The 144179-nt window shown below is 44.0% G+C and overlaps 1 protein-coding gene across 1 annotated transcript; it reads right to left on the bottom strand.

Moving 5' to 3' along the window:
• Positions 1 to 5283: 5283 nt before the first annotated feature.
• On the bottom strand, positions 5284 to 100591 carry FARP2 (FERM, ARH/RhoGEF and pleckstrin domain protein 2). Its single transcript, XM_088479221.1, has 28 exons — positions 100456 to 100591; positions 86208 to 86442; positions 72467 to 72571; positions 66677 to 66719; positions 64589 to 64667; positions 64412 to 64509; positions 61426 to 61540; positions 60207 to 60354; positions 58162 to 58257; positions 56452 to 56615; positions 56185 to 56253; positions 53261 to 53318; positions 52366 to 52648; positions 41097 to 41230; positions 36152 to 36232; positions 35046 to 35188; positions 29246 to 29321; positions 25256 to 25493; positions 23242 to 23372; positions 23028 to 23096; positions 20564 to 20653; positions 19762 to 19782; positions 19476 to 19552; positions 18164 to 18258; positions 17372 to 17481; positions 16161 to 16268; positions 15469 to 15620; positions 5284 to 5679 (listed from the first exon to the last, which is right to left on the bottom strand). Exons 2-28 carry the CDS (start codon positions 86409 to 86411, stop codon positions 5601 to 5603), a joined length of 3066 nt encoding a protein of 1021 aa, XP_088335347.1. The 5' UTR covers positions 86412 to 86442; positions 100456 to 100591; the 3' UTR covers positions 5284 to 5600.
• Between the last annotated feature and the right edge of the window lie 43588 nt (positions 100592 to 144179).

The raw sequence follows: 144179 nt of genomic DNA on the forward strand, positions 1-144179 counted from the left end.
CTTGTGGGCCAGCTAGCTCCGCCACCTGCGTTTACCCAGACGGGTTTGTCCCAGCAGTCAGTGGTGTCGTCACCCATGCGGGAGTTCCCGAGACAATTGATGGTACCCCACAGTCTCCCTGTCTCTTCCCAGGTTTCTCCGGAGCCTGCGTGGGTTAATACTCTAACTACATCGGTTCTGCATTTGTCCAATGTTTTACAGGGGGAGTCTGTGTTGCGGCCTCATAACGGCCGGTGGCGTCTTTATCTGCTCCTTATGGGGATGACGATGAGACGTCAGATCATGGGGAGATTCTGGATCTATCTGACCAAGAACCTCTCCGTACCAAAGAGCCGGACGCTAAGTCCAGGGTGTATATCCCTGATCTTATTCGAGCGGTCCGCTCGGTTTTAGTTATTGAAGATATTGATCCTTTGGTGGCCACATTCATATATGCCTTTTTAAGGATATTAAGGGTCAGGCTACGGTGTTCCCTCTTTCTGATCAATTAGTGGATCATTTAGAGGAGGCGTGGAAAAATCCAGGTAAACGGTTTCAGCCCCAGAGACACTTAGCCGTGGCTTATCCGTTTGCGGTCAATTATTTTTCTAAGCGGGAATCCCCTACGCAAGTGGATTCACATGTCACACGCCTAGTCAATGGTGCCACGTTGCCTATGCCTTCGATGTCATCCTTGAAGGATGTCACTGACCGCAAGGTGGAGATATGCCTCAAATCCGTTTATTCCCTTGCAGGGAAGCATCCAGACCGGCTCTGGCCGTGTGTTGGGTAGCCAGAGCTATGAAGCGCTGGGCGGATAATTTGGAGGCGTCTTTGGACTCTGACTGTTCGGCTGAACAGACCGAGTTGGTGGGCAATCTCCGAGACTCGGCCACTTACATTAATGAAGCGGCCTTAGATATTTGTATGCTCACCTCTAGGATCTCCTCTGCAGCCGTGGCTGCTCGTCGCACCTTATGGTTGCGTTCTTGGAAAGCGGACGCGGATTCCAAAAAGGGATTAGAAGGTCTGGACAGGTACTATTTGGTCCAGATCTGGACAAAATTGTAGTTATGTTGGCAGCAGCAAAATCTGCATGTCTTCCGTCTGCTACGATTCCTTCTAGTGCTGGTGGGTCGTCCTTTCGGCCTCACAGGGCTCAAGGTAGGCCTAAAGTACAGTCCTTTCCACGGCAGGCTGGGACCAAGAAATTGTCCAAGCCCAAGAAACAGGTCTGGAGTACCAGACGTCCGGCTCCTAGGTCAGATAACAAACCTGCGGCCTGACGGTCCAGGCCTCCTTTTGGGGGACACCAAAGTGGGGGGCGCCTGCTTCAGTTCGCCCGGTGCTGGTCGAGGACTACGACAGACACTTGGGTTCAGGAGGTGGTCTCTCACGGGTATGCCCTCTCCTTTCGGGACAGGCCTTCCGCTAGACCAGAGCAAAGCCTCGGAACTGCGGAAGGTTTTGCACATTATGCTCCAGGCCGGAGTTTCAGTGCATGTTCCAATTTCCCAGAGGGGCCTGGGTTTCTATTCCATTCTATTTTTGGTGCAGAAACCAAATGGGTTTTACCGTTCGATACTAAACCTAAAGGCCCTCAACAAGTCCTTGAGGGTGCCTCTGTTTCGGATGGAGACCCTGCGGTCCATTATTCTGGCACTGGAACCTGGGGACTACATGGTGTCATTGGACATCCAGGACGCTTACCTGCATGTCCCTATTCTTTTGCGCCATCAGCAGTTCCTCAGATTGGCAATCTGCAATGAACATTTCCAGTTCCGGGCACTGCCTTTTGGCCTGGTGACTGCTCCACAGGTATTCACCAGGGTCATGGCAGTCATGGCGGCTCTCCTGCGGACGCAGGGAGTCCGACTGTTGCCTTATCTGGACGACCTCCTGTTGATAGCGGGGTCTCCAGAGCTTCTTTTACACCATCTGGATCTGACGATTGCGATACTGCAACGTCACGGCTGGTTGACAAACTGGCAGAGGTCCACTCTCACCCCGTCTCAGAGGATCCTGCACCTCGGGGCATTATTGGACTCCAGGCAGCAGTGGATCTTTGTAACGGAGGAAAAGATTCTTGCTTTGTAGTTGAGGGTGCGCAGTTGTCTGCAGTGTCGTCGAGTGTCGATACACTTGGCAAAGAGGTTATTGGGCTCAATGGCGTCGGTATTCGACATGGTGGAGTATGCCCAATTTCACTCCAAACCTCTGCTGCTATTGATCCGGTCCAGGGGAGCTGTCACGTATCCACACTTGTTTCAGGGCAGGTGGACTCGGGCGGTAGCGGAGCTTCCAATAAACATTTTGGAGCTCCATGCAGTGTCAAGAGCTCTCCAGCGGGCACAGCCGGTTCTCCAGGGTCACCCTGTGCAGGTCCCGTCGGACAACGCCACCACGGTGGCCTATTTAAACCAGCAAGGAGGAACCGGGAGAGTGGTCTGTACACCAGGACGTCTTTCGGAGTCTGGTGGACAAGTGGGGTCTTCCAGAGATAGACCTCATGGCGTCCCGGCACAACAACAAGTTGCCGGTGTACGGGTCTCGAACATGAGACGAAAAGACGTCTCTGGTGTATGCCCTGTCCGTCTAGTAGACGTTCCAGTTTGCCTACCTTTTCCCTCCGTTTTTTCCTTCTTCCGCGGGTATTACGGAAATTCAAATCAAGAAGGAGGTACGCTACTGTTGATAGCTTCCGAGTGGCCCAGACGGCACTGGTTCTCCGACCTCCAGAGTCTGTCAGTAGACGTTCCTCTGAGATTACCATTACGACCGAATCTGCTGTCACAGGGTCCTTGTCTTCACCCGGACCTGACTCGGTGTGGCTGTTGAAACGGTCATGCTAAGGTCCAGAGGGTTTTTCTAGCTCCGTGGTGCAAACCATACTAAGAGCTCGTAAACCTTCCTTGGCAAGAATCTACCATCGTGTGTGGCATACTTTCTTCTGGTGGTGTAGACCTAGAGGGTATTCCCTTAGGGAGTTCCGCCTGTCTAGGGTGTTGGCTTTCCTACAGGCTGGACTGGATCATGGGCTTCGCTTGGCTTCTCTGAAAGTGCAGGTGTCTGCCCTGTCAGTCTGGTTTCATCGCAGGATTGCTGCGCTCTCTGATGTGCACACCTTTATGCAAGGTGTTCTTCGCATTCAGCCACCTTTTGTTCCACCGGTGGCGCCTTGGAATTGGGCTGTGGTCCTGAGAGTTCTCTAGGGACCGCCGTTTGAACCACTGGACTCAGTGGACTTTAAATGGCTTACAGCTAAAACCATATTCCTTCTGGCCATTGCCTCGGCCAGAAGGATTTCGGATTTAGGGGTTCTCTCTTGTAGACCCCCTTTTCTGATTTTTCATAGGAATAGGGCGGTGCTTCGCACTCGTCCGGGATTCCTTCCCGAAGTGGTATCCAGTTTTCACATCAATGAAGAAATTGTTGTGCCGACTTTCAATTCACCTGGACTTTCAGTGGGTGACGCCACTTGGGATGTTGTGCGGGCATTGAGAATTTATGTTGACTGCACTTCTTCTTTTAGGAAGTCGGACGCCTTGTTTGTCCTCTATGGCTTCCGTAAAAAGGGTTGGCCTGCTTCAAAGTAGACTTTGGCAGGCTGGATTCGTATGGCAATTTCAGAAGCTTATCTTCATGAAGGTCTTCCAGTTTCCTCCTTGGTGAGGGCTCATTCCACTAGGTCTGTAGGTCCTTCGTTTGCAGCTAGACGTGGTGCCTCTGCAGTTCAGATCTGCAAGGCTGCTACGTAGTCTTCTGTCTATACCTTTGTGAGGTATTACGCTTTTGACATCTTTGCCTCTCAGGATGCTTCCTTCGGGCGGCGGATTCTCCTCTCAGCACAGGAGCGTCCCCACCCTTAAAGGATACTGCTTTGGGACATCCCCAAGGTATCCTGTGGATACCCTATGGACCCTGAAGTAGAAAATATGAGATATGGTAAGAACTTACCCTTGTTATCTCTATTTCTACGAAGTCCATAGGGTTCCACAGGACTCCCGCCCTGTCGCACCTGTACTGCAGATGGGCTTTATTCTGGTCACCGGTTTTTCCGTCTCCCTATGGTGAGAATGTGATTCTTGTGAGTGTCCAGATTTTTTCTTCTCTCTCTTTCTTCTCCTCCTCCGGCCTATGGCTTGTGACGTAACTGAGATGCCTTGGCCCGGGAGCGGGGTATAGGAGAGGGACCCAGATGCATCCTGGTAGGCTGAAAACTTTAACTCTGTGGTGCCTGAAGACTGACGTCATCACCTATACCCAAGGTATCCTGTGGAACCCTATGGACTTCGTAGAAATAGAGATAACAAGGGTAAGTTCTTACCATATCTCATATTTTTCTGAATTATTTGATGTAAAATGTTCTTTGATATATAGGGGGTCTATTTACTAAGCAGTGTTAGGAGAAGTGAAAAGTGATAAACCACCAGCCAATCAGCTCCCAACTGTCATTTTTCAAACACAGCCTGTGAGATGGCAGTTAGGAGCTGATTGGCTGGCACCTTATCACTTTTCACTATTCACTTCTCCCAACATTGCTTAGTAAATAGACCCCATAGACAGCAAACTATTTTTAAAGGGAATATCTTCTAGGCTGCAAAGAAGCCTGACTTCCCTCGCTATCCTGTGTCTATAGCGTTGTGGTGCAATCACCATCGTGTCTATAGCATAGTGGCACAATTCCTATCGTGTCTATAGCGTGGTGGCACAATTCCTATCGTGTCTATAGCGTGGTGGTGCAATCACCATCTTCTTTGTTATTTTGCAGGAGAGCCAACTACAATACAGAACAAGGACAGAGCTGACATTTCTGTAAGAGGCAATTGCTTTGCCAACAGGTGAAAATGAAAGTACAGAGTCACCTATATACAGTGGAGGCAGCCATTTTGTGGGCTGAAGATACATTTATGACCGTGCAGCCTATCAGTTCACTAGTCACAACTATGTCACTCAGGCATTTTGTGTCTGTGAGGCTCCTTATGATGAGCTGCATTCCTATATGGTCAGAGCCCACAAAACTGCTGCCTCTGTGTAGTGTACTGTGCAGTTTGAAAGTATAGAAAGGCTCTTTGTATTAGCAGCACTCTAGATCTGCAAAGTGTGTTCTTAAATTCCCAATGGATGAGACTTGGTCCCATTGGCAATGTTTCTCATTGCTTAGAGCAGGGGTGGGCAATAAGCGGCCCTCTAGCTGCTGTGGGACTACACATCCTAGCATGCCCTGCCACAGTTTTGCTATACGAGCATGCTAAAGTTGTGGAAGGACATGCTGGGATCTTTAGTTCAACAGCAGCTGGAGGTCTAGTCATTGCCCATCCCTGGATTAGAGGCTGGAGGCGGTGAAATGTTGCATTGCTTGTCCGATGGTTTTCCCTCATGTTACACTGTCCCCGAGACCACCACAGTCCTTCCTTATCTCCATGTATTGTGTAGGGAGATGGTTATAGGATAGGGGTGAAGTATAACTGAACAATGACAGGAATATACCAGACATGGAAACCGCTGCATTCACAGAGCTGACATCCCTATAATTGGCCTCAGGGAGCCACACACGTGACATGTATCATCATGAAATTGCCTGTGTGTGTTCTTCTCAAAATTATTTTGATAGTGGTCAATCAACAGATGCCTCCGTCCTCTGCCAAGTGTCCAATTTTCCCAGGAGAACTCACACCACGTCTAATCACTTCCATCCACCTGAAGGGACAGCATAGAGATAAGGCATAAGCTGCTATTGTAACTCTGTACACGATGGCCAAAATTAAAGACTGGCATTGAAAGTAAAAACCAATGTATTAGTAGGCCTTGGCTTACTACAGACGTGTCCTTACGCATCTTTGCTGCAGTCGTTCGAAATAGCTCTTCTCAGCGCGAAAGGTCCCGTGAGACTCTGCACCGCCGGGTGCCTTTCTTGCCGAAACTAAGTCTAAGGCCTGTATTCAATTAGACGCGGAAAGTTGGAAAGGGTTCACCTGTCCGACTTTCCGCCTCCTTCAGAGGTGGAATCTCTCCATGCGCGTCCCCGCTTTCCAATTCAATCCGGAAATAGACGAAAACGGGAATCGGCGGAAAGTGCAGGAGGAATGGGGGAATCACACTGTACCCCAGGAAAAGATGGGCTGACATAGGAAATCTTTTCCTAATAGAACTATTTAGGGGGACTTAAGTGGTGTTAATTGCTTTTCTATTCTATGGAAAAGTGGTGAAGAATGGAATAAAGCAGTTTAAAAAAAATAAAAATAAGTAGTCCAGTCAAATTTGGGGTACTTGAAAATGGGTGCTAGCATATTTTTAGGTCTCTAAAGTGAACTTTTAAAAAAAACTTAAACACTTTGCCCCTCCTTACAGCACCCCAAGAACCCTATTTCGCTAGTTTTTTATACTTGTCTCCTCACTTTTTACATTTGTCACCCCAAAAATGACTTTTTCTCCTATTTCTATGCATTGAGATTCCGCATAGGCGCAAACCACCTGGAATTGAATTTGGAGATAAGTTTTCAGGCAAAAACATCTAAAAAAAACAGGCAAAAACGTCTTTTCACCTGTAACTGAATAAGTCTCAATGCGATGAGACTTGGATGCACCAGCAGGTCTGTGCTGATTTGATATGTGACACTTGTATATCTGTGTGCGACTGAGTCTCTGAATCTGTATACGAAGTGCTATAAATGTAGCATCAGCAACTTTTTTCATTCCAAGTTCTGTTGTTCTTCATACATCTGCGGTGGCAGAGATCAGCAATATGTGGGATTAACCAGGTCACATTTTGTTAGGCTAAGATTTGCAAAAAAAACATTTTTTTTCTTTTGCTCCTGCTCACTATTGTCTAACAAAACCATCCTGTACTATTCCTCAGTTTAAGGTTTTAAGCAGACTGTTACTTGATCCAGGGGCGCACAGACCTGATTACAGTTGGGAAGCTACACATTTCTCATGCGCCTCCCTCCGCCTTTCTCTCCCCTTACCTCAGTGCGAGACGGAGACAAGGCGGGTGGGCGGGAATTTCTACTCTGCGCCGTGCAGAGAGCCTGGCGCTCTACATGCCAGCGTACTCTGCTAAATGGTCATGCCGGCGCTGACTTGATCACAGATAGCCTTCCTGCACTGTTCCTTAAATATGGATTTAGGTAGGTGGTCAGTTGTTTTTCTGTTTAATTCTGTGCTAGAATAACAGCAGGAAAATTGCCTAAGTGTAGCATGTAATCAGGTACTCTGCGCATCATGTGATGCCGTGGACCAGCAGTGGACATGTCATTGATCCTGGACTGGGCTAGGTCCAATGCGGACGCTATTGCAGAGCAACAGTCCCAGGGGAGTGACCCTCTTCCTTGTGCTCAGTTCTACTTGATACTTCAGATGAGCCACCATTGGTCCGTAATATGTCTGCGATGACTAAATCTGCATAATAAGATGGCAGCATCTGCAAGGGCCACGGTTACAAAAAAGAGGCCGTTACAGCCTACAGTTAGTTTTCCTGGGGATTCTGACTGTACGGGCTCCTTTCCTGAAGAGAGGGACGTGGATCCTGATTGGGAAGATGCCTCAGGTTTGGAGGAGGATGCCCCTGCTAGTTCGGGTGTCTGCCATCTAGTTGGCCAGTCAGTCCCTGCAGATACAAGACAGTGACGTTTCTGAGGAAAATTCTGTTTCCTTCTTTAAACATAAGAAGAAGAAACAGGTGTCAGTTTTTCCAGCTTTACGCACATTTGAGTACTGTTAAAGGCGGCCTGGCTAAAGGCAAATGCTATATTTCAGGCCTCTAAAAATGTTAGGTACCTTTTATCCTTTGCTGGACAAGAACACTTAACCTTAAGAGGTCCCACCTTGGGCGTATGCACATATTGCTAGGCTGGCTAAGGCCACAGTTATCCCTACAGTGCACTCTGTAACTTTAAAGGATCACACAGATAGGCAAAGAGAGGCGGTGTTGAAATCTGTGTTCACCCTTACAGGGGCCTCCCTTCGGTCTGTGCTGGCTAGTGCTTGGCTCGTCAGTTCTATAGCCACTTTTAGATGGTCCGGAGCGTCCGCGTCCCCACTAGAGCACTGGGGCCTTATCTTCTGACGTCTGGGGGCCATGAGACCAGCGTACCCGGCTGGTTGATGCAGCTTAGGGGAGGTAGGCTCTCCTCCGGCAGCTCCTCCCCTGACCCAGACACAATTCCTTCAAAGGTTTTCGTGTGTCTGGGTCGCTCCTCCTACCCGTATATGAGACTCTCACAGTCCACTATTTGTGTGCTGTTGGTCTCAGGAGGTTTTTTCAGTCTCCCTGTATACATCCCCCTTGGGCCAGGTATATAGTGCTCTATATCCTACCAAGCATCATGTTTTGAGTAGTTGATTCAGTGCCCATTGAAACTAAATAGCATATGCATTGTATGTGACTGTTTGCTAGCTGCTGTGTTGATACTGGCTTTTATTTCTGACTGTCAGTTATAACTATCACTGTTTTTCTCCTTATCCCTCTGTTGCAGGTGCGTGGGGTTTTTCTTTATTCTTCACATTTACTTGTTATTTGTGAAGGTTGTCACATTGCATTGTTACCTTTTATAATAGATAGGTCAAAAAATAAAAGTGATTCAGGAGGGGGAGGCCCCTGTGCTGGTTTCACGTAAATCCTGTATGGCAGGTTTGTCCTCTCAGGACTTTTTAAGGATGGTTTGTGTGCTGTCTGTTATAAAGAACCACCTCACCAGTCCAGTCCAGTATACCAGTCCCTGTACAGGAGCCATCTTGGGTGTCCTCCTTGTCTCAGGTTATGAAGCAGTTTGTGGATTGCATAGCTACTCCCACGCTGCCTCCTTGTATGAGGTACCCACAGCATGCAATGTTTGAGCTTCCGATACATCCTTTCTGGATGGATGCTTATGCCCACTCAAGTCAGTCAGCTGTTGCGAGCAGACTGGTAGTCACTAAGATGCCTAAACGGAAGTTTTCTTTTATTGGTCTGTTCAGCATGTGGATTCAGACGCATCATCAGAGAAATCAGATGATGTGCAGGGTTCTTCAGGGTCTAGCTCGGCAGAGGACGACCATCCTTCTACAGTGGATGTTCCTTCTTTGGTGAGGGCGGTCAAATCAATCCTAGATTTACAAGATGATGAACCAGCTCCTACTAAGAAGGCTTTAGTGTTTAAATACCAGAAGGTGTGGTAAAAGCTGAGTTTCCTAGATCCGAGCAGCTCACTGAACTTATGGAAGAGGCATTTAGTAACCCGGATAAAACGGTTTTATATTACTAAAAGATTAGCATTGTTGTATCCTTTTCCAGCTTCTGAATGTACTTTGTGGGAAATCCCTCTTACTGTGGATTCTCATGTGATACCCTTATTCAGGAATGCTACGTTGCCTATTCCGTCAGCATCTTCTCTTAAGGATAATACAGATCGGAAAATTGAAACATATCTTAAGGCAATATTTTCGTCATCTGGAGCCGTTACTCGTCCAGCTATGGCTGGGGTTTGGGTAGCCAAAGCGGTTGAAGAATGGATGGGGGCATTGGAGGATTCTCTACCAGATAACAGCTCACATATATCTCCCATATACGGGAAGCAGCCTCCTATTTGAGAGGAGCTGCAATAGATGTGGGACTCTTAGCTTCTAAAGCATCAGCAGCCTCAATGGTGGCTTGTAGGTCCTTTGGTAAAGGTCCTGGAAAGCTGATACAAGGTCAAAGGCGGCTCTGGAATCCTTACCTTTCTATGGAATTATACTTTTTGAGGCAGAGTTAGATAAGATAATATCTACTCTGGCAGCTTCAAAATCTGCAGGTCTGCCATCTACGGCTACATTAAAGTCTAGGCAGTTTTCTTTTCAGTCCTTTCATCTCCAGGAATGAGCAAAGGAGAAGTCTTCTTCTAGGCAGTCTAGTTTTCGCAGGACAACCAGGTGACAAACTAAGAGGTCTGGGCCAGCCAGACATACAGCTTCTAAGCTAGTCGACATATCTTCTGCCTGACGGGGAAGGCTTCCTCCTGGGGATCTCAGGGTGGGAAGCCGACTTCAATTTGCGGATTACTGGCAATTTACTCCCCAGTTCCTGTGTTTCAGCAAGGTTATTATTCCAATCTAGTTTTGGTTCAGAAACGAATGGGTCTCATCGCCCTATTCTAAATCTAAAAACCCTCGATAAGTTTATCCTTGTACCCAAATTCCGTATGGAAACTCTTCGGTCAATTATTTTGGCAATGGAGCCTGGGGGGATTTTATGGTTTCCCTGGACATTCAGGATGTGTGTCTGCAAGTGCCTATTATGCCATCCCACCAACAATTTTTACGGTTTTCGGTCCTGCAACAACATTACCAATTTGAGGCACTACCCTTTGGTCTATCAACGGCCCCTCGGGTCTGTACCAAAATAATGGTGGTTATGACGGTCTATCTCAGGCATCAGGGAATCAGCATACTACCATATCCGGGCGACCTTCTGATATTGGCACAGTCTCCAGCTGTTTTACAACACCATCTTCAACTGACCATTGCCTGCCTACAGAAGCGCGGCTGGATAATCAATTGGAATAAATCCTCTCTTTTTCCAACACAGCAGATGGTACAGCTGGGGGCACTTCTGGATTCTCAGGCACAAAGGGTATTACTTCCAGAGGACAAGGTTGTGGCCCTATCATTGTAAATATGCAAGAGAAGGGTATCCATTCTATCAGCGATGCAGGCCCTGGGGTCAATGGTATCCACCTTCGACATGGTGGGATAAGCTCAGTTCCATTCCAGGCCTCTGCAAAAATTGATTCTCTCCAGGTGGAACGGACAATATCATCTAATAAGGTTCCAGAGAATCCCTCTTACTCCAGAGGTTAGTCTCTCTCTCTCTCTCTCTCTCTCTCGTGGTGGCTACAAAAAGATCATTTGGACAAAGGTCGTCCATTCTGGATTCCATATTGGGTACTTCTCACCACGCCAGTCTTCGCGGATGGGGGGCAGTGACAGGTCCTCACATCTTTCAGGGAAGATAGACAAGTCAGGAAAGTCATCTGCCCATAAACATTCTGGAGCTTCGAGCAGTATACAAAGCACTTACAGTATCATGGCACAGGACCTGCTCCAGGACAGGCCGGTCCAGTTCCAGTCCGACAACGCGACCACAGTAGCCTATCTCAATCAACAAGGAGGCATGCGCAAAGTCATGCGGCCATGAGGGAAGTGACAAACAATCTGATTTGAGCAGAACGTCAGCTTCTGGCGATCTCTGCAATATTCTTCCCGGGTGTCCTCATTTGGGACGAGTCGTTAGGACTCTCCCCGCCGGAGAGTGGTCTCTCCACCCGGGAGTTTTTCAGACCCTATGGACCTCGAAGAAAAAGAGTTATCAATGGTAAGTCTACTATAACGTATGTTTCTGGTGGACAAGCCGAATGGCTACTTCTTGCCGATTCTGAATCTGAAGTTGTTGAATCCTTAACTCTTTCTGGAAAAAAACTAAAATGTAGTCGTTGCTCTGGGGAGTTCTTGGCATCTATAGACATCAAAGATGCTTATCTCAATATTCCAATCTGGAAGGGTCATCATGATCTAATCCGCTTTACGGTAGGGGATCTCCATTATCAGGCCCAGCCCTTCGGTCTATCCACGGCTCCCATGCTGTTCACAAAAGTCATGGCCCATATGATTTCTTTGCTAGGACGCGCAGGGATCTCCATAATTCCATATTTGGACGACCTGTTACTCAAGGCTCCATCAGAGATACTTCTGCGTCAATATCTGCAGATAGCAGTGTACACTCTACAGGCTCACGGCTGGATTGTGAATTTTCTCAAGTCAAATCTCCTCCCATCTCAAAGGATGGCGTTCTTGGGTTTTCTTATCGACACCCAGGGTCAATGGGTCTTTCTCCCCCCACAGAAGATTTGGGACCTCCAGTCCATGGTGCAATCTCTTCTGCAATTGAATCAGGTGTTGGTTTTCCTGTGTATGCAACTGCTGGGGAAGATGATGGCTGTCTTCGAGGCAGTTTCATTCTTCAGATTTCATGCCGGACGCTCAAGCTCCAGATTGTACACCATTGGTCCAGGATGGGTTCCCATCTGGACAGACAGCATTTCTGGCTGTCCCTGCAGACACGTCAGTCACTTCTGTGGTAGCTCCATACTACAAATCTGACCAGTGGGTCCCCTTTTCGACGCATGCCAGCCTATTGGGTTGGGGAGCAGTCATTTTGGACCAGCACTTTCAGGGTCTTTGCTCCACCTCAGAGTCCGTTCTATCCATCATTCAGGAACACCCTGGTCCAGGACACAGCAATGTCACAGCCATGGCATACATAAACAAGCAGGGCGAAGATCAAAGTCTTCAGGCCATGAGGGAAGTGTCTTGCATACTTCATTGGGCAGAAATCTGTGTTTCTGTCATCGGCTATCTACATTCCAGGAGTGGAAAACTTGGAGGCAGACTTTCTAAGTTGCCACACCTTTCATCCTGAAGAATGGGTACTTAACCAGAAGGTGTTTCAGGAGATCATGAACATTTGGGACCGGCCCGACATAGTCATGGTCTCCCGTTTGAACAGGAAACTTCCTCGCAATGGAGGTGTCAAGGGACCCTCAAGCAGCCTTCGTGGATGCCATGACTGCTCCTTGGAACGTTCAACTGGAATATCTGTTTCCACCTCTGTCCATGCTGCCCAGAGTTCGGTAGCCTTGTCGACAGTGGAATACTCTTCTTCAGAGTATTGTCAAGGGCCATGTCTGCACCCAGGTTTTCTATCAGCTGGCTTTGACAACATGGTTCTTGAGGCTCAGATCTTGAGGGCTCAGGGATTCTCGCAGCAAGTGGTCCAGATTCAGGCACATTAGCTGGTTATTTCCAGAATTTTTCAGAGTCTGGAAGCTATACATCTCCTGGTGTGAGCGTCAGGGTCTCTCGGCTGCTGCCTTCTATTTACCTCCTCTCTTATCCTTTCTTCAGAATGGTTTGACCCAGGCCTTCGCCTTTCTTCCATGAATGGCATGTTTCAGCCTTGTCTATCCTGTTCCAGAAACATTTGGCCACCATTCTTAAGATTCAGATTTTCCTTCAGGGTATCCTTCATATTCAGCCACCGTATGTACCCACCTGTCCCTTCGTGGTATTTGAACTTTGTGTTGGAGCTCTCCAGAAGGCACCATTCGAATCTCTTGAGTTGGTGGAATTGAGGTACCTCACCTCGAAGGTTATATTTCATCTGCCAGATGTGTCTCTGAATTGGCTGCTCTGTCCTGCAAACCTCCCCTGATCATTTTCCATTTGGATGGTATAGTTTTGCAGACCAACCCTTCATTTCTACCTGCAGTTGTGTCTAACTTCCATCTCAACCAGGACGTTGTTCTTCCTGCAAGTTTCTTCATCTGCCAGCTCTTCCTCCTTTATACTGTTGGATGTGGTCCATTCTCTTCGGATATATCTGGACCGCACGTCTTCTGCTAGGAGTACACACTTCCGTTTGGTGTTGGTTGAAGCTCAAAACGAGGTTGGCAGTTTTCAAAGAGTACAATTGCTCGGTAGGTCACCTCTGCCATCAGACAAACCTATTTGTTCTTAAATGTGCCTGCTGCTCTTCAGGCTCATCCAACTCGTGTTGTTGGGGCTTTTTGGGCGGTTTGCCATGGAACCTCAGTGGAACAGCTGTGCAGCGCAGCATCCTGGTCCTCTATGCACACCTTAACAAAATTATACCTTTTCCATACATTTGGTACTGGAGACACCAGTTTGGGGTGTAAAGTTCTAAGCTGTAAATTTACTAAAGTGAGAGTTTTTAGAAGTGCGTTTTAGAAGAGATGTTGCCCATAGCAACCAATCAGATTCTAGCTATTACCTTTATAGAAGGTGCTAGTTAAAGAATTGGTTGCCATGGGCAACATCTCTTTTAAAACTCACTTCTAAAAACTCACTTTAGTAAAATTACTCCTAAGTGTGGCTTTACCGGACAGTACCCGCCCGTTAGCTTGCTTGCTTTGAGAAATCCCACATGTAAGTATTTCAGTGTCCCCCCCAGAGGGATGCAAGAAGAAATTGGATTTTGTTTTCCCTGTAAAATCCCTTCCTTGTACTCCAGCTGGGGGACACTGCACCTCCTCCCTATTGTGTTCTGTTGTTGTTACAGGACAATGTTATGTTGTAGTTTTATGTTCTTCCGCCATACCGCTTTGCTAAACAAATAAACTGAGGATCTGGTGGAGGTGGGAGGGGTTAGAGGGGGCATAGATTTCTTTTAACTAGTTAGTGCCAAACTCCTACTGCCACACACTCTAGACCAGGGGTGGGCAATAAGCGGCCCTCCAGCTGTTGATGAACTACAAATCCCAGCATGCATTGCAACATTTCTAGCATGACCAAATAGCAAAACATGGCAGGGCATGCTGGGATGTGTAATTTTACAACATCTGGGGGGCCACTTATTGCCCACCCCTACTCTAACCTCATATGTAAGACTGCAGTGTCCCCCAGATGGACTACAAGGGAGAGATTTTACGGTGAGTACAAAATCCAATTTTCCCCTATGGACTGTCCAATGTGGGGAGTGGGTTGTAGCAGGAAGAAGCAGACAAACTAGCGAGACAGTCAGTGGTGTAATAAGAGAGGAGGGGGCCTGTGTTCACTCCCTGTCCGGGGCCTCCTCCTCTCTTCCCGGCTGCTGTCAGCGAATTGACAGCTAGAGTGTGCCCGGAGTCTACTGCGCATGCGCAAGTCACAGGGTAAATGATGCAGCAGCCATTTTCCCGGTGATTTCCTACTGCGCATGCGCCAAATGCCAGGGAAATGGCCATTTTCCAGGCTTTTTATGTAGCTTCAGAGAGGTAAGTATACAATAAAAAGTAAAGCTGGCCACACATCTAAAGATTATATGTCCAACCAGCCAACTAGTTGATTGGTTGGAATGAAAATCTGGTAAGGAATACAATCAGCAATTTGCTCCCAAACACTGGAAAATGGACCAAAACTGTTGTTTGAACAAATAGTTTAGATCAAACATTTAACAAACTTGTTTGAATTACCATTTTCATCTGTTTTCTGGCATTTAGGAGCAAATTGCTGATCATTATTTACTCCATACGTTACCAGATTTTCATTCCAACCAATCAACAAGTTGGCTGGTTGGATGTAAGTTGGTCTAGTGTGTGGCCAGCTTAAGGGTGCAGGTTGTGCGGTGCGACCCTCCCTGAACCCAGGGGCCCGTGTGCACCGCACAACCTGCACCCATTATAAATACGCTGCTGGAGACCGTCCAATCTAGATGACCGAAACAGCTGTGAATTGAAACGAGCAGTATAACAGACTCTCTCACTTTCTCCAGGTGAGCACTCAGAAACAACTGCTTACCGATGCAGGATGGAGATACAGAGGAGCTGAGTTTGATTTTATTAAGATTTAAGCACAAGGTTACTTCTACAGCCATTACCATCATTTTTTTTATAGAGATTTGCAGTTTAAATTTTTTTTCTTAATATCAATTGTGCACTATAGTAAAATCTGCACAAAATGTACACAAGTACATACCTCCTCCAGGTATACTCGCTGTCTGCTCTGAAGAAGTATACATGTGACTTAAAGTGCAGTTTGAAGACGTGACGACAGCTGACAGGATCCAAATAGGATGGGATGCTTACTGTATATCCAAGTAAGGGCAGAGAGGCGAGCGGGGCATCTTCCTGTGAATACGGACAGCCTTAACCCTACTCATATCTACACATGCACAAACTTCCTAATAACAAGACAGGAAGGTATCTTGACATGCATACATCCATGTAATAAGGAAATAGCAGTACACAGTCTTATTTGATTGCTAAACAACAATTATATTTCTGTCCACTAAAACTGGGTACACTACACACCGAGACTATGTCGGCACGATATGTCATTTCCGGCTGAATCGGAACGTCATATCGGCCGCATAGCTCAGTGTGGTCACCAATAGGAGCGCTTGTGCTGCCGCTTGCGTCATAGTCCAGTCAGCCATGCTGCACAAAGACGATATCGCAATCGGCCCCGTTGCATATCAGCTGGGTACACCGCTAAATGTGTACCCAGCTTTAGGAGGTAGAGTTCTATGAACTGACTGCTGAGAATATTAGAATGTCTCCAGATTATTACTTTCAATGTTACATGTGATTTACATAACTGCCGCGCTCATTTTCTGCCTGGAAATGTAACTAGATCACATTGTGAGGAGTAATGTCATCCAACTGTACCTGGTGTGTTTTGTAAAAGAAGAGGCAGAAATTGGTGAAGATCACCCATAGGCGCTGCCAGCCGTTGCTGTTCTTAAACTTACGGAGTAAATATCCGGAGAGCTGATTCTAGGAGAAACCAATTTGATTTATAACAAAAAATACCTAATTCTAATAAATAATAAAACTTATGCTAATAAACAATTCATACAAAGGCTAAATATCCTGTGGTATAACAAGCAGGGTAGGAGGGCAATATAAATGGGATCACTCTGATTATAAAGAACACCATTGATAACTGTTATTTGCCTTTGTGGTCATCCAGATCACTGTGACGTCAGAAATGTATAGGAGTTAGGGGTATATTTACTAAAGTGCAGGTTTATAAAAGTGGAGATTGTTGCCCAAAGCAACCAATCAGATTCTAGCTATTATCTTCTGGAAGGTGCTAGATAAATGATACGTAGAATCTGATTGGTTGTTATGGGCAACATCTCTACTTCTATAACCCAAACTTTAGTAAAAATTTTAATGTGCGTGACCATATTTATGCGCACACACACTTCAGCTGAATCCCATGTTACAGTTATATCTGCCTCAATGTATTTTGCTGTCACCTATCTGTGCTCTGCTAGTACTGGTCTGTGCTCCACAAATCAACCAACACAGCCCTAATCCTGTAATTGTCGCCCTGCCTTGTGTCTCACTGACACTTGTTTTTTCTGCTTCAGGGCTTATATGTCTTCCGTCTATTTGTTCTGCATGTCTGATTTATTCTCATTGGAGAGGTTGATAGGAATATACATCCCATTGTTCATCAGCAGTAGAGACACAGACCGTGCTTTATGTCACCACTAGGAGGCAGCACTGTATAATTAGTTCCTCCACCCTTGATGTTCCTGTTTTATTTTCTGTGCCAAGTAATTTTACTTAAAAGGAATAGAAATAGATGAGCACACATATCCCTTGCAGCTTAAATTACTTTCTTTAGTTTTCGGCATTGATTATAACACATCTAATAGAGATATAATTAAAGATTAAATAAGTTATATGGCATTAGGGTCATTACTAAGTCTGGGGAGGAACTACAAGTACCAGCTATGGGTATTGTCCAATTTGTGTTTTCCTGTGAGACAAACAGGCCCGATTCATGTTAGCTATAGATTGTATAAATGCAATTTTAGGAGATCAAACAGTGATAGAAAGGAGTGTTCTAGCGAGTGTACGGTTACCTCCATCATGGTGATGTGATCACTCAGAGACACACTCTGGTTTCGGTACCAGCACACATGACTGAGCGTGTTTGGGCGATGGTTCTGTCCCGGAGACTGTAGCATTGGCTCTGAGTAGTGGCAGACACAGCATGGGTAAAAAACAAACAAACCAGGGAACACTTGTTAAATGTTACGCCTATAAAGATGACATTACTATCATACTTTGATACTGCTTCAGAGATGTACGCTATGCACTCAGCAGCTACGCCCAAACTGTGTGCACATATGCTAATGGTGCAGGAGGCGCCTGAAGGAAAAATACACCGCCAGCCGGCATCTCAGATCCGATGCCTGCCTCCCAAAACGCAGGATCGGATCAACGACGGTCGCAATGTTTGCAGCATCGGCCATCTGAGTAAGCCTAAGCTTACTCCTGCCCACTTGCGAGGATAGTAAATCTGCGTCAGAAGATGCAGGCGCTGACATCGGCACACCTCAGTTTCCTGGGGGCGCATGCAGCGCCGCTCTGCCTCCAAACAGCGGCAGCATGTCAAACCATCGGGTTTGCATACATCTCTGAATCAGGCCTATTATCACGTAAAATGTGCAGAACCAAGATAATAACTACATAAGACATTAGTGTAAATGTAATTCTTGCTACATTTCAAAGTAAATAAATGCTGTGTAGCAGTTAATGATTTCTGTATTGTATATATCATTTTCTTTACTATAGATCCCATGTCCTCATACTGAGACAGAGTCACTGGAAGATGGAGTGGTAATATTATAGAGGAGGTGAATGATACTCACGCTGTAGTGAAAGGGCAGATAGTTCGCTGTACCTTGGAGCCCGACTAATAGCTGCATTCAGATCATCCAGCCAGCGCCTCATGTCCACCTGAGAGCTGAGAGTGACACATTACCCCAGTATAGCAAACAGGACACAAAGGATTGTTAGTCAGATGTACATAAACTTATATGATGTATGTAATGTGACATGTAACTGGCCAAAAGCTAAAAAGTTCTATATGGTCACACAATCGGAGTGGGAGCCTTAGTGGGAGGAGGAATTAAATCTGCACAGCTCTGCCACCCTCACCTACGGACCCCATAGCAGCTGCACCCACCAAATGCTATCGCCCGTACCGTGCCAGTGCTACCATCTTTAAGTACCCAGCCAGTGCTGCAGTTTCTCAGTATTGCCACCTCTAAGTATCTAGCCAGTGTTGCCGTCTCTATCTACCCAGTCAGAACTTCCGCCTCTTGGTACCTGGCCAGTGCTACCGCCTCTAAATACCTAGCTAGGGCTGCTACCTCTATGTACCCAGCCAGTCCTGCCATCTCCAAGTACCTAGCCAGTGCTACCGCCTCTAAATACCAACACAGTGCTGCAGCCTCTAAACACCTACGCAGTTATGCAGCCTCTAAATACCAACACAGAGCTGCAGCCTCTAAATACAAACGCAGTGCTGCAGCCTCTAAATACCAACGCAGTGCTGCAGCCTCTAAATACCTACGCAGTGCTGTAGCCTCTAAATACCAACGCAGTGCTGCAGCCTCTAAATACCAACGCAGTGCTGCAGCCTCTAAATACCAACGCAGTGCTGCAGCCTCTAAATACCTACGCAGTGCTGCAGCCTCTAAATACCAACGCAGTGCTGCAGCCTCTAAATACCAACGCAGTGCTGCAGCCTCTAAATACCTACGCAGTGCTGCAGCCTCTAAATACCTACGCAGTGCTGCAGCCTCTAAATACCTACGCAGTGCTGCAGCCTCTAAATACCTACACAGTGCTGCAGCCTCTAAATAAGAGATGAACTTTTGCAGTTCAGTCTGGGATTTTGCAGTTCAGCCTGCGTATATATAAACCAGTAGTTCATAACTCTGAGAAACTCTGAATACAGCATTAATATGAAAAGCATCTAGAGGTATTCTCACCAGCACCTAATCTGGTAACCACTCGTTGAAGATGCCAGTTAGGCAACGGAGCCAGGCTGTCTGCCAAAAACAGGTCACCAAGTTTGGGAGGTCACACATTGAGAGAAGCAGGGAGATACATGAGAAAATGTGAATATTGTACTTCTAGCTAGAAATGATTCTCTTAATAGAGGCATCGGCTCACCTGGCAGCCACTCCTATTGTTGTCTGTGCAGTGTAGACAGTAAAGCAATGTGGGACAGAACTGTGACTGTCCTCAGCCTGTGGACAGTGACCACACAGATAGACAGAGATGAAGGATGAAGGGTAACATGCTGATGACACAAATATACAGCATATGACGTTAGATGGGGCCCACAAGAACACAGACATCACAGGCATGAGAAGAACACAATCCCAGGTAAAACACACAAGAACAACGATATCACAAAGCCCAAAATCCCATTTATTTCTGTGTGTCAGGTACTCACTGGAGGATCCAGCACCATCAGCTGAAATAGCGATAGGTATAGAGAAGAAGGAAACATTACAATACACGCAGCAGGTAGCAATAAATATCAGATAGAAGGGGACATGCTGGGGACTAGAACATATCACAAGAAATGATCAGCAGCTGAAGTATGTGATCAATGATCTAGAGCAGTGGTTCTCAAACTCGGTCCTCAGGACCCCACACAGTTCACGTTTTGCAGGTCACCCAGCAGGTGCACAGGTGTATTCATTACTCAATGACACATTTTCCACAGGTGGAACTAATATCTCACTTGTGATTCAGTGAGGAGACCTGGAAAACATGCACTGTTTGAGGTCCTGAGGACCTGAGTTTAAGAACCTGTGATCTAGACAAACTATTAAATGATTATGTCATGCTGGTTATCATATCATAGTGAGGATTTACTGGTTGTAAGTTCTATTAAGTGTCTGTTGTCAGCTAGCTGTATGCACATAGATATATTAATCCCACAGATTATGATCTAATGTTTATAATGGTTATAGATTGTGATGTTCTATATAGCAAGCGTTTCAATGCCAGAAGTCATAGCTGGTACCAACATGTCAGCATGGTACTTCCTTATGTCAGTCAGCTACATAACCAGTGTGAGTCATACTTCAACCAAGATTTTCAGTCTATCTGCATAAAATGATCACTCAAGTGGCCAAGACGGCATCATCTGTACACATATCACCTTAGGACTATTCTGGCTTTGCTAGTTACTTAAGGCCAGGGGGTAACAATGAATGCATGATCTATAGACACATTATCCTACTTACCAGCATCCCATGTAGAGGAAGACGCCCGTGGACTCGAAATTGGTTTGTGCAGCTCAACCCCTTTCGTGTGTACAGTAACATATCTGAGAACTGAAAAGATCATGAACAGCTTGTCGCACAATGTTTTTTCCCGAAATAATGAATAATCTACACTCATGTTACCTGAGCAATAGATTATTTTAATGGTCTACTTACCGATTATGACAGCTCTCTACAGTTTCTAGCAATATATGGAAATCTCACGTATCGCTTATTGAATGTTAAACTTATTAGATCATTCACACGCACAGTGCGGGTTGGAGGAGTCGAAAAGGTCAGGATGGATTCTAATTCACGCTCCAGATCTCCTTACAATAGGAAGGAGCAGGGCTCAGCAGGCGAACACCATCAGAGGATGGCATCAGATCCCCAAAGATTTACCTGGGGTTTGACATTCCAGTTCTCGAGTGGGTCATTCGACATCCTGCGCCCTCACCCCTGCATGCTTCCACGGGCAGCGTATTATTGCTGCTTCCTTTGGAAAGAATTCCAGATCTTGAGTGGGTGAGCAGGAGCACAGAAACGTATGAGGGCTGCCGCATTCTCCTTGCTCCTATAGATCTAGTCTTATGTCAGACAAGCAAAGCAGCATATTCTCCAATTACAGGCTGCTGGCGATGGCATGCAGGATTGAGGGGAGCGCTGCCAGTACAGGATCTTGGCAAAACAGCTGGAAAGCCTGAATGTCGAAACTCATGTAGACCATTGTTGGGAACTGGGTTACACTTAGGATCAATGCAATACATTTCACCTTTTTCTTTGGCTGCGACTGGCAATATTACAGTTATACCCTTACCAGTGCATAATAACATTCAGCAAAGACAAGCAGGGACCAAATGGAGGAGATCAGAATAAGTGAATGTTTGTCCTAATTATATACCTGTGATTTAGGTACCGGTTTGTTCACATGCTCTGTTTTACCATTTATTATTATCCTTTATTTATATGGCGCCACAAGGGTTCCACAGCGCCTTACAAAGTACATAAACAAATGAGCACACAAGAAAAAGTTATTAAAAGTACAAACAATGCAGGACAAATACCTGATTTATACATTGCTGCATAACACTTAGATAAGCAGCATGGTGTCAGCAACCAAGGGTTAGGTGCTGTTGTAAATTAAAGTAGGAGTAAGTGAAAGCCATCTCTAATTATTATCAATATTTTAAAACAACTATGGATCATGCATCCAATACTAGGGGACTTTCACAGTGGGTTCAGAAATTTCCTACATACACGACGGAGGATTTACTGGCTGCCCTTAACTATTCCTGTAGATCTCTATCAACAACAATCTATGTGGAGATGTTCTTAAATATTTTCCACAGAGCTTATATGTGACCACACAGAAGCGACTTAATGGGACGTACAACTTCTAATTCCTGCTATAGGTGTGGAGAATACAACGCTGACTTGTATCATTGTTTTTGGTCGTGCCCAATAGTTAGAGGATTTTGGCTACAAGATGCGGAATCATCTATACTTAACTACGTCCCTTTCAGAGCAGAGTGGACAATTTTTGGCATTATTCCTACAGACACGAGGGCTAGTAAGTGGAGTAGGAGACTGCTTTTAGCAACTAGTGCGGAGGCACTTAAGCAATACTGCAGGAATGGATCTCGATTACTGCCCCATCTTTTGCGTTATTCAAGGCAAAATTATTTAACGTCTTTCAAATGGATTGGGTAGAGGTAGTATTAGAAAAAGAAATTAAAGTAGAAAAATGTTTCAATTCATGGGAGTCATTTATATCTACTTTATTCCTAGAAATGCTACGTCAAATTTATAATAGTGTGAAAGATACCTCATGGTATACACTTCAGACCATTGAAAACAACCCTCCAATAAATATCACTTCTGTGGGACCCTAAATATATTGAATGTGGGAGGAGCCTTCTGGGTGTGTGTGTGTGTGTGTGTGTGTGGGGGTAGGACAGGAGAGAATTGTTTTTTTATTTACTTTTCTTTCCTTTTAGCTAATACTTGATATTGATTATATTTGTTAGGATATTGAAAATTTTAAATACTACCTATAGAACTGTATTGGGTTGCAGTTAAAAAAAACATATTGTACCTTTCTAAAAATAATAACTATGATGCATTTGATAGAATAATGCAATTGTTTAGCAAATGTGAACTAACTTATGAGTACAATGATAATACTATATAATTGTATTGCATACCATATGTTATCATACTCACTGTACTGCTATTTTTGAAGTTTTTGAATGTGAATATGTGCAGTGTTTCAATAAAAAATTATTTGGAAGGAAAAAAAAAGTAGGAGTAAGTGAAGGAGAAGCACGTGAGGGAAGAGGGCCCTGCTCGTGAGAGCTTACATTCTAAAGCATGCATAACTACAATATAGTTTTAAACATATGATAAATCCCCCTTAAACCACTGAAAGTACATAAGGCACACTTACAAGGTAGAACATGCGCTGCTGCAGGCCACTCTTGGTTAGTTTGTACAGACAGCCCTCTCGGATGAACTCCTGTAGGAGAGGGACGCCACAATGTAATATTAACTTAAACTACAGTATCTTGGTTTTCTTTTCATGCCAACCTTTATTCTGTCCTGTATTGCTGAGCGCTAAGTATCATCTCCACATGCTGCATAAAACATTAGGGTGTACTCACGCGGCCCGGTGATGCAAGGTGATCTCCTCCCAGCAAGTCTCTCTCCAGCTGGTCCAATCTCTGTAAGTTCTGCAGGTGCAGCAGACGATGCCGAAGCCGGGAACTCACTGCACTGGCCTCTCCTAGTGCCCCTAAAACAGTTATAGAGTCTTCCTCAGAGCTCTATAGATACACGTCATTCAACTGCACCAAGGCTTCCACAAAGCTACATTGAGCTGAAGAGTTTTTGTAAACATTGTATACTTTTTGCAGCTCTTGTAATTGAAGCAACGATGCACTAATGGCTGAGATGCTCGAAATCTTTTCAATTTGGCTTCACATGTTGCCAATAGGACAACGATTTGTTTATTTAGCAAATGACAGTATAAAATGCCCTGTTCATAAGATATTGCATGGCAATGGCAGCTAAGCAGTCCTTCATAAATAATGTAGCCACTTAGAGGTTCTGGTCTATGGTTCTATAGGTGCTTTATAGTGCACTGATGGAGAATGCAATATTGCTGCTCCTTATATTAATACATGCAACTATGAGAACAATGTGATTCATTTTTCGGAGAAGAGTCATTATTAACTTTTATTTATAAGATGTCACAAAGAATATGCAGTAACAAGTGGGCACGTTAATGGCTGGGCTTTGTCCCATTTTGCTTACATAAATGTTGGGAGGTATTGTAAGCTAATTAGTGGCAGGCAACTAAAACTAATTAAAGCAGTCCATACAAAAGAATGATTTTGTTCCAATCAGAGAACTACTGGCTGGTTGGAACGATAATCAGGTAGTGTATGGGAGCCAACGATAATCTGCCGTTTACTCCAAACATGCTGAAAAACAGCCCAAAACTATATGATTTCTCATTGGACAACTATCATTTCAGTGTGGGGGGAAGGCTGGACACTTTTCCCCTAACTGACCAATCAGCTGTCAGAGGTATAAAAATGTCACTTACAGCCCATTGCTTGTTTCCTCAAAATCAGGTTGAAAACTGACATGATGTCCCCCCTGATTTTGGAGCAAGCAGCAATGGCCATTGCCAGTATTGGCTGGTGGCACCATAGATAGGGTCCACCCACACCATGCCTCCAACCAGCCCAGTTGCTATCAGGGCTGGTTTCCCTATAGCAGTTGGGCCCACAGAAATGCGTGTGGACCCTGTGTATAACTAGGCCTGGCACCAATAGCACCATGGCTCTTCCCCATACCCCAGGTGGTACAGTGATAATTCATTAATTTATTTATTACACTTCTAATAGCGGATTGTTCAGTTGGGGAAAAGTGTTCAACAACCCCCTACTCTGAAACAATAGATGTCCAACTAGTTGGGAGAGGTCAAACATGTTGGATTACTCCTGCAGGTTGGAACCACCATTTTCAGCAGTATTTCAGGGTGTTTGGGGGCAAACGCAACAGCAGATTATATTGTTGCAAACAGCCATCTAAAGAAGTCCATGGCCAGCTTTAGTTTCACTATGCAGTAAAGAATAAGCACATCATATTGCCACTAATTATTAGCTTACAGTGTTACCAATACCTCACAACATGTATGCAGGCACAATTAGATAAAATTACCCAAAGCCCCTAATGTGCCCAACAACACCCACTCATATCAATATATCATCCACCATACCATATCTGCCCCTATCAAGGTTCACAAATCAGGACAATTGGGTGGTATGTCTGGATAACCAGAGCCTGGTAACAGGAGTGAATGTAGTGGTAACTGAGATGTTGTAATTTTGTATCAAAGCTGGGAGAGAGATAAAATTGTAACAAATAAATCGCCAATCAGCTCCTAACTATCATTTTTAAAACACAGCCTGCAAAATGTAAATTGGAAGCTGATTGGTTAGTACTTTCTCTCACAATTTTATCTCTCTCCCAGCTATGATACATAGGCCCCTAAAACGGTAAATTAATAAAACATTTGAAGTTGAATGATACACAAAGCACAAAATTAACAAATTTTCCATAATAATGTACTTTTAAAGATGAACTCAGCAGATAGGGAAGGCTTACTTTGGCAGTTGTTATAATCATGGCGCAATGGGGGATAATGGCGGCACAACCTCTCCAGCAGTTTCTCATACTGTAGGGGGCGCTGTAGAGGCTTTAGTAGAAGGCAGCTGAGCGGCAGATAACACACTCTCTGTTGCTCAAATTCCTGCAGCAGAATTTCCACCTCCTGCTGCCCAGCAGACTTCCTCTGCATTTCCAGGAACACTTCTTCTAGTTTATGCAGAGATGGGAGCAGGGCCTGCAGGGAAAGAGTCCAAGTGTTTTTTTTTTTTTACAGACAGCAGTGATGCTGCCACTTCTACAAGGAACTATTTAATCTGTCACCATTTTGTGCAAATGATGGAGCCCCAACCTAATTTCAGCTAATCACTGGGCAAATCCACATTATGTGGCAGCATGCACATTACATCTGATAATGCATGGGCGTAGGGGCGTAACTAGGTATTTGGCTAGGTATAGCAGCTGCACCCCATGCACCTATGGTAGTAACTACCAGCGGTGCAAAGGGTGCAGCTACTATGGGGCCCAGAGCTGAGGGGGCCCACCTTCCTTGTCACAGTTACATGTGTTATATACATTTTTTACCATTGGATGCTACATAGGGGCCCTTACAAACGTGTACTTTTGGGCCGTCAAATACCTAGTTACGCCCCTGTGACCATGTCATTATTTTATGTCAAACTGAATACAGCTACGCAGTACACAGTATTGTACAACCACTTCCAGAACTGGGCCATACGCTTGTGAGACCCTGGATGACAGTTTATTATAACAAGTTAATTTAGAAGTACAGCTAATAGACTAGTATGAAAGTCAGAATTCAGAAATAAATGTCCTCAGTACTATTGATCAGCAATTATTTTTATTTATTCCTCTGGGAAATCACAGCTTTTATATGTCAGTATATTTGTACAGCGTGTGTGTAAGAGCTACAGCACTTTACATTCATTTCTATGAGGCTGGATATCAGCAGGCTGTGGAAACAGGTAATGTGCCAGCAAAGAGCAGATTCAATAACCTTTAATCAGAGCTAACATGGCCGGGCCCCTAGGCTTTCAGGTATTTTGGGCCCCCTCCGTCACTTCAATCTTTCACCCCACTACAGCAGACAGCCTGACCCTGGTATGGTAGGTACAAGACTGCAGTACATAGCCCTATTTCCATTTTGAGGGTCTCCTGAAGAACTCTATTCACAATTTATTTTATATTATTATTGCACAAGTAGAACTTATCAGGAAAGCAAATTTCCGGGGCATAATAGTTCAATACTGTAATATTCTGAAGTTAATAAAATTTGTATTATTTATTAAAAAAATATATAATTTATGGATAATTGTTTCAATATAAGAGACAATTTGTTTCACTGCACTAAGGAAGCAGTTAACTATCTTATTAATAGAGGTTATAGAAGAATCAATTAATTGTAATTTATGTGGGGGTGTTAATACGAAAAAAAGAAAAGAAAATAGGAGGTAAAAGAAAATTCTTATATATTCTTTCTGTTAGGACATGGAATTGTGTAAGATGACCCTTGCTGGGGAGGGGGTCCTCTTCCCGTATGGTGTACACCTCCCTCACACCAAAGGTGGTCTCCAGGGTTTTGTATGTGCGTCGTGGCGGTGTCCCGCACTGTGCACTTACCAGTAGGCTACAGAGTCCGCTCTGGTGTGTGACGCTAATGCGCTACTGGTCCGCTGTCTCTTCCCCCCATTGTCTCAAAACAAACCTCAGTGCGCCTTGCAACTTCTACCTGCGGGGCCTCTAGGCCGGCAGGGCCCCAAGGCTTCGGCCTAGTCAACCTTATGAATAACATGGCCCTGCCTTTAGCGATATTCAGTAACAGCCAATCCACTGATGGGGACTGACACATGCAGTCCCCGGCATGTCCCTATATACACCATAAGAGGTGGGGCCATGGCCTGCCTGCACAAACATGCAGATGCACAGTGTGAACGCTTCTTGCCAGCATTATCCTGGCAGCATACCACATGGCAGAGATTATCAGTACACGTGGCACACTATTCTTTATTAATGGTGTGTGACTTGGGGGTCCCTATGGCTGATACCTTTGGGGAGGATGAAAATAAAGGCTACCTCCCCAACCAAGAGGTGCATTCATGCCCAACTGAAGAATAAACACTGCCTGCGAAACAGGCTGTATAAATATACTATAATATGTCCATAAGCCTCACTTATAAATATAGATAAAGGTTGACATCTCCAGAACCAGGACCCGTTACCTATCTGTGGGAGAGCGCTTAAGACAGAGACAGCTGCAGAGTCACATTGATGACCAATAGAATAGGATAAGAACGTCACATGTAATATACGCGTAATATGCGCCTTTTCCTAAAACGATTATTGGAAACAAACATTTTCCTCTGTATTTCTAATATGTACAGAGAGCCACAGGGTCTCCCTTCCAAGCGCCCACCTCCTGGAGCTCCCTGATAAACTTTAGTTGTAAAGATGTTAAATGAATTTGATACCGATGTCACAAAATGATGATCCTCTATGGATAAAAAATACATTTCCACCCTGTCAAATGAGAGTTTTGCACCTTAGCATCCTGAATGTGAGCTAAAATGATGTGTTATTATCTACTTGCTGTGAATAGAAGACCGTCCTGCTTTAGTCAGTCTGAGCTTGTCAAAGCTGAAAGTCCCGACTGTCCCATCAGTATCCCATATAAGTCCCTTTATTACTCACCAGAACGTTTATGATGCTTTATGTAGCTCACCCTTATAATGTACTTATAATCATACTGTCAGGTTTGTGATGGATAAACACATTCATGATGCAGTCACTTTTACGTTGAGGGAACACTTAATAATCATTTTATTTATATAGTGCTTTTCTCCAATTGGACTCTTAGAGGTGTTAGGGTTACAGTATATGATATTAAATATATAAACTTATCACATAGACCCAATATGCTGACAGGGTCCATATTAAAAAGCTTAAAAAAATGGGTTAAATTGTGCGTTTTACATGTTTCCTTTATTAAAGTACATTTCATTAGCAACTATCTATAAAAATGTATTTCCCACTTGGACTATAACAATACTTTCCTTCTCTCCCAGAATTTCCAGGAGACTCCTAAATGTCATGTAGTTCAACTGCAGACCCGGGAGAGTAGACTCCCAGATCCTGGCCACTTGTCCAGTGTAGTAGGGTGTGCTAGTAATGATGTGATTATCTGCAAATTGCATCACGGCCCCACAACCTGCTGCACAATACAGGAAATTGTGTAATCTTGCAGCAAAAGGCAGGGCCGTGGTGATGCAAATGGCTTCGCTGTGCCAGAAGGGAGTCCTCAAAAGTAGGCAAGCGTGACTACAAGGAGACTACAAGGAGATTTTTTTATGTTTAACAGAGTGGTAAACTGGCGTTTTGGGGAGAATCACATTATACTGGGACCACTGTGGCAGCAACATTACAACGACACACATTAGAGGAGGCCAAACCTTCACCATCTCTCTCACCTGGGACTGGATGAACTTCCAGTACAGTTTTATAAAAATGTTTGGGTCTACCCCAAAGCTCAATGTCACACGTGAGCCTATTTAATGCTTCATTTCTATACTGTGGATGTACAGACCCATGATAAAATTTGATCAAATAGGCTAAACATAGTAATTACTGCACAGTTCACCCAAACCAGACTGGCTTTATACTTAAATATGTAGCATGTTGGAAAACACTTAGGGGTACATTTACTAAAGGTCAATTTTAGATCGATCTAAATCGATGGTGTGTTTCTGGGGATAAATCACACATTTACTAACACTTAAAAAAAATAAAAAATGGTCTGTTAGTAAATGTGTGACTTAGCTTCAGAAACACAACATCAATTTAGTAAATTTACCCCCTATTGCTTGCATAATTCAGGAGAGAACGCATTGGTTGTGGTTATATTCTGTGACAGGTAAAACATCAAAAATGGATTTGTGCATTCTGTAGATCATGGAAACACTTCTAGAATCTCACCCTTAAGGCAGTCATATTCCTTAGCATGAAGTCTCCAAGTATTTGCATGTCCTTGGCATGTGCAGATCGTCCTTCCCTGGGAACACATACATGTGATTGAACATCAGAGCAAAACCAATAAACACAAAAGAGCTTTACACTGAAGGACACAATGTAACAAGAACAGATTATAGTCCTCAAAATTACGGCATTAGCTGTCATTTTAGTAGTAATATAGATATACATAGAAACACACTCACATTGAATTATCACAAGCAGAAAAAAAACTTAATTACAGAAAATGTTCTACAAAACCTAATGGGTGTGGATTGAACGATCGACAGTTTTTAGATAGACAGTCAATAGGTTGACATCAAATGGTCGACAGCTAATAGTAAATCCGTAACTAAGGCCTGTGGCGCCCTGTGCAGGCCACACACCCTCTGTATAAAGTCTTGTTGAGGAGCGGGGCTATAATCACCGATAATTATAGCAATACCCAGATGCTCTGGGAGGCTGTAGGAGCATCGGTGTGGCCATCTGAAGTGTTCTAAGGATGCTCCAGGCAGCACTGCTGCAGAGCTTCTGGCTGCAGAGTACCATTCCAGGCATCCTGCTAGCCAGGTACAGGAGCCGTGGACTCTGCTCGCACACTCTTAGTTACGACCCTGGGTAATAGGTCATCAGGCTCAAATGGTTGACAGGGTCAAAAGGGCAACTGTTAAATGGTTGAAATGGACTAAGGCCGACAGTGTCAAGAGGTCGACACACAAATGGTCAACAGAAAAGATTTACACTTTATTTTGTTATTTTAACCTAATCCTCCCCCTAGTACCCAACCCAAACCCTCCCCCTGGGGCCTAAGCTTAACCATTTCCCTAGCACCCAATCCAAACCCTCCTCTTAGTGCTTAACCCTAACCGTCCCCTTCCGCAGCCTAACCCTCTGTCAAGTGCCTAACCCTACAAATCATACCTTTTTTGTGTCAACCTTTTAACTGTAGACCATTTGACCCTGTCAACCATTTGCATGTCAATATATTGACTGTCTATCTAGGCACTGTAGATCTTCCATCCCTGTATCAACCTAATACTTGTTCTAACATCTTGGTGTGAAGATATGTGACACAGTGTCCTTTATTATACTAAGGGGCATATTTATTAAACATATTTTGCGGAAAATCCTCTAAAAACAGGTGTCATCCGATGTCTGCATGCGCAGAATGTCTGAATGGTCTGAACTCGGAATTAAAGTGAATGCATAAATGGATGATAATAATAACTCATAGATGATATAGATCAAGTCTCATCCTGCACTTTTAAATAAGACAAAATACTTCCCGTACACAGAGCACTGTTTGAAATGCAAATCAATAACTAAATAGCACTCAGCAAGTTAAAATATAGGCAGGTACAAGTCTCCATTTTGACCATGTTGTCTTTTTGAACACATGGTCACAGTAGAACTATGAGCAGTTACCTAGATTTAAATGTCAACATTTTGACATGGTCAAAATGTTGACATATAAAATATAGATAGCTAGGTACAATATGTCAACATGGTTCTAATTGTCCATAGGTGTATTAAATGAAAGGCTAATAACAATACTACCCTCTCTGCTCCCCCCTATGCTGTCCTGCACCAAACCACCCTCCCCTCCATAGAGATAAACTATATTATTGCCCTACAAAAACAGATACAGTAATACCCGTTCTGACTGTGCACAAAAGAAAGGACAGTCTTCATGTCAGTCATGATTGTTTAGGCTGTATGATAGATATACCATATGAAAAGGTTGTGTAGGCTGTAATACAAAGCTATAAATATATATCAATATTGAAATTATAATTAGTACATATTGTGACTGTAAACAGAAATATAACTAGGAGCCCTTCTCTGTGGCACATATTTAATAATACTTGCGAGCACCTAATATATATCACCATGACTTGAACACTATACAAGCAGAATGGGACATTGCTGTGGGCAGTGCAGCAGATAGAGGGAGAGGTTGGGACAGTGCTGGGACGTAGCAGCAGATAGAGGGAGAGGTTGGGACAGTGCTGGGACGTAGCAGCAGATAGAGGGAGAGGTTGGGACAGTGCTGGGGTGTAGCAGCAGATAGAGAGGGGGGCAGGATGGACAGTGCTGGGACGTAGCAGCAGATAGAGGGAGAGGTTGGGACAGTGCTGAGGGCAGAGTAGCAGATAGAAAGAGGGGCAGGATGGACAGTGCTGGGGTGTAGCAGCAGATAGAGGGAGAGGTTGAGACAGTGCTGGGGCGGAGCAGCAGATAGAGAGGGGGGCTGGATGGACAGTGCTGGGACGTAGCAGCAGATAGAGGGAGAGGTTGGGACAGTGCTGAGGGCAGAGTAGCAGATAGAAAGAGGGGCAGGATAGACAGTGCTGGGACGTAGCAGCAGATAGAGGGAGAGGTTGGGACAGTGCTGGGGCGTAGCAGCAGATAGAGGGAGAGGTTGGGACAGTGCTGGGGCGTAGCAGCAGATAGAGAGGGGGGCAGGATGGACAGTGCTGGGACGTAGCAGCAGATAGAGGGAGAGGTTGGGACAGTGCTGGGACGTAGCAGCAGATAGAGGGAGAGGTTAGGACAGTGATGGGGCGTAGCAGCAGATAGAGGGAGAGGTTGGACAGTGCTGGGGCGGAGCAGCAGATAGAGAGGGGGGCTGGATGGACAGTGCTGGGGTGTAGCAGCTGATAGAGGGAGAGGTTGAGACAGTGCTGGGGCGGAGCAGCAGATAGAGAGGGGGGCTGGATGGACAGTGCTGGGACGTAGCAGCAGATAGAGGGAGAGGTTGGGACAGTGCTGGGACGTAGCAGCAGATAGAGGGAGAGGTTAGGACAGTGATGGGGCGTAGCAGCAGACAGAGGGAGAGGTTGGGACAGTGCTGAGGGCAGAGTAGCAGATAGAGAGAGGGGCAGGATGGACAGTGCTGGGGTGTAGCAGCTGATAGAGGGAGAGGTTGAGACAGTGCTGGGGCGGAGCAGCAGATAGAGAGGGGGGCTGGATGGACAGTGCTGGGACGTAGCAGCAGATAGAGGGAGAGGTTGGGACAGTGCTGGGGCGTAGCAGCAGATAGAGGGAGAGGTTGGGACAGTGATGGGGTGTAGCAGCAGATAGAGGGAGAGGTTTGGACAGTGCTGGGACGTAGCAGCAGATAGAGGGAGAGGTTAGGACAGTGATGGGGTGTAGCAGCAGATAGAGAGAGGAGCAGGATGGACAGTGCTGGGACATAGCAGCAGATAGAGGGAGAGGTTGGGACAGTGCTGGGGCATAGCAGCAGAGAGGGAGAGGTTGGGACAGTGATGGGGTGTAGCAGCAGATAGAGGGAGAGGTTGGGACAGTGATGGGGTGTAGCAGCAGATAGAGGGAGAGGTTTGGACAGTGCTGGGACGTAGCAGCAGATAGAGGGAGAGGTTAGGACAGTGATGGGGTGTAGCAGCAGATAGAGAGAGGAGCAGGATGGACAGTGCTGGGACGTAGCAGCAGATAGAGGGAGAGGTTGGGACAGTGCTGGGGCATAGAAGCAGATAGAGGGAGAGGTTGGGACAGTGCTGGGGTGTAGCAGCAGATAGAGGGAGAGGTTGGGACAGTGCTGGGGCATAGCAGCAGATAGAGGGAGAGGTTGGGACAGTGCTGGGGCATAGCAGCAGATAGAGGGAGAGGTTGGGACAGTGATGGGGTGTAGCAGCAGATAGAGGGAGAGGTTGGGACAGTGCTGGGACAGTGCTGGGACGTAGCAGCAGATAGAGGGAGAGGTTAGGACAGTGATGGGGTGTAGCAGCAGATAGAGGGAGAGGTTTGGACAGTGCTGGGACGTAGCAGCAGATAGAGGGAGAGGTTAGGACAGTGATGGGGTGTAGCAGCAGATAGAGAGAGGAGCAGGATGGACAGTGCTGGGACGTAGCAGCAGATAGAGGGAGAGGTTGGGACAGTGCTGGGGCATAGCAGCAGAGAGGGAGAGGTTGGGACAGTGATGGGGTGTAGCAGCAGATAGAGGGAGAGGTTGGGACAGTGATGGGGTGTAGCAGCAGATAGAGGGAGAGGTTTGGACAGTGCTGGGACGTAGCAGCAGATAGAGGGAGAGGTTAGGACAGTGATGGGGTGTAGCAGCAGATAGAGAGAGGAGCAGGATGGACAGTGCTGGGACGTAGCAGCAGATAGAGGGAGAGGTTGGGACAGTGCTGGGGCGTAGCAGCAGATAGAGGGAGAGGTTGGGACAGTGCTGGGGCGTAGCAGCAGATAGAGAGGGGGGCTGGATGGACAGTGCTGGGACGTAGCAGCAGATAGAGGGAGAGGTTGGGACAGTGCTGGGGCGTAGCAGCAGATAGAGGGAGAGGTTGGGACAGTGATGGGGTGTAGCAGCAGATAGAGGGAGAGGTTTGGACAGTGCTGGGACGTAGCAGCAGATAGAGGGAGAGGTTAGGACAGTGATGGGGTGTAGCAGCAGATAGAGAGAGGAGCAGGATGGACAGTGCTGGGACGTAGCAGCAGATAGAGGGAGAGGTTGGGACAGTGCTGGGGCATAGCAGCAGAGAGGGAGAGGTTGGGACAGTGCTGGGGTGTAGCAGCAGATAGAGGGAGAGGTTGGGACAGTGCTGGGGCATAGCAGCAGATAGAGGGAGAGGTTGGGACAGTGATGGGGTGTAGCAGCAGATAGAGGGAGAGGTTGGGACAGTGCTGGGGCATAGCAGCAGATAGAGGGAGAGGTTGGGACAGTGCTGGGGCATAGCAGCAGATAGAGGGAGAGGTTGGGACAGTGCTGGGGCATAGCAGCAGATAGAGGGAGAGGTTGGGACAGTGATGGTGGCGGAGCAGCAGATAGAGAGGGGAGCAGGATGGACAGTGCTGGGACGTAGCAGCAGATAGAGGGAGAGGTTGGGACAGTGCTGAGGGCAGAGTAGCAGATAGAGAGAGGGGAAGGATGGTCAGTGCTGGGGTGTAGCAGCAGATAGAGGGAGAGGTTGGGACAGTGATGGGGCGTAGCAGCAGATAGAGGAGAGGTTGGGACAGTGATGGGGCATAGCAGCAGATAGAGGGAGAGGTTGGGACAGTGCTGGGACGTAGCAGCAGATAGAAGGAGATGTTAGGACAGTGATGGGGCGTAGCAGCAGATAGAGAGAGGGGCAGGATGGACAGTGCTGGGGTGTAGCAGCAGATAGAGGGAGAGGTTGGGACAGTGCTGGGGTATAGCAGCAGATAGAGGGAGAGGTTGGGACAGTGCTGGGGTATAGCAGCAGATAGAGGGAGAGGTTGGGACAGTGCTGGGACGGAGCAGCAGATAGAGAGAGGGGCAGGATGGACAGTGCTGGGGTGTAGCAGCAGATAGAGGGAGAGGTTGGGACAGTGCTGGGGCGTAGCAGCAGATAGAGGGAGAGGTTGGGACAGTGCTGGGGCGTAGCAGCAGATAGAGGGAGAGGTTGGGACAGTGCTGGGGCGTAGCAGCAGATAGAGGGAGAGGATGGGACAGCGCTGAGGGCAGAGTAGCAGATATAGGGGGGCAGGATGGGACAATGCTGGGGGCGGAGCAGCAGATAGAGATGGGTGGCCAGGCAGACTGAGGTGACATGGCATATGTTGGGTGCCTTTACTAATTACATTATACTTTTATTCTCTTTCTCTGCCCCAACATTTGTCAGTCTCAAATTGATGTAATAGTCTACCTGCTTGATCACACAAACATCAAAATTTCATACCAACCCAGAAGGTATCAAACCTCATATGTTTGAGTTTCAATGTGTCCTGATGCTTTTATCAAGAAAAATAAAGTTAGGGTACAGGCATTATATCCTTATGTTGTTACCAAAGGTTTAGGACATCCTCAAGACGCTGCAAAAAATCCTGGTGAAATTGCTGTATAGGTTCCATGCAAGAAAACAGCGGCTTCATCTGCTGCTCCAATGTTCCCCGCAGATCCCCTCCCTTATGGAGAGCTCTGAGCAGCCACTGCCAAAGAGACGCACATCAGATCCCATAGACATTCATTATACAGAGGAAACGTCACCGCCAGCCAGGGAGCCTAGAGTCCTGATTAGTACCTGCTACATTACACTAGTATGCCTGGACAGTATTCTCATTATAGACTTCCAATACATTTAGCTACAGTATGCATATTACTGTACCATCTTACAGTGCCACATCGATATATAGATTTCCCCAGCATTAATTATCTTTAAACCTCTAGGGGCAGATGTATTAAGCTCTGGGAAGTGATAAAGTGGAGAGTGATAAATGACCAACCAATCAGCTCCCAACTGTCATTTTTCAAACACAGCCTGTAACATGACATTTAGGAGCTGATTGGCTGGTCGTTTATCACTCTCTACTTTATCATTTTCCAGAGCTTCATACATCTGCCCCCTAGTCTTTAAATATGGTTAAGTTAGTACAAGTCTAGAAATTACTGTTTTACTTTACTATGGACATTGTTTTAACAGAAAATAATAGGTATGGGAACAATAATATGACATCTATAAATGGAATTCCTTATGGAGGGGTCACATCACATTGGAAACCCTATGGGGTCTATTTACTAAGCAGTGTTAGGACACAGAGTGAAAAGTGATAAGGTGCCAGCCAATCAGCTCCCAACTGTCATTTTTCAAACACAGCCTGTGAGATGACAGTTAGGAGCTGATTGGCTGGTACCTTATCACATTTCACTCTGTCTCCTAACACTGCTTAGTAAATAGACCTCTCTATATTTAGTTAGAGAGCTAACCAGCCTTTGTCCACCTCCTAGAACAGTCACTCTGTTGTTATGAAGCAATCACACAGGGCAGGTGGAGCGGAGGAGGCCCTTCTGATTAGAACACTAGGACAAATGTAGGGACTTACATGGGAGAGGAGAATGGGATAAGGAAAGTTGATAGGAGGAGATGGGGAATGATCTATTAATTGAATGCTTACCACAGTTATCACCTCAATATCCTTCAGGTGAGAAGTTTCTGTGCTTAGTATTTCCTTGGTGATGTAATAGGTCTCGTCCATCTGCAACCCATGGAAACAAGACAATTCTACAGTATGCAGCATCATGTGATATATTCCACAATATGTATTATGTACAGTATGCAGCATCATGTGATATATTCCACAATATGTATTATGTACAGTATGCAGCATCATGTGATATATTCCACAATATGTATTATGTACAGTATGCAGCATCATGTGATATATTCCACAATATGTATTATGTACAGTATGCAGCATCATGTGATATCTTCCACAATATGTATTATGTACAGTATGCAGCATCATGTGATATCTTCCACAATATGTAATATGTATGTAAACTTTGGGTAACAATCTGTATGTTTCCGGCAGCCATGTACTTACCTAAATACCAAATAGACCATGTGGCAAGTGATACGCAGCACATTTGTTGTAGCAAATCCACATGGACAAATCACATACTGTATATTGTCCATCTTAAACCACAGCAAATAAGGAAATGTTTTAGTGCAATAGAGAGGATGGCAGATCAGCTGCCAACATGATTTTCAGTGGCCAGAAGGTGACTGGGACCGCTGTTCGCTTTGGGCACGCAAATGCTGCAATTTGGGGCTAATTATGTATAGTGTGACTAGGGAGATTGATCAAAGTTTGGAGAGAGATAAAGTGCCTACCAATCAGCTCCTGTCATGTTACAGGCTGTGGGTCTGAGTCACTACCGATCGCAACTGCGATTACGCATGCAATAGGCCGATTGTTGATTTCTGCTCATGCACTGCTGTGCGCGTGCCCGAATTGGCCACTGTGATCGGGACTGCGATCACAGTGACCATGCAAACCCATCGCAGAGTGATTGACAGGAAGTGCTGTTTGTGGGTGGTGACGGGGGGGTGGTCGGCGAAACGCAGGTGTGCCAGGGCATTCGAAGGCCATTGCAGGGACGTGCATAAATTAGCCACTATGATACCTTACGCAGCCTGAGGACTCAGAGTGCAATGAAGTTAGCAATTTCTGAGTAAGGTCAGAGCTTGTGCAAGTGTGCGTGAGGCTGCGATGTTACTCGATGTTACCGATGGTTTTGTAGTCTTGCTAAACATTACGGATGTGTTTAAGGTAAAGTTGGCGTCCTTATGTAGTGCTGTGATGGCATAGCGATCGCAATTAATTAGCATACTATCGCAGTTGAACTGCGTGTGTAAACGCTATTGCAATCACAGTTGCAAACCGTACTGAATCAGACCCTGTGTTGGAAATATGACAGTTAGAAGTTGATTGGTTGGTACTTTATCCCTCTTCAACTCACTACAAACACACTCACATTATCTGCTCCCTACTTCACCAAACAGTAGTAAATGCGGGAATCTCACCAGTAGGAGTTATTTAGTAGCAACCTACAGGGTTTACTTGACATCAGTGGCGGATCCAGGGGGGGGTAATCAGGGCGGTTGCCCCCCATACACAAAGCCCCGATTCCCAATAGCCCTGGCCACTTATTTACAGAGAGACAGGCTCAGTCGGGCAGCCGCTAGCGCAGCTGCTGCCTGTCATCAACAGTGCAGGTTACCGTGGCGCAGCACCAGAGACTCTGGCAGATGGAGGAGTTCTGTCACCTGCACATTGCGCTGGTACTCGGGTCGCGGCGGGTTGTAGTACAATCTCTTCTGCGGCTGGCTCCCCCCAACCCCTGTTCTCCTTTGCGCATGCGCAGTGAAGACAGTAAGGAGTGACACACTGAAGATTCGTCGAGGCGGGCGCCATCCTGAGCAGTGGAGCAGACTGGGCTGTGACGGACCGGTGGTCTTGTGGTGAATGCAGATTATTTCTTGCTGAGTCATTATGGAAAGTGGAGCATATCATTAGGGGTCGGTGGGTGGGTCAGGTGCACATGTGGGGCTGGGGGGAGCCTGCTAGTGGACAGTGGAGCATATTGTTAATGTGGGGGGACTGGTGCATATGTGGGGCTGGAGGAGCCTGCTTGTGGATCATATTATTAAAGGGGGGGAGTTAGTATTATTCTTAAACCACCCCCCCCCAAAGGTAAAGTCTAGATCCGCCACTGCTGGACATTGTAGTGCATCTGATGCAGAATGCGCCATCAGGCTCTAAACTCATTGTGAGGGCAGTAGGGTACTTGGGCACCTAAGTAGTAGTGGCACAATGTAGGTAGACAGGCCTTGTGGCTGTAGCAGGGTCCAAGGACTCGGACATCCTGGGTGCATCAGTGGCTAATGAACGCCAGAGGAGAGAGGCCCACGGCATGGGCACGTTGCAGAACGCTGCTCTCCCAAAAGAATTAACTGGCGCCTACCCAACGTTTGGGGTGGAGGGTTAGTCGTCCCCTTGTACCACCCGTTCCTATTGCAAAATATTGGCAACAGATTTTTTTTTCTTTCACTATAGTAGATTCATGTAATTCTCTTAACATGTTGTAAAATGTTTACATGGTGTATGAAAGAACATAATAATATCCCAGACACGCCAATGCAATGGACCCTCCTAGTCTCCACCCTGAAATGTCCAAAGATTGCAAACCCCTTCTCAAGTGATAGCAATACCGTACGCAATTGCAAGCTGCATAGGACACTTGGGTTCATGCGTGCACAGTCAACGGATTTCTGGACATTTTGCACATGCGCAGTAGCAAAACATTGTTCCACTGCTTCAACATCGGCGCTGAATCAGGCCCCAAGACCACCTAGGGGCAGATTAACTGAGATAAAATATCTGTATACTATGGCTTGACTTAATGTGCAGTAATTCCGATGATCACATGTATGCGCACTCCCGCTTAATGCACAATTCATCTAAAAAAGGCTTATCCCTGCATTTGCGTTGTAATTCTGGCTGGTAATACCCGCCTTACGTATGGGGGAAAAAATGAAGAAATCAGCATGTGCCCAAAAAAGTGCAATTAAACATTGGGTAAGAGAAAAAAAGATAGACAGCAAGTGTTTTTCAGCAAATAAGTACTCTAGATTAATTTGGGGTGCATAAAAATGTCTGCAGTTTACATTTTATATAAATTTAAGGCACTTTTAAAGACGTGATAAAAAAAAAACACCTGTAACTCCCAGCTGCAATCCTGAAGATACCTGTCCCATCTATACAGCACCCTCACATACCACGTCCCACATTTTTTAACCCATTATTCTGTATTTTGCAAAAATTACATGTCATTATTGGCCCAATTTATCAACGATGCATAACCCATTTAGTGCTCGCTAAAGGAGTTATGTCATCCTTTCCTTATTCAACAAACAGCAGTAATCTAAGATTACATATTTAGCTGGCGAGAGCAATACAGTCTCCATTGCCGGCAATGAGGACCCAGCGCTGCCTTTCTGCCTTAAGCGAAGACTTCCAGGCACTGCCGGGTCCCCGCCGGGTAAAAAAAAAGCCATGCACAGGCGCAGACAGGCCATCGCGCATGCGCATTACACAGAAGCCCATCGCTGGCAGCGTAGGCTGCCAGCAGCTGAGTGGAAGACCTCGCCAACAAGGAGGACTTCATTGGACCTCTCCAGAGAGGTAAGTATTGCTGAATATCACTGCTATACTAAATGGAAAATGATGCTGGTATTTAGCTTCGTTGGTAAATGGGGCCCTCAGTTAATTACAAACGACTAAGGGCCTGATTCAGCAAGGATCACAACTGATTGCATTACGCACGCAGTCACACTAAGAGGATATGCTAATCCTCTGCGATCACTATGCCGTCGGAGCACAACATAAGGACGCCTTACACACATCCGTAATGCTTAGCAACACTGCGAAAACATCGGTAACATTGAATACAATCGGAGCCTCACACTCACTTGCACAATGTCTGACCTTACCCAGGAATTGCTAACCTCATCGCATGCAGTGAAAGCCCAAGCTGCGTATGGCATCGCAGGGCCTAATTTATGCATGCCCCTGTATTGGAGTTCAAACACACTGACACGCCTGCATTTCGCCGACCACCCTCACCTCCAAACGGTACTTCCTGTCAATTACTGGGTCTGTGTAGTCACTGCGATCACAGTCCTGATCGCAGTAGCTGGTTCGCACATGCGCATTGCGATGCATACGCGACAATCGGCCGATTGCATGCGTAATCGCAGTTGCGATCCATAGTGCCCAATTAATCATTAGGGGGCTGTCCCAAGGGTTGTGAACAAAGCCCTGACATTTTTATCTAAAAATAGTGGTTTTGCCCGACTTTTCACCTGCTCAAGGGCTGCGACGAAAGCGCTACAAAAGTCAACCCGCGTTAACTTTCCATAGGTTTAAACACAGGTTAACTTGCGCAGCTAATTGAATAGAAAAAAAAATGTGTGCAGATGCGAAGGTTGAATTTATCCACGTTAACCTGTGTAAACCGGTCATCACAACTAACTGAATTACCCCTAATGTACAAAATGGGTAGAACAAGCTCTTAATATTGAATCTATATCTAATCTCAAAAGAAAATCATGGTGCAGCATTGGAGTGAGCAAGGCTAGTGCCAGAGTCTTGAGCCCAGCCAGAGTCCAGACCGTGAGTTGCTGTTTAGCAGTACAATCTATCCAGCCTAACAGAAAACATGTAACACTGCAAATGAAAACGTTTAAAGTGGCTAGAACTTACCCAAATACACTTACAGAGGTGTGGTTACCAATTAAATTAGGGTTGAATATTAAGTAATCAATTATTTTATATTGTAATTCAAGAAAAGTTTTACAGTTGTTTTTATTAGCTGACTGTAGAGAAATATTACGTTGATTAGTGGTAAGATTGGCTGAATAAATCCATGTTTGATCCTTGATTTAAGATAATGAAATATAAAAACAAAATGTCACAGCAGGTGAATACACTACATTATTCTATGTGAGCAGTGATGAGGCAACGCTGTGATGGGAATACCATTGTTTGTCCTTACCTTGTTCTCCAAAGACTCTTCTCCTTCATCTGTTCTGGAACTACCAATGTCACTTAATGCCGGGCTCAGCAAGGGGGAGCTGCCAGGCTGGGAGTTAGAGGACTCCCTGAGAGTTACTGGAGACAAGTGACAACCTACAGGGAGAAGGAACACAGAGTATCAGGGAAACCTTACAGGTGGGTATAGGAAGCAATGTGCCATAAATTGTGGAAGAATAGTATCACTTTTTGCACTGATTAGTGATCTTGAGTTTAAAACGCCATCTAGAAATTGTGGAAATTTCTTTTTTGTTTTAGGGCAATATCCAATTAGCCGTGGTAAATTACCGCGGCTAAATAGCTCGCTTGGGGCTATCCAATTAGCCCCGTAGTTGGCATGATGACGGCACTTATCAGGGGTTTTTTTTCGAGACCCGAAGATGTGCCCCGAAAAATAATCCACTATAAGTGCCGTTTTTTTCGGCCAAAAAAAGGCGAGTACAGATAGGGTCATGAGCTTATTGCGCCCAAATTAATAGGATAGGGATAAAAAAAATATTGGTGAAAATCTGGGATTATCGGCAAAAAAATCCTTTTTTCGGCGATCAATTAGCGCCCGAACAGTGTTCGGGGCTAATTGGATATGGCTCTATATCTGACAACATATTGGAATAATATATTGATATTTTTGTTTTGGTAAACATTTTGATGTAAATATGTTCAGTTGGTTATTTTTGAATATTGCAAAAACTGTAGAAAGCAAACAAATATTTTATAGCAGTTTACGTCTAACACGTGTTTGTATTAATACATATTAAATGCATTTTGTTTTAATTATTTATTTAAAAGTGCTCGTTGAACATATGAATTGACATTTGAAGATAGAAGCACTGACAATGAGCCACATTTTCACATATAAAGTATACAATAGGAAACAAAACAGATCTAGAGCAGGGTGGGCAATAAGCGTCCCTCCAGGTGTTGTTAAACTACACATTCCAGCATGCCTTGCAACAGTTTTAGAATGGCCAAATAGCAAAACTGTGGCAGGGCATGTGGGATTTGTAGTTCGCAAACATATGGGGCCCGCTTACTGCCCACCCCTAATCTAGAGGATACCAATCTTTATATAAAATAGTGCAGGTAGGCTTATGCTGGGTACATACTAAACGATGTGTACCCAGCACGATCTCGCTAACAACGGGACCCCCTGACAATATCGCCCATCTGGCCGATATGTCGTCTGAGCCACTGGATCGAACGACATATCGTCTAATGTGTGCCTTTCTACCTGCAAATACACAGGTGGGAATTATGTAGCTGAAGACTGGACAAGACAGATTACTGCCCCTTAATGATGTTTACAACTGATTTGTGAAAAGCTATAATATGTTAACATCTGTCATTCTTTGAGAATGCATACTTGTATAAACATAATATAAATCTAAATATACCCCAAATATAAAATAAAAGTAACACCCCTTTCAGATCGCAAATGGCGGGTCGCACCCAGGATTAGCGCACAATTCCATTCCGTGTGCGACCCGCCTGAGATCCCTTTCAGATTGGTGGCCTGGCAAAAATGCCAGGTTGATGACATCACCGCCGGTGATTGGAGATTATCTCATCTCCAAGCGCCAGCTCTCCCTACGCAGTGAACGGGACCCGGGTTACCCGTTCACACCGCACCACGAGCTAGATTGAACTCGTGTTCAACCCTGCTCATTACCCAGGAAGAAATGCTGGGATATTTCAACTGGGCCCTTCACACTACCCAGTAGCCAGAGTTGCTGTGCGTTCATGTGCAATAACCCGAGTTACTTGATGGCAGTGTGAAAGGGGTATAAGTGACAATCATGTGTTAATGACCTTTCATACTTCATGAATAAGGGGAGGTCTAGGACTGAAAAGCATGGCTGTGTACCAAATAAAAAGTAATCATATATAGCAGCATAATCAATTGGTCGCAAATGTTTCAAAATTCTTGCGCAGCTGGGTTTTTCTTGCAGATGGCTTAATGGGTTCAATAATTACATGTCAATTTTGGGTTGGAAAAAAAATGGCCTGAGATTACCCCAAAATCAACTTTTCTGTGTTTTTTTTTTTTTTGCACCCGAATTTTTAACTAAAGTATTTAAACTAAAAAAAAATAAATAGCTTTTATTTTAATTAATCCCCCCCCCCCCCAAAAAAAGCTTGCGCGCAATTGAATATGCCCCATAATGTATAAAATGTGTTGTGTATAGCACACAGCTGTACAGTATCTGCTAGCTTGCAGACTCAATGTTAATATCAGCTGCAGGGAATTTATCTCTAGCAGCAACAGCTGTGGTAACAACCTTAGGAATGGCAAACTAGCAGTTGGGTAACATATGTAACTTAGGCCCATGATTGGCTTAGAGCACTTCTACCCTGTATAGTAGGAAATAAACAGCATGTGTTTGTGGTGGGGGTGTATGGAGGGCTCTTTTAACCTTATATCTGCTTAAAGGCCAAAATTAATTCCAGGCAATTTTATTTTTCTTTCTTCTAAATCAACAGTATAAGTTTGGGCTATTTCTTCTGAATCGTAGTGATTCTGTGATGGGAACAAAGCAAAAAAAAAAAAACAAAGTAACTTTGCACCTTGTTTCACTGCATGTGGGGAGATAGAACATGTGCAGAGATTTAGGTTGGGGAGGTGTGTGTCTTAGTTCAAATATAAATGTCAGTGTAAAAATAAAGCTGTCCAGCGTTTGTGGGCGACATGCAAAAGCAGCGTTACATAGCTTGTATCCCGGGTGGCTGGCGCCATAATTCCGACACCAGTCACAATCCTGGCGCCAGCATCCCGACTGTAAGAATTGGGGTTAAGGGTTAGGCACTAGGGGGAGGGTTAGTTAAGCTGCAGTGTGGGGGGGGGTTAGAAAACCTACTGATAGGTAAGTATCCTAGCTCTGTTGGGATGCCGGTGTCAGGAATATGACCGCCGGGATCCTGAGAGCCGGTATCTCGTACCCAACCCAAAGCAGCCAGTATTTACAATACAATAAATGTATTTGCACCCCTTGAAGAGCAACATGGTTTGTCCTGCTGCAGTTACTACCAACTCGGAATTCTTTCCAATATCTCAATACAACCTGAAGTATTGGTGCTACCATTAGGTAATCCTAGGGCACCAATATTGGGTTTGCCTAAAGTGGATGCATGTATATACATTTATTGTTCTATTTGTTTTAACATTTAATAAATTGTTTATTTTCAGAAAAAGCATCTATTATATACATTTTTGGAATATTGGGCCTGATCAGACCCGCTCGCGAGTGGGTCGATGTTAAGCCACTGCGCATGCGCACGCCGGAGCCGGTTCCAACGTGTGCATGCTCGAGACCCGGCTAGCGACAGGCGCTCAGTCGCTCCGGGTCTTGCACCAAAAGGGGGCCGCTGTCGATCTTAATCGACAGCTCGCACCGTTTTGGAGTCGTGGCGTGGGGGTGGCTTCACAAATGGAGGCATTCCCATACGAACACCTGCCGTTTGTGGGCGGCCCCACTGACATCACCAGTGATGTCAGTGGGAGAGCTTCCGGCTCTATTAGAGCCAGAAGCTCTCTGGGGCTTGCGGCCACGAGACCCTACCACAAGGGTCTCGTCGCAAGCTTGATGGTCTTGACCATCGCGACCATCATCCTGGCCGCTCGCAATAGCTGTGAGTGGTCACCCACAGCTATGCGAGGAGCCTGGAGGCCGCTCCAAAATAAAAAAAAACTCCCTGATTCAGAGCATCCAGCTCTGAATCAGGGCCAGTGTTCGCTGCAGCGCTATGGGTACAATAAATATCCTTTTAGGAGATCCCTAAAACACTGGCAGCCAAGGCTTTCAATGTCCCCACGGCACTACTGAGACCTATGAGAAGCAGCTGGTGGCTTATTTGTCAGCTGCGGCTCCTTAAAAGTCAGTGTCACATCCCAGCACCACACTCCTAATCTGAAAAGCAGAGTATGTCGTCCTCACTTCCTGCCTAAGGTAAGAAGCAGCAAGGGTGCAATGAATGAGGGTAGAGCAATGCCCAAGCATGCCACTACTTCTTTGGGGAGGGCGGGGCACACCTAGGGCTTGCTCGTTCTCTACAACTGAATATTTTTGCAACTCCCTGTTTTATTTCTAAATACCGACCTAAATTTTGCACAATTCTTATCCAACTAGTTGTTTGGTTGGAATGAAAATCTGGTAACGTATGGGAGTAAATGATAATCAGCAATTTGCTCCTAAATGCCAGAAAACAGATGAAAATGGCCGTCAGACAAGTTTGTTAAATGTTTGATCTAAACAATTTGTTCAAACAACAGTTTTTGTCCATTTTCCGGCATTTGGGAGTAAATTGCTGATTGTCATTTGCTTTCATACCTTACCAGATTTTCATTCCAACCAATCAACTAGTTGGATGGTTGGACAGGAAATCTTTACTTGTGTATGCAGCTTTACTCTTTCCAGAAAAAATACATTAGACAAAAAATGTATTTTAAGGGAACTTTCCCAATAAGTAATTTTTATATAATGTGTATCTGGAAAATGCAATATCTGTCTCTGAGACGCAGGGGTGTAATAAGAGATGAAGTGGCCAGTGTGCACTCTCCATCCGGGACCTCCGCCTCTCTACCCGGCGGTGCACTGAGTGCAGCAGTAGACTGTGGGCATTAGTCTGTGCCAGTGTCTACTGCACATGTACAGGTCACCGGGGAAATGGCGCGGCAGCCATTTTCCTGGTGATTTCCATACTTTGCATGCACAATGCCAGGAAAATGGCTGCGGCGACCATTTTCCAAACAATTTGTACGGCGATGCCAACACAGACACGGGACTCCGGTGAGGTGAGTATTGAATAAATGGGTGCAATGTGTGCAGTATGGGTCCCATTAGACCCAGGGGCCTGTGTGCACCACACACTCTGCAACCATTATAGATAAGCCCCTGGTGAGATGCATCATTGCTGGGGTTTAGTTGTATACACATTACATGGCACATTTTAGGTTATGAAAAGGAAAATAAGCATTTCTACACTAAATAAATGAGAAGCAGTGAGACATATTCAGAGGATGACATTAAATAAACAACATGCAGAGAGCAATAATAAAACAGAAAGGCAAAACAAAAACTTGAACAGCAAAGAAACATACAAAGCAAAAAGTACAAGAGAAGTCAAGAAACATGAAGAAAATGGAGCCCAAAGTAAGAAAATGGGTGCTAAGAGACGACAGCAGTCAGCAACCTGATAAGTCATATTAGGAGGAAGCATGCAAACTTCATCCAGAATGCCTCTCATCTACAGGCTGCTGAAGACATCAATCATGGGTTAGGTAGAAATAGGAGTCCCTCCTTGTACCACTTTAATGATCGTTCACTTTGCAATTGTTTCAGCGAGATCAATGTACACAGAATTATTATTAAGTTATTTCCTTTGGTGGTCTATTTTGACAGCGTCAGGATGCAAATAATCAATTAAGTTTTGCGTTCCAAATTCTTCATGTCAGATAATACCTGTGTTGCCATATTAAAAAAAATACAGAGGAAATGAGGTAATGGAAATCACATTCATTTAAAGCAATGTTTACTAGTGAGACTTTCTAGACTGTGTATTATGTCACAAACCTCCCCTACTGATTGCTGTGAGGACTGATACCCACTGGCGCACATTTCATGCACTGTACTAGGTATTTTTTTTTTTTTTAAGGCTAGTGCAACTTGCTGAAAATGGGTCTGACCATAGAAACCATTGTTTCCAATGATCTCAGCCATACTGACTACAATGTGACTCGCTTTTAGAAGCATTGGTGTATAGCATGATACCTATTCCGTTCAGCGTGCTTAAAACAAGTTAAATGCTTCAAAGTCAATTAAGTGACCTACAAATGCAAGTAAAAGCATTAGTTACAAGCCCACGTGAAATGTGCCAGAGACTGACATGCAGCTTCACTTGCATTTCTAAAGGGAAATTAATAGCCAGTGTACCCAGCCTTAAATAATGTAATTAAAGAAAAGCAGAATACTTAATTACATGACACTGCTTTAGTCTGAGGAGATAAAACTACCAGACTATGATACCGTACTTCTGATATCCTTAGCACATGATCATGGAAGAATGTGGGCTAAGTACAAAAAGCATAACCATTAATTCTATAGTATGTTATAGATTTCATCAATCAATAGATTGTTTTAAACAGTCAACACTATTTCTAAGTGCTGAAATAAAGTATATCCGGATTTATTTAATAAGAAAATTCCATTGTAAAATTTATGTAATAAAGCTAAGTGGTGATAAAAATGACATAACGTACATGGCAGAGCCATAACTAGACCTTTTGGTGCCCTGTGCCAGAAAGAGCATTAGCCATGGTAAGCCATATTGGGTCTATTCACTACTTTGTATGTTTTGTTGCGGTCTAAACCTGTGGAACACAGTACAGTCTGCCCTAATCTTAGTCCACATTGGTCTTTCTTACAACGGCCCTCATTTTGCTATGGTGTAATTGTGACCAGACTGGTATTTAGAATTTATCATCAGACATTCAAATGCCTTAATTGTACCACAGATAATGGGGGTATACGTATCAAGCCCTCTAGAATGGAGAAGCAACAAAAAGGTTCTAGCTAGAATTTATCAAATACATTCTATAACATGATCGGTAGAAGGTCTAGTTTTCCTTGCCTATATTTGAATAGTCTATATGTTAAATTAGGTTTGGGCTTATGTTACATATGATTTTTGGCCATATTTTAACTCTTATCTGTTTTTTTATGTAAGGCTTTGTGAGAAGTTTTTTGTATTTGTTGTAAGTCCTTTTTCAATAAACATTGCCATAGGTTGCTATGAGCAACTTCTTAGGGTAGATTACTAAAGCTTCTAAAACAGACGAGTGGTGGTGTTGCCCATACCAACCAATCAGATTCGATCACTTTCGAGAATACAATAGAGAAATGTTAGCTAGAATATGATTGGTTGGTATTGGCAACACCACCACTAGTCTGTTTTAGAAGCTTTAGTAAATCTACCTCCTCCACTCTTTAGAAGGCTTGATACGTCTTCCTCTATATATGGTACCTTAGCACTAGTCTTACCAATATATGGAAAACTAAATAGGTCCTCATACACTATTGCTGCAGTCACGCCAAACTGCCCTTCTTGGGACGCCAGGTCCCGTGAGACTCGGCTTGCAACAAGTGTCTTTTTCGCCTAAAAGTGCGCCTAATGCTGGGTACAGACCTGAGCGATGGATCGGCCACCCGACTGATGTGCAAACCATTCCACCGTTTTGGCAAGTGTTCTGTGCAAACGATTTCTGCATATACACCAATCCGCCATCCCTGGCCACAGGAACTGAAAGCGATGTCATTGTTGTGTTTTCTGCGGCCGGCATATTGGTTGGTCGGCAGGTCGTCTGTACACGCATGCATCTGCATAACATATCGACATAAGCTGTGCTGCAGGGCCGACCTGATATGTTGGTGAACAAAGTTGTTCACAGACATATCGTGTGTACACACCTGCCGATGCACTACTGATATAAAATTTGATGTTCTAACAAATTATATATCGACACGTGTACCCATCATTAGTCGCAATCAAATGAGACAAAATCGCTGCATGAGACTGCACTAAGTAATTTGCTATGCGACACTTGTATATTGGTGTGCGACCGATTAAGACTGCTCTGGGTGGCATCTGTGTGCGGCTGAATCTGGCGTCTCCGTGCGGCATGGCTTATTGATAAATCCCAGAAACAGAAAAAAAACACTGTTTAAATAAAAGGGCACCAACAGTAAATCAGGATAAAACATTTAATGCTCCAGCAATGCATTAAGCACATTTTAGAACCTGTTTTTCATTGTTGATTCTGTTATTACAATTAACTACGCCATATGTGATTGTATGTAAAGAAAAACAAATGATGCTACATATTAGAATGGTGTAAGAACTCTACAGTGTAATAAAAGACTGCATGCAACTGCTGTCTTGCTAATGATGGAACCTGCTTTTTTTTATTTTTATTTTGTACAACTTTAAATATTGATTTTTATATAGAAAAGGACAATGTTAGCCATATAAAAGTGTAAAAGAGGAGAGCTCCAGCACTCCTAGTTTTATTTAGATACATTTGGTATTAAAAATGTTAACACATAATCAAAACAAAACAGATCACCATGTTGGAAACACTCCTTTCCTGCAGGTATATTGGCACCGGGATGGTTTGTATAGATACGTATAGGTGCTGCACAATGGCGATACCACCAGCAAACCATAATAATTCTAGGCACAATTAGATAGTAAAATAGAATTGGCAAATACCAAAAGCAACTTTGAAACTTGATTATGAGTGTTCTGGACATCTCAGCTCCTCCATATTACTAACGGGTTTGTACATAACCTGAATGTAACACCTATAAGGGCAATGGGGATGTTTGCAAAATGACTACAGAATGAGCAATAGAGATATCTCAATAGCAAATACTTATCCAATGACCCATTTACACCACATTCAATTGCTCTGAATATGTTGCACTTTGGTGGTTGCGGAATGCAAAAGGATAAACGATTAAACCAATGTAGTGTAATAGGGCCATTCCCCCTTCTAATGTTGTAGGAGTCGTGCACCAGACAGAGCAGAGAGCTGGTATAATACAGCTCTGATTAAAACAAATGTAAGTATAAATTCATATTATACTATTAAATACATCATTAGTATTGTCGCAATTTCCATAGCACACGGCACTTGTGTTATAGCTGTAAACATGGGCATAACTACCATAGGTACAAGGGGTGCTTTTGCTATGGGGCCAGAGCTGAGGGGGCCCCATCTTCCTTGTCAGTTACATGTGTTATAGACATTTTTCACCATTGGGTGGTACATAGGGGCCCTTAGAAGCTTTGCTATGGGGCCTTCAAAACCTAGTTACACCTCTGGCTGTAAAGATGAGCTGGAGGAAATACAAGATGCTACTGAATATCTATTTGATGATATTTGTCTGTTCTTTTTTTCCCTCTAGCAAAAAGCAGATCTGTCCTGTACGCTTTCCAATATATTGTTGTGGACGATGATGATGCTACAGTTGAGAAACAGGCATAATGATTAATTTATGGTGCCAGTTACTTCTAAAGAACAAAGTTTAAGAAAACGTACAAAATCTACTAACACATGTAACATAACATTATCAAGGACTTAAGACATAAAGATAAAAAAAATCATGTATGTATAACCCCATTTGGTTGCCACAAGTTCCCACTTGAACATAGGAGTTGTTACAGTTGACTGTGTGTGTCCCTGGACCTAAAAGCCAAAATACATTTCCAGGAAAATGCCAATATTTCAAGTCATACAACCGAGCTTGTGAGGACTAAGGCTTCCTTCCACATTGTAGTGGACTGGTTTGCAAAATAAAAAGCGCTTTATTAACAGTCTCTGTTAGATCTTCTGGTGATAGGAACAGCAGGCACTGACAGAGACCAAGATAGTGTCCTTTCATAGCCATCTACTCTGGAAAATGGCTTCTGTAGCATTTGTTACAGTAGATCGGCAGACGACATGCAAAGACTTTAATTGGTAATATGCACAGATGAGAAATTCCTCAGCGATGTATAACAAAGAAGAGATTATAATTCATGAACCATTTTCTGCATAAACTTCATGCCTTCGTAGAGAATATGCTCTAGAAGAGCCAACTTGGGTTAGCTGCAAGTAGGATTAGTTGATGCTAGGAAACCGAATTAAGGAAATCTTATAAGCCACCAAAAAGCAAATGTGAAGAGTAATAAAGAAAAGCAAATCTTGAAATAAATGACCCTTCGTTGGCCAAAGAATAGATCATAATCATAGACATGCAGAAAAAAAATGTTTTCTAAGCTATAGGTTCTTTTTTTGATCACAAACTGTGCGCTAGTGATACTGGTCGTATTAAAGTCCGCACCAACACCACAACTCATTAGAGAAGCATCACAGATATGGCACCAGCAAACCCAGACACAGCACTGATGACAGGCAGAGAGACTTATTTCAACTATGCCAGAATCAAGAAGAGCAACCTTAAGTATAGTGAATAGTTACATTTGTATTGCAGAAAACTACAGTGAATCAAAGGAAAGTCTTAGTACTGAATGTGATGGTGGTCAGGAACTATATATAGGTGGAACGTGTTATTTGCACACTTCTAGTAAGAGAGAAATGAAGTGGATTAGTGATGACATGCAGGGGAAAGTTTGGTGCATGTGAGATAGATGTGCAGAGCTGACCAAATCAAACCCAGCCACTGCGTGAGTAGGTGAGATAAGAAAGGGTGCACTGGTGAGGGGAGTCCTTGGCATAATTTGAGGTTGATTATAAAACACCCAAGGATAAAATCATTATGATACAATATTTCAAAAATTTCCATAGCTGCAATGCAAGAGGTAATCAATCACAGTTCAACCATGACTGCTGTGCTAGACTGTTATACGCTTCATGAACCACTGATGTCTCCACTTGTTACTGCGGTAACATTAAAATCAAAGTATGAACCAACAGCGGCCCATCCCTGAACATTTAGAACAGCAGCTTACAGAGCATTCATAGTTATGACCGATTCCCATTATATCTTAACGCTGGATCTTGATATACCCCAATAAATAAATATTTCAGTTATCAGGAGGTCCCTTCTTATCCTGCAGCCCAAATTGGTTTAAATTGGCAAAATGAGTCAGTGGATTGCTGAAAAATAAGTTCATGTCAAGTGGGGTCTCTTCCTCAGAATCCCAAGAGTCGCCCTCAGAGCTGCTGGAGTCCTCTGTGGTTGTGGGTGGGTAGCTGAGCTGTTCCAGCTGGTCCAGTATATCCCCAAATTGGAAAGCAGAGCTGGATTCTGAGCGCACTGAGCAGGCGGGGAAGTTGATCATTGAGCTGGCAGTGGAGTGGTTGGCAGAGTGAGAAAAGCTAGGAATTCCATTAAGGTTTGTGAGAGAACTGCTTTCAGAGCGATGGTTGAGGAGGGAGCCATTATCTGATGGGCTCAGAAGACTCTGCATGAGACTAGCCTGAGCCTTCACTTCAAACAACTCACTGGCATCAGTTAGCCTTGTATTACCATTGAAGTCTCTTGAATCCACATCATCCAGATAATATTCTTCTGGCGAGAAGTCCTCATGGTCAGGTGGCTCCACTCTCCCACCATAGGTGTACAGCTCTGCTCCTCCACTAAAGGAGATGTCAGCTGGATCATCATCTATAAACTCTTCACTCAGGAGCAGTGAATCAGAAACACCTGTTACCCACAACCTGACATTCTCACCCTGGTGTACATTATCGCTATCCAGGACATCTCCTGGATCATGTCTACTTTGTAAGGAAAGGGTAGGGTGGGAGGAGAGACCTTGTGATGAAGAGTGAGCCGGAGGGCCTGCATTCTCAGGAGCTCCTCTGACAGGTTCCGCTTGCCAATGAGATGTTGAGATATTTTCATTTCTGGGAATGCCTTTCTGGTGGGATGTGGGAGGGATGGAAACAGGTTGGGGGGGCAGGATAAGAGGAGAAGGCAAAGTAGGAGTCTTCATACTCTCAGCGAGAGAGATGATCTGCAAGAAAGAACAAAAAAAATTAAAATAAACAAAATATAAATTCTAAAAATCAGTGTACTATAAATTATGATGTTCTATATTTATAAAACATTTAATATAGCCATAAGCCCCCCCCCTCCCAAGCAAATCAAAAAGTGTGAATAACATGAGAAATAACAGTACAAACCAGGAATGGATCAGCAGATAGACTTGGCTCATGTGAAATGGTGCAAGGTATTGCCAAAAAGAAATACACAGTCAAGCAAAGGGAGTGAGCAAGCAGGGGCACTGAGTAGCAAAAATGCAATAATGGAATATAATAGATGACATTTACATTTCCTGCTACGTATCTAATGATATCCAGGACTTCTGTGTGGAATTAATGTATGTTTTCAGTATGATTTAGATTTCAAAAAGCTGCATTTAGATACATCTTATAAAAGACAAAAGGCAAGGCACAATGAGCATGAAACAGAAAAAGGAGGTAGGCAGCAAATATTAGCCAATAAGCAGCAAAGAAGACTAAAGGATTCTATGGCACCACAGAAAAACAGAAAAAGTGCATAAGAAAGCCACAAGCAACAGAGACAGCAAAGCAAGAGGCGCCCAGGGCTATACATCTTAACGCACCTGCTTTGGAGAGTCAGGGATCACAGTGCAAGGGGACACTCTGGGTTTGCTGTGTCTCCTGCAGGACAGAGAGCAATGCAGTCAGGAGGATGCCACTGACACCAAAGCCCATTGGTTAACACACAAGCAGATACTAGGCATACAAGCAATGTTGAAGAGACTCAACACAAGAGGTCAGAACAACTGTCCTCAGATATGGGAGAGAATAACAAGCACTATGCTCCTGCTTGCACTCTGTCCTATTGTACGTGTATAGTATGAGAGCAATTGCCGCTATCACTCAGTTTTATATTAAATGTCTGTAAAAGAGCACAGTAGTTAGCAGCCTCAAAGCAATGGGGTCTTATATTAGAACGTCTCATCACTATCCAAAGAAATAATGGTAGGTTCTACGCCTTTGTACTAAATTGTGTACACTGCGTTTGTGTGCCTTTTGGAGAGAAATTAGAGATTGTAAGCACCAAATTGGGTAAGGCCTACCTTGGTAAAAACAAACTTACACCACTGCATAATATGTTGGTGCTATATAAGAACAGGACAACATTTATATATTGCAATCACACAAAAGTTAACACATTCACAAATACATAGTAAAAAAAACAAAAACAAAAAACATTGTCTCTCTTCAGATCCCTTCATATAACAAAATACAAGTGTTACAAATCTTTACTGGAAAGAGACTCTCAATGCTGGTAACAATATGTACTGTATATATGGAGAAAGCAATACTACTGATATTCTACATAAAACCCAGATGAGTTCAAAGTGACTCAACTGGGACTTTAATTCAAGGGCCTGAACCTCATCTTAGAAAGTAATGAATGTTCTCACACAGATTCATAGAGGGTTAGTCTACAAAACAGGAGGAAATCAATTTTGCCTGGTTGCCTTTTTATCTTATGTAATGTTCTTTCATCCATGGGCGACACTGGAACACTGTGGTATAGAATGCAGTAACAAGAGCTTAGACATTTTCAAATTTGCCTTCAAAAGTGAAACTTCCTCAGCTTCCATATCCGCATTGACTGCTGGAACGTAATTTTTTTTATTAAGCGTCCATCGAAGCTGGGTGACAATTTTAGGGCTGTATGCAGCAGTTACTTTATTTAATAGCTAATTTTGAGTCAATTTTCCAGCTTCCAAATCCTCTGATGAACAGATTGGCTGACTGCCCAAAAAAAGGCAATCCTGAAATGGGAGTCCGTTTGCTTCTCTTTTGAGACCAGTGGTTCAAATCTATCACAGACACTAGGGATGGAGGAATTAAAAGTTGGGGGATACATCAGTGATCTCCGGAAGCCAGATCTAGAAAATTTTGCACCACGTTTTCCTGGAGAGGTCTCCCATTCTCAATCTGGAACAGGATGATTGTTATAAAAAATGTCAGTCTTTGAGATTGGAAGGGGTTGTTGTCCTTCAATACTGTTTGCAGGGTCTTTGGACTCCAGAGAAATCAAAGCTTCCAATACATGTGCTGGAACGAGTGGTTTCCAATAGTCTAGATCAAGGATCAAACCCAATCAGACAATGCAAGTACCCTGGTCATAATTAAGACCAGCTGGATCATGCTATGCTCGGTGCTAAACTTTCCAGCAATGAGAGAGTGATTGAGTTTTGGTGGATCTGGTAGTACCGGCCTGACCAAGAAAGTCATGGTTCATAGGCCTCCTAAGCATGTGAGAGAGTTCAGTCCTAATTTAAAATCTCTTAAGTAAAGTCCCCTATCTTGTCTGGCTTTAATAGAGTGGCTCTTAAAACCATGATCCCTAGAGCCAAGAGGTGGTCTGACAGTGTGCTTCAGACCATGCTGGAGACTAGTAATTCAGTTTTGGTCAGAAATTTCTACATGGTTTATTAGACCAACATCTCCCACTGTAAAACAAAGGGGTTTTCTAACACTTCTTTTCAGATGAACTGGCAATTGCTGATCTTGCAAGAAGTTCAGGGACACAGCCCTTTCAGAAAAAAAAATATTTTTGTATTTGATCCAATGCATTTGTATGTCTACCAGTGGACTTCTGAACAAACTGTAACCCATTGAGGCCATATAGCAGTGTCAATGAGACATTTTAGACTTCTTTTCAAACTTCTGGATATTTTATATCCTCCATTTTTTATTTTTTTATATTATATTTTAATACCGTTGTGTATATTCATTAAATAATTCTTATTTAAGGAATATTTTTATATATAAGGTTTTTAAGAGCTACCAAGTTATGCGCTAGGAAAATCCACATATAAATCCGACCGCCCATACACTTGCTGCAGAGGCCGCCGGGAACCCACATCACGACTGGGTGGGCACATGTAAATGCCCGCCCAGTTCTGACATCAGGCACATCACATTGGGTTGAGGATGTGTAAGTGTGTATGCACTTATAAATCATCAGATAGGAATTCAGATAGGTCTTCCTAGTGTGTACCCAGCTTAAGCTCTTGTAAATGCACTTTTTACACATGGTGGTCCAGTGTCCTCCATTGAAATGTTATGAAGATAAGCCAGTAATTTGTGAGGAAATTCTTTCATTAATGGTCACTTGACGAATTACAATTTGCCAGCGCATGTATAAAGCTTTGGCCAAAATAAGGAACAAGGCAATCTTTGCCAATTTAACAAAGAGTCAAATTCAGATCAGGCTAATACACCATTATTGGACAAAAGCTGACACAGACGTGCTATGGTTACCAAAAAGTGTGTTCAGTTTGTCAAGGTAACTTACTTACCTGGTCTGAATAAAGTCTTCATCTTTGTTAAACTGATGTGAATGCCTTACCTACCAAACAACCAACCAAATGATTGATAGATAGGAAAACAGTTTTTTATATTCCCTAATATAAAGAGTGAGGAGTGTTCAGTTTATTTTTGTTTTTTTAAATGAACAATCCAAAGCGGTGTCCGCGTCCCAGGAGAGATGTGTACTCACCTTTCATACAGCGGTTTTTTCACGCTGGTGTCCCGTACATAGTCTATCAGTTGTTTTTGTGTTCGGCCACTAAAGAAAAATATTATGAAATGAATGACTGCAGTTGTGGAAAATGCCTTCTAGATGGCACTAAATCAAAAGAAAGTAAAATTTTATTTGAAATAATCAAACTTGTAATTGAAAGACGACGATTAGACCTGTGTGAGATACTTAGACTGTCGCACATACACTTTACTTAAATATAACTTTTTATTTTTCTTTGCTTACCTGTACCGAAAGGAGGATCCCCGACTTAAGAGAACTGGCCTGGATTTGGGTTTAGGCTGGTCTTGGAGACGGAAGAAGCTGTGATATTCTACACAGATCTTCCAAAACCTCTTACACATATCCCGACTGGGAAGAAGGAATTCTAGAGCATCTTGGTATGGGCCCTAGAAAACAGGACATGAAAACCAATTCTAAGAATAGTACGCTATGATTATACTTTTATAGACAGCACCAATCTCAATACAGTGTGAAATGCTCTATTGCGATTAGAAGGGAAGAGATGTTTCTTTGTTTAAATCTACATTTAGGGGCTGATTCTCAGTAACATGCAAGTCTGTTCTCCATTTAGATCTTACGATATTTCCCGCTGCGTGTGCTCCGCATCCCAGCTTTCCTAAATCTCCACTTTTGGATGAGTAGCTGGGCAGGACATAAGTGTCTTTGAGGGCGTGCAGGCAATTCAGAGGAGATGCAGAGCTGTCTGATTACAGAAGGATCTCTCGTACCAAGGATAGGACTGGTGCAATTGCATGGCTACTTTCACAAGCCAGCAATGAGGCTGCACAGATCTTATCCCACACACACCATGGAGTGAAGCAGGAAAGTGACAACTTGGGAACATTTTTTCCTTGTCAGGTCTCATCCTCAGCAAAAGTGTTAAACCGATTTACCTACTGAGCAGCATTTAGTGCCCACTCCCATTCTTTTCATTGGTTGAAAATCAAACTTTCATATAGGACCAGTCTCAGGCTATATCAAAGTACCAGGGTAAATAATGCTATACATATAACTAATCATTGTGCCTGTAATTAATGCTTTACATATAACTAATCAGGGTGCCTCTAATTAATGCTATACATATAATTAATCAGGGTGCCTGTAATTAATGCTTTACATATAACTAATCAGGGTGCCTGTAATTAATGCTATACATATAACTAATCAGGGTGCCTGTAATTAATGCTATACATATAACTAATCAGGGTGCCTGTAATTAATGCTTTACATATAACTAATCAGGGTGCCTCTAATTAATGCTATACATATAATTAATCAGGGTGCCTGTAATTAATGCTTTACATATAACTAATCAGGGTGCCTGTAATTAATGCTATACATATAACTAATCAGGGTGCCTCTAATTAATGCTATACATATAATTAATCAGGGTGCCTGTAATTAATGCTTTACATATAACTAATCAGGGTGCCTGTAATTAATGCTATACATATAACTAATCAGGGTGCCTGTAATTAATGCTATACATATAACTAATCAGGGTGCCTGTAATTAATGCTATACATATAACTAATCAGGGTGCCTGTAATTAATGCTATACATATAACTAATCAGGGTGCCTGTAATTAATGCTATACATATAATTAATCAGGGTGCCTGTAATTAATGCTATACATATAACTAATCAGGGTGCCTGTAATTAATGCTATACATATAACTAATCAGGGTGCCTGTAATTAATGCTATACATATAACTAATCAGGGTGCCTGTAATTAATGCTATACATATAACTAATCAGGGTGCCTGTAATTAATGCTATACATATAACTAATCAGGGTGCCTGTAATTAATGCTATACATATAACTAATCAGGGTGCCTGGGTAAAGCAGTTGAGACCAGGCACAATCCTACTAATACAGAGAATTTCCTATGTATATTAGAAGTGAAGGGAGCTTTGTGGCGGACTCACATGAACCTCCGGGTGCAGCTTTATAAGGAAGCGGCGTCTCTTAAAGCTCAGCTTACGGATCTTCGACCAGTTAAATGTATTAATCTTTGTGTTACCCTGTGATCCAACACAGAAGAGAGCACATCAGTTATGTAGAGTAAGATTCTTAAAAAACATCCAAGTTACTTTACATAACTGAACTACCAATAACATGCACAATTACTACATATTTAGTGAATAGTATCCAAACCTAATTATACACACACATATTATACACAAACACACGTATATATACACACACACTATCATATAATATACACACACATAATTCAATCACAATCCATTTTTCCATGTTATCTGTCATTATATGGAAAAGGAGACTAGTGTTTGCTGGCTGTAATGTCATGAAATAAGTGTACAGTCAGAAATTTTACAGTTCATAGGAAAATATCCAACCTAACTAACCACAATCTTTTCTCAAATGTCTTCAGCTCTAAAAAGCTCCTGAAGCTGTTGCATAGATTTTATGCATTTCTTTATTATGTGAATAGTACTAAAAGCCACTCTAATTTATTAGCCCAAACATGACATAGCAGTGGTGCTGAGTGGTGCAAACAGGACAAGCTGTGCCAAGCACCTTGGTGAGTCTTGGTGACAAGAGCAATTCTCTAGACTGCCAGGCCTTTAAGGTACAACAATCATAGGAGCTGGGTGTGTGGCATTTTCCTGTAGTTTTATCATTTGTGTGGACAAGGGAAACTTATTATCATGCACAGGGCTCCATTTATTAACAAGACATAACCATGTAAGCACTTAGCAAACAGTGGTGTGGTAAGCCACTATTGTCATTGTACTTACTTCTGCCATCTATAGATGGTGTTAGTATCCACTGATAGCCAATTCTGGAAGGCATCACTGGGTCCCCATTGCTGAGTCCCTGCCTGGTCAGGCACAATGCGCTGAGCAGACGAATGTCGAGCATGCGCATTGCGTGTAATGCCGCAAATCCACTACCCGACCCAGGGAAGACAGTACGATTATGACATCATAATCATACAGTCGTTCCCCTGCAGTGCCTACACTGAATGATCAGTTGGTCAGTGTAGGCACCCTCCATCATCCCCAAACATGGTCAATATTGGCAGATTGACCAGCATGTTCGCGCGATGATTGATGTTGGAAACGACCAGCGGGACCGCGCATCGCTGGTCGTTTCCGACATTTGTATGCTCGATTATGAGCGAGTGAACGATAACGTTATTGTTCAATCGGGTAGTGTATACCCGCCTTTAGCCTGTCGCTGGCAGCAATTGGATGCCAGCAACACAGCAGAGAACTCCGAAGAGGACAGGGACATCGCGTGACCTTGCTGGAGGATTAAATAATGTTAAATGCTGGCAACATATTCATTAATGTGATACTACACTAAATATGCCACCAGCAATGAGTGTTTCGTATACATAAAAGGGTGTGTAGTAGTATAATGCATCCAACTGTACTTATGAATATAAAATACTGGAGGATTAAGTGGTCTTTTCATAGAGCCCTGTTTAGCTGAAAATAAGGCTTTTCACTGTTTTCTGCAATTCATACAGGGGGTTCCCGGGAGTTGCATACTTCCCTGCTCTCTGCCCGGCACCGGCTCCGTCCCATTACCCAACGTCCATTGCAGCAGGTCTGATGTAACCTGCTGCTCTCAGACGCTGACGCATGTGCAGTGGGAAGAGGGCGTATCGGGCTCCCGATAGGTCTGTCAACTCACTGCTTCCAGGGATTGCGGAGGGGCCGGATAGCGCATGAAGATGCCGAACAGGTAAGTCTACATGAATGGCTACTAAACATCACTATATATCGCATCAATGTGATGACATATATAGTAACATTTTTCAGTAGCCACTTCATGTTCTTCATGAATAGAGGGCACTGCTAGCCTTTAGTAACACCTATCTCCTATTACTGAGCACAACTATAGGAGAACATGGCAGCCATAGCCTTTAAGGATCAAAGGGGAAGACACTTTTCATCAATATTTATTTTACTTTACAATAAGTGATATTGTTTTGTACCTGAAAAACCAGCACTCCCATATGAGACACTGACAAATTAATTTTGGCACCTTCCCGGTCAGATGCTAGATGGAAACGGGTTCCATACAGATCTAATCGTCTAGAAATCTCCAGGATCTGAAAGTCTGCATCAGCAGGAGACATACCGCTGCAGGAGGAAATCACAGAGAGAGTCAGTGGTCACACAGTTACACAGATACAGTCCTCATCATGCACCCCCTGATGGGAAAGACAGACAATCTCTGGAGTCAGATATATGTGACATTGAGGGTAGTATTAGTGCTACAAAGAAAAAAGTGTAGGCATTGCCCATAGCAACTAGAGATGTGTGGTTCAGTTTTCCAGAGATCGGAATCCACCCGAATTCCGTGAATCCAGACATATCTGGAGTCACGTTCTGATCTTCCTGCGGTTTGGAATTCGGATTTTAAATTCGAATTTCGAGTTTTGGATTGCAAAAAATGGTACTTGTGTACTTTACGGACTCATTGCAGAGAGAACCCAATGAATGTTTTAAATGGTACTTGTGTACTTTACGTCACAAGTACCGAAAGTTGTCCCCACCTAAAGAAGAAAGTTGTTCCCTTGTAGGCTTGCCATGCTTTGGGCTCGGTGGCTCGCTACGCTCACCACAAGGGTATATTTCCCCCTCTATGGCCACTTGGACGGTAGGTAATGACGCTGGGCACTGGGAATGACGCTGGACGCTGGCTGATGACGACAGGGTCCTCTCCGTGAAGGGGATTTAGACATTACCATGACTGACAATAATAGAGTGTAGGACACTTGGTTTCTCTCTGCAATGAGTTCGTAAAGTACACAAGTACCCAAAAAATACATGATTTTAGCTTTTTAAAAAAACTTTTTACCAATTTAAAAAAAAAAAAAAAAAAAGGAAACCCAGATCCAAACCAAAACAAGAACACTTGAGGGTGGTTTTGCAAAACCAAAACATGAAGATGAATATAGATCCAAAACAAAAATCGGGGTCAGAACATATCTCTTAATAGCAACCAAGCAGATTAAATGAAATATGAAATTGTTACTTTCAGGCTTATACTTATCTAGAACATACAAGAAAATGATCGCTAGAATTTGATTGGCTGACATGGGCAAAGCCTGCACTTCTTTGTTTCAGAAGTTTTAATAAATCTAACCAATTGTGTGCAAGCAGAAACACCTGAACTAAAAAAAAATCTATAACATGGAAATGTCTTACAGGTGCTGACTGTGGCACTGCAATATCCGCTCCTCCAGGCTGTGCTGCCGCTGCAAGTACTGGTTGGTTCTCAGATGCTCTTGGTCCCCTTTCTGATCATAATCCCCAACCTCAGCTGTGGTGGACACAAAATATTAATATAAATGTATAAAACATGACAATAGCCATCTATGGTGAGAGCTCCAATAAAAGGATGCTTCCTGTGTATAAAGATGAGAAAAATGCGCACTTCTGCAGTACAACTCTGTGCATGTGCACAATGACACAACAATGTGTTCACACTTTCATTATATACAAATATTTACACACTCAGTGACCATTTTACAGCTACACCTGCTTATTAATGCAACTATCTATTTCAGCCAATCATGTGGCAACTCAATGCATAAAAGCATACAGACAAGACCAGTAGGTTTAATTATTGTTCAAACCAAACCCCATAATGGAGAAGAAATGTGACCAAAGTGGCTTTGAATGTGGAATGATTGTTGGAGCTAGATGAGGTGGTTTGATTATCTCAGAAAATGCTGATTTCCTGAGATTTTCATGCACCACAGTCTCTCGGGTTTAGAGAGAATGGTGCACAAATCAGAAAACGTCCAGAGCACGGAAGATTTGTGGGACAAAAATCCATGTTAATATGTTAATGATAGATTCAGAGGACCACACAGAGGGCCTGATTCAGACCCGCTCGCGAGTGCAGAGCGCTCGCAAGCGGGTTGATGTTAGCCCAGTGCGCATGCGCACGAGGGAGCCGGCTCCGTCATGCGCATGTGCGAGACCCGGATAGCGACGGCCAAGCCACCACTCCGGGTCTCGCTACAAAGGGGACGTGCGGTCGATGGTGAGTGACAGCACGCCCCCTTTGGTGGGCGTGCCAGGGGCGTGGCTGGCCAGACGGAGGCGTTCCCATGGGAACGCCTACCGTCTGGGGCCGGCCCCACTGACATCACAAGTGATGTCAGTGGGAGTGCTCTCGGCTCTGATAGAGCCGAAAGCACTCCAGGGCTTGCGGCAGACAAGACCCTACCACAAGGGTCTCGTCGCAAGCCTGATGGTCGCTATGGTCTTGATAATTGCGACCATCTTTTTGGCAGCTCGCTATAGCTGTGGGTGGTCACCCACAACGAGGCCGCTCTAAAATCAGGAAGGACGGCCCGGATTCAGAGCGAGAGCTTTGTCAGAGCGTCCGGGTCTGAATCAGGGCCAGAGTTCAGCTAAGAACAGGAAACTGGCACAGGCTCCCCAACACTGGACAGTTTAAGATTGACAAAGTCATCTGACTAATCTTGATTTCTGCTGTGACCTGCACATGGTTAGGTCAGAATTTGGCATAAACATGCATGGTTCCATCCTGCTTTATGCATACATGACTACTCTCCCAGAAAGCTCACAAATTTTCGGGTAACCCCCCGCACCCCCGGTAGAGTAGGCATTGTTCACGCATTTCTGCCCACTTCCTAGTAAAGGGGTCAGAATGGGGAAAATTTCTGCGGCAATCGCAGGTCTCCGTGTAGGGGTGGGCTTAATGATGTGATTCTACATGAAGCCAATCGTGGCAATTTACCATGAGGGGGTAGGTCTTAATTATGTAAATAGAATGGTCACCACCCTCCTGCTTCTCCTCCCCAGGGAGAGAAAAACAAAGGTAGGCAAGTATGGCCTTATGTCAGCGGTTCAGGATGGTGATGGTGTGAGGAAGGTTTTCTTGGTGCACATTAGACACTGAAAAACGAAAAAGGGGCATTGCAGCGCATACAGCTCTCATTGCACGTCGCATTGGGGGTGCTGCATGTCACACTGGGAGCCTGCTCAGCGCTTCCCGAGCGGCCCCAGACTCTCTTTTTACTGTTTAGATGCCGTGTAGAGCTATTCACAGCTGCATGTGAGAGTGGCCTCCCCAACTGTTAGGATGAGAATCCCGGCTCCCACTATGCATGTTGGAGATGACACAGACCTTAGAAAATATCTATCTATATTATATACACACACTTAAGCTGGGTACACACTACAGGATGATGTACCCAGGGGAGGGGATGACATGATATAACGATACATTGCACTGTCCGTACACCCTGCCCAATGTGGTGTACAGCGGCGTAATGTATTGTTCCATGCTGCATTTCGTTGTTCATTGCATCGTCCCATCTGATGTGCAGCACAGCCAATGGAACGGTGCGAAGAACGAACCTCTGGCATGCGCGTCATTGAGTACACACTATGTGATCTGCACGATATATCGTTCCGATCCGAGTCAGAGCGATAGATCGTGCAATGGATCGCATAGTGGGGGTCATTCAGACCCGCTCGCGAGCAAAGGACGCTCGCAAGCGGGTCGATGTTGTGCGCATGCGCGAGACCCGGCGAGCGGCGAGGAATACGTCGCTCGGGGTCTCGCACCAAAGGGGGCGTGCTGTCGATGGTGACTGACAACACGCCCCCTTTGGTGGGCGTGGCTGCCAGACGGAGGCGTTCCCATGGGAACGCTTACCGTCTGAAACCGGCCCCACTGACATCAGTAATTATGTCAGTGGGAGTGATTTTGGCTCTGATAGAGCCAAAATCACTCCTGGGCTTGCGGCAGCGAGACCCTACCGCAGGGTCTCGTCGCAAGCCCGATGGTCGCGATGGCCTTCACCATCGCGACCATCTTTTTGGCCGCTCGCATATGCTGTGGGTGGTCACCCACAGCTATGCGAGCGGCCAGGAGGCCGCTCCATTTTCAGGGAGGAGGGCACTGATTCAGAGCGAGCGCTCTGGTCAGAGCGTTCGGCTCTGAATCAGGCCCAGTGTGTATCCAGCTTTTACAATGGTGTTCTCATTATATAGAGAGTTGATGTCATTTCTATAATGTGACTGTCAGATTAACCTACATGCATACAAAGTTTGTAATTAGATAAATATACAGCATTTTAAAAAGGGGGGGAAACAACTCTGTTGACCTCGTTTATGATGAATAACCACAAAATACAAGCGGAATACTCACACTGCAATAGCAGAGAAATCAGCAGTGCCGTTGTGTTATCACTGCACATTATCCTCTCCTCTGCCAGGTCCCTCTTTATCTGCATAGCAAAAAGATACCTAAAAAAGGAAGGATACGGATTACAAAGTGATCATGTGATAGGTCTGCTGTACTACTGTACACATCATGTACTCTGACCTGGTGTATTCCTCCTGCAGCTGACCCGGATCAGGGGGGAAAAACTTCACAGCCAGACGTAACTTGGCATTCTTCGGCTCTGGAAATATATAGAAAGTTATCATGCACCACTATACAATAATTAAGTTGTTGGACACTGAATGTGTGAGTAATTATCAGTGCTGTCCATCTGGAAAAGCGGCATTCTTACACTTAGTTTAATTGCACATATATGAATACAAAGATAAAAAAAAAATATAGCATAGCATGTTACATAGTTCTAATCCAATTTTATAAAAGCAATGGTGTACAAAACTAGCATAAGCAATGACCAAGTAAATAAATAAATATACTATACAATTGTGTAAATAAGTAAAGTGCATTTGCTTGCATGTTTATCAAACATTTGCATGTGTGCACCCGGGGAAGCTCCTCTTGACCAGAAACCCCCATTAGATCAGTGGTGACCATTGTTTCACTACAGATTAGCTGCATGCATGAGGCTAACCTGGCTGCAGTGTGTGTGTATAATAAATATATATACAGGTTGAGTCTCCCATATCCAAAATGCTTGGGACCAGGGGTATTATGGATATCGGAATATTCCGTATTTTGGAATAATTGCATACCATATTAAAATGTCTTAGGTATAGGGCCCAAATCTAAACACTGAATGCATTTATGTGTTATATACACCTTATACACACAGCCTGAAGGTAATTTTATACAATATTTTTAATAATTTTGTGGCTCTAACAAAGTTTGTGTACATACATGAAATTTATTTATGTGTCATATAGACCTTATACACAGAGCCTATAGGTAAATTTATACTTTATTTTTAATAATTTTGTGCCTTAAACAAAGTTTGTGTTCATCAAACCATCAAAAATCAAAGTTTTCACTATCTCAGTCATGCTAAAAATATTCCGTATTTCGGAATATATGGATATGGGATACTCAACCTGTATGTATGTATGTATGTATATATATATATATATATATTTTTTTTTTTTTTTTCTTCACACACACGCACTACATATACTATGATAGTCAAAACACAGATTGCATAATACAGGGTCAAAAAGAAATGTAAGCATACAAATATTAATTTATATAAGTAAATATGCTACAGAACATTTCATGTCCCTGATGGGATCCAGTCAAAATACCGACTGGATCCCAATACTGTCAGTATCCCGACGGTAAGTACTGGGGTTAAGGGGGAGGAGGGTTAGGTTAGGTTTAGTCATCGGGGAAGGAGGGTTAGGATACTGACCAAGTACCCAAGTGTCGGTATCCTAACCCTGTCGGGATTCTGACCGCCGGGATCCCTTACCCAATCTGTCACAGATCATGGCAGCTCCAGATACTATAGAAACAAGGAGAGCTGGTAACAAAGTAACACTACTGCATTTATACAGTAAATCCACTTTATTGGACCTGATTTAGAGTTGGACACAAGCTTATTTGCGAGAAGTAACAATGGGACTCTAAATTGTCACACTGCATATGCACACGACTCCGCTTTCATTTTTAGCTAATGGAGTCTTATAATTGTGCCCACTTGTGTTTGGTTAGGCTGGGCTGGGGCATAACGTCAGTGCAGTAGAGAGTGGTCTAATTCAGACATGCCTGTATCTTTAATATATACCTTCTAAGTCTAGGAGGTGGCTGCTGCAAGTTTCAATTTGCTATAAGTATGGGACATAGTTCTACAACTTAGATTTAAAGTTGCGTTTATCTTAAGTTACATGTAACTCTACATACAGATACGCCCTGCTATAGTGTTGCAGATGGCGCGGAAAATCAAGACTCACATAGTTTGTGGCACGATGTAACTGGGCGCATCTGTACAGCTGCAGGAATGCACGTGTATGACACGTTTGTGTGTGTGCCAAGCTTGCAATGTCACATTTACCTCTAAACTAGGTCCATAGCCTAAGATTACATACACTACTCTTGTAAGAGGACAATCTTCTCCCCTAGATTTCTTTTACAGAAAGGTATAATTACCAAATGTTCATTAATAATGCTTAATTTTTAGTGACTAGTTTGCTACAGTCATTTTCTATCCATCCCTCCCAGAACAATAACTGCAGAACTTACTGCGCAGCTGCTTGTACACAAATTTCAGAGGCTCCAACCACACCTAAAAATAGGAAAAGATTGGAGAGTTTACTTTTTATGGGCACTCACAGAGCTATATTGTTATAATGGAAAACACAATATTATGGGTGGATCTATCAGTCTCCAGCTTTGCTATACTTACTACTACTCATTAGGGAGACATTCCATAAACCAGTGTAATAATCACTTCCATAAACAACATGAGACAAACAGCTCAGATATATGAAGGGGCTCGTAACACTTTTACATGGCTAAAATATGCACTTGCATTTTGAAATTCGACTTTAAACTGACACTACTACAAATCTTAGCATATAAATGACTTGAGCTAAATTTTGATTCCGGTTTGATAGGTCTAAGCCTTTTTATTAAATCCAAACAAAAATGTAGTCAAATAAAAATCTCTCACAATCATCACATATCAATGCAATAACATCCAATCTGCCTGATGCCATCAGTATTATTGTTCATTTGTAAGGTGCCAGAGTGTTCCGCAGGGATAGCACAGTATGCAAACAGGGACATACAGAAGAGACCTATACACACAGTGCTGGCTTCACAGTCCCCAGGCTTCACACACAGTGCTGGCTTCACAGTCCCCAGGCTTCACACACAGTGCTGGCTTCACAGTCCCCAGGTTGCCTGCAGCGTTCACAAGAGTTAACTTTGGTAAAATGTAATGGTTTGGGATGGTATATACCTACTGTAGGTAAAGTACAAAGCATGCCATGCTCTGGCGCAGTGTTGAGACATGTTTTTGAACATGTGTCAAGTCTCCCCTGAAGCAAATTGAAATGACCTACTCTTCAACAGGTGATTTTTAATGCCGGTGTGTAAGGATTTGGGCTGCACAGAACACACAAGAAAAATTTGGCAAAAGCCCCTTTTAGAAACTAAATTGCTACTTTGAAATGTTACCTCTGATACCCCTTTTCCTGTATCGAACTCGGGATTTGGAACACTCTTCAGACCACTTTTCACACCGCAGTGGCTGTCCGCCCTAGCCCACGCGGCTGTCCGCTCCCAGCTTGCCTTCGATCGGTAAGCCGGGTGTCGGGCTCCCGGCGTAGGTCTAATGACAGGCGTCATTTGCGACCACCGGCTTCCCGACTGCTTCCCCCGGGAAACTCCCCATGCTGTACTCGTTTACAAAAGTCCTTAACCCGTGGCCTTTCCGTGTCCAACCCTGGTTGTTACCCCGGGTTAGATTCCTGGGTCACACGACCTGGGGATATTTTTTTGGGGACAAATTCCACTGAGCTGCGACCCGGATAGACCCAGCAATACTCCGGGTTATTGAGGCAGTGGTAAAGGGGTATAAATTAATTGTGAACTTGCTTTTTAGGTTTATCCTGTTAATATGAGTTTAGAAGGTGTTGGCACATGGATATTCCATTTTCACGCATTCCTTTTCTTCAACTGACAAATTTGTAACCCTCTTTGTATAATATTTATTTACTAACAGATATTTATATAGCACACACATATTACACAGCGCTTTACAGAGAATATTTGGGCATTCACTTCAGTCCCTGCCCCAGTGGAGGTTACAGTCTGTATTCCTTAACACATGGACACACACTATTCATTATCTATCACTAACCAGTTAATCTACCAGTATGTTTTTGGAGTGTGGGAAGAAATTGTAGCACCCAGAGGAAACCCAGGTAAACATGGAGAGAACATACAAGCTCCACACCCTATAAAACCTTGGTCAGGAATTGACCTCATTGCTGTGAGGTAGTAATGCTAACCATAACATACTGCCACGCATAAGTGGATCTATGTATAAAGACAAGTTGTCAGAGAGTACTGACAAATACAAAGACTAGTTGATTGCATAGGTTAGTAGTGGTATAGGAGAAGTAGTATTGTAGGCAGATGTGAGAGGTGGTTATCAAAGAAGAGTTGGAGGACATGTCCTAGGAAGATCTAAGAAGGAGTGAGGGAGTATATTGAGATAGCATTTTAGATGTATGAAGGGGTGGTGTTGAGATCTTTATACAGATGTGCCCTCATACAGCTAGCCTCAATGAACCACCCAGAGTGACTTGCCTTGCATGAATGAGCCGCCAGGTCCCATGCTACTCTGCTAGCGTCCAGTGTCTTTTTTTGCCGAAATTGCATCGAAGTCACAATGTGTTGTGATTGGACGCACCAGCCGAGTGCGTTGATTAATTTGATATGCGACACTTGTATATCTGTGTACACCTGAATCTGTATATGAACCACAATGGAACTTTGGATGAAAAAAAGCTGCGGCCGCAGGACCTCCAGCGCTAGCAGATTTTCATGGGACCTGGCGAGCCGCGAGTGGCTTTTTTAGCGTGACTCCAGCAAAGGACACATCTGTAGGGAAGAGTGAGTGACTTTAATTTAGGAGGACATGGTGAACTACCAAATAAACAGTAAACTCATAATCAGAAGATGAATGAAAGCACAAGAAAGTATATTAGAACAAATAAAACACAATGGAAGCTTACAATAATGCAGAAGTGACCAAAAAACAGACACGTAACATAACTTAGATAAAGTAAATGAAACACTAAGAAAAACAGAGTGTTGACAAGTATTGAAGGGGACACATTAAAGGCAGTATGGCACATAGGGGGTCAATTGAATTAGGTGCGAGTTTGCAAATGTTAGTTTGTTTCATGAAACTCGCACACTTCGCACTAATGCACACACTCTAGAAATGCACAATCCAATTAAAAATACCAATTCGTGCTACTCGCTGTACCACATCATTTACACCTCCACCTACCTGTCCCACATCATTTACACCTCCACGTACCTGTCCCACATCATTTACACCTCCATGTACCTGTCCCACACCATTTACACCTCCACGTACCTGTCCCACATCATTTACACCTCCACGTACCTGTCCTACATCATTTACACCTCCACATACCTGTCCCATTATTTACACCTCCACGTACCTGTCCCACATCATTTACACCTCCATATACCTGTCCCACATCACTTACACCTCTACATACCTGTCTCACATCATTTAACCCATTATTGAGCTTTTTAGAGAAATTCACCTGAAAAGTGACATGTCTTTATAGGCCAAATTAAGCCATTTAAACCCAAGTGCGTTATTATTCGTTAATAGGGGTGTACCAGAGGTTCTGCACTGTGACCTGACATCTACCTGAAAATAAAGATTTGCCCTACCTTGTCACTTGCTCAGGGGGTGTGCACAAAACAACGTGAATTTCCTCTGAAAAAGCTCTGCAAGTTTGAAATTGAATTGCAACTGAAATTCGCAGTGCGAGTTCGACACAAGAACGGCTTGCAGGACCCAACTTGCACCTAACTGAATTAACCTCAGAGTGTAGATGTAAAGGAAATGCTGCTAGCCAGTCACCAAAATCATCTTTTAGCAGATGGGAGGAAAACAGCAAAGTAGAAAATAGAAAGTGCTTAACCTGTGAAGAATGGTAGTGTCCAATAAGTGCAATGCCATGCCACGCCCCCTAGAACCTGTGAATAGTATAAACAGGGGTCCACTTCACACCTTCACTTGGGATGCAAAACCACAGGCAGCACAGACGGTGTAATGATTAGCGTTACTGCCTCACAGCAATGAGGTCATGGGTTCGATTCCCACCATGGCCCTAACTGTGTGGAGTTTGTATATTCTCCCTGTGCTTGAGTGGGTTTCCTCCTGGTGCTCCGGTTTCCTCCCACACTCCAAAAATATACTGGTAGGTTAATTGGCTCCCAACACAAATTAACACTAGTGTGTGTGAGCATGTGATAATGAATATAGAGTGTAAGCTCCACTGGGGCAGGGACTGATGAGAATGGCCAAATATTCTCTGTAAAGCGCTGCAGAATATGTGCGCGCTATATAAATAACTGGTAATAATAATAATAATAATAACAACAAAATAGTAAAGTAATGATCCACATGTACAGAAGACGAAGCATGTGCAATGGTACAGTGCCTATCCTCTCCATGCGGTCACCACTCCCGGGTTATTTCTGCCTCCCTATTACGCACTTTTGTAGTTTCTTGCAGCCAGCTCTCTGATCAGATGACAATGGTGAACTTGCTCATGGTAAATGGGGAACCACCTCATCCTAGGACAGTACTACACATGATCTTAGCAAAAGGCAGAGAAGCGCTGGGCTGCTGACACAGGCAGAATGCAAAGTAGTTAGTGAGTCCATCTGTTCATGTTATACTAATAGCATCTATCTCACACCCCAATAGGAGTCTATTGTCTATTTAATAGGACCACAAAGGTATATTTACCACTGCAATCCTCTTCTCACTTACGCCACCTCAAGATTGCAATAACAAGGGGAGCCCATATATATATATATATATATATATATATATATATATTTTTTTTTTTTATTGAATGTATGTGAAAACCGGAGAAACTTGAGGAACGGAACAAAATCATCCCACAGATGGGCCTGGTCAGAACTGAACCTATGACCCCAGCACTGTGAGGCAGTAATGCTAACCACTGTGCTACCATAAACCCAATATTTCCTGGGAAGCAAGATGGCAGAAAAAAGCAGGGTCACAGTAAATGTTTATGGCAGCACTCCCCTTTTCTCTAATCTTCATCATTTGGTCTAACATGAACTTCATACTGTAATCATAGTCACTATAATTATACAATCCATTAAAAAGACAGAGGATTCAATGCAATCCATCAGTAATAACTTGTAATTTTCACTTTCATTTAAAAAAAAATCTCATGAGAACCCTGAGGAGCAACTGTTCCAGGGACTGACAAGAAACACAAAAAACACACCAGAAGGCATTTGTATCTCTGTAAGATGGCATTGCCCCAAAACAATTTATTCCATACAATTACAGTCAGACCTTGTTCCTTATTGTATCACTAAGGTTTAGTTAGGCAATGGTAGATGTACTTATCTTGGAAATATGTAATCACATTTTATTTTCTGTATGGTCATGTATGTATGTATTGTACAGTGCTACATAATATGTCTGCACTTTATAAATTACAGAGGTGTTTATATATACACACACATATATGTATATATATATTATACACACACACACATATATGTATATATTATACACACACACACACACACACACACACACACACACACACACACACACACACACACACATATATATGTATATATATTATACACACACACACATATATGTATATATATTATACACACATACACATGTGTTATTTGAAAAATGAAAGCAGCTTAGCACGAAATGCAGTCACAAAGAAAGTGTGTTTGCCCAGGCATGGAAACTGTATGGCAACCAAGTGAGCTAAAAAAAAATTAAAAATTGAATAAAATTCCAGGAATTTCCATCTCTCTGCCCATGTAACCACTTCCTAACTACTAAATGATACACATTTTGCCTACTCTGCATTTAACCATGCCAGCTAAATGAGCTCATTTTAGAACTAGAAAGGTTAGCAATGCTAAATGCTATACATTTACTACCTAGCCACACCAGAGCCTCAGCAGCAGTTATCACTAATACTCATAATTACTGACACTAGTTTGAGTGGATAAAAAAATAAAAGTGAGGTATTACGTAAGGCACATCTCTCGCAGACCAGAAAGAGGTCAGCTGAGGATATAATTGCAATATTTTCTTTTTAGATATAGGAGCTTGTATTTAAGGTGAATAATCTATTTATAATAAGAAAACAAAATTTGCTTTGACATATTTTCATGCCAAACATGCAGCGAAAGCATCAAAAGTAATAAATAGTGACAAGTAGAATCTTTACATACCCACTGTGACTGTGCTGTCTGGAACTCAATGCCAAAATAGTCCGTCTCCACCACATTCAGATGAGTGAACAGCTGGCTCAGCAATGCTTGCCCCGTGGTCTTTGGCTGTACCAGACAAACAGAGACTTGTTAAGAAACAGACAAGGTCCAGAAACATCTTGTTACCTCAGACTGTAATTCCTCTAGTACAAATTACAGAAAAGAAGAATAATTCTATTCATATGGCCCTCTTTACACCAAAACTTTATTTTTTCTGCAGGTATGACCTTTTAAAGTGGATATGTTACCAACCCACAGTAATAGTAACCCAAACCCCTGTGCTGTCCCGATTTTGATGAGAGAGTAGTGCTATGGAGGCTCTATCCAGCTGTCATGATGGGGACATTTTTTTCCAAATTGAGCGGGAAGACTGGAAGGTGTATCCCATTCATTGCTACTGATACGTATTTATGAGCTACAGTGCCATGAATATTGGTTAAGAGGACAAAATGGATTCCTCCATTGCATGTAGGTTACAGGCTTGCTCTAACAAAAGAAGATACCAGCTCATTCTAGGTTACCAACTTCATAACACCAGCATCAGTGACCTGTATTTTCACAGCAGGCAGCATAAAGAGGGCGCATTACTGACAAATGATTAGCTTTACCGAGCAAAAACCTCTTTCTTCTCATACATTTTAGTGAGCCATAAACTTGGAAACCAAACCAATTGTTTAGCAATGCAGTAAGTTTGTGAGACAGAATCCTACGAACTATACAATAGGGACAGTGAACATAAACATACAATATTAATATATCCATTGTTGTGAGAACAGACATTGAGTGTATTCTAACCTTTAATGTTATGGTCATTGCTCTGAGTCAATAAAATGAAGCATCTTTGGACTTTTGAATAGTACATCAACACTTCTACTACTTCATTTGTAATATAGTTAACAATACACCTATATGTTTACACTCCTTTCCTTCACAATAATTAGTAAGTAGGAGAGCTCTAACACAGAAAGGATAACTTAAATGCACAAATGTAGATCCTAGTTTAACAGATATATAGACTGAAAGGTTTAATCAATGGGTGAAGTTTTTTTTCAGTGTACACTAAAGTTGATATCAGTAAGACAACAGAATAAGGATGACAAAAGAAAAGAGCTCAGTGATGTAGAATACAAGGTTACAGTACAATAGCGCACAGAAAATGACGCATATACATCTATGAATGAATCACACCAGGGAGGTCACAACAAGTTTGGCACCTTCAGATCTTTCGTAGCCAAAGGGACCACCGTAGAGTAAATGACAGAATTGTGCTTTGGACTATTAAATAGAGCGGTCTCAGCATCTGGACACAATTCTCTCTGGAATTCAGAAAATTCCCCTACAAATAGTAATAACAGAATCAGCCTGTGTGAGGCCAGGGAAATTCCACTGTGTTAACCCCTTTTTATCCACCAACACCATCTGCATTCTCACTGGATCCTGTGTGAACTGGACAGGTGACAAGAATAACCGTAACTTTAACACTGCACATTTTATTACATGGCACCAACATTAAATAGACACACAAAAGTGCTCTTGTGATGTTACTCATAACAGTTAGATGATGATTGTACCAATAACTGATAATAATAAATATGGAGTATAAAAAAAAAAAATATATTTAAAAACTAGTTTAAATAATTGATGTATGAAATATACCAAAACATTGTTCTTTTGCATTTTTGAAAAGGAGCATTTAATCTGGAAACAAGATAGGTTTATAGACACAAGCATCTTTTACAATAAAGTAAATCTGGTTCTTTTGTAGAAATCATCTTATATCTAACATATACTAGTCCTTCAAGGTGAGTGCGAGCCATTGATTGGAAAAGCATCCTTATGGTCCCACTAACACAGATTCAATGTGAAAGGTCATGTAACAAAAGTAAGAAATGACATGATAATTAGAAACAATTGTAACCGGTTTATTAGAACTATGAGAATACTCCGTGCTCTCTGTGTAAGAATCCACCTATTTCTAAGACCGATGTTACATATAGGACCAACGTGAAGCATACTTACCGACTTTTTAGGTCTCCTCTCCGGGAGAAGCCTCTTTGGGGGTCAGGGCCGAGCTCCTATGTCATTAGGTCCCATCACGGGGCCGTGAGGAGGGGACGGGGCTAAATGACACCGTTTTGCATGATTTAGCCCCGCATCCTCCATACAGAGCCGTGATTCCCGGCAATTATCTCCCCACCCTGCCCACTTAACTAGGAGGTGGGGTGGGATACAGGACATCCGGACACTCTTCCTGGGGGGCTACATGGAAATTCGTGAGTCTCCCGAAACTTCAGGGAGAGTAGGAAAGTATGATGAGAAGACAGTCATGTTTTATTGTAACCAGTGGTACAACGCTAACAAAAGTCCTTTCATTTAGCGCTTAGTATAAGGATAAACATGTATAAAAGGTTTAGAATCTAAATAGTATTAACTTTTAAACTGAAATTGTGAATATAGACTCTCAGATACAGATCAAAGACCTGTACAAAAGTAGATACAATAACCATAAGAAAAGAACAATAATCGTTGTTAGTATAATTACTAAATTGCCAATAAAAATATTATCTACTGTATCTAGTATTGGGAGTAAGCAAAATTCCTTCTTCTACTGATCGAACTGCAGTTACTTAAATATTTGAATTAAAATACAAAAAGTTTACACATACGCTTGCCATTAGTTCTGGACACATGTGAATTATACAGGTTTTGTGGCTGATTAAAACCAGGTGGTATGGAGCCAGCCACAGAATCTGTGTGATGCTTATGTGTCCCAAATTAAATAGATGATATGGCAAGTCTACTTGTGTGTGTAAATATATATAGCAAAGTTGCTGTGAGCTTTAAACCTTGATAGCCATCACATTAGTGTTAAACTCAGGATATGCTATGTCCATGTTATAATTCTGAGCAATAGAGTAGGGTAGGGACAGTAAAGTGGGGTCCCGTGACGGGGGCTGCAAGCTTAAATGCAGTGATCAATTCATGAACCAAAACCCCACTGTTTATTATGTTTATTATTATTATTGTTAGTTATTATGGTGAGTGCAGAGCCCCTGTGATTTTTATATATATATATATATATATATATATATATATATATATATATTTAGTATGATAGAAGCTGTGTTTGGTGACTGTCTTGCCTTTAAAAGCCATAATTTTGTTGGCAGGAAAGCTTTAAACCAGGTAACATTTTTTCAGTTGAAACACTGTGATAGCAGCTACCAGGTTTCCATAAGTATGACAGATAGTGTAGGACCTGCAGAGAAATGGGTTCCCGTGATGAGGGCTGCAGGCTTAAATGCATTGATCAATCCATGAACCAAAACCCCATTATTTATGCATTATTGTGAGCGATTTGACAATGGTGAATGCTGAGTTTTCTGTTTTTATCTATTTAAGCAATGTGGTCACAAGCCACTTGCACACCAGTCCTGGCTGGGAATGGCGAGTGCAGGTTTGCACCCCAAATCTGGGAGTGGCGAGTGCAGTGGATTTCTGAATTTTTTTATTTGGTTAATTTTGAATAAGCCTTTTTGTGATCATAGCTTTCTCATGCACCCCTGTGCAAGCTCATTTATATTAAACTGTGTCAGCTGCCTTTTTGGTAGTGTGATAGAAGCTATGTTTGATGACTGTCTTGCCTTTAAAAGCCATAAGTTAGTTGGCAGGTAAGCTTTAAACCAGGTAACATTTTTTCAGTTTAAACTCTGCGATAGCAGCCACCAGGTTTCCATAAGTATGACAGATAGTGTAGGACCTGCAGAGAAATGGGGTCCCGTGATGTGGGCTGCAGGCTTAAATGCATTGATCAATCCATTAACCAAAACCCCATTATTTATGTGAGTGACTTGACAATGGTGAGTGCTGAGTTTTCGGGGATTCTTTTTAGAAATATATATATATATATATATATATTTATTTTACACACACACAATCAAAATAACCAATTAGGCCCTCTCTGTGTATACAACAAATAATTTCAATATACACACACATACACACACAAACACGAGTGTCCAATTCCCTAAGGCAGGGGTTCCCAACCACGGTCCTCAAGGCACACTAACAGTCCAGGTTTTAGGGATAGCCATACTTGAGCACAAGTGACTTAATTAGTACCTCAGTTATATTGATTTAACCATCTGTGCACAATCATGGATATCACTAAAACCAGGACTGTTAGTGTGCCTTGAGTACCAAAGGTTGGGAATCAGTGCCCTAAAGGAATATTTAAAGAGCGTAGAACAATCCAAATATAAGGAATGACAGTTCCTTGTCAGAAATCACACCAAACTTCTGAAATACATAAAAGACAAGGTGCGCCTCCTAGCGCAATAAATCTCATAACCACCAATAGTGCATAAACGTATAAAGTGGACTCGTAAGAAATTATAAATGAAATATGGTTTATCTGAACACCCAGAATGATTCCACAAGTGTCCTCAAAAGTCTTTTATTTATGGCTTCGCTTAACATAAATAACAAACAAAAATATATTGTATAATCCTGTATAACAACTAGTTACACTAAAAAAAATATGTAATGCTCGTAAAAATGTAAAATTATTTGCACTTAACTGGCGCAAATAACCGATTTTCATGAAATCTGCATCATTTTATAGTGGAAACTCCTAGAAATAACCTGCAGTTCTCTTTTTCTGGACATTTGGAGAGTATAATCAAACCCACAAATGTGATGCTCCAGATACTCAACTAGCTCAAAGGAAGGCCAGCTCTATAGCTTCTCTAACGAGCAAACCCATTTTCAGCTGTGATAACATAACTGCACAAGGGTTTTCAAGGGTTTTCTAATCATCCATTAGTCTTCTAACGAGCTTAGCAAACACAATGTACCATTAGAACACTGGATTGATGGTTGCTGGAAATGGGCCTCTGTACACCTATGTAGATATTCCTTTAAAAACCAGACGTTTGCAGCTAGTATAGTCATTTACCACATTAACAATGTATAGAGTGTATTTCTGATTAATTTAATGTTATCTTCATTGAAAAAAAAGAAGTGATTTTCTTTAAAAAATAAGGAAATTTCTAAGTGACCCCAAACTTTTGAAAGGTAGTGTGTGTGTGTGTGTGTGTGTGTGTGTGTGTGTATAATATATATATATATATATATATATATATATATATATATATATACACACATACATACACACACATACACAGTCAGGTCCATAAATATTGGGACATTGACAGAATTTTCATATTTTGGCCTCTATTCACCACCACAATGGCTTTGAAATGAAACAAACAAGATGTGATTTAACTGCAGAATTTCAGATTTAATTTGAGGGTAATTACATCCAAATCAGGTGAACGGTGTAGGAATTACAATGGTTTCTATATGTGCCTCCCACTTTTTAAGGGGCCAAAAGTAATGGGTACTTCTGGGTACATTGTGGTGGTCTCACAAGGTATTATTATTATTACCATTTTATTTATACAGCGCACACATATTCAGCAGCGCTTTACAGAGAGAATATTTGGCCACTCACATCAGTCCCTGCCCCAGTGGAGCTTACACTCTATATTCCCTACCACATGCTCACACACATACACACTAGGGTTAATTTTGTTGGGAGCCAATTAACCTACCTGTATATTTTTGGAGTGTGGGAGCAAACCGGACTACCCGGAGGAAACCCACGCAAGCACATGGAGAATATACAAACTCCACACAGGTATGGCCGTGGTGGGAATCGAACCCATGACCTTAGTGCTGTGAGGCAGTAATGCTAACCATTACACCGTCTGTGCTGACCAAAGGTAGGCAATGTACTTTTTTTTCTTTTTTTACTAATGGCACAGCTAAAAGTAGGACTAATAAATGCTCTAAATACACCCTGCGGCAACAGAATGCTGACCTTAATATCCAATGCATGTATATTGTATAATGACACACCCACCAAGTGAAAATACAACATGTGGAGGTTGCTTCATGAAGCTAGCGTGGTGGATTTTCAGACATGTTGGGTTAGAAATGGGCAGGCGCTGAGCCTATAATGAATGCTCACACACAGAACAGCAGTGGTCGGCAAGCACAGAAGCTGTGTGAACAAGTTAACACTGGGGCTTTAGAATATAGTGGACATCAAAATATCATATTAGACTATCCATACAAAGAGTGGTCTATGGGAAACTTTAGATAGTCCTCATTGTATCTCTCCTAAGAATGCGGCTACTGATCTCTATTACAACTACAGTTTCATGTTTATGTTGGATGACAGCAGTCTTGGTGTGACTTGTTTCAGGTTATGAAAGCTCTCCACACAACATAAGAAGAGTGGGTGCAGATTATTTATCCCATGGAGATCAACATAAGTAAAGCAAACACACATTCCAGTTAAACAAAGAAACCTCAAAACTGTGAAGTTATCCTGGGACACTTATCCCATATGTCAGAGACGATTACATCTTCCTTCTGCTATCTGGGTGTGTATTCGCTCCCTTTCTCCTCAAGACTGGATGCAACCAAGCAGGAAGCAATCAAGCAGCTATTAAGAGTTACTGTGGTTTCCTGTTGCAGCCTCAGAGAACGGTTTATAACTGCATCAGCAATTTACCTTTCAGAAAATACCACCAGTGAACAATTGTGTACTGAAACAGTGTTATAGAAAAAGATATCCATTATTTACACATCTCCGCTAATAAGGATGGCTGACAGCCACAGGCTCATTCCACTTTCAAAAAGCTGCATTGAAATATGTGAAGGATTACCTTGCTGTACTGCAATTCATATCATTGAAAAGGTTTATTGAACCTGGTTATATCAGTTACATGTATTAATTTTGTTTCACACAATTTGTTATTTGTTTTACATTACAATCTTGTGAGGTTTCTGTCACTATGAGGGATCCTGTTCCCACTGCTATCGCTCAGTCTGCAGCCCTCTTTCACACCAAACACGTTCTCAAGCCGAATCAACTTCCTGATGAAGCTCAAGGGATTGGCACAATATACTGCAACTAGGATGTCTGCGACAATGCCCCTGCCCCATGCGACTGTGTCTAACAGAATTAATAGATCACTGAATTCCAAAAGATAAGATGCCTGAAGATTGTGATGATCATATTACAGTTTTTCCATTTCTGTCCACTGTAAAATAAAGACATCCCGGAAAAACAGGAGCTGAATAAAACTAGTCACTCACACCTTAATAAAATAAACGCTCAATTGGTTAAGGTGTAGGACAGTGTTGGCTAACCTTGACACTCCAGCTGTTGTGGAACTATATATCCCAGCATGCCCTGCCACAGTTTTAGCATGCCCTAATAGCAAAACTGTAGCAGTGCTGGGTTATGTAGTTCCATAACAGCTGGAGTGTCAAGGTTAGCCAACACTGGTGTAGGACATGCTGAAAGTAATTTCCATAATACTGTATTGGCCTGGCTGAAAAGCTTTTTACCCCTATAATCTTGTGTGCAAACGCTTGTCATTTCTACAGCATGGGGTGGCCACTGTCAAATGGCTGATAACATGCAGTCTTGTGACATTGACCAACGCTGGATAGGACACATCCTGAGCCAGAAATTGCAATGGATTATGGTATCCAACCCTATTACAGTAACCCTGAAAGGGGCAGACTAGATGGGCCAAGTAATTCATATCTGCCGGCAAATTCTATGGGCACGATTCTATTCAGCTCCCGGAGCTATTCAATACACCGCGCTGCCAAGTCCGACTAATGATTTCTTCTCTCATCCCTCCGGGGATGAGAGAAGAAATCCGACAAAAGTCCAGGCGCGAGGCTGTTTTCTGCCCTTAGCGCCTGGAAAACAGCCTCGCGCCGGGAGGTTAGGTCGGGGAATGCACGTTATCGCGCCTAAACACCCTGTTTAAGGTGCGATAACGAGCCTACCCCGACCTAACATCGCGATGAATTGAATAGCTCCGGGAGCTATCTCCTGGAGCTATTTACATCGCGCTGAATAGAATCATGCCCTATGTTTCTATTTAAACTGTACAACAACAAAAATTTATAATTTCCTAGTGGCAAAACATTTACAGTGACAAATTGTTTAGAAATTAGGGACAACTAACACCTATGTAATTGTTGATTTACAAGCTAGACCCACTACAAATACATTTCAAACTTACACCTAACAATTATTTGATGGTACCGATCGCTAAATACACTTATCAGTGTATAACCTTACACTCTACGGCATTGTATCTAGAGTTTCTATATCACTTGCCCATCGCTTCCAGCGGGTACAGTTTCAGCTGTTTTAGAACACAATATATAGGCTACCCAATATTGTGTCCTTTATCTGATGCCAGTGGGTATTATATCCCCAGAGAGAATGGAGAAACACTAAAGGTGCATACACACTAGACGATATGCTCCCTGAGCGATATCGTCTAGTGTGTCCCCGGCAGGCTGTGCTCAATGTCGTTCATGACATTGAGCACAGCCACTGAACGATATCATTAGCGATATCGTTCAGCGCCGGGCTCTCTCACCATTCCCTGACATGCAGCAACCTGACGAGGTCGTCAGGTTGGCCTGCATGTCAGCCCGATGAACGAGGATGACGAACGACCCACGGGAACGCGCGTCGTCGTCATCGTTCATCTTTTTTGTGTTAAAAATGGACGATAAAGTGGACGACTGAACGATAACGATATCGTTATCGTTCAGTCGTCCACTTTAATCGCCCAGTGTGTACGCACCATAACAGAATACAAAAAACAACAACAAACAAAAACAAATAGCAAATATATAAAAATGGAGCATTTTTTCAATAATCAAATCATGTGTAATGGGACAGTTTAATACTTTACAGTAGATTCTGAGAAACTGTGGCTTAGAAAGGACTTGTAGAGTCTGTTGCTGGCACTGGCATATTTTGGGTAGGGCATCTATCCAAGATTATAAACAGCTCGATTATTACATTATGCCCCAGGCCTTCTCTCCTAAACTGATGTGGGCGTTTGTGTGCCTCCCTCCTGACTCATAGCACAAGCAGCAACAGATCTGGGAGCCAGAACAGCAGCATCAATAACACAGCTATTATAATAAAACATTCACATGCACAGCAATGAGGCACTCATATGGCGATTAGGTCTCGCTCCCACTGACATATATTAGAAATCAGTGAGTAGGAAGCATAGCGAATAGTTGTGCTAGTTTGACCTCTCCCATGACCTCATTAAGGGGATTTTAAGATGTCAGGCTGCTTAACTATTACAGCTTGTATAGTAGTTTATAAATAGTTTTGTGCCCACCACGTCAAGCCTAAAAACATTGCATAGACTTTTATATATCCAAATATTCAAATGTAGAGAAGATTGTTTATAAGCGAATGTGCAACATTTTATGATTCAATAATACCATCAACTGTTTTACTGTCGGAGCAATTTTTATACCTGCTTAGCGGGTGTGTTTGCTTCCAAAGATCAATCTGGTTTGTTATATCAACATCAGAAAGATAATTTACCCAGTTTACCCAGGATAATTTACCCAGTTACCACGTAATAAATAGCCTTTTGGCATATAGGGAAAATCTAAATATGATCATGTGAATCTATAAAATAATATGGATCGGTGCTTTACTTTACAGTGTGCCAACTCATGTAAGTGCAACAAATTTTAAAAGCACAGAATTTTAATTCAGAGTTTTCAAGTTCAGATACACGTTAATCCTAAAAGTCACCAATTTACTATCTGCTCAACTGCAATCTGTAGTCCCCATGATGGAAGTTTAATGCGCACAGGAAAAATAGATTGTATTCCAAGCTGCAATTTGTGCCAACACAAATAGAATTTTCCTGCATGTCTTGTGGTGCAGGATGTAAATTATTCTAATTTACAATAAGTTTGGTCTGTGGAAAAATCATGTTACACGGTTTAATATTAGTATAATACGTAAGAAAGGTAGATCGTTCCACCATCCTGAAGGTGCTTCTTATTTTACTCTGATGGTGTCACCCATATTTGGGAGTCTTTTGCTGCTTTGCCTGGCAGCGAAACTATAGGACTTCTTGGCCAATCACCTATTAGCGTGAACATGTAGGGGCAAATCTGTCTGATGGACAGCCTAAAGCTGCAGGACTTTAATATTCTTAAATAATTGCATTAATTTCTAGAGGTCACAATTTGCTTTTGTATCAGCTGGCACAGAGGGCCTGATTCAGAGCCGCTCGTTCGCTCCGAGCGATGTTCGCACAAGTGCGCATGCATATGGATTGTTATACGCATGCGCGTACTAGTCATTGCAGTCGGAAATTGTGTGCTCGCAAAATAGCGAATGCCTGCTATTTTGAGTGACAGGATGAGGCGTTTGTGGGTGGTAACAGGGGAAGGTGCTTGAAAACGGGGAGTGGAGATCCGAACGCAGGCGCGCCAAACGGTCAAAACGGGCATTTTAAGGGTGTGCATAATTAACAAAGCAGCGTCATCGACCACGTCACTTGGTTGTCTTTTAGCCTGAACTGCTCGCATGATTGCGGTAGGAAAATCCTACCACAAGCACTGTGAGCAGTTCATACGCCTTTCGATGTACTCGATTAATCTAATAAATAGCGGAGATGACGTAGGATGCGATTGGCCAGGGGGAGTTTTTAAAAAAATAGGGAGCGCATGTTTCGTTCGCTCGTTCAGACATAGAGGAGTCAACAGACCGCAAAGAGCGAGCGCTCTATTTAAATATCCGGCCCCTTTTTCTGAACGAGCGAGCGCAAATAGCGTCCGGCTCTGAATCAGGCCCAGAGTTCCATTCCTGCAGACTCTCACCGGAAGCTAGTACACGTCGATGTGGATCATAGATACAAAGTACAATACTCAATACAACATGTAACAATCCACAGCCTATACTGCTGCTTAATGGAGATTTCTCAGACAATTAATACAGCAATTTATGTTTGGAAAAGAAACTGCCTTTAGCAGCAATGTCCAGACACTACTACTGAAGATGGATTTGTACATAGGGAGGAAAAACAGCAAAGCTTGTTATAACAGCTCATCCCACGTCCATCTGCTGTCCGTTCAAAACTAACCTGTCCTGAGGATACCAGCTGCTCTCAGTCATTACATACATCAAGCAAAGGATTACATTGGCTGTGCCCATCACACCAGTCACTCAAACATAGCGGTTCACAGCCACTTACACTCATGCCAACCACAATCATCTAGCGAATACTAATATGCCAACCAGTTCTAGCAGGACAATACTAACAAATGTGACTATAGAGCTTCAAGAACTAAAAATTAATCCTTTACTAAGAGCTCCTCTTAGCCTTGCACAATGTTAGAACATCAGTATGCATTATAATTTCAGAAAATGATTTTTCAAATTATTATTTATTACCATCATGACAAACAGCATGGTAGGACTATAAATAGTGTAATTCTAGATATCGGAATGGTCATTAGAGAATTCTGGCACGGATAAAATAAGTTTAACTTGTTGCACACCTGACCTCTCCTCTAGTGATCCCTAGTGAAGTCACACTGTTTTAGAAATGAGAGCACCCACCTAGTAGTGAGCTCTTGTGATGTCACACGGTTCTAGAAAATAAAGCACCCCAGCTTGCAGTCAGCCCCGATTATGTAAAACTCTACAAATGATAGTACTCCAGGCTTGTAGTGAGTCCTGGTGATGTCATACTCTGTACTAGAAATTAGAGCACCCCCAACTAGATGTGAGCTCTAGTGATTTTATACTCTGTTCTAGAAGAGAGCACCCTCAGCTAGGAGAGAGCCCTAGTGATGTCTCATACTGTACTAAAAATTATAGCTCCCGAGCCTAGTAGCGAGTTCTGTTGATATCACATTGTGTACTAGGAAAGAGAGCAGCCCTGGCGATTTCATATCTGTTCTAAAAAAAAGAGAACAAGAGCACCCCCGGCTAGGAGAGAGCCTGATGTCTCATACCGTACTACAAATGATAGCTCCCCAGGCTAGTAGTGAGCCGCGGTGATGTCCCATTCTGTTCTAGAAAAGAAAGCATCCCCAGTCAGTAGTGAGCCCTGGTGATGTCCCCTTCTGTTCTAGAAAGCATCCCCAGTGAGCCCTGGTGATGTCACACTCTGTACTAGAAAAGATAGCACATCTCCATACAAAAGGTCATGTCTTCGGCTAGCATACTCAGAGCTAACACATGCCCGATATTACAATAAAAAGGATTGGATCCTAATGTTGATAATCGCAGCCAGAAGATGACCAGCCTGTGTGTGCAGTCATTGCCTGACAGCAGTAACAGTTCCCAGTTTCTTTTGATATCTCATTGCACAAATTTGTACATGGCCATGTTGGACACGGACCCATTGCTCAGCTCTTTGACCAAGCAGCAGTATCAGCCCTTGTATGGTCATCATTAAAACAACATTTTTTGGATTGGCTGCATCAGACTAGCATTTGTCCAGCTGTGTGGCAACTGCAGGTTTAATACCCATTTAACAAGAATTTTTGTTTAACCTCACACTGTCATTCCTGTAATCAAAACTGTAATAGGAATAGAGCATGCAGGGTGTGTCCCACCAACTGCACAGACCAAGGAGGAACACTCCAGTGTAAAAGATTTCTGACTAGATACTGTCATTGAAGGAGTGTGTTTTATTCTGCACCGTATATGTATAATATACCCCACAGCCTCCGCTACACTTGCATGTTTGCACCTTTTTGACTGACAGCTGAGCATGAATTAATGTTACTACTTTTTTAACAGATTACCAATACCCGTCAATCTCACTTACAGAGAGAGTGAGAGATCAACCTCATCAGACACCGAAAGCTGTATAGCCGAGTTATAGGTTTATAAATGATGATACTTATGTAGTTAAACCAACATAGTTACGAGTTCCTTCAGCGGTGCTCATTTGCCACAAAAGTCAGAAGGGAAAAATGTAGGGTTTTTGTAATTGTGACATTTTTCGTTGATCTTAGAATGAATACTTTAATAATTTGATCTGAAGTGACCTTACTGGGGTTTAATGCGGTTTGTGTTAGGATACCTTTTTTTTGTCACTTAGCATTAATTTAAAGTTGAACTCCAACACAAATGAACAATTGAGTTTTGAGTTTGCTATGTTATGGTAAAACATATAATCATACTTAGCTGGTGTCAAGCTTGACCCTGGAGATCCCCAAAATTCTAGTGATACAGACTCTTCCTGCCACCTTCCTCTTTCAAATGGGTAGTAATGTTGTTGATGCCCATCATGCTAAATGTGAAGTTTTCTATGATTAGCTCTGGTAATGGGAGTGGTGGAGGAGGAAGCACAAGGCAGATTTGGACACCGCTGGGAATCTCTGCCCTGTTGTATCGATCATTATTTGTGATGTGGCCAATTCCAGTTCTCTCTTATAACAGGGAGAGCTACAGCAGTGTAGTAGACCAATGACAAGGGGTTCTAGCTGTGCTACTCTGGTTATGTGTGCCCCCTTAATTATCATACTGATGTGTACATAACTGTTGTCCTCTAATTAATGCGCTAACTAACAAATGTTCTTGCTCTTGTAAGGGTGAAACAGTACAATGTTTTTTCAACAGAGAACCAATCACGTGCTTAAAAAGTGTGCCTAGTTTACAGCACTGGGGACCATATTAGCATAACAAACTTTTTACAAAATCATACACTACTGTAATTTAACGTATTTTTTTATTAGTATAGACAGCTTGCATAACATGTCCGAGATCTAGATTTATAAAAATACTTAAGAAATAAAAAAAAACACATACCCCCATTTCCACAGCAAGCTCTGTTCCATCCAGAAGCAACACCGTTGAGCATAAGTCTTGATTTGAGACTTTGGGAGGCGAGGACGATAGAGCTGCGCTGAGGTTCTGTCCTGGCTCTAGTGTGCTAATCCCGGTGCTTCTCTGTGCGCCTAGCCGGGCACCTGGAGTCTGTAACACCCGATAAGTGCCTTCTATGTCTCCCATGATGGCTCTCTCGTGCTCAACTCTCTGCAACCTGTACAAAAGAGAAAGTGTATAGTTATTATTATATTATACATCATGCAAACCACCCAATATGGTAGGCAGCCCCTGTATGTCCAAATATAGTCAACATTCCTCTGTCTTGTTTTCCCTTTATTGTATATGACCAATTTAAGCACTAATATTGCATCCAAGATCACAGCTGGTTACTATGGCCCAAGCAAGTCTTCTTATAAAAGGTGTCATAAGTGTATAAGATTACCAAGCAATGCCTGGACAGCTGTAGACAGAAATGTTAGTACAAATATTAGGGTACAAGGTGGGAGCCTTTGTAGAAACCCTTGACTGGACATCATATTTAGCTTAGAAATCAGTTAACCTATGAAACAAGTCAAATACCTGCTATACAGTCAAGCGCAAACTTGTTACCAACTGGATAGGACAAAGTGGACTGTTTCTAAATAGATTTACACAGAGACAGGAAAATGATTTCCCAGGGTTAAAGCCTTGTCTATTAGTGAAGCTAATGCCTATGAAGTTATGCCTGTATGAGTGTTGTCAGAGGTACATTCATACAAATAAGCTCATTTTGTATGTGGTCCTGATGATTGGGTCTTTACCCTGAAACCGTTTGATCGCTGACGTACGTGCGTGCGTGTGTATATTTTATTATTAAATTTTACTTATAGGGCGCCACAAGTGGTCCGCAGCGCCGTACATACAGTAAAGCGTACACAGAACATTACTATACAGTAACCAAAATATGAACAGAGCACAAGTAACAATTAGCAACACAATTCTCCATACACAGTACAGCTCTGAAGGTGAAGGCTGTTATAGAAGTGCTAGAGAAGAAGGCTGTGAGACAGTGGGGAGGAGGACCCTGCTCCTAGGAGCTTACAATCTAGGTGAGAGGGGAGTCGGACAGATGACTTGAGGCATGAGTGTGTAGAGATGGGGCCCGAGTGCAGGAAGAAAGCAAGTTAGAGATGGCTGAGGCACGAGGGAGAGCGACCGGGTGACACGGTTATGTGGTGGAAGGGTATGCTTTGATGAACAGGTGGGTTTTCAGTGCACCTTTGAAGCTCTGCAAGGTCGGGGAGAGCCTGATCGAGCGAGGGAGCTCATTCCAGTGAAGGGGGGCTGCACAGGCTAAATCTTGGATACGAACATGAGATGAAGTAACCAGGGTGGAGGAGAGGTAACAGTCATCGGCAGACCGGAGTGAGCGGGAGGGAGTATGTAAGGAGATGAGGTTAGAGATGTAGGGAGCAGTAGAGTTAGAGAGGGCCTTGTATGTGAAGGTGAGGCGTTTGAAGAGGATTCTGTAGGGGAATGGGAGCCAGTGCAGGTTTTGGCAGAGGGAGCAGCAGAAGTGGAACGGCGGGAGAGGGAAGATAAGTCTAGTTGCAACATTGAGAACAGACTGGAGCGGGGCAAGATGGCAATGTGGGAGGCCAGTAAGGAGAAGGTTGCAGTAGTCAAGCCGAGAAATGATTAGTGAATGAATAATCAGTTTGGTAGCATACATACACACACAAATAGGATTTTTGCATCACTGTTATATAAAACGTTTCCCTGGAAAGAAGGAGCAAGGCTTTTGCTAATGCGACACAACCAGTTTGACCAAAACAACTTGTTTTATATGCAAATAAAACAGTGAGAGGTGAAAGGAGAAACATGTGGCTGGCTGACAGCACAGACCACTTCAAGGATCCCCTCTCTACACAGGAAACTGGACAACTGGAGCCTTTATTATGTCTTTATCATGTTTAAGTAAAGACCAACTGGCTGAAAGGAGGACACATTCCGCACAAGGCAAAGGCAACACACACCCATGTGAGCCTTATGCAAACAACGCATTTACAAGCAATTAGGCCTACACAGAACTGCTGTGCTTACCACTCAGACATGTGGCTGTGTGTGAAGAACTTCAAGTGAATAAAATAGTTAATTATTATTATTATTATCAGTTATTTATATAGTGCACACATATTCCGCAGCGCTTTACAGAGAGAGTATTAGGCCATTCACATCAGTCCCTGCCCCAGTGGAGCTTACACTCTATATTCCCTACCACATGCGCACACACACTAGGGTTAATTTTTGTGGGGAACCAATTAACCTACCAGTATATTTTTGGAGTGTGGGAGGAAACCGGAGAACCCGGAGGAAACCCACGCAAGCACAGGGAGAATATACAAACTCCACACAGTTAGGGCCACGGTGGGAATTGAACCCATGACCTCATTGCTGTGAGGCAGTAAGGCTAACCATTACACCATCTGTACTGCCCCATTGTATACTATAATACTAGTTACATGGCTGGTAGCTCGCTTAAGTATTGAAGACGTTTATCAAACAATTTACTCTCCCCCTCGTAGCTTCCCTTCCTGTGACAATTTACTCTCCCCCTCGTAGCTTCCCTTCCTGTGACACCCCTAAATATTCATGGCAGATTTCAAAGTCCTTTTTGAACGGCCATAAATTAGATTTGAGCTAAGGAAAATAAATATAAAAGTTTGTGAACTTGGAAAAAAAATATTTGTATTTTAGTTACATCGTGCCATAATATTATGCAGCATTGTACACTGAAGGGATCATGGTAAAAATTACATAATTGTTTCAATGTGTCCTGATGAAAAGACACGCTGAGTAACAGCAACAGGAGACACATCCCTTTCAGTGTCACTGGGGCCTGCAGTTATCTAACGTTCTTATAAACGCTAACTCGCACGACACGGGTTACCCATTTACACTGCAGGGTTGCACAGGTCATTCCCGCGTTAAACCCTGCAAGCTACCTGATTTGGATTGCTGAGTCACTCGACCCAGAATCCAACCCTTGCCCCTTTTACACCTAGCAGCAACCCAGGTTAACCCCGCAATAACCCAGCTTTTAACTGTGGTGTAAAAGGGGTATGAATAAGCTCCTTGGCCATTCACATCAGTCCATTCCCCGATGGAGCTTACAATCTATATATATTCCCTACCACATGTACACGCACACACTTCTACACTAAGGTTCATTTTTGGTTGGGAGCCAATTAACCTACCAGTATATTTTTGGAGTGTGGGAGAGAATCCATGCAAGAACAGGCAGAATATACAAACTCCACACAGTTACGGCTTTTGTGACTCTTGGCAGACAACAATTATTCCATACACCTCAATGTCATAATGTCATTGTCATTACCTGGATCCAGCAACAACATCATCAAGGTTTCCCACACAGCACCCTGACTGGACTAACATGACCGACATCGCACAGTAAGTACTTACACCTTAAAACACAATTTACTGTTCCTGTCATTAGATCTTTTGGGACTCGTTACACAGCTGCATACCAGTACTGCAGATCATTATAGGTGCTAGTTCAAAATTTCATTAGCTTGCCCCTTTGTTATCTGGATCTACAGTACTGTGCACAAGTTTTAGGCATGTGTGGGAAAAATACTGCAAAGTAAGATGGTATTGCATGATGGATAAGTACCTGCCTGTATTTCTCAGCATTGAGGACACCATTAATCAGGACCCTAGCCCTCCCGGGGGGTGCTTAACCACAAGTCCCCCCGGGGGTCTCTAAACCGAAACCCCCCCGCGCCACGGCTAGAACCTAAGACACCCGGCCTACCTTCGTTCGGTTTTCCGGGGAAGGGGGGGGGGGGGGGGGCGGTATTTCGTAGTGAGGCTAATAATAGGTGTCTGTATTTCGACGCCTATCTTTAGTCTCATGTGGGGCTTGCACTGTCGGGATGTCGGCGGGTGGGATAGCGCCCGCCGGTATCCAGACTGCATCCCCATTAAACATGGTAATGCAAAAACATATGGAACCAGTAACTCTCCAAAATGCATTAACACTAAACAAATAAAAATGAGAAAAAAAGTTTGGAGACTCTAGAAATAATGATTTGTGGTATCAGACCCATTTACAAGAGTTTTACAGATGTTTCCATGAGTTTTACAAAACCCATGGGTATGAGCCTCAAACTGTCTACAATTCTTTATTGTGGTGTGGCTGAATATGAATGTAAGTGGAAATAGGTACTGGGTGTCACAAACGGCACAGAGGCCCCAAAACATTCACAATCATGGGTGTAACTAGGTATTTGAAGGACCCATAGCAAAAGTTTGTAAGGGCCCCTATGTATCACCCAATGATGATAAATATATAGAACACATGTAACCGTTTCATGGAAGATGGGCCCCCTCAGCTCTGGTCCCCATAGAACCTGCATCCCTTTCATTGTGAACACCCATGTTCACAATGCAAAATTACAGTCCATACACGACTGTAGGTGCAATTTATGAGAAGAATACTTCTGTGGAGAGGGTAGGGCTCTGACTCATTCCAAACAACTCTGCAATACAATATAGTAAGTTTGTCTTCCCAAAAATACAGCATGTAACTCAAGGTGAAGAATACATTGCTAATCCTCTCCCCTAGTCCAGCATTCCTTGCCCTGTGTCCACCCCCCTGCGGGTGTGTCCATGTCCTCCATCACCTATGTGTGGCTGCGCTCTATTATATGAACTTGTATTGGTATTTGGTCACCATATTTACTATATACATTGGCACTCCGATTAGTGTTGGTTATATTATGATATAACACTATGCCCGTTGGTTGGATATATTTCACAAGACAGTGCGGACAGCGTTTGTTTTGAGCGCTGCTTAGCAATTGGACTTGGTTGTATGTGTCACTTCCCGTTTGTGGGTGCGTTCCAGCGGGTGGAACGCACGGCACTTCCGGTTAGCGGCGCAGTCTTTATTATATGCAACAGGTTTGCATGATATCACATGCTGGAGAGACGCTGGTGATACATGTATGAGGGGGACATGTACCTTACTTTATTCTGTGAGTAACAGCAACATCGTTAATGCAGTTGAAATGTATGTTATATTGCTTCCATTTCCTGGTTTTGTGTGTGGGGTGGGGTCTGTCTGATTAGAGTGGCTATTTAGGTGGTTGGAGGATTATTGGTTTATGGGCTTCTGTGGTGGGTAGCTTTGTGGCGGTCTGTCTGTCTTGACAAAGGTCCTTGTGGGACCGAAACGTCGACTCGTGGTATGTGATCATTAAAATTGGATTTTTTCTACTATTTGGTGAGTGCCCAGTATATGTCAAACTTACATTTTGGACCTTGCGGTCTTTATTGGAGCACCTTGAAATATTTCACTCTGACATGTGAGGGCAGCGCATTGATTTAGATCTATCTATCTATACACACACACACACATATATATATATATATAACTTCCCTGCATTGGTATAAGGCACAATGATCCCTATGACTACATGCATTTTCTGAGAAGTATCAGTATGTTTTGATCAACAGGTAGATCTTACTAACTGCTTTGGGCCTCATAAACATTTGGATGCAAATCCATTTTAGGACACTCCTCTCGGGCACAGTAGTACACGCCCACTTTACCACCGCACTCATAGGTGTCACTTTAACAATCTCCCTGATACATACTTTCCTACTTCCCCGGGACCTGCGGGAGGCTCCCGTTTATTTGGGTGACCTCCACACCCCCCGAAAAGAGGGCATTCTCCCACAACGCGGAGACAGGGAGGGGGCGGACCACAGGGGCAGGCAGCGCTGCCCGACCCACTGTACTGTATATTAATAGCGGTGTGCTTGGCAGTTAAAGAGCCGGACACACAGCTACTATTAAACATTGTAGGGGGTAGTAGTGGTCATGATCGCTGGTGGTGGTGGCCGGTTCCGCCAAGAGAACGTGCGCTCTGTGCGGCCGCATCACCCTAGTTAAGGCTCTGGCGCACACACACAGACATATATAATTTACTTTAATAATTGTATTTTTACAATAGTGCCTTTTATGTGCAGTACATAGACTAGTTTGATGATTGGTGCTAAAATATCCTTTACCTTGCTCTTTCCTGCAGTCACTTTTAATGCATCAAGTTCACCTTGTCAAATGTTGCCTCTCTGGGTGAGGTAGGGACAGCGAGCTCTACTCTCAGTAGCTCTGCCCAGGCATGTCCTAAAAGTGATGGCAAGTTCTTTTTCATGCAACGCTAAATGGTTTGTTTCAATTTCAACATTGTCTGAATGAGTGTTATACTTCAATGTGCATTATGAATTTATTTTTAATTATTTAGGAAATGTGTATTACTAGACTGGAGAACTAATAACTTTGTATTTGTGGTCTAATATAACAAGCCTGTATTTTACCAGTAGTTCACTAAGGGCTTTATTTATGAAGCGGTGACATTTATAAGCCGAAGCTTCTCGGCATGGTTTCAGGTGAAAATGTAAAGCGGCACTAAGTATAAAGCCCGCGTGCTTTATACTTAATGTTATTGCCTCTTTAAATTTTCACCTAAAACTATGCCGAGTAGAGGCAGCTTACTTCGTATATGTAGCCGTAAGCTAGCATTTGGCTGCCTGTTAGTCACGTATGGCAGAGGTTCCCAAATGCAGTCCTCAAGGCCCCATGACAGTTTAGGTTTTACAGATATCCATGCTTGATCATAGGTGACTTAATTAGTACCTCAGTCAATTTGATTTAACCACCTGTGCTCAACCATGGATTTCTCTCAAACCTGAACTGTTGGGGAGTCCTGAGGACCGCGTTTGTCTGACTTATGGCATATTTCCACTGGAGTCTATGAAATGTCATTTTATATCATGCATGAAGTTTACAAAATGATATACTCACACAAAATAGAATATGTATATCATTTTGTATACATCTGTCTATCACCGGGATCATGTACAGTTAGGTGCAAAATGTAGGTGTTAAATTCATCCAAGACAAATTGCTATTTGTACAATATGTATCTTATTTTATCTGCCACCCTGTGCATTACGTAAAATGCATAATTCGTCATAAGTGTATCAGTTCAACTTATATATTGGACATTCCCCGTGGTCTGAATTCTGAGCATATATCCCTAAATCTGATGGGGTTGAGATGGGACAAGTGTGCAAGCACCGCCACACGTGCAAGAAAGGGTTGTAGTCACATGTCATGAGGACATGCCATGCTTCCGACACAGTGACTACCTCTATTCCCGTTCCCTTTCTCTTAAAGGACCAGTAAAGATGCGCACATCATGGCAGGTACATAGTGAATGATGCACTGCTATACAGGGCAGGAGAGAAGGGGGCATACTCTACGTCCCATCCTTATGTACGGATTGGGATAAAGCTGTCCTGATCTCGGAGGAGGGTCGGAGCTTTTCTGATCTCCTAGCTTGTACACAGGTTATCCATCATGAACTGCCACATTTTAAAATATAAGCCAGTGGTCTGGAAAACATGAACTGTTAGGTGGCCCCTGAGGAACTGGTTTAGCCACAACTGTTCGAAGAGGCTATAGTAAATACTTCTGCTTTATTCAACATTCATTGTAAAATAAAATGAAAAGCAAGGATCATTCTATAAATAGTACTATTTTAGTTTGAAAGTAAAAAAATAAAAACGACTGAAAAAAGTGATGGGCTGTCCCGTTAGCAGTCAGCTGGTATTGTATACTGCAAATGGCAAAACGATTTCTCAGGGCTGATTGACCTACATAAGACAGGCATCAGTTGATGAAAGGTTGGCGATCTCCTGGTCTGTACTGCTTTAGTCGATTAGGGGAAAACAAATCCTTGTAAGAAGAGGTTTAAATCACCATCCATAACCAGCTCAAGGACATTCAACACAGATTTATGTAACAACTAACATTACCAGTGATTATTAACTTTATAGCTCAGCAATGTAATACTGTGCCTGAAATTCATGTTACAGCGAGAGCTGGATTTAGGAATCTGTCCATTTGCGGTAATGATGCTGGATTATCTGATCATTAACTCTCAGCAGTGATTAAGGCTAATTAGTGGGTCAGCCACACAAATGTCTACAGATTTGCCTCAAATTAAAACTAAAAACATTTAATCTGATGGGAAAGTAACCAAATGTATGGTATAAAAAGCGATACGGCTGTATTATTTATTTTAAAATTAATAAATGACATAGATCCTGTTCAGTACAGCATTGTCTAAGGGATAACTTTTTATTATTCACCACTGCTTGAAAAATGATCAAGCATTCTACAATTTTACATGTAAAGCTGCCTAAAGCGTCTCTAGTGACTCTGTGCTTATAGGTGTGAATCTGGTTGTAATCTCAACTGACATGAACAGACATTGTATTAATATTATATTGTTTGTTTATACCAAGGTTAATACTCCTTCTATGCCGCTAAGGACAGTTGGTGGCGACTTCTAAATAAAAGTTAATAATTGTCAGATTTAAAAAGCTGTGTAAAATGTACATATTTAAAAGAGGAGATTTTCCTCCACTTTTTGAAGACAAATGGAAAATTTTTATTAAAATGAAATGTATTCTACATGCATCCAAACAAATAATATAAGGAACTGATACAGCAAACCCTTGTCCTTCTCTAGTAGCCAAACTGCACTAGACATTGCACACTTACAGCCATGTAATGCAGGGTACATTTTAGGGCTGGCCATTGGTGGTCTCGGCACACCCGGCCTTCAGGTAGCTGAAGGTGAAGTGTTATTATTACAGAGTGATTTTTTCCCACGAGAAAGTATTAGTTACGCAACGCTGAACAAAGCAAACTAGGACATGTAAGCAGAAAAAAATGGTGCTGAAAAGGAAAGTCTCCAGGCAATTCCTTGGGTTCTATCATTTTCCACAAAAACAACATGTAGGGGCAACACATTCACACTGAAGTTCATGATCACATCCCTGGAACGTCTCTGCCATAATGAGTCATTTCATGCTGACTGTTTCATAGCTCACTCCCGCTAACACCTGTACAGTAAATAGGGATCTGATGATAGAGGTTGGGCTCCTTCTCACTTTGTCTATACGAGGTGAGGAAAACCTGTGTAGGCAGAATGAGACACTACCAATTCCAACACAACCATGAAATAGCAAGCAGAGGGACAAGGCACAAAGGGGGATTTGCCAGTTGTGTTTGTAGTATTCGGCTTTAATTTGAGACTGGGAACAGAACGCCGGTGACACAAGCATGTCACGAATAGTGCAGCTATAAGTTCTACAGGTTTCAGCAACACAGGGATAATGGTAAACAAAATGTGTCTTGTCCCCAACATCGCTCCCTGAATTACAGTACATAGTTTGTGGCTTTTCATTTATTTATTATTTTAGCCAGAGCCAGTAATTACCGGTTACTGAGATCCCTCTTACATGCTGATGTGTGAATGTCACACTGAATGACACTCTACATGCAAATGCAGATTTTAAATTAAAAATACTAATTCTGGAATGTCCTTAATATACAGCTTACGGATATTTCCCATACTCCTTACATTTGGGAAGTTTCCCCAATGACAGGCCTTTTCTCGGTCTCGCGCAGTGGCGTAAGTTCATCACAGGGGCACGGAGGCAAGTTATCATTTGGTGCCGCTCATCCCCCATATTTACAGCCCTAAGTGCGGTGAATATATTGCAGGAAATTGAGGAGGAGCCTCTTCAGTGCCAGCGCCTCCATTGTTTCCCAAGTTCTGCCCCTGTCTTATTACTCTGTCAATGTAAGGGGGGGGGGGGGGGGGATATATTTAAAGAGCATATATTTTATCCCTCTGTCATGAATGTCATGATAAATAATTTAACATGGCAAAGTGATAAAATATATGCTCTTTAAATATATGACCCCCCCTAACATGACTGAGTAATAAAATGTGTGCTCTTTAAATATATCACCCCCCCAGCACCGATCCCACCCCACCCTCATAGCCTAGGGCTTGCCTTGCAGTTGATAGACTTCCTATAATGATTTTTACTGCCAGTCTGCCACAGCCAGTGCCACTGTTATCTGCTGGGCTGGCTCTAAATGCTCTCCTCCCGCCCACTCTCCTCGCAGTGACAGAAGGCGCGGCGGTTCCCGTCCTCCATGGCACGGTGAGGATGTCCACTCCACTGTCAGCCACTTACACTGTGCAGTCTCCAGTCCCGACTCTTCAGGCGGGCAGGCACAGGGACGTGGGCAGTCGCATGCTATGTGACATCCGCGACCAGAGACCACAGGGTCCAGACATGGAGGAGCGCCGCTGATGCTGATCAGCGCCTCCTCTGTTTTAGAAGCAGGCCAGGTAGGACTGGACATGGAACGGACCGGTGACAATGGAAGAGGTTTCAGGGCTGGCACCCAGCGGCAACTGAGTCCATTGTCTCTGGCAGTTCCGCCACTGGTCTCACCCAAGGTGAGAGGCAGAGCATAACAGGTCTGAAATACCTGCATGGCTTTATCAAACGACTGGCCTGATACAAAGGTGGAGCAATTTTTTGCCACTGCGCATGCATCAAAGTCATTAGAAAAACACAGGCGTGACGGGACCGTTTTCTGTTCATGCTCTAGTGAGACTCTGTACATTTATTTGCAGTTGCAGAGGCTACCACATACTTAGGTGAGATGATAATTCTGAGACAGCATAGGCTAGCTCTGAGGTTTGATATGTAACCAATGTTTCCATTGTTGTACGTAGGTGGCGGATGTGATATGCTGGAGGTGGGTGTCAAGACAGAGGCTGCACCATTAGCATACAAGATCGCAGCAACGATGGGCATTGCATGCATCTCTTGAGTCAGGACCAATAACTTTACAACAAATAACCTTTAAGACACATAGGTACTCAAAGAGGTCAATGGCATGTCTTCCACTCGCCCACCCTCTGACCGCAAACGCTTGTTACCACTGGCAACTTCCTAACACCTGTGGGTAGGGAGACTAAGGACTGTAAATTTAAATTGAACTCCTACATAAAGAACTCTTAAATATTAAAAAACCTGTGACTGTTCCTGCAATCCAGGGTCAACAGGTGACTACTGTGAAGACAATGCCTCATAGTTTGGGTGGTGTTCATTGCGCAATATTGTTCTGCACATGTCCAATGAAGTGGGCAATTTGCATCTAGATGGGTGAAATCGTGAATAGAACACAACCACTGTCATTGGCTCTATGTACTGCTGACTCCAAATACGCCGGACTCACAGTTTTACCTCAACTGACTACCGTAGATCAAAAAAATAAATAAATAAAATAGATAGATATATACATATATATCTCTATCTCTAGAGAGCGCACATCGGGTTCCACGATCAGAATGGCAACTAGAGAACATCTATGTTGCCTGTACTGCAAATGAACACAGCAACCCCCATGTTCCACCATGACTACCGCGGCACAGCAGCATTTACTTGGAGGGCACATACTGAGGTCGGTTTTGTAAACGGATGGTGTAATGGTCAGCATTATTGCCTCATGGCACTGAGGTCTTGGGTTTGATTGCCACCACAGCCCTACATGTGTGGAGTTTCTATATTATCCCCGTGCTTGTGTGGGTTTCCTCCCACATGCCAAAACTATACCGATCGGTTAATTTGCTCCCCCCAAAAAAATGAATCCTAGTGCATATGTGTGTGCATGTAGTAGGGAACACAGGGCCTGATTCAGTCATGTACTCTAATGCCATCGCAGCTGCAATCCCGTACGCAGCTACTGTGCAAAAATATGCAAATATTGCAGGTGCTGAGATGCAGATCCTGCGGCTTTGCAAACCCAAGCAACTGCGTATAAAGACGCAGCAACGGTCACAGATGCTTCGATAATCTGACTTCTGCGTATACATGTACTGAAATGCCAGAGTCACTTGAACGTCCGTGCAGATGCTGTGACACAGCACGAAAAGGATTGCGACATGCCTGCATTATTTTCCTCCACTCCTCCTTTACTTCCTCCAAAAGCTCCGTGAATGTCAGTCGCACTGCGAGTCAATAGTCGCTCTGAGTGACTACAATAATGTACCTTGACGCTCCTCTGTGTAACCATGAATAACGTACATTTCTGAATCAGGAACATGAATTGTAAGCTCCACCGATGCAGGAACTGATGTGAATGGCTTTACAGAGAGTATTTAGCCATGTGGAATATGTGCTATATAAATAACTGGTAGGTTCAGACATTATTGTCCATCATTCATTATAAACGTGGAGCTTATCATCTAGCTCCACTTTGTAGAGCCTGCCGTCACCTCCTGCCATGCTGTTTGCTACTTTGTTTGAAGTACAACATACTACTACTACTCTAAAGGAGTCTCTCCCTGATGGTGTACATATCGGGATTGTAGTGCGTCGCTTTATATAGGGTCATTTTTGTGGAAACTTATCTGAACTCATTTGAGTTTTTGCTACAAGACCATTAGAGTAACATTTTATCCACTCATCTGCAACATTTACAGTATCACCTCCAAAGGAAGCCTGTGCTTTCAGTTGCTTATATTTATTTATGTAGAAGACTGCCTGTTATTATTTTTGACTTTTTTTTATTATATATTGTTTGAAGTATTAATACATGTTTACTTTTGTTAAATAAAGGCATATTTATTTATTGTTATAATTGCTGATTGGAATTTATTTTGACTGACTTTGAACAATTTACCTGCTGAGTTTTTTGCGCAACCAATTTTCTCCCGTTTACTGCAATTTACCAAAACTTAGTGCAAGCCTCTATCACTCTGCCAAATGCAAAATACAAAGCAAGAAACCTATTTAGTCCCTCTGATGTATTTCATTGGCTGGGAATGTGGTGTCAATTTTATTGTAGGATCAACATTCATGTTTGTTTTTAGAAGAACACGGCCTTTTCCTTTCTGCAACGCTGTATATAATACATGTAGACAGGAATGTACACCCATTCCAAAGAGCATACCATCTAAATGTGGAGACTACTAAAGTACCTTTACCAAAGACACATGGGGGGAAATGTAATAGCCTGCGAGATGCAGGCATCAGCACCATTCCGGCAAGTCTGATGTATTTTAAAGTGGTAATCATTTTCAAGGTAAAACAGTTTTGACATGTACAAAGTACAAACACTGATACAAGATGCTTTATTCACCTGAACATGGCTCGTGCTAGTTCATCCACACATATTCCCAAAACTGAATTGACAATTATTGTGACAACACGGTGGCACAGTGGATACAACGTTACTGCCTCAAAGCAGTGGGTTGTGTTCTAAAAAGGGAACTATCTGTGTGGAGTTTGTATCCTCTCACTTTGTTTGTGTGGGTTTCCTTTGGATGTTCTAGTTTCTTCCCGCAGTCCAAAAACCTACTGGTAGTTTTAATATTAACAGAATTTAGACTGCAAGCTCTACTGAGGCAGGAACGGATGCGAATGATAAAACTGCATAATATGTTGTCTTTAGAGGTATAATAATAATAATAATAATAATAATTCTATACGGCAAGGTTGTGCAACTGGCAGCTTTTTGGAAGCTCCCACCTTCCCCGACAACCTCAATAGACTTATTATCCCTTCCTGGATTACCATCACATAGTTACAAGATAACTGTGCCCCCAGTTCATGTACATACTTGAACAGAACTGGTTTACAGGATCACAAGAAAAGCACAGTCAGAGGACAGTAAACAGAATACATCCTATGTCCACAAAAAGTATCGGATAGGAAATCACGTACACAAGCTGAATCTCAGGGATAGTGCTAAAAGGTATTGGAATAAGCAGTAGTTTAGTATTATGCCAATGAACTTTGAAACATGCAACTTGAACTGAATGACATGGCTGTACAAGGAAAAGAATCACAGTTCTGCGTCTTTACACGCACTCAGATAATCAGTTCCTGTGAATACCACAAGCAGCCATGCACAATCCAGCCACGCCAGTCCTGTCTATATACAGCCCTGGCCTGAGATTATAATCATGTGCCAATACACTGTGATTTCTTATAGATAAGGTTATGACAGGCCAAATATATTCTACTTCTTATACGTACATCTAATGGCAAACACACATTAAAGCAATAACCCTACAACCACGAGAATTACATGCAAAACTTTACAACAGAGGATCAACAACGTTCCAATGCAACAGCTGAGTACGGGGTATGGGGTATATACTGTGCATTGCATGTTCTCTTCATGTGTACAACAAGTACTGCAAAGGATAGATAGATAGATCGCTGCACTCTGCTGCCCAGATAAGAGATAAAGAGATGATCATATCACACCTACCGAGGGTCCCCAGCCGCCGCCGCCGGTCTCACCTCTCTCTTACTCCAACCGAAACACTAACGGTTACACTCAGGATTGGCCACTCCACCGTCAGGAGGCGCGGCCAGGGTTATGGGCGTGTCGTTAAACCTTCGCTACCCCACCACTGCGTGCTCCGGGTAATGAGGGAGGGGCAAGGGCGATGATTGATAACTCCTGTAACCGCCTGTAGAGTGGAGTTGGCTTGTTCGATGACGTCAGCGCTACAACTTCTACAAACTTTTCTCATTGGATGATTACGCCCTGATTATAGGTTACTGAAGTGTGATTGGCTAGAAGGCGACGCAAACCTTCTAGAGGTCACTAAGGGATACAGCGGTACACAAGGCTAAAGCATCGGATGCCATGCCTGTTGTGGGCAAACGAGGCAATACATATGCTTAAATTTTTTTTAAACTTTTAAATATTTTACAATCTGAAGCATTTATTTGCAGTGTTATAGGTGTTTTAGGATTTACTTTCAATTGATATTTTATTTCTGATTTACTTTGTGTGTGTGTGGTTGTAATATGTGTGTGTGTGATTGTATTGTGTGTGTGTTTATCATTTTTATTATTTATATTGCTATTATTATTATTATTCTATACTGAATGGGTAGCAATGTTATTTATTCTATTATTTTCTCTAATAACAGTGCTGCAACCCCTATAGGTTTAATGGGGGCAGGGGTGGATCCAGAAAAAAATGACAGGGGGGAACCCAGGTGTGGACGGGGTAGACGAGGGGTGGAGTTAGAGGTGGAGCAGGCATGACCATGTTTAAGAGGGTGTGACCAATTGTGTGAGGGGGTGTGGCCAAGTGCTCAATGATAATAATGTGTGTTTTTATGGTAGATGTATACTGCTAGAGGAGGTAGAGGTCCACAGTGATATCCTATACCTTATAAATGTTTACGTTTGTTTATTATGCAGCCTATTAACAAATATAAAAAAAACAAATTGGTGTCCTCCACGGACGAGCTGGACGAAGGTACCTCGTGGTCGGATTGACGACTCTGCCCCACCTTGAAAGGACGTTCTTGTCTTACTGGATATGTTGTTTCACACACGGCTGGAGTTGACATTATGTCCTGACTCCAGATAGCCACCAGTGAACCTTTAGGTTCTTCACAATAGTCTGTTTATAAGCTGATTGCTTTTTCGTGAATTCTATATTATACGTTTATACTTTTTCTATTTTCTTTACATATATTCGCCATCTATTGTTTTTTTTTATATTCTAGCGATTAATAATTGTATTATGTCTATATAGGACTTGTATTTATTTATTTTAGTTTATTATTTTTGTTTTTTGTTTTCTAGCAATGTTCTATTTCAAAACGATTGCTTATAAAGGTATATTTGTTGTTTTGGGTTGGTCTAACACGGTTCCACTATTACCCTATCCCCTTATGTGGGATATATATGTTCAAATTCATCTGAGGCCTCTGGTCTTGTACCGGTTTTTGCCCTATATAGCCCCACATCCCCACGACCATATGTTTACACCCTCCTTTTATTGTGTACTAATGCTGATTTATCTGTCTAACCCCTTTGATAGGGTTTATTCTTTACAGGGTTTTGGCCTATCAAGGCCTTTCTTTCATACAGGGGCGGATTGGGATGGAAAACCAGCCCGGGAAATTTATTGGAGCAGCCCTAATTGGGGCGTGGTCTGATGAGGGGGCGGGATCCCTCCCCATAGGGCCTGATTCTGAGTTGGGATCCCTCCCCATAGGGCCTGATTCTGAGTTGGACGCAGTTGCGGGGTTCCTTGTGTCTTTTGCTGCAGTTCCGTCTGTGACTTTATGCTAATGCAACTACAGTGCGCCTCCCTGGTGTACATACATGTGTCTGACTGTGCAAGGACTGAGATGCCCACTATTAGTGCCTACAGATGCTGCAGTCATGCTTTGTGTGTCTTTAGATGCCACCATCGGTGCAGATCATCCGTATGAGTATGGCCTCCAATGTGAACAATTCAGAGTCTCTGTACGTAGCCACTTTCAACAACCCACACGCAACTCTAGAGTAACATGGCCATACTGCACTACAGCTGCATCTATTAAGCCAAAGACCTGTAACTGCCCATGAATACCCATCACATTTCTAATTTACTTCTTTGTGTATGCATGTGAATAAGTACTGCGACTCTGTACCAACACCATCAGGATGTATATGCGGTGCAAATCAGATTAAGTCCGATTAAAACATTGCTCCACTGCATCCACCAAGCCCACAATGCATAGTTGCCTACTTTTGAAAAACACTTTCAGGGAGATTGCAGATGGGAGTAGAATGTGCCACGAGCAGCGCGGCGTGCTGTTGAGGGGGCGTGGCCCGCTCCACTAAAGGGGCGTGTCTAGCTCCACCTAGATGCCCTACACATACACACAGTCACATTTCCTAAGCCACAGAACACATCTCTGGTAGAAATAAACTAAATAGGAAGCAGCCAGAGAGATCCGACTGATAACACAGAGACATCTGGGGAGCCGAGCCTTTCTTCATCAGCTCCACCAGCTGGGAGTTGTAGTGTAGTAGCATATAATGATTTGTGTCCTAATAAACTACAGCAATGTAACAACACATCTAACCTACAAACAGGGACTATACTGTAGGTGTCAATACACACTATAACAACCTGAATGTCTGGCACTACTGTTACATGTAAATATATATATATATAAATATATATGTATATATATATATATATATATATATATATATACACACATACATATCCCACTATGCAGTCAGCATCTGTACATGTAACATAGGTGGAGGTAGATAATAAATCCCATGCTGGGAGTGTGGTGAGATAGGGAGAGGGTCCTACCTTACAGTGTGAGGGATAGTTGGAGGTTCAGGTCAGTAGTTGCTGGGAGGTTTGGGTTGCTGGCTGTGAGCAGGCTGCCTCTTCTTCCTATATACTGTATTATATATATATCTTGTCACAGGCATTAACTGCACTCTAAACGGGCACTCACTAACAGCCATCCATGATTAAATGGATGGCTGTCAGTGAGTGCCCTTTCGGAGTGCTGTTAATGCCTGTGACACTCGGCACCACTAGCCACTATTCACTTCCATTTAATAATACTTGTACTTACGTTGAGCCAGGCCACCGTGGGAGGAGAAAGGGCCACCGCTGTTGCTGAACTGTGTACACGTGACGTGCACCTCTGACCAGAGCTCCGCAGCGCCGCTGTTTACAGATCCAGACGATCTCACTGCTGTCTAGCCGGCCACCGCTACCTATAACCCCGCGGTGGCCGGTCATGAGGTCCTGTGCAGGCCCCGCCCCTGGCATTCCAGGACTCGCACATGCGCGGTCCGAAGACAAAAAAAATGAAAAATTCCGGGAGTTGATGTATACTTTGCGGGGGGGCGGGAGGCTTCATTAAAAATCGGGAGCCTCCCGCTAAAATCGGGAGGGTAGGCAGGTATGCCACAATGCTGTATACCAGTGGTTCCCAAACTGTGCGCCACGGCACCCTGCGTGCCTCAGGTTGGTGGTCCAGCGCTGGTATGAGGGATCAGATCAGATCCCTCCCAGATGCTGCGTCACTTTGCGCATGCACAGATGGCCTCCCGGGTCATAAACCCAGAAGTCCACGCCATAGCACAGATCGCAAAAGACAGCTCTTATTGGAAGAGCTGTCCTTTGCGGTACTGATCGCATATGTTAGTGCATATGCGATCAGTACCAATGCGATGTCTGGCAGGGGAAATTCAATTCTTATGTGCGGCATCAAAGCTAATGGGCACCTGATGAGGCAATTCATTTGCTGCTCTGTCAGGCACCTATTAGCTGTGGGAGACATATTTCTTCTCACAGCCTCCTGAGGTAGCGAGAAGAAATGTGTGAAAAGTCTGAGGTTTGGGTTCCCAAATGGCAGGGCCGGTGGGGTACATGGAGGTGGTGGGGTGTGCAGGAATAATAACCAATGGTCTTACCAGTTGCACTGGTCTGACTGAGAGAGTTATAGTGGTTGGGTGGAGTGGGATCTGGAGGCATGATGAGCCTGGGAGCAGTGTGGAAGCCAGTGACAGTAGAGATGAGGAGGGAGGGGGGAGCCAGGGCTGGTGCTAGGATTTCCAGGGGCTCCCCTGCAAACTATAAATTTGCACCCTCTTATAAATGCGTCAGGAAGTGAATGATGCTGGGGAGAGGCAGTGGGTGACGCTGGGGAGAGACAGTGGGTGACGCTGGGGAGAGGCAGTGGGTGACGCTGGGGAGAGGCAGTGGGTGACAATGGGGAGAGGCAGTAAGTGACAATGGGGAGAGGCAGTAAGTGACGCTGGGGAGAGGCAGTGGGTGAAGCTTGGGAGAGGCAGTGGGTGAAGCTGGGGTGGGAATAGAGGGTGACAGAGAGGGAAACAAGGTAGAGGGAGTGGGTGATGAGAAGCAAAGAGGCAGAGGGTGATGGTAGAGGGCGATGTGAAGAGCAAGTTGGTGATGGGCAGTGAGTGACAGATGAGGCAGGAGGTTACAGGGAGAAGCAGTGGGTGACCAGCTGAGGGTGACAGGAAAGGAAGGGTAATAGATAGAGGCAGTGGGAAGAGAGGCTGGCGCAAACAAAAGATAGGCAGAAAGGCTGGTGCAGACAGGATGGACAGGAAGGCTGGTGCAGAGGAAGTGAAGAGAGGCTGACAGAAAGGATGGGTATAAAGGTTGGCACAGAGAGGAAAAAGTCGGAATGCTTGCATAGGCAAGCAAAGGGTTGAGAGGCTGACATAGGCAAGAACAGATAGAGGAGAATGATACCACTTAGACACCTTATGTGTCTCCACACGCCACTTCATGTGCAGAGCCCGCACATTCCTCCACAAGCCATTCAGACCACCACATGCAACTGTGACCTCCCCCTCTTACAATACCACACTGACCCTCCCCACATATCACAACGAATACCCTATTATTGTCCCCAATCACTGTTTTTCCTAAAAAAAAACCCCTCTCACCTAAGAGCTCTCTGTGGATCTAGTAGGTTCTGGGTCAGGGTGGCAGCTGCTTTATCCACTGTCAGGTGGGGCACTCTGACTCCTGCTCCAACTTCTCCTTTCTGACGGGTCTGCGCGGCATGGGTGCTGCACACGAGACTAGCCTGCACCCAAAAGCCCATTATGTTTATGGTAAAGGGAATAATGTAGTCAGGGTCGCTCTGAGCCACAACACCCCTCAGTACAGCCCTCTCATCACAGCACCTCACAGTACAGCCTCCTCATCACAGTACCTCACAGTACAGCCCAATCATCACAGCACCTCACAGTACAGCCTCACAGTACAGCCCAATCATCACAGCAGCTCTCATAACATAGCCCCCTCATAGCACAGCCTCCTCATCGCAACACCTCACAGTACAGCCCAATCATCACAGCACCTCACAGTACAGCCCAATCATCACAGCCGCTCTCATAACATAGCCCCCTTCATAGCACAGCCTCCTTATTGCAGCACCTCACATCACAGCCCCCCTCATCACAGCTCCTAACATCACAGCCCCCATCAGCACAGCCCCTCACACCAGTCCTCCTCACACCACAGCCCTGCTCACATCATAGCACCCCTCACAGCCCTGCTAACATTATAGCACCCCTCATAGCCCTCCTCACATTATAGCCCCCTCATATCAAACCCCCCCACATTATAGCCCCACTCAGCACAGCCCTCCTCATATTATAGTTCCCTCACAGCACTCCACACATCTTTGTCCCCTTGGCACAGTCCTCATCACATCATAGCCCCCTAAGCACAGTCCTCATCACATCATAGCAGCCCTCAGCACAACCTTGCTCACATCATAGCCCCCTCACTCAGCACAGCCCAGCTCACATCATAGCCCCCCTCATAGCCCCTCACACCACAGCTCCTCATCACCCACCAGTAGCTAACTTACCTGTAGGGTCCTGCCCAGCGGGGATTGACATCGGCAGCGACTACTGGCAATGACAGCACAGCCGCGTATCTGGAGAATGGGCGGGTCAGCAATATATGTGCTGTGACCTGCCTGCCTCTGAGGAGAGGGGAGCGAGGGGAGGGAAGGAGATGGGACTAAGGGAGAGAGCGGATGAAAGGAGACGGGAGGAGGGGGAGGGCAGCCGGCAATAGCAACACTAAAGTCAGGGTTGCTGCTATTTCCTAGGCAGGGAGAGCGCCTCTCTAGTCTGGCGCCTCCCTGCAATGCAGAGTTGCAGGCTTTGCTTAGTGTGTTGGACCGGCCCTGGCGGGAGTCCCAGCAACTAAGAGACCCTGGCAGCAGGAAGAAGCTACAGGTTTCAGCCAAAGCATTAGCAATGCTGGGTTTGGGCGGCACAGCAGAGCTCCACGTGTCCGCATTGCCAGGGGCGGGTGGGTGGACACTGGACAGCACAACAGGGCTCCAGAGCAACAGCATTGCTGGGAGCAGGTAGCACATTGTGCTGTCTGTAATACAGACAGTATATGACTAACAGTGCCACTTCCGGGTCCACTCGAGGCTGCTCGCTTCCCTGAGTGATGCGGTCGCTGCTCTTCCCCATTCTTGGCTCGGTTACAGGCTCAGCCAAATACCCGGCTCCTGCGCTGGTGGGCGTGGTGGCTGATGGACTCGGAGGCGGAGCCGTGAGGTGGCACTCACGTGCTCAGCAATGGCCCATGGGAGGAGCTGCTACAGCAGCCCTCCTGCGGCCATTTCATATAGTACTGCTGAATGAGCTTCTGCGCATGTGCAGAAGCTCATTCATGACTGCTGCCCGATCGGAGCTGAGCTGAGCTCCGATCGTGGTAGCGGCCTTAAGAGCGGCCGGCCGGCGGTCAGTGTAAAGCGGCCCATCAGAGGGGAGATGGGACTGGCCCAGTGGGGACTTTCCCGCTGTCCCGGTGGCCCAATCCGCCCCTGCTTCCATACGTTATCTCTTTCTTTTTTCTTTTCTCATTTTCTATCTCTGTTTTTTGTTCGTTTTTTTTTTTTTTTCCTCTTTCTCTGTCTTTATTTTCTTCCCTTATCCGGCTGGACTGTCTGTGGTAGTTGCACCCCTTGTACCTGGGCTTTTAAAGCTTCCCGTATTGTGGATCTCTCATGGGTCTGAAGATCTTATCGATAAATGTTAATGGTCTTAATTCTCCGAACCGACGTACTTTGGTCCTTGGAACCTGCAGACGTGAAAATGCGGATATCGTAATGCTCCAAGAGACACAACTGACTGGGGAACACTCCCAAATGCGAGGTAAACCTTTCCCACACACTTATTTCGCGTCAGCTCCCTGTAAAAAACGAGGCGTGGCGATCCTCATTTCTAGTAAAGTTCCCTTTGTTCTCTCAAAGCAAGCTGCCGACACAGACGGTAGATATCTCATATTAATAGGTACCCTTAAGACGGAGATGGTCACGTTAGTTAACCTATATGCCCCCAATACTGGCCAGAGTTCTTTTTTTTCTGCTGTATTCAAACGGGTAGAGCAACTCTCTCAGGGTCATTTAATAATTGGTGGAGACTTCAATGCAGTCTTAGACCCTTCCCTCGATAAAAATGCATTGTCACAAATACAACATTCCCCTGAAGTGTTGCGCACATCTAGGTCTCTTAGTAATGGTTTGAATAGATTGTCTGTTGTAGATTCCTGGCGTCTCTAAAACTCCATGGCTAGAGATTACACGCATTATTCTGGTCCCCATCAAATTTATTCCCGCATTGATCTAATTTTAGTCTCGCGCTCCCTCGCTCCTAAAGTCACTTGTGCAGGTATTACTACTTTCTCATGGACAGACCATGCAGGTACTTATATTTTGTTTGATTTATATGATTCCCCCTGTAGATCTAGATCTTGGCGTGTTGATGATACTTTATTGTTAGACCCGTCTACTCTACAAGACATTAAGTCTGCTATATCGGACTATTTTGAGATTAATTTGACCGATGAGATTGCCAAGGGTGTAATCTGGGAGGCACATAAGGCCACGATTAGGGGCAGACTCATCAGTAAGGCGTCACACTTTCGCAAGAAAGCTCAGCATGAAATCTCGTTACTAGAAACTGAGATTTCTCAGCTTCTTTCTCAGCATAAGCAATGCCCCACAACTGCTGTACTTTCTAGAATTAACACCCTTAAAGGTAGGTTGAATACTATCCTCTCTCGCAGGTCGGCTAATTTATTAAGAAAGCTTCAACAGAAATACTATGATAAAGCAGATAAGGCAGATTCTGTCTTAGCTAGTAAGCTTAGACAAAAATGGGCATCCGGTCTGATTACCAAAATTAAACTGCGACAGTCAGGGACGACCACTTACGACCCAGAAAAGATAATGTCTGAGTTTTATGCTTATTATAGAAATCTGTATAATATATCCTCTTTTTCACCACATCGAGAATCCCGAGACATCCCTTCCTTGTCTGCCTTCTTTTCCGATAATTTGCTCCCTTCTCTTAATGAGCAGCAGTTGTTGGAGATGAATGCGGATATTATGGAGGAGGAGGTACTTGTGGCCATCAAAGGACTCAAAACGTCTGTGGCTCCGGGTCCAGATGGATTTACGCCCTAATACTATAAGAAATTTGCTTCTGTCCTATCACCCTTCCTCAAAATCTTTTTAATGATTTATTAGATGGTGCTTCTTTTGACCCATTGACCTCCTTGGCCAGCATAGTTGTGATTCCAAAACCGGATCGTGATTTTGAATCAGTCATTAATTACAGACCCATTTCTTTACTGAACGTCGATATCAAAATCTATGCCAGACTCTTGGCAAATCCTCTTCTCCCCAATTTGGTTCATCCCGACCAAGTTGGTTTCATACCTGGGAGACAGGCCCTTAATACACGCCAGACAATTGATCTGATCCATGCTATCCACATACAAAAAGCGCCAGCCTTGGTCCTGGGGTTGGACGCTGAGAAGGCGTTTGATCGGATCCATTGGCCCTTCATGTTTCACGCCCTCCGATCTGTGGGTCTTTCTGATCATTTTTTCCATGGTGTGACCGCTCTATATAGATCCCCCCGGGCAACTGGGCTGGCCAACGGGATTTCATCTTCCCCTTTCCCGATTTCTAACGGGACTCGACAAGGCTGTCCATTGTCCCCCCTCGTTTTCGCCCTGACGATAGAGCCTCTTGCGGCGCGTATACGTGCCAATCCATATATAAAGGGTATTAAGATTGGGTCTGTCGATCCAGCGAATTCCTTACCTCATCTTTTTCGGGAGATAGAGGATTTTGGTGCTCTCTCTGGCTTTAAAATTAATGCACAAAAAACTGAAGTTCTTGACTTCTATATCCCACAAGCTGTTAAAGATACCCTAGAACAATCCTTCCACTTCCGTTGGAATCGACGCCAATTGAAGTACTTGGGGGGTCTACATTACCAAACACTATAGACAACTTTTCCAAGCAAACTGTTATGTTCTGGGTTATTTGTGGACCCGGGGTGGTAGCAGGAGCGATCACAGAAGCAGATTTGTAAATAAAACTAGAATTTTAATAAGTGCTCGAGTAGACATATAATGTGGCAGTAAATAAAAGTCCAGGAAAATATAAATGTGCACAAGAGTTCTGTGGTGGGAGCAAAAGGGTTAATGTCCAGGTAGAAACAATTAGAGCAGTCCAGGTGTGCAGGTAGTGAAACTGAAAATAAACAAGCCAGGTTTGCAGATAGTGAACTGAAGTGCAGGATGTCAGCAGGCTCAGGCACTCAGGTATGGGCAAGGGTGATGGAGGTAGCGGGGTAGTCCAGTGGGAACTAGGAGCTGACAGGCAGACTGGCAGACAGCGGATTCACAGGAACAGGAAAGCACAGAGAACTCCCTCTCAGCTAGGCTGAGATACACGTTGCACTGGCAAAGAAGGAAGGCACTGACCCTTCCTAAATACCCCATGCCGTGCTGTTACTGGCCGGAGGGAACATGTGACTCACCAGGATTGGCCAGCCGCATCACATGGCCAGAAGGCAAGATGGCGGCGCCCATGCCAAACGGAATGGAGACGCCGCCAGGCCTTACCAGCGCAGAGTGACAACAGGCCCACACAACAACGCGCGCAGCCAAAGCCCCCCGCCAGGCACCAGCTCCGCCACCAGACAGCCCGCGCCACAATGACCTCACAGGTAACACTCGCCTAGCGCCATGCTGAAATACCCTGGCCGTGACAGTACCCCCCCTTTTGGAGTGGCCTCAGGACACTCACCAGGCTTCTCCGGATGGGCAGAATGGAATCTCCTGATGAGCGTGGGAGCGTGGACATCACGAGCATCGGTCCAGCAACGTTCCTCTGGACCGTAACCTTTCCAGTCCAGCAAATACTGTAGATGACCTCTGCGTAGACGAGAGTCCAAGATCTGGGCAACCTCAAACTCAACTCCTCTCTCCGTCTGGACTCGAGGAGAAGCAGGTAGAGCACTATGGAATTTATTCAGGACCAGGGGCTTCAATAAAGAAATATGGAAGGAATTAGGGATTTTTAGGTATGGGGGTAACTGTAGACGATAGGCCACTGGATTAATGACTTCTGTTATGGAGAAGGGACCGATGAAGCGTAGTGCAAATTTCATAGAAGGAACCCTCAGACGAAGATTCCGGGTGGATAACCAGACCTGGCTTCCAACTTGCATGCGTGGAACTATTCTACGCTTCTTATCGGCCTGGGTCTTATAGCGAGAGGATGCCTTCAACAAATCAGACCCTACTTGAGTCCAGATGGCAGCAAAATTCCGCACCGTGTCCTCCACGGCCGGAACATCGAAAACAGGCAGGCTTCGGAATTCGGGAACACGAGGATGAAGGCCATATACAACCTGAAATGGCGTTTGGTTAGTTGACGAGTGGTAGGAAGCATTATGTGCAAACTCAGCCCATGGCAGCAAGGCAGCCCAATTGTCCTGGGAAGATGACATAAAAATTCTTAAGAAAGTCTCTAGATCTTGATTAACTCTCTCGGTGGAGCCGTTGCTTTGCGGATGGTAGGCCGTGGAAAAGTTTAACTTCACTTGAAGAACAGAACACAAAGCCCTCCAGAATTTTGCAGTAAACTGCACACCACGGTCAGAAACAATTTCAGCAGGAAGGCCGTGTAGACGAAATATGTGTTGGACAAACAACTGTGCCAGGTCAGGGGCAGAAGGTAACTTCTTCAACGGTATATAGTGGACCATCTTAGAAAATCGGTCTATTACAACCCAGATAGTGTTGAAACCTTGAGAGACTGGCAGGTCTGTGACGAAATCCATGGAGAGATGCGTCCATGGACGTGATGGAGTAGGTAATGGAAGCAATTCCCCAGCTGGAGCTTATCGTGATGATTTATGCTGGGCACAGGAGGAGCAGGAAGAGATAAACTCCATTATGTCGGCCTTCATAGAAGGCCACCAATAGTGTCTTTTCAGGAACTCCAAGGTCTTCCGAGTGCCTGAGTGCCCTGCGAAGCGAGAGGAATGTGCCCAAGTGAGAAGCTGCTTCCTTAATTCCGGGACCACAAATGATTTTCCCGTAGGAGGCTGAAGTTGTAATGTGGCGAACACTCTTGATTCCAAGACAGGGGTATTGCTTTGATTTTCAGATTGATCATCACAGAGGAGAGATCTCGATAGGGCATCAGCCTTCTGATTAAGTGCTCCAGACCGAAAGGTCAGGGTGAACTGAAACCTGGCAAAGAATATTGCCCAGCGGGCCAAACGAGGACTCACACATTGGAGGTTTTTGAGAAATAGGAGATTTCTATGGTCCGTAAATACAGTAAATGGAAACTTGGCGCCTTCTAGCAAATATCTCCATTCTTTCAACGCCAACTTTACAGCTAGTAGTTCTTGCTCACCTATGGCGTAGTTCCTTTCGGCAGGTGAGAATTTTTTAGAAAAGAACCCACACGGATGGACTCGGTTGTCCTCATAATGTTGAGACAAGACTGCTCCCACAGCTTCAGATGATGCATCTACTTCCAACAAAAAAGGCCTGTCCAGATCTGGTTGTCGAAGGACTGGTGCTGAGATGAAGGCCTGTTTTAGAAGATGAAAGGCAGACTCTGCCTCAGGTGACCATTGGGCAGGATTAGCACTTTTGCGGGTCAAGGCTGTAATGGGAGCCAGCAGTGTAGAAAATCCCTTAATGAAGCGTCTATAATAATTGGCGAAGCCCAACAATCTCTGGATGGCCTTCAGTGTCTGAGGTCTGGTCCAATCCAGAATTGCTTGTACCTTCTTGGGGTCCATTTCTAAACTGGAGCCAGATATTACATAGCCGAGAAAAGGTACACTGGGCACTCCAAAGACGCACTTCTCCAGTTTGCAGTAAAGGTGGTTTTCTCTCAAACGGGTCAGGACTTCCTTAACATGTTCTTGATGTTTAGCCACAGAGGGTGAAAAAATCAGTATGTCATCCAGATAGACAACAACCGAAACATATAACAGATCCCGGAAAATCTCATTAACGAAACTTTGAAAGACAGCAGGGGCGTTACATAATCCAAAAGGCATTACTAAATACTCGAAATGTCCATCTCTGGTATTAAAAGCGGTGTTCCATTCATTGCCAGCTCGGATACGAATGAGGTTGTAAGCCCCTCTTAGATCTAATTTAGAAAAAATGACAGAGCCCTTGACCCTATCAAACAACTCAGTAATCAGGGGAAGAGGGTATCGATTTTTTACAGTAATGTCATTAAGGCCTCGATAATCGATACATGGTCTTAGACCACCGTCCTTCTTGCCAACGAAGAAAAACCCAGCTCCGGCAGGTGAAGTAGAGGGGCGGATGAACCCCTTTGCCAGGTTGTCCCGGATGTACTCGGTCATGGCTTGAGTCTCAGGCAAGGACAGCGGATAGGTACGACCACGAGGTGGCATCTTATCAGGTATCAATTCAATTGGACAGTCCCATTCCCTATGAGGTGGTAAGATATTTGCTTGTTGTTCAGAAAAAATGTCGGCAAACATCTGATATTCCTTGGGAATGGCAGAAGAAACTAATGAAACTGTCTTTCTCACAGGTCGAATTTTTGGAAGACAGGATTTCTGACAGTCCATACCCCATGACAGAATCTGCATAGAACTCCAATCAATCCTGGGATTATGTTTACGTAACCAGGGTAGACCGAGAACAATTTCTTGAGAGGCCTCTGATATCACCAGGAATTTTAAGGACTCAGAATGAAGTGCCCCAATTCGGACCAATACAGGTTGAGTCTCTTTGGTGACTATCCCGTTAGTCAGAGGGCGTCCGTCTATCGAGGTCAGAGAGATAGCATGGTTGAGAGACAAACAAGGTATCTGAAATTTATCAATGAAACTAGACGTTATGAAATTTCCGGCTGCTCCTGAGTCGATTAGAGCAGAAGCAAAGACAGGTTTGGGTTTAAGATCCAAGGCTAGGGTAATCGTGAAATCTTTAATTTTTGGAGACGGGTTCATAACTCCTAACTTGATGTCTCCAGGGTCAGTTAGGATTTGGCATTTCCCGGTTTACGGGGGCAGGAGATCAGCAGGTGACCAGACTCTCCGCAGTACAGACAGAGGTTCTTTTGCATTCTTCTCTGACGTTCTTCTTTGGAGAGGTGTGTATGATTCACCTGCATAGGCTCCTCTTCAGTGGGAGGAGGAATGGGACGGGTAGAAATGGAGGGGGTAAATGACCTTTGCCGGTCAGTTGTTTTTTTCAGCCTGACGTTACCTGAAGCGTAGGTCAACTTTGATACACAACGAAATCATGTCGTTCAGATTAGTAGGAAGCTCTCGAGTGACTAGATCATCCTTTAGTCGGTCTGACAACCCATGCCAGAAGGCCGAGGTAAGGGCTTCCTCATTCCATTCACCCCTTGTCTCAGTGTCATGATGTTTGATGATGCTGATACAGTACGCCCAGGTTCATCGAAAATCCTCCTGAAGGATGACACAAAGCCTGCGTAATTATCCAGCAGTGGATCTGAGCGCTCCCAGAGTGGGGAAGCCCATTCCAAGGCCTGGCCGGATAACAGAGAGACTATATAAGCCACTTTAGTTCTTGCAGTTGGAAAGTTGTCAGGCTGCAGGGTAAAATGTATGTCACACTGATTTAGGAATCCTCGGCACAGTTTAGGATTGCCGTCAAATTTATTTGGTAAAGGAAGACGTAAGCGGGGAGATGATCTGCCTCCTGTATTCCCAGACGCTGATGCGGATGTAGTTGCTGGTACTTCAGAGGTAGAAAAGGAAGTTTGCAAACTATCCTGTCGCTTGGACATCTCTTGCAGAAATTTAGCCATCTGATGCTGCATGTTTTCCAGATTTTCTAATCGACCAGAAATGCACCTGAACAAATCCACTCCTGACTCCTGATCCGTGGCCGGCTCCATGGGGCCAGTGCAAACTGTTACGTTCTGGGTTATTTGTGGACCCGGGGTGGTAGCAGGAGCGATCACAGAAGCAGATTTGTAAATAAAACTAGGATTTTAATAAGTGCTCGAGTAGACATATAATGTGGCAGTAAATAAAAGTCCAGGAAAATATAAATGTGCACAAGAGTTCTGTGGTGGGAGCAAAAGGGTTAATGTCCAGGTAGAAACAATTAGAGCAGTCCAGGTGTGCAGGTAGTGAAACTGAAAATAAACAAGCCAGGTTTGCAGATAGTGAACTGAAGTGCAGGATGTCAGCAGGCTCAGGCACTCAGGTATGGGCAAGGGTGATGGAGGTAGCGGGGTAGTCCAGTGGGAACTAGGAGCTGACAGGCAGACTGGCAGACAGCGGATTCACAGGAACAGGAAAGCACAGAGAACTCCCTCTCAACTAGGCTGAGATACACGTTGCACTGGCAAAGAAGGAAGGCACTGACCCTTCCTAAATACCCCATGCCGTGCTGTTACTGGCCGGAGGGAACATGTGACTCACCAGGATTGGCCAGCCGCATCACATGGCCAGAAGGCAAGATGGCGGCGCCCATGCCAAACGGAATGGAGATGCCGCCAGGCCTTACCAGCGCAGAGTGACAACAGGCCTGCACAACAACGCGCGCAGCCAAAGCCCCCCGCCAGACACCAGCTCCGCCACCAGACAGCCCGCGCCACAATGACCTCACAGGTAACACTCGCCTAGCGCCATGCTGAAATACCCTGGCCGTGACACAAACTTTCCACAATTGCTAGCACAATTTCAAAAAGATCTTAAGGACTGGGGAGGTTGTCACATCTCCTGGATTGGCAGTGTTAATGCCATCAAAATGAACCTATTGCCAAGGTTGTTATATCTATTTCAGACTCTGCCCATCCGGATACCTCCTTATGTTTTTAAGCATCTACAACACATAACTGCACATTTTATTTGGTCCAATAAACGACCTCGGGTGGGACGCGGGGTGATGCAGAGGCACGCTTCTGGTGGCGGCCTTGGGGTCCCCAATTTTAAATTATACTATTTTGCCACCATATTAGCACAATGTGTATTGTGGAATGGACCCAAGTCTGAGAGGGTGTGGGTCATGATAGAAACTAATGAACTTAAACTGCATTTCATTTCTTCATTGTTGTGGCTTCCCAAAACGGCCCGCCCTCGGGCTGCCCTGCATCATCCTGTGATTTCTCATTCTTTAGATATTTGGGATACGGCTAACCGCCAACACAATATTGCCCCACACCCTAGTCCTCTGATTCCGCTGTTTGACAATCCACTTTTCCGTCCGGGCTGTCTTTCCTCCGCCTTGGTGCATTGGAAGAACGGTGGAATTAGATTACTAAATGATATTACGCAGACCTCGCCCTTCCCCACGTTTTCGGATATACAGGCCAACCTTTCCATCCCTCATACCTTCTCTTTCCAATACCTGCAAATACGACACTTTCACTCCACATTGGTGTCTCAACTTACCCACAGGTCTCTCACCATGTTGGAGGGCCTGGCCCTTCGTATGGCATCCCCTAAAGGACTCATCTCCACGTTATACAATTTGCTCCTGTCCCCATCACCGGACATTAGAGACTCTCATAAAAGGGCCTGGGAGGCTGACTTGGGGGAGACCTTAGACAATGATGACTGGACTGATATCTATTCTAACTTGGTCAAAAGCTCAATATGTGTTCGCATAAAAGATAATGCGTACAAGTTATTTTTTAGATGGTATTATGTTCCTACTCGTCTTAACAAAATGTACCCTGGGACTTCCTCATTGTAAAAAGGAAAGTACTCTGTATTATAGGGGCACAAATCTCTGCTTATAGTAAAATAAAACTTAACATTTAATAGAAAATATCAATAAAATATGCCTCAGGACAGACAAAATGAACAGACAACATGTAAACAGATATGCAGGATACTAAATAAGGATTGGTTGGATAAATCGGAAAGTAATATTACCATCCGATGGTAACCTGCAAGCAAAGCTTAAACGTATATGTATGTATAAAGGATCTACATTATTCAAGAGACGAGACCATCCAATAAAGTAAGTATGGATCTCATGCAAGAATATTCAAATCATAAAGATCATATAGATTCAAAATTAATCACAGTACTTTTGTTACGTGGTGGATCTCTACAGCGTCCTGGTGGTCTCTAATAATGTCATCTCATCATAAATAAATACATACTCATAATGATAATAGCCTAGGTGAAAAATCTAAGCCTAGATGAGAGAAACCTTAATAGGTACAATTATGTGACAATCAAAAATGATATATATCAAAATATGATGCTGAAACACAACGCTGCTACAGCTATACACTGGGGTAGAATGTGTCTACCAAATAGATTCCCTATGTGTGCCAAAATGTCCAGAAACATCAATGTGTGACCAGGATGCAGACAATAAAGGATAGATATCACAATACCCTGGAAATTAGACAATTCTTCAATTGTAATGCCATAGGGATAGTTTATTGTTTGGAATGCCCGTGTAACAAAAGATATGTGGGGATGACCACAAGACAATTCAAACATAGACTACTTGAACATGTGGGCAACATCAGAAATGCCTCAAGTGATTCTCAAAAGATGAAGAAACTCACATCAGTGGCCAGGCACTTTCTGGAGAAACATGGGGGTACCCCTATGAATCTCAAAGCCTTCGGTCTAGAACATGTGAAATTGGGGATTAGAGGAGGAGATTTGACCAGGGTTCTCCTACAGATCGAGAGTCAGTGGACTTTTAGACTTCAAACAGTGAACCCTTTTGGTCTTAATGAATATATCAACTATACATCTTTCCTTGGTAACCGATCTTTTGTGACATCTATATTAGGAATCAATGTTTTTATGTTTCATTTTCTTATAATCTTATTAGGAAGACAACTTGTTCTACTATCTCTTATTTATATTATTGCATCTGCTCTTTCTTTTTTTCATATATTCTTTCATATTTACTTTAAATTTTATTTTTATTATTTTTATTTTTGTATTTCTCACTTATATTTTTTATTTTTCATTTATATATATTTTTTCATATCTTTATTTATTTCAAATATTTTCTAATGACACTTATACTGTCAATGTACATTACATTATTATATTCTAAAATACCTTGATTTTTTTAATTACATTCATTTATCTTGTGTACTCTAGGGCCCTCATTCAGAGCCGTACGCTCTGAGCAGAGCGCTCGCTCTGAATGAGGGCCGTCCTCCATAACTATGGAGCGTCCTCCTGGACGCTCGTATAGCTGTGGGTCACCACCCACAGCCTATACGAGCGTGCAGTTTGATGGCCACGATGGTCGTGACCATCGCGACCATCGAAACTGCGTACAACAGCCTGTGGTTGAGTTTTTCAACCACAAGGCTCGGAGTGATTTTGGCTCTCTCAGAGCCAAAATCACTCCCACTGACATCACTAGTGATGTCAGTGGGCCGGCTTCTGACGGAGGCGTTCCCGTGGGAACGCCCCCATCAGGGAGGCACGCCCCCGGCACGTCCACCAAAGGGGGCGTGCTGTCAGTCATCATCGACAGCACGCCCCCTTTTGAAGAGACACTACGAGCGAAGGAAAATCCTTCGCTCGTCGCGTCTGGCGCATGCGCACGACGGAGCTCCCTCCGTCGTGCGCATGCTCAGTGCAGAACATCGACCCACTTGCGAGCGGACAGCCGCTCGCGAGTGGGTCTGAATCAGGCCCTAGATCTTTTGCTCACATCATTATATAACTTATTTCTTTCTCACTTTTTTATCTATTGCACTTTCACTTACTTACCAATACTATGTATTAATATATTATCCAATATCATTTTTCCTGATACACTTTTTATTAACATATTGTATGTTTATTTATTTAATTATTAATGTCTTCTTTATTTATTTAATTATTTGCCATAATATCGCTCCTCCTATTTTGTGTTTAAATATACTACTGATAATCCCTCTACCACCATGCTCTTTACTAAATTTGGTGACATTACATTTTCTTTATTATACCAGAGACTGATCACCTAGGCAACCTTAAAACCCGCCTACTATAACTTAAGATTGGTTTACTGCACACACTGTAGTGCATTTGATTGGCCGTGATTACCTATATAGATGGCCAGCCTCCGTGACGTCACAGAGCCTAACTGACGAAGCCGAGTCGGGTGAAACGCACGTCTTGCTACCGGGTAGTCTCCGGAGTGCACGTGGAGACTCCCGCTGCCTGGACACTACTGCTGCTATACCGCTACTCACTGTATCAGGTATCTATATTTTCGAGGGACACCCGGGCTGCACCGCCTCATACAATGTTCCCCCTGCACTGTGATTTCACATCAGAGGGGTGAGTCATGTCATTTGCAGACCCGGTGCTGTTTTTCCTCCTTTTTCTTTTTCTTCTGTCTCCTTGGTATATGCAGTTCTTGGTACTGGTGAGCTTATAATGGGGAGATTCCTCTCACGATTCTGACACCAGGAGTGCCACATTACTCTGCCATTACCATTGGTCACTAGATCTCAGGTTTTCACACTCTCTCACTGTCCCACCTAGTAGCCTGCATTTTACACACCAGGCTATTTTCCGGATTGAACAAGGGAGTTTCTGGACACCTACTATACTATATTTCTTACCCTCATGGTATATGTTGTAAGTCCGCTCATGTTCCATTCACTGCATCTTGTACATGGAACACAGCAGCCACCTACCCCTTACTGTTAAGTGAGTGGTTACTTTATTTTCATTATTTTATCTACTTCAATTTAATACCTGATGTATCATATGTTTCTTTTGTATCTTAAACCACTACAGAGTTTTTCATACTCACATTTATAATACTCTGATATTTTATATTATGTGGTTTTTTGACTAAACTAATGTTACATAATATGAAAACCCAATAAAATATATTTATTTATTACCAGTTATTTATATAGCACACACATATTCCACAGCGCTTTACAGAGAATATTTGGCCATTCACATCAGTCCCTGCCCCAGTGGAGCTTACAATCTATATTCCCTAACACATGTTCACACACATACACACTAGAGTTAATTTTTTGCTGGGAGACAATTAACCTACCAGTATATTTTTGGAGTGTGGGAGGAAACTGGAGTACCCGGCAGGGGCAAAACTATGGGAGACAATGGAGGCGTCTGCCGTCAGGCTCCAGCACTGAAGGGGCACCTCCTCCATTGCCCAAAATATATTCACCCCACTTAGGGCTGTAACTATGTACCTGGAATGTACCGTCATGGCCACCCAATTCATGGCACCTCTTCCCGGCACCTGAGAAGCCACCATACACTAGTGGAGAGCCCCATGTCAGACCATCAGCTGCTGCCTTTGTCTATCTATAGTCTGTCCCTACTCATTGGTGTCGCTGCTCCTCAGCAGCTTCTGTTGTCAGTATGACACGTCCAGCACCCCCCTCACCCACAACTCTCTGTCTCACTCCTCCATGGCAATCCTATATTCTGTGTGCAACTGCGGGTGTTTCTGCTTGTGAAATGCTACATTACAGTGTCAGTGGCTGTGACGGGTGGGGGGGCACCAAATTATAACTTGCCTCCGGGCATCTAGGATGAACTTACGCCACTGGTACCTGGAGGAAACCCACACAAGCACAGGGAGAATATACAAACTCCGCACAGTTAGGGCCGTGGTGGGAATCGAACCCATGACCTCAGTGCTGTGAGGCAGTAATGCTAACTATTACACCGTCTGTGCTGCCTTTTAAGAGTAATAATTCCAAATGACAAAAAATGTGCTCTTAAACAATGTATTTTCAATAATCATCCATTTCTTATTTTCTTTGCAAAAAGACATTAGGATAATACAGTATGGAAATACCAACATATACTAAATGCTGTAATATATGCTATTTGTAGACACAGCAGTAGTAATAAGGAGTGTACAAATAAAAAAGACAATACAATAGTACAGTAAATGAACAAAGGAAAATAGTGTTTACGTGAAGCTAGGAAAGTGGTAACCATAGCATTATTTTTCATTGATGAACATGATGCATGTAACTTGCCCGAAAATAGCATTGATATAACTGAAGACAACCATTTTCTTTTATGTGTATAGTAATGAAGAAAATCCCATGTGTTGCAGACTGCTGGGAAAAAAATGCTACTTTTATTAGTGATGCAGAAAAAGTGTAGACATATCAGCACTGAGAGTGTTCAACTACCAAAAAACTGACAAATCATATAAAATACAGTGTTCTTGTGAAACAAGGAAAGTGATAAGTATTATTTTCATTGATGAAAATGATGCATGTAACATGCAAGTAAACATCTGTGATAAAAGCAGAAATATAGCAAATAAAGAAAAATAAATTAAATTGTCCACTGCACAGCAGAAACACAAACTGAACAGGTTCTCATTTGAAAGTACAGTATGAGTAATAGAGCTACATAGTAATAGCTTCTTTCTGATAAAGAAGTAACCCTGAAATGCAATTTTGTACTGATTCAGCAACACGTATGTTAATATCAATTGGCAATGAGTGGAAGTATTCAGTCTGTCATTGAAGACAGTATACTGTAGCACTGGCGCTCTCTAACTATTGGTAGTAGATCAGGATACTGCTAAAACATAACTAAAATAATACTACAGTTCTCACAAATAACTGAAGTAAAAAATTACAGAGCAAAGAATCCGACAAACGTAACCTTTTACAAGTGTTTCTAACTTAAGACATGATATTTAGTTGCATGTTTAAAAAAAGAACAGCTACTCCGGTAAAATGCTGCTAATAGAATAACACCCAAAGTTGAATTGCAGCACCTGAATTCTGAGGCCTACATACGTACTGGTGACATAACGATTTCCACTAGTGAGTGGATTATAAGCTAAACAGCAACAGAATGTACCTCGTTCAGTGATGCACTACCTACCACAGTCCTTAGCTGAGCACATAAGTTCCCCAGATCTGCATGAGCATCAGCACCCCAGGTAACATTTAACAGGCAGCTCCTCAGCAATGGCCCAGCATGCCACCGACCAGAAAAGGCCCATTGCCTGCTCAGGCTTGTGGACGGCATGGGCTCGCAGAAACAGAGATGCGAGTCTAGGACTGAGAGCAAGAACCCAGTGATGGAGCTGTGAGTGTTACTCCTTTAAAGTTATACTAGTCTAATTAAGTTCCAGCTCCTTCGGACCCTCATACCACCCCATGGTCCAGTGTCCCCCAGATTGGATGAAAGAGAAATAAATGAAAGTTAATCCAATTTACAATTTTGAAATATTTGGAAAAGGAGTCAGCCAACTTTAGGGATAAACTGAATTATAAGTACATGCCCTAGTCAACAAGATACCCAGCAGCATCATATCCATAAATTGCTGATCAAACCCACCAAACAATATATAGGTATAGCAACTATCATGAGTGCAATACATAGACTGCAGTGGGCTTGATAGGCAATGCGCGTAGAAGTGATCAATCAGGGAAACTACAAAAAGCATCATACAATTTACAATAAATACAAAATCACAATCTCAGAATCAACATATTAATTTACTATAGTTGAATCTGCCATCTGAGGTGCACACCATAAATTACAGTGAATTAACCAAGCAATTTAGGCATATCCACAATGCAAAGAACATGGCCTGGTGGTCAAGATACCCAGCAGTATCATATCCACAGATTGTCAATCAAACCCACCTAACAATATACAGGCATGGCAGCCATCATGGTTAGACTACATAGCGGGTTTGATAGGCAATACTTGTAGAAGTGATCAATAAGAGAATTATAACCAAAAGCATCATACAATTTACAATAAATACAAATCACAATCTCAGAATTAACATATTGCTAGAGATGATTCTGCCATCTGAGGCGCACACCTTAAATTACTGAGAATTAAATATTCAATTTAGGCATATATACACAATACAAAAACATGGCCTGCAGGTCAAAAAGATACCCAGCAGCATCATATCCACAGATTATCAATCAAACCCACTGAAAAATATACAAGCATGGCAGCACTACATAGACTGCAGTGGGTTTGATAGGCAATATGTGGAGGACTGTACATACTAGTCCCCCACTAAGGGGGTATTCAATTTGGAGTGAAAAGTCCGTGCTGGACTTTTCGCTCCACATCGAAGGTTTTCCGGGGATAAAGTAGCAGGCGCGTGCCCACTTTATCCCTGTATTCAATTACAAATCAACGAAAACGGGAGCCGGTAAGCATCGCCAAAAAATGGGAATTTTCGGGAAATATTCCAGGGACCCCCCTAAAGATGTCTAGACATGGGAGATCACTATGGGTACCCCCATTTTTACCTGCTGAAGGATTTCTAATAGCGGCGGCAGGTGCATATTTGCGGCTATGAAGAATAGCACTTAGATTTTTTTTTTTAACAAATAACTATTCCTATCAAATTTGGGGTACATGAAAATGGGGGTAAGCATATCTAAGTCCCTAAAATGATATTTAAAAATTCTGCAAAAATGCACCTGCCGCTACTCCTGCAATAAAGAAAACAGCTGCCGCATTAAAGGGAACCCCTCTGGAATCAATTTTGCTATTTTTGAACTGTATTTCTTTTTACCACCTCTGAGCAGGTTATAAGTAGTGCAAAACCCCTATTTTTGGCTAAAAATGTTGGGACTTGGTGCAGAACCACTGGGACACCCTCCTTAATGAATAATTAGGCCAAAATATTTTTTTAATTTGTTTAATTTGGCAAATAATTACATTTATTTTTGGGGTGAAAACGTAAAAAGTTTTGGAAAATGGGTTTAAAGTAGAGGGACCAGGGCCGGCGTTTCCACTAGCCAAGTTTAGGCAGCTTCCTAGGTGTGCTGACCACTAGAGGGTGCTTATGAGTCCGCCGTGCCCTCCGATCGCACCCCCAATTACCGGATGCCCTTTGAGATTGTGTTACCAGCGGGCGTCCGGCTCCTCTCCCCCCCACCCCACTCCACCACCCGGCGCCAGTGGCAGCCGGAGGACGGAGCTCCGGGTCCCGCAGTGCACTATGGGAATGACGTCACTCCCATAGTTCCGAGGAGCGGGCACCGGGGACGGATGGCAGCAGGCACTCGAGCGGGATTTAAAGTAAGTATTGTTTTTTTTTTGTATGTGTGCGCCGGGGGTTGGGCTTACTACTTGGGGCATTACAGGGACCTTACTACAGGGGGCACTACAAGGGCCTTACTACTGGGGGCACTACAGGGGCCTTACTTTTTGGGGGAACTACAGGGTCCTTACTACTGGGGGCACAACTGGGGACCTTACTACTGGGGGCATCATATGGGGGCACTACAGTGGCCTTACTACTGGGGGCATCATATTGGGGCACTACAGGGGCTTTACTACTGGGGCATCATATAGGGGCACTACAGGGGCCCTTACTACTGGGGGCACTTCAAGGGGCATTACTACTGGGGAACTGCAGGGAGCATTACTACTGGGGGCAGTACAAGGGCATTACAACTGGGGGCACTGCAGGAGGCATTACTACTGGGAGCACTACTACATAGGGCATTACTTTTAGGGGCATTGTTGCAAGGGGCAATATTACAGGGGGTATTATTACTACTGGGGCCACTGCGTAAGGGGCACACTACAGTGGGTATTTAGTGTTTTAGGGGAACTACTACTGTGGGCATTGTGTATGACCTAAGTTAGGGGGCCCTTAAAAATGTTGCTATGGGGCCCAAAAAGTTCTAGTTACAACCCTGATACTGTGTGTGTATATATACATAATTTTAACACAATACTTATTCGCCACTCCACCTGTGCAAAGTAATTTTCACCTGAGGGGCTAAATGAGTACAGGGGGGCGCAAGTTTTGCCTAGGGTGCCTAGAAGTTTAGCACCGGCCCTGCGAGGGACAGGTATAAGGGGGTGCTGTATGGATCAGACAGGTGTTTTAAACATTGCAGGTGCAAGTAACAGATGTTTTTTTTTTTTAAATGCCCCATGATGACTCAAAGATATACTTACACCCATTTTACTGTTCCCCTAATTTAACTATAGCATTTATTTTGGCCAAAAAATATTGCTTTCTAAAAAATTTTTATCTGTTAGAAAAAAATGCACATAGCCATTGGACACCCAAACCCTTGGATTATGGCCACTAACACACTTCTACACCATTACCCTATCTTAGTTTAAATTTTTTTGGGGTACAGGCTGATATCCTCATTTTCATCTGTACTTATTGCCTGTTATCCATGCAAGAATTATCGTGCAAATTGGTTATCTCCAGTTTTGCAATTGGATAGCACAATAAACAAGAGCGTGAATACATGCAATAAGCGGCAAATTCGGGCGATAATTATGAAATGTTTTATCTGGAGAAAATAATATCGTTATCGCGGCTTATTGGATACCCCCCTCCCCAGTTTATGCTCCTCCTCTCACTTCCTTAGTCTCCTCTCCTGTCTAATGCCTCCTCATCCCTACTGTCTCCTTTTTGTCCTCTCCTCTCCTGCCAGCCAAATCTTACACTCCCCTCATGCCAGCCTCTTCACCCACTCCCCTTATGTCGGCCTCCTCATCCACTCCCCTCATTCCTCAGCATTCTGCCTCCACTCCCCTACTTCCAACCTCCTCTCCCATTCCTCACATGACAGCTCCTTAACCACTCCTGTTATGTGAGCAGCATTCATCCGCCTCCTGTCAACCTCCTCTCCCTTCTTGCCAGCCTCCTTCTCTACCCTCAATCACCATATATCAGCCTTTTTACCCACTCACTTCCCTTATGCCAGCAGCATTCATCCTCCTCTCTGCCACCTTCTCTGCCCTCATAAGTCCACCGCTACCCTATATCAGTCTCTTCTCACACTCACTCCCCTTAAGCCAGCAGCATTCATCCTCCACTTGTCAGCCTCCTCTCCCTCATGCCAGCCTTTTTCTCTCCCCTCATGCACCCTATTTTAGCTTCAACAACTCACTCCCCTTATGCCAGCAGCATTCATCCTTCTACTCTCAGCCTTCTCTCCCTTCATGCCAACCTCCTTCACTCCCCTTAAGCACCCCATATCAGCCTCCTCTTCCCTTAAGTCTGAAGTTATCTTCCTCCTCTCAGCCTCCTCTCCCTTCATGCCAGCCTCCTTCTCTCCCCTCATGCACCCCATATCAGCCTCCCTAACCACTCAGTCACTCCCCTTAGACCAGCAACACCATTCCTTCTCTCCGCTTGCGAGCCCCCTCACTCAGCCGCTACCTGGCTCTTGCAAAAAATCATTGCCTCCAGGCTCCAGCAACCAGCCTCCTCTGCTCTCTATTTAGTAACTTACCCACACCCTGGCCCTCCGCAGCAGCCAACCTCACCCACTCCCCTCCTCAGCATTAGCCTTTCACCTCAAGGCCCTTCTCCCAGTCCCCACTCATGATCTACTCGCCAATGCCAAACGCTGGTGTGTCGGCTTCAGAATCAGACCTGGCTGGGCGGCGTCCTCCTCACGGCGTCACTTGATGTCCGGACCGTGATGTCCCCGTGAACGGCTGGGAGTCCAGACCCAGACTGCAGGTGGTGGCGGCGGCGGGCTTGAATATGGCATCCGCGTGGTTGCAGCTGGGCTTCTCTCTGCACTGCACATATCACTTGTGTGCAGGGAGCCAATACATTAACAAGCCAAGCCCGCAAACCAGAATGCAGGAGGCTGATTTGCTGGGCTGCCCAGGTTAGGTGTAAAAGGCTGACTGACAGCCAGGAGGATGCAGATTAGCGGGCAAGTGAGTGTTTAATGGCTGCGGGATAATAAATAAAGTATAAATATATATATATATATAAAAAAAAATACCTTAAACGACAGGGGGGGCAGGTGCCTGGGTGCCCCCCCTGAATCCACCACTGAATGGGGGCATTGCACAAACTGTATTTAATAAAACAAGAGGTAGTGAAGTCACTCTCTAAAGCTGGGTACACACTGACACATGTAGCGGCAGCTGCGGGGAGGGGGTTGGATGCGCCCCTGACCCACCCCCCTGAACAGCGGGACACGCTGCTGTCTGGAAGATGATGGTCATTCAGTGTATATGAACGACCATCATCTACAGATATATCTGCTAGATGTGTACCCACCTTAACACATAACACAATATCAGGATAGCGCTATGTGCACCCTCAGGGTAGATAAGCAGGAAGGGAGTGTTCTCTTCCTGGTCTCTTCCATACTATGTAGCCAATGCCAGATTAATGTCCACATGGGCCTGGAGCTGAAATTTATGAAGGGCCTAATGCGTGTCGCTGCAGGGGGTGTGACAGTCGCTGCAGTGGTGTAACTAGTGATGTGGGGGAATGACCTGTGTGGTGTGGGTGTGGTCTGCACAGGGGGTGTTGCCTGTGTCATGGGTGTGGCTATAGTGGCGCAATTACAAGAAAAAGTTGCTTTCTGTGTGAAATGGTATGAACTCTGGGCCTGATTCAGAGCCGCTCGTAAGCGGCCGCTCGTTCGCTCTGAGCGATGTTCGCACAACTGCACATGCGTATGGGTTGTAATGCGCATGCGCCAACCAGTCATTGCGATCGGAAATCGTGCGCTCGCAAAACAGTGAGGGGCTGCTAATTTGATTGACAGAATGTACCGTTTGTGGGTGGTATCGGGAAGGTGCTTGAAAACGGGGGAGTGGAGATCCGAACGCAGGCGTGCCTAGCGGTGAAAAGGGCGTTTAATGGGAGTGCATAATTAGTAAAGGAGGGTCATCGACCACGTCACTTGGTTGTCTTTTAGCCTGAACTGCTCGCAGTGATAGCGGTAAGAATAACCTCCCACAAGCACTGCGAGCAATTCAGATGCCTTTCGATGTACCCGATTAATCTAATAAATACCGGAGATGACGTGTGATGTGAATGGCAAAGGGGCGTCTTTACAAAATGGCGAGCGCATTTTCCGTTCGCTCGCTCAGACATAGAGGCGTCAACAAACCGCAAAGAGCGAGCGCTCAGTTTAAATAGCCGGCCCCTTTGTCTGAACGAGCGTCCACAAATAGCGTCCGGCTCTGAATCAGGGCCTCTATTCTCTGTCTTTCATTAAGTGTTAAGGTGCGTAAACACAGGTCGATTTTTTGGATGACTGAACTAAAACGATTTCGTTATTGTTCAGTCGTCAAAAAAAATCGACCAGTTTCAGCCCCAAAACGATGAACGGCAACTACCAATGCGTGCTCCCGTTTGTAGTTGGTAGTTGCCGTTCATCGCCCGAACCTCCTGTCCAAGCTGACGATATTGTCAGGTTGAACATATACAGGGATGAGGGAGGGAGCCCGGCACTGGACAAAATCGTTCTTGATTTCGTTCAGTGTTTGTGCTCAGTGTCGATAACGACACTGAGCACACCTCTGCCGGGGACACACAGGACGATTTCGTTCAGGGTGAAAATCGTCCCGTGTGTACGCACATTTAGAATTTTTGCAATTGAAAAAAACCAAAAAACAAATTGTTCACTGACCATTGTCATATTTCTAGAAGTATTCATCCCACATCCTTAGTCACTACCTTAAATTAATACATGAAATGCCTTCTTTAGCTGTTCCTTTTAAACAAAATAAACATCTGCAATGATAATACTGGACTATGGCAGTAAGGGCTACCTTACCGCTCTACAGCTGTGCAAGCATGAGTTGGGTTGGGCTTTGCATTTTGTTAATTAAAAAAAAATAAAGTTTAAAATAAAAAAATATTTAAAATGTAAAAAAAAAAACCACATAAAAAATATATATTTTTTTTATTTTTTATTTAAATGTAATCTGTTATTGCCATCCTGAGATAGTGCTAATAGAATAGGTACGGCGGGATGTACTAATGGGGAAAATGCGGTAAAACCCTGAAAATTCAGTTTTTGGGGGTTTTACCGCATTCCCTATATGTACAAAGCTCGATGGGTAATGCCATCTTTAGGTAGCATTACCCAATAGAAGCCTATGGGTTTCTTATCGGTACGTTCGCCCTTGGGAAGGATCCAGTCGGATGCACACACAAACAGCATGACTATGCAGTACAGCTGGGACTTGGAGGAGCAGCATGTGACGGGGAACTGCACAGCACAGTGCAAACTGGACAGACAGCAGAAGGGATGGGATGGTGAGCACAATGGAGGGGGGTAATCTTAGGGGTCCTTCATAAACCAACTTTCTGGGGCCCCTATACACCTTAATCCGGTGGGATGTAGTTATAATCCTGACGTGCAGCATCCCAGCTGAAGATGTCCCAGGACACCGGAATCCCACTACCTGGCTACAAGACCGGCGCCGGAATACCGACAGGAGGTGACATCCCGACGCTGGAATCCCATCAGCCAGGATGCTGAATGTGAGTATAGCGGGGCTGGTTAGCACTTAGCTGTGGGGGGGAGGGGAAAGGTTAGGTTTAAGCATCACAGGGAGGGTTACGGTTTGGCACCACTGGGGGTAGGTTAGGGTTATGCACCACCGGGGGAAGAGTTAGCGGGGGAGAGGGGGAGGGTTTGGGTACTTACTGGTACCTGTCGGGATTTTGAAGATCGGGATGCCGATGTCGGTCTTCTGACCGGCGGCATCCCGTCCAGTGGTATATCATAAAGATTCCTGTGTATGTATGTATGTATGTGTGTGTATATATATATATATATATATATATACATACACACATATTTACATACATACACATATATATTATATCCACACATACATATTTACATACATATATGTTATAAACACATAATATATAGATAGAGAGACAGATATGAGATAGATAGATAGATAGATAGAGAGATAGATATGAGATAGATAGATATAGAAAGACACACACAGACATTACACCCACCTCTGGTTATGTATACTTTCATGAGTTTTCTGACTACTAGTGTCTGGCTGCAGAGTCCCAGCTCATTTGCCAAAGAGGGGTAAGGGGTCAATGGGCGGGGCTTTATAAGACACAGGAGCAGGCACAACTTGGGCATCCCGGAGTATGCAGCATAAGGAGGCGGGGCTTAACGCAATTCATGGGCGGAGCTTAGTGCACCTCAGAATAGACTGTCAGCCAGCCTGGGGGTGGAGTTTCAGACTATCCAGGGGCGGAGCTACGAGCAGGCCCGATGGTATGCGGAACTTCAGGGGTGGAATGGGAGATGATGATTCTGACAGCAGAATGGATGGGGAGTCGGAACGCTGTGGTGGTGACAGGAAAAACTTTTTTTTTTTCCTGTCAGCCGCAGCCTGTACTGCAGTACGTCCTCTGGGCCTATTTTCATGGGGTGGCCTGGAGCTGTAGCTCCACCCACCCCATTGTTAATCCGGCCCTGTATGTAGCATCACCAGCAGGTGCATAACTAGAACTGTTTGGGCTCCATAGCAACATTTTTAAGGGGCTCCCCTAACTTAGGTCTTACACAATGCCCATAGTAGTTCCACTAAAACATTAAATGCCAACTGTAATGGTGCCCCTTATGCAATGCCCACTGTAATGGTACCCCTTACGCAGTGCCCCCAGTAGTAATAATACCCCCTATAGTAATGCACCTGGTAACAATGCCCCCTGGTAATAATGCACCTAAAAGTAATGCCCCCTATAGTAGTGCCCCCAGTAGAAATGCCCCCTGCAGTGCCACCAGTAGTAAAGGCCCCTGTAGTGCACCCAGTAGTAATGCTCCCTGTAATGCCCCTTGAAGTGCCCCCAGTAGTAAGGGCACCTGTAGTGCCCCCAGTTATAATGCTCCCAATAGTGCCCCCAGTAGTAAGGCCCCTGTAGTGCCCCTATATGACGCCCCAGGAGTAAGGCCCCTGTAGTACAACCATATGATGCCCCCAGTAGTAAGGCCCCTGTAATGCCCCCATATAATGCCCCCAGTAGAAAGGCCCCTGCAATGCCCCCTGTAGTTCCCCCAGTAGTAAGGCCCCTGTAATGCCCCCATATTATGCCCTGAGTAGTAAGGCAGGCCCCTGTAATGCCCCCTGTAGTGCCCTCATATTATGTCCCCAGTAGTAAGACAGGCCCCTATAATACCCCCTGTAGTGCCCCCATATTATGGCCCCAGTAGTAAGGCAGGCCCCTCTAATGCCCCCAGTAGTAAGGCAGACTCCTGTAATGCCCCCCTGTAGTGCCCCCATATTATGCCACCAGTAGTAAGGCAGGCCCCTGTAATGCCCCCTGTAGTGCCCCCATATCATGCCCCCAGTAGTAAGGCAGGCCCCTGTAATGCCCCCATATTATGCCCCCAATAGTAAGCCCCCCCGCCGCACACCGACATACACACACACACACAAAAAACAATACTTACCTTAAACCCCGCTCCAGTGCCTGCTGCTGTCCGTCCGTCCCCGGCGTCCGCTCCTCGGAACTATTGGAGTGATATCATGACGTCTGAATATCACTACAATCTGCATTCAATATGCTGATTGTAGTAAATAGAGCCCTTAGTAACCAGCTAATTATATTTGTCAGATAGGGGTGTGACCTCACAGACCAGTAGGAATTGGTGAGCTCTCTGCTTGTGGCTTCCTATTGGTCTACATGATCACACACCCCCTAGGCTGCACATGCAGCACCACACCAGCTATTGCTATATCCTATGAAGATAGTGATAGGAGATGTATCTATGTTTATACTGCAGAGAGGCTGGTCATCCTTTTCCATCTGCCCAATCCAGGGCTCTCGGTTCAGTAGGGAAAAAAATATGTCATGCACATATTTTATGGACAGTAACATAAGGCATTTCCCTTCAATAAGGAGGGTATGCTGAGACTTGTAGTTCCACAATAGGTAGCAAAACACTTGAGACACAGTCCAATAAGTTATTATAATATTTCTCACTTACAATTGGATGGGCCCCCAGGCTTATGATGTAGACCATTCTCTGTCTTAAGGGCCTAAGAACCAGTGACTAGTAGAGCTTTTATAGAAATGTTTCTGGTAACTGTGCTAAATGCTGACATATATCACTTTATACTCCCAGATCACGTTCCTATGTGTGACTTCACCATCATCCATTAATACAAACTGGATTTAAGATGTTCTGCTCCAGCCACAGCGGTGCTTGTAGAACCTGGTGTCATCTACTGAACATGTGTCTTCTCTTTCCTTACAGACAGTACTACTGCAGGACCCTGACGAGGATGCTGATGACGTCCTGTGTTGCTGCAGGACCAGAGAGAGGACGTTTAACTTTAATGAGGTGTTTGATCAAGCAGCTACCCAGGTGATTGTAATCCTCAGATCAGTGGCATCACAAGGGAGGTGCAGTCCGCACCCGGGTATCACCCACTGAGGGGTGACACCAAGGTGCAGACTCCCCATCACTGAAAGGAGCCGAGGGCTGCACTGTAGCATTAAGTGCAGCACTTGGCTCCTAACACTGAGGGAGCAGGCCAGCACTGCACACAGGTACCTCCTGCACCCCTCCACTCCCCCCCCAAGTAATAGGCATGGGGTTTCAGGCCGCCTGGCAATGCCCCCTGTGCCTATGGCCATGCCCCCTGCCAACGAGGCAATGCTTTCATCACATGTAAATGTAGCATCAGACATTAATGCCTGTACAGCTATCATTTCTCCTTATTCAGTATAGAGCATGTTTTAAAAAATGTTTGCATGATTGCTTATGTAGCATCAATAAACGTGTCTCATTTCAGGAGCATGTTTATCAGTCCACAATGAAGAACCTAGTGGATGGTATAATTTCGGGGTACAATGCTGTCATATTTGCGTATGGCCCAACAGGTAAACTTAATGTTATTAAATCATCAGTGTAATTGTTTATATTGTATTTGTAAAAGTAGTGAGCTGGTGAAATGAGTGGTGGTAAAAACATGTGGACCATCTGTACTGTTAGTAATTGTGAGCTAGTAGTTTCCTTACGGGCTGTGCAATTATCCATGTGGTTCCAGAAAGTGAGGCGTTAGGTGCATGGCAGCTTGTGAATACCACTGCTTCTAACTCTCACTGACCAGGGAATAGGTGTACCCATCACCAAACGTGATAGGCAGCATTTTATGGACAGAACAAATATACAATAGTGCACAGTCACTAACAAGCGGTGACATCCCTGAGAGAGTGAACTGATGAGCAGCATCCTGCTGAATATTGGTTTAGTCACATGATGTCTGTCACTGTTCATTACTGACACGACACATTGTATAATTGCATATCTGCCATTCTTTCTTGTAACGTCAGTGAGTGTATGCTTAAAACCTTTATATTTATTACAGGCACCGGGAAGACATTTACCATGATGGGAAATGGTCATGAGCCCGGAGTAATATTCCCCACTCTGAAAGATCTATATAAGACCATCGAGGAGCAGAGAGGGCCAAATAAATTCTCTGTGTCATTGTCCTATGCTGAGGTAAATATGTGAGGAATATGTGCTTGGTTTATATTCTATGTGTCTTATTTGGAGTTGGATGGAACTCTGGTGGCTTCTGCATAAGATACGCATTTACATACTGACATGCACAGGCAGCGGCAAACATGCGTAGGCCAAGTATATTGCAGCACATTTAGACATGATGCATAGGTAGATTTTGGGATGTGCATCTATTGCCGGTGCTGTAGGGCCGGATGCAACTACACAGAGTGATGATATAAATGACCCCTCTACATGTGCAATCAGGGGCATAACTAGCATTCACCAGGCCCCCTAGCAAAGTTTGAGGGGGACTCGTACTCTGCTTATAATTCCTTTCCTCATGATATACAGCATCTGAAAAACCACAAGTAACCCAAGACCTTTCTAGAGAATAAATGTGGATTACATACCTGTCGTGCTTGTATTGCAGAGAGTGATTATTCCTTCATTACATATTCAGGTCTACAATGAAACCATTCAGGATCTGCTAAGACCGTCCTCTGGATGTTTGACCCTCAGAGAGGATCCCTACGGCAACACCAAGATAGAAGGGATCGCTGAGTTCTTCCCCAGCAGCCCTGAAGAGGTGACTATCATTAGTCTGTGCTACCTTTATGCAGCGTCCATGCTCTACCACTAATCATCCCTGTCTATACTATTATTATTATCACCTTTTATTTATAAGGCACCCTAAGGGTTCTGCAGCACTGAACAAGGGGGGTACAAATAACAATGTCCTATAAGTACAGACTAATACAAACATGTTTGCTATATGCACAGCTGCCAATAAGAGGTCATCCCGCTCCCATGCTGTGTTACAAGTCACCGTAAAGCAGACGAGCAGTGATGGAGTGTGCATCGGCAAGCTGTACATGGTAGATCTGGCGGGATCAGAGCGAGCATGCCAGGTATCACTTTTGATTTACATATCATTATCATTTCTTTGTACTTCCCCTTGCAATGCCAAAGAGGTAGGGGCATTTTAAGAGAGGAGGGGGCACATGTACAGCCTCCGTTTGGGTCCCCTGCTCTCTACTGCGCATGCACGGGTCTCCGGGAAAGCCAGATGTGTTCTCATAATCTTTTCTGTTTCTATGTCAGACTAAGGGCCTGATTCAGAGCCGGACGCTCTGACCAGAGCGCTCGCTCTGAATCAGGGCCCTCCTACCTCAACTTGGAGCGGCCTTATGGACGCTCGCATAGCTGTGGTAGCAAAAACCAACCACAAAAATAGCGAGCAGCTCATACCCTGTTCGATGTACTCGATTAATCTAATAAATAGCGGACATGACGTAGGATGCGAGCGGCCAGGGGGCGTAGTTTCCCAAAAAACGACCGCAAGTTTTGTTCGCTCGTTCAGACCTAGAGGCGTGAACAGACCGCAAACAGCGAATGGTTCATTTGAATAGCCACCCCTATTTTCTGGACGAGCGAGCGCAAATAGCGACCGGCTCTGAATCAGGCCCCCAGGTTCAATAGGAACAAATAGGGTTTTATACTTCCAAACTATAATCCATTGACTGACGCAAAACATATACCAGACATAGTAGTAACTGTACTATTTCTGTATTCTTTTCCATAGAGCCAGCCCATAAGGACCATAAGGACAAAGCCTCCAGTTCCAGTAACACTGGTCCTAAGAGATGCTCTGAGTACGTACTTTGTGCAGAAATTACATTAACAATATGTAACAATGTGATTTATGGATGTAAAATAATGAAAATTAATGTAATTTATATATAAGAATATAGATAATAGATTATTATGAAGTATTTTTTTAGCTATCATTATTCAAATGTTAACCATATTACACACCATAATATCCAGCGATGGGTACATTATTATATTGTATTAACCTTAGCTATTGTTACATTCTCATGGAGTCCTTTAGGTGCAAATGTTTCTGTGTTCTCTTTTTAGGGCTTCGCTGCATAAATTATCCCCAGTGGTCCCTATGCCAAGAGAACACCTGGCAGTACCGGAGGTTGTGGTCCCTATGCCAAGAGAATACCTGGCAGTAACGGAGGTCATGGTTTCTATACCAAGAAAACATCTGGCAGTACCTGAGGCCATGGTCCCTATGCCAAGAGAACACCTGGCAGTACCTGACACCATGGTCCCTATGCCAAGAGAACACCTGGCAATACTTGAGGCTGTGGTCCATAAGCCAAGAAAGCACATGGCAGTACCTGAGGCCATAGGGGGTCATTCAGACCCGCTCGCGAGTGCAGGACGCTCGCAAGCGGGTCGATGTTCCTCCACTGCGCATGCGCATGACGGAGGGAGCTCCGTCGTGCGCATGTGCGAGACCCGGCGAGCGACGGGCTCTCCATCGCTCCGGGTCTCGCACCAAAGGGGGCGTGCTGTCGATGTTGATTGACAGCACGCCCCCTTTGATGGGCGTGACAGGGGCGTTCCTGCCAGACGGAGGCGTTCCCACGGGAACGCCTACCGTCTGAAGCCGGCCCCACTGACATCACTAGTGATGTCAGTGGGAGTGATTTTGGCTCTGATAGAGCCAAAATCACTCCAGGGCTTGCGGCAGCGAGACCCTACCGCAGGGTCTCCGTCGCAAGCCCGATGGTCAAGACCATCGCGACCATCATCATGGATGCTCACATATGTTGTGGGTGGTCACCCACAGCTATGCGAGCGCCCAGGAGGCCGCTCCATTTTCATGTAGGAGGGCCCTGATTCAGAGCGAGCGCTCTGGTCAGAGCGTTCGGCTCTGAATCAGGCCCATAGTCCCTATGCCAAGAAAGCACCTGGCAGTACCTGAGGTAAGTGCTTTCATTGTTATTGTGACTACTTACACTTTCCTTATGTCCTAGTATTTATAGATCTTTGTCATACAATGTAATGCTTATTACACTGACATTTACATCTTATATTACTCCTCAAATGTCATAATTTCTACACAATATGGAGAAAGGAAAAATAGGTTCTTGTAATACAAATGGCCTTGCAAGAACATAGGCCCTCATTCAGAGTCAATCGCTAGATACAAGTGGTTGCTCTGAATAAGGGCTGCCACTTGTGGTGTGAAGTGTGGCCTCCTGGTCACTAGCTAAGCTGTCGGTTACCACCCACAGCTCTAGCGAGCGGCCAGGTTGATGGTTGCGATGGTCAGGACCTTCGCGACCATGGGGCTTGAGACGAGACCCTAAGGTTGGGTCTCGGCAAGCGCAAGCCCCAGGGAGCTTCCTGCTCATTAGTATATAGTGGCTAGTGTATAGCCATCATTAGTGTATAGTGGTAGTGTATAGCCATCATTAGTATATAGTGGCTAGTGTATAGCCATCATTAGTGTATAGTGGCTAGTGTATAGCCATCATTACTATATAGTGGCTAGTGTATAGCCATCATTAGTGTATAGTGGTAGTGTATAGCCATCATTAGTGTATAGTGGCTAGTGTATAGCCATCATTAGTGTATAGTGGCTAGTGTATAGCCATCATTAGTGTATATTGGCTAGTGTATAGCCATCATTAGTATATAGTGGCTAGTGTATAGCCATTATTAGTATATAGTGGCTAGTGTATAGCTATCATTAGTGTATAGTGGTAGTGTAAAGCCATCATTAGTGTACAGTGGTTAGTGTATAGCCATCATTAGTGTACAGTGGTTAGTGTATAGCCATCATTAGTGTATAGTGGCTAGTGTATAGCCATCATTAGTGTATAGTGGCTAGTGTAGGATTGGATGAGAAATTAAAAATATTTCCTATGGATTCCTTATATTGTATAACACCATCCCATTGGATTACAATTTAAGAGTTGGGTTAAAAAAAAGAAAAACACTTTTTTTTTTTTTACATAACTAAAACTCTGATTACTTAAACTTTGTAATTAAATTTTTTTTCCCTAAGAATTCTTTGAGGAATTGTATTCTGGGTACAATTTCCCTGTCATTGCTGTTATTTTTAGATTATTCTCACTATTGTCAAAACATAAATGATTAATTCTTCCAATTAATTGATGATCTGAAACTTTAATTGAACTCCCTTTAGATCAAGACTTCAGTTCGTTGTAGCGCACGTTCTGTCATCTATCTGGAATGTGCCCCTAGAAGGTGATGAAATGATCCGCTTGGGCCGAGGCTGTCACCTTGCTGCATTGTCCGTTAACACCATCGGCCACCTATTAAATAAACATCTTACCAATTACATAAACATCACTTGTGATTTTACTGATTTCATTTCATTACATTTCACATTATTTTACTTACAATACAGTAAAATAAGGATACAATTGTATCCTTATTTTGCTGTATTCTTTTCATAAGGTTTATGTTAGGTCAGGACCCGTAGAGAGATAAGACCTTTAGAAATTGAGGTCTTCCTCCTTAGCAAGATGCCTTTCCCTTAAAGCAAGATGTGCTTAAGCCCTGGGGATTGTGCGGTCTACATTTCCAACCCAACAAACACACTAATATATAGTAGGTTTTTGGACTGTGGGAGGAAGACGAGGCACCTGGAGGAAACTACACAAACATAGGGAGAACTATAAACCACACACACATATAGAGCCCTTGTCAAAGTATAACCCATGACCCCAGCGCTGTGAGGCAGTAGAGCTAACCACTCTATACTCATGAGAAGGCAGTTACTTTACCAGTAACAAGTAACATCACAGAGGTACTGGTTCCTGGTAACTACACAGACTGAATTAGCATTAATATGGACAGTGTACAGGGCCAGCACTACCATTTGGCAGCTGCCTAGGGCGCCAGCACCTGAGGGGATGGCACTGGGGCTACCAGCACAATAATAAGGATGTATCTGATGTCCTTATTTTACTGAACACTGGTGGCAGCCACAGTTTGCATAAGCCGTGGCCAACACCCCTGTACTTGTCACCGACCCCCTTTCCTCAGTCTCGGCATGATGGCTGCTTCCTCCCCTTGAACCAACATCCATCGATATACTGTTGTCTTTTTCTCCCTTCTCCATCCCCTCTTACGGCACGCTCCCTCTAAAATTCCACCAACTTCAGCTCCTGTGCCTAGCTGATTACTTCACAGAGGAGCACAAAGACTCTGGCACAGTGCCATCGTCTTTGCTAGCTCCTGTGCGGTGCGCCATCTTTCTGAATACATCACTAACAAGACTAAGGGGTCTATTTACCAAGCAGTGTTAGGAGACAGAGTGAAAAGTGATAAGGTGCCAGCCAATCCGCTCCTGCCATCTCACAGGCTGTGTTTGAAAAATGACAGTTGGGAGCTGATTGGCTGGCACCTTATCACTTTGTCTCCTAACACTGCTTAGTAAATAGACTCCTTAGACTCCACGAAAGAAGCATAGGAAGCTGGCACACCGTGGGAGCCTCCCATGGGAGCCTTACCTTAGTACACCAACTAAATAACAAATCATGCCCGGGGGCAAACACAGGTTTCCTAATGAGGAGTTTCCAAATGCTATTATTACCCTTTATTTATATGGTGCCTTAAAAAGTACATAAGCAAATGAGCGAACAAGAAAACAGCAACTTGCAGTACAATACAATGCAGGACAAGGACATGGTTTATACTTTATACACAATGCTGAATTAGCGATAATAACACTCAAATAAGCAGCAGGGCGTTAGCAACCAAGTGTTAGGTGCCCTTGTGGGGAGTTAGGAGTAGATGATAGTATGAGTAAAGAAAGGAAAAGCACATGAGAGAAGGGGTTTACTTAAAACCTGGACTGTTATACCCCTATTACACCAGAGCTACAAACCAGGTTATTGCAGGATTAACAGCGGTAGCTACTTGGTGTAAGAGGGGAGAGGGTTGGATTCCCGGAACGAGTGACCCGGCAATCCAACCCAGGTAACTTGCAGGGTGTAACACGGGAATGACCCATGAAACCCTGCATTGTAAACGGTTCGATCCGGGTCACGATGACCTGGAGCGCGCCGCATGCCGGCTTCAGTGGTGCTTGGAGATTGTCATCTCCAAGCATCCACTTCCATGCCAGAAGAGCCGGGTCACTGCAGACCCGGCTCTGGTGTGAATGGCGCCGACTTGGGAATATCCTAGGTCAGCATTGGCTAAATTCCGAGTCTGATCCGGTTTGGAACCCTGTTCAACCTCTGGGTCAAACCGGAATTTAGGTATAAAAGCGGTATCAGGGTTCCTTGAAGATGGCGTTTGGGAAACACTTGCTAACTCATACAATGTATGTAATGTAATACCTCAGACATATACAGTGCCAGCAACCACAATAAAGCTAGCCATACACCATTATATTTTGTAACCAGCCAACCAGTTGGCTGGTTGAAATGAAAAACTGGTAATGTATGGAAGCAAATGACATAAAACATTTGCTCCCAAACACTGGAAAACAGCAGAAAACGGTCATTCAAACAAATTGGGTAGTTTGATTCAACCAATTTGTCTGACCGTTAATGGTGTATGGGAGCAAATGGTCGATTGTGATTTGCCCCCATACATTACCAGATTTTCATTCGAGACAGCCAACCAGTTGGTTGGTTGGAAAGATAATCTTAATATGTATAGCCAGCTTTAGCCATTAGGTGCAGCAGTAGGGCCAACCCACCTCAGCTGAATGTTTTTTTTTTGTTTCTGCTTTTTTTAAATATCTGCTGTGGGCACCATTTCACAATCGAAGTCTCCAGCTTCTTGGAGCATTGGAGCAAGTCCTGGAGTCTGGGGGAGTGGCAGAATAACCTAGCACCAGCTCTAGAGATATATGTACACACTGTTCTCCCTTTATACAGGATAATGTATGTAATGCAATAATACACTATCCATGTTCTATAGCTGTGTTTCCCAAACTGGGGGCCTGATTCAGTCCCGGTCGCTCTGACAGAGCGCTCGCTCTGAATCATGGCTGGGTTGTTTTTTTTTAGAACGGCCTCCTGGCCACTCGCATAGCTGTGGGTGACCACCCACAGCTACAGCGAGCGGCCATGAAGATGGTCGCGATGGTCAAGACCATCGCGACCATCGGGCTTGCGGCGAGACTCTTGTTGTAGGGTCTCGTGGCCGCAAGCCCCAGAGACATTTAGACTCTAACAGAGCCGGAATCTCGTGATGTCAGTGGGGCCGCCACCAAACGACAGGCGTTCTCATGGGAATGCCTCCATTTGGGCAGCCACCCCGCCGGCCCGCCCACCAAAGGGGGCAAGCTGTCACTCAACATCGACAGCTCGCCCCCTTTGTTGGGAGACCCGGAGCGACAGAGTGCCCGCGCTAGCCTGGTCTCGCGCATGCGCACGACGGAGCCAGCTCCATCGTGCGTATGCGCTGTGGGCCACCATCGTCCCGGTTGCGAGCACTCAGCGCTTGTGACTGGGTCTGAATCAGGCCCTGGGTCCACAGTGACTCCTAATAGCATGTTTTCCAGATGCTTTTTAATGGAAACATACTTACCGACATTGCCGCGCACCTTTCCAGGACCAGCCGGAGGGGAGCTGATGCTTTCATCTTTGGGGTGGGTGGGGGAGGGGCTACTCTTCAGGGGGTTACCAAAAAAATCGGGAGCCTCCCACAACTCCCGTAAATGATTGGAAGCAGGTGTTAATATTGCAGAGTTATGTAGGCACACACCAGTGGATGACTCAAACTATGAGCAGCCTAGTTGTGTTTTTTTTTATTGAAGTATAGTATGTGCAGCCATACTCACATGCACACTGGTGCTGGAGCAGAGCAGTGTTCTACACAGCTCACCAGCTGGTGATTGTAGGCTGCAAACAGGTAGCGGTGCAGGGATTTTAAATCTTTAAATGCAGATATTAACCAGGTCTCTCATAGCAGCTAAGTAGGAGCCTTCTACCCAGTAGAAGCTCGGTGGCCATCTTGTCACAGGGCATGAAACCTCATGTACTCAGTTATGCATTTAGTAATCTGGATGGAGCGTAACATACAGAGCACCAGCCAGTTATGTATGAAAGTGCAGGTATATGCAGACTATATATAGGATAATGTGGCAGGCATGGGGTAACTACCATAGGTGCAAGGGGTGCAGCTGCTATGGGGCCCACAGCTTGGGGGCCCATCTTCCAAGGGATGGCAGCAGTGGACCGGGAAGAGATGGGGGCATGCCGCAAGGCCAGGCCACGCTCAAACACAGTGACAAGATGTCGTCATGTGTGCGCTGAAGACCAAACAGTGACCATCTTGGTAAAGTAGAATGCTTCAAGTAAGGGGTATTCAAGAAGCTAGCGCAATAGCGCACTCTATATTTCAACAATGAGGGGACTTCATAATGGCATAATATGTAGTGGGGACACTGGGGCTGATTCAGACCCGCTCGCAAGTGCTATGCGCTCGCAAGCAGGTCGATGTTTACCCCCTGCACATGTGCCGCCTCTGGCATGCGCGAGACCCGGCCAGCGACGGGCGCTCCATTGCTATGGGTCTCACACCAAAACGGGGCGTTGTCAATTGTGATTGACAGATCGCCCCGTTTTGCTGGCGGGCTGGAGGGGTGGCTGGACAAACGGAGGCGTTCCCAAGGGAATGCCTTCCGTTTGTGATGTCAGTAGGTGGACTTCCTACTCTATTAGAGCAGGAAGTCCACTGGGGCTTGCGATGGACGAGACCCTACCACAAGTGTCTCGTCGCAAGCCCGATGGTCGCGACCATCACCTGGCCGCTCGCAAAAGCTGCGGGTGGTCACCCACAGCTTAGCAAACGACCAGGTGGCGGCACAAAAAAAAATAATGCTGCCCTGATTCAGAACGAGCACTCTGAAAGAGCATCCGGCTCTGAATCAGGGCCACTGTTCTGGCAGCACTACAATGTGGTATAATACGTACTGGGAAGCATGTGTTCATTTTTAAATTGAGTTATTTTTATTGAAAGTTTTTTTAAACTTATAAAATTATAGTATTCATAGCAGACATAGAAATACTTGAAGCCAATATACATATTACATTAACAGTAAGATCAACGCATATAAAAAGAGAAATTAAACAGATGATATATGTATATAACAAAATATACAACCAACTCAAAACTAATACGGATATCCTAGTGGGTACTGAAAGATGCCATTCGGGTTCATACAACATAAAACTAATGGAAAGCTGATCATAGACAAAATATATCAAAGAATGGTCATAGACAAAATATCTCCATATTACATAACCAACCATCAGAAAATTATCACAAAACAGGATATAATAACTGAAATATACAAATAAAAATATATTATTATCCTTTATGTGGTTCCGCAGTGCCTTACAGAGTACATAGACAAATAAGTGAACAAGCAACAAGTGACTCACAGTACAATACATTGCAGGACAAGGACAAGGTTTATACACATTGCTGCATCAGTGTTCATAACACTCAAATAACCAACAGGGCATAAACAACCAGTTATTATGTGCCCGAGTGAGAAGTAGATGACAGTATTAGTTAGAAGAAGCACAAGAGGGTAAAGGGCCCTGCACACGAGAACTTACATTCTAAAGGGGTGAGGCAGACAAACAAGTGTGACACAGATGGGGGAGACAGGAAAGAAGGAGCAAGTAGCAGCGGGTTGGGATGAGAGCTCGAAGGCTTTGATGAAGTAGTGGTTCTTGAGAGCACATTTGAAGATTTGTAGAGAGGCGGAGAGACTGATAGGAAGAGGGATAGAGTTCCAGAGGTAGGGAGCAGCAGGGGCAAAATATTGGAGGCAGGAGTGGGAGGAAACAATCAATTGGTAGGAGAGGCAACCTGCATTTGTTGAGCGAAGAAGGCAGATGGGAGTGTGAAGGGAAATGAGGTCAGAGATGGAAAGGGTGAGGGCTTTGTAAGTGAGTGCAAGGACCTTAAATTGGGTCTGAAGGGGAAAGGGAGCCAGTGGAGAGCTTGTAGGAGAGGGGAGGCAGAATTAGATCATTTGGAGAGAAAGATCAGCCGAGCAGCAGCATTGAGAACAGATTGGAGTGGAGAGAGGTGGGAGTCAGGTAGGCCAGATAGTAGGAGGTTACAGTAGTCCAATCTGGAGATGAGCAGTGAGTGGGTAAGGGTTTTAGTAGCATCCAGGATGAGAAAGGGTCTGATCTTGGATATATATGCCAGAAAACAGAATCAAATCACCTGGGACTCTTGGTACTCTTCGTTTAATAGACAGTTACCTAGTACAGAATGAAGTTGATCCTCAGTAGCGCAGTGCTCAGCAGGGTGGTTCTTCCACTCCCTTTTTTTAATATATATATATTTTTCTTTCTTTTTTCTTTTCCTTCTATTTCTACTCTTTTTGTGCTCTAGTCTATAAGTTTTCTTATACATGTTTTTGTCTTGTTATTATTATAATAATATAACATTTTGTCAACAATTTATTGTGCTGTACAAGCTATTTATACGGTATGGTGTATTGTTTGTACTATGCTGCTTATGCTTTGTGTTTGAATTCTTACTATACTGTATTTTATGTCAACTATTGTAAAAAAAAGAGATAAAAAAAAGAAAACAGAATCAAATCACAAGTAAAGTAAAAGCCCTCTTCCCTAACTTTAATCAAACCTCCCCCCAACCTAGGTATACTTAGTTCCCTCAACCCCCGACCCACTGCTAACTACTCTAATATACCTAAAAGTTAACCCCCCCCCCAAACCCAAGTAAAGGATAATAGCAAAATATATGACAAGGGCAATAAACTAAAGCCCCAGTTTTCCTGCAACATTTGAAATTTTAGTACATTCCATAAGAGTAGTAATATATTAAAGGTCTAAATATAACCATATAGCAAAGGATAAAAGTTGAATAAAGCATTCAAAAACAGGATATACAAAGTTCACAGCAACTAAACATAATAAAATGCTTCAAGATATTAGTCCAGCCATGTCTCTATCTCTTAAAAAAGGGGAAATGAAGTGATAGTCCCATCCCAGCACAGATGAAGGGGAACAGCAGAAGCATACTGAAACGACAAGTCCTGGTATCTCAACACACATAATAAAAGTAAACAACGAATCATCAGGGGTACAACATCAACGTCGGAACACTTAGGAATGAGATAGCAAATAAACTCAGGTTTAATCACATCCATTGGATGGAATACATTCGGGATGGAGTCAGTCATAGAAGCTGTGAAGGGTGCAGATTCAGAAATCGGCAGTGTAACTTGCTCTTCCACATCACA

Source organism: Taudactylus pleione, unplaced genomic scaffold (assembly GCF_031769625.1).
Source record: "Taudactylus pleione unplaced genomic scaffold, aTauple2 ptg000229l, whole genome shotgun sequence".
NCBI classification, from domain to species: domain Eukaryota; kingdom Metazoa; phylum Chordata; class Amphibia; order Anura; family Myobatrachidae; genus Taudactylus; species Taudactylus pleione.

Bases quoted from the DNA above. Each gene is read 5' to 3' on its own strand.
- FARP2 (XM_088479221.1), bottom strand. From the start codon at position 86,411: ATGGGAGACATAGAAGGCACTTATCGGGTGTTACAGACTCCAGGTGCC. The intron at 60,355-61,425 runs GTAAGACATTTC...TTCCTCCTGCAG, and splicing joins CAGTGCCACAGTCAGCACCT to CGGTATGTCTCCTGCTGATG. The intron at 53,319-56,184 runs GTGAGTACACAT...TCTGTCCTGCAG, and splicing joins AAAAAACCGCTGTATGAAAG to GAGACACAGCAAACCCAGAG.